At 37.7% G+C, this 144179-nt stretch overlaps 10 protein-coding genes and 1 pseudogene across 16 annotated transcripts; 4 read left to right on the top strand and 7 right to left on the bottom strand.

Annotated features, from left to right (window-relative positions):
• Nucleotides 1–7161: 7161 nt before the first annotated feature.
• LOC306879712 (beta-1,3-galactosyltransferase 1-like) lies at nt 7162–8148 on the top strand (the record flags this gene model as incomplete). The annotated part of the gene is made up of 1 exon (XM_079432855.1): nt 7162–8148. The coding sequence occupies one exon, from the start codon at nt 7162–7164 to the stop codon at nt 8146–8148; it is 987 nt and encodes a 328-aa protein (XP_079288981.1).
• A 2990-nt stretch (nt 8149–11138) lies between these two features.
• On the bottom strand, nt 11139–29167 carry LOC306879212 (copper-transporting ATPase 2-like; annotated as a pseudogene). The gene is made up of 16 exons: nt 29159–29167; nt 27030–27734; nt 26418–26511; nt 25995–26146; nt 25047–25204; nt 24845–24925; nt 24237–24419; nt 23352–23582; nt 16743–16834; nt 15427–15557; nt 14934–15001; nt 13382–13564; nt 12923–13153; nt 11558–11761; nt 11340–11490; nt 11139–11245 (listed from the first exon to the last, which is right to left on the bottom strand). The product of its transcript is annotated as a copper-transporting ATPase 2-like (transcript).
• Nucleotides 29168–31074: 1907 nt separating this feature from the next.
• Nucleotides 31075–37247, bottom strand: LOC306878958 (5-hydroxytryptamine receptor 2A-like; the record flags this gene model as incomplete). Its single annotated transcript, XM_079431591.1, has 3 exons — nt 31075–31877; nt 32020–32220; nt 36860–37247. The coding sequence occupies 3 exons, from the start codon at nt 37245–37247 to the stop codon at nt 31075–31077; spliced, it is 1392 nt and encodes a 463-aa protein (XP_079287717.1).
• A 10512-nt stretch (nt 37248–47759) lies between these two features.
• LOC306879497 (succinate--CoA ligase [ADP-forming] subunit beta, mitochondrial-like) lies at nt 47760–61523 on the bottom strand. The gene is made up of 11 exons (XM_079432486.1): nt 60955–61523; nt 59813–60008; nt 55401–55500; nt 55152–55314; nt 54789–54917; nt 54567–54705; nt 53458–53619; nt 53062–53204; nt 52831–52951; nt 52110–52198; nt 47760–49718 (listed from the first exon to the last, which is right to left on the bottom strand). Exons 1-11 carry the CDS (start codon nt 61036–61038, stop codon nt 49644–49646), a joined length of 1401 nt encoding a protein of 466 aa, XP_079288612.1. The 5' UTR covers nt 61039–61523; the 3' UTR covers nt 47760–49643.
• nudt15 (nudix (nucleoside diphosphate linked moiety X)-type motif 15) lies at nt 61127–66913 on the top strand. Of its 2 annotated transcripts, none has more exons than XM_079432488.1 (4): nt 61127–61307; nt 63905–64081; nt 64228–64424; nt 66166–66913. In XM_079432488.1, the coding sequence occupies exons 1-4, from the start codon at nt 61276–61278 to the stop codon at nt 66267–66269; spliced, it is 510 nt and encodes a 169-aa protein (XP_079288614.1). In that variant the 5' UTR covers nt 61127–61275; the 3' UTR covers nt 66270–66913. The 2 variants fall into 2 exon arrangements, with proteins under 2 accessions (XP_079288614.1, XP_079288613.1); XM_079432487.1 differs by having other exon boundaries at nt 61127–61350.
• Nucleotides 66914–67142: 229 nt separating this feature from the next.
• LOC306879547 (integral membrane protein 2B-like) lies at nt 67143–81343 on the top strand. Its single transcript, XM_079432573.1, has 6 exons — nt 67143–67390; nt 72590–72721; nt 77238–77453; nt 77575–77685; nt 77872–78022; nt 80350–81343. The coding sequence occupies exons 1-6, from the start codon at nt 67304–67306 to the stop codon at nt 80436–80438; spliced, it is 786 nt and encodes a 261-aa protein (XP_079288699.1). The 5' UTR covers nt 67143–67303; the 3' UTR covers nt 80439–81343.
• A 1170-nt stretch (nt 81344–82513) lies between these two features.
• Nucleotides 82514–108021, bottom strand: LOC306879544 (abl interactor 2-like). 5 transcript variants are annotated; one of them, XM_079432570.1, is made up of 11 exons: nt 107677–108021; nt 102160–102327; nt 101639–101815; nt 100759–100856; nt 96087–96233; nt 94064–94185; nt 93274–93501; nt 91860–92048; nt 90116–90202; nt 85201–85389; nt 82514–84189 (listed from the first exon to the last, which is right to left on the bottom strand). In XM_079432570.1, exons 1-11 carry the CDS (start codon nt 107791–107793, stop codon nt 84014–84016), a joined length of 1698 nt encoding a protein of 565 aa, XP_079288696.1. In that variant the 5' UTR covers nt 107794–108021; the 3' UTR covers nt 82514–84013. The 5 variants fall into 5 exon arrangements, with proteins under 5 accessions (XP_079288696.1, XP_079288692.1, XP_079288693.1 ...); XM_079432566.1 differs by lacking the exon at nt 93274–93501; XM_079432567.1 differs by lacking the exon at nt 93274–93501 and having other exon boundaries at nt 94064–94182.
• On the bottom strand, nt 108003–113827 carry LOC306879546 (cytochrome P450 20A1-like). Its single transcript, XM_079432572.1, has 13 exons — nt 113628–113827; nt 113290–113339; nt 113042–113208; nt 111981–112126; nt 111613–111780; nt 111430–111508; nt 111232–111347; nt 111077–111131; nt 110515–110635; nt 110211–110322; nt 109909–109973; nt 109734–109823; nt 108003–108376 (listed from the first exon to the last, which is right to left on the bottom strand). The coding sequence occupies exons 1-13, from the start codon at nt 113697–113699 to the stop codon at nt 108226–108228; spliced, it is 1392 nt and encodes a 463-aa protein (XP_079288698.1). The 5' UTR covers nt 113700–113827; the 3' UTR covers nt 108003–108225.
• Nucleotides 113828–113864: 37 nt separating this feature from the next.
• LOC306879543 (zona pellucida sperm-binding protein 4-like) lies at nt 113865–120229 on the top strand. Its single transcript, XM_079432565.1, has 9 exons — nt 113865–114504; nt 115417–115607; nt 115718–115815; nt 115902–116059; nt 118886–119075; nt 119217–119361; nt 119438–119516; nt 119879–119992; nt 120090–120229. Exons 1-9 carry the CDS (start codon nt 114228–114230, stop codon nt 120212–120214), a joined length of 1377 nt encoding a protein of 458 aa, XP_079288691.1. The 5' UTR covers nt 113865–114227; the 3' UTR covers nt 120215–120229.
• A 176-nt stretch (nt 120230–120405) lies between these two features.
• Nucleotides 120406–128871, bottom strand: LOC306879211 (transmembrane protein 237B-like; the record flags this gene model as incomplete). Its single annotated transcript, XM_079432002.1, has 14 exons — nt 120406–120470; nt 120670–120791; nt 120871–120967; nt 121072–121145; nt 121278–121469; nt 124900–125026; nt 125212–125372; nt 125518–125611; nt 125730–125855; nt 126948–127019; nt 127220–127233; nt 127345–127376; nt 128684–128734; nt 128854–128871. 14 exons carry the CDS (start codon nt 128869–128871, stop codon nt 120406–120408), a joined length of 1245 nt encoding a protein of 414 aa, XP_079288128.1.
• Nucleotides 128872–129643: 772 nt separating this feature from the next.
• LOC306879522 (MAGUK p55 subfamily member 4-like) lies at nt 129644–143167 on the bottom strand. The gene is made up of 22 exons (XM_079432527.1): nt 142987–143167; nt 141774–141897; nt 141485–141606; nt 141323–141400; nt 140487–140570; nt 140081–140212; nt 138040–138121; nt 137797–137882; nt 137076–137147; nt 135985–136181; nt 135757–135815; nt 135638–135655; nt 134906–134947; nt 134787–134807; nt 134535–134549; nt 134347–134388; nt 133408–133587; nt 133193–133273; nt 133006–133099; nt 131120–131228; nt 130152–130286; nt 129644–130049 (listed from the first exon to the last, which is right to left on the bottom strand). Exons 2-22 carry the CDS (start codon nt 141784–141786, stop codon nt 129858–129860), a joined length of 1854 nt encoding a protein of 617 aa, XP_079288653.1. The 5' UTR covers nt 141787–141897; nt 142987–143167; the 3' UTR covers nt 129644–129857.
• Nucleotides 143168–144179: the final 1012 nt, after the last annotated feature.

Here is a 144179-nt window from a genome sequence, read left to right as displayed (position 1 = left end):
GTGATAGAGGGAGAGACAGGCTTGAGGAGTGAGACATGGAATGCTGGATGGATACGATACCATGCAGGAGTTGGAGACGGAAGGTAACCTCATTTAGCCTCTCGATGGTAAAGGGACCGATATAGCGGGGACTCAGCTTCCGGCAGGGCAGGCGGAAACGCAGATCCCGGGTGGAGAGCCAGACCTTATCTGCAGGACGATAGACAGGGGTGGCAGACCGACGGGCATCTGCATAGGTCTTATTTCTCCACACTGCCTGCTGGAGTTGGACATGAGCTGAGTCCCAAACTCTCTCGCTCGCTCAGAACCAGTGGTCGACAGTGAATGAATGTCAGAGGGCTCTTCTGTCCAGGGAAACAGAGGGGGTTGGTAGCCGAGTATGCACTGGAAAGGGGTGAGGCCAGTAGTGGTTTGCTTGAGGGAATTTTGTGCATACTCGGCCCATGGGAGAAAGTGGTTCCAGCTGTGCTGGTTGTCATGACAGTAGGCCCGGAGATATCTCCCAATCTCCTGAATCTTCCACTTAGTCTGGCCGTTAGTCTGGGGGTGATACCCTGAGGAGAGACTGACGGTGACATCGAGGAGTTTGAAGAATGCCTTCCAGACACGGTAGACAAACTGTGGCCCACGGTCAGAGACGACATCTTCCGGGATGCCGAAGGTGCGGAAGAGATTATGGAAGAGGGCCTCTGCTGTTTCGAGGGCTGTGGGTGAACCCCGGAGGGGAATTAACTTGCAGGCTTTCGAGAATCTGTCAACTGCAACGAGTATGCAGGTATAACCTTCTGCCTTGGGGAGATCTGTGACGAAGTCGACTCCGACGTGGGACAAGGGGCGACGTGAAATGGGTAATTGTTCTAATTTTCCAGCGGGTAAGTGATGTGGAGTCTTGGAGATGGCGCAGACTGAGCATCCATGAACGTACTGGGAGACATCCCAGGTGATGAAAAACTGGAACTGGTAAAGAAGAGGGCTCAGCGAGCCTGCCGGGGGTTTAACCTCTTAGCACTTCGGAGATATTCCAGGTTTTTTGTGGTCCGTGATGACCATAAAGGGGTGTTGAGCTCCCTTCAGCCAGTGTCTCCGTTCCTCCAGCACCAGTTTAATGGCGAGCAGCTCCCGATTTCCAATATCGTAGTTCCGCTCCGCTGGGAAAAGCTTCCTGGAGAAGTAAGCGCAAGGGTGGAGTCGGGGAGGCTCTCCGTGGTATTGAGACAGCACTGCTCTCACGCCGGTGGTGGAGGCATCCACTTCCACTATGAATGGGAGTTGGGGTTCGGGATGTGAGAGGATGGGAGCAGTGCAGAAGGCCTCCTGGAGCTCCGGGATGGACAGGGGGTATACTCGACCCTTGGGGAGCAGCAGCAGGCAGCAGGTTGATGGCACAATCCCATGGCCGGTGCGGTGGTAACGTCGTGGCTGCCTGTTTACTGAACACATCCTGGAACGCCAGGTAGTCAGATAGGATCGTCCGAACCTCACAAGGTTCGGGGCTCTCCACTAGGGTGGAATGCACTTGGAGCTTCAGGTTACTAACCAGGGGTACAGGGACGTTGGAGAGACAGTTATAGCAGTATTTGCATAAAAATGACAAACATAACAGTTGTAAATTAAATAACTTAATATATACAGATTTATTTTGTAATGCATTTTTCAAATGGATTATGAAAACTTAAATATAAGGAGCCATCTAATAATGTTAAATCCACAAATAAAATGTTACGGTTTCAACTGCATCTGTCTGAGAGAGAAAACACAGCAGAGATTGATTTTATTAGTTATTTTCAAGGCTTTCAATGTACTTTCATTATTAAAGATGTTTTTGTTCAAAACAAACCAAAATTTAAAATTATTTGTTTATAACGTCCGCACAGGAGAGACTTGGTGTTGTTTCAAAACAAAGGTAAAAAATATCGGCATCGGCTATCAACCAAAATGATTAGAAAAATATCAGCATATCAGATCTTGGCAAAAATCTAATATCGTCTATCCCTAGTCTCCTTTAATGAAAAAAAATTGGGGATTTGGGCGGTTGTGCTCAAAATGACAAAAACGTACCATAAAAGTAGACAATTTACAGTGCTCTCCATAAGTATTGGAACAGTAAAGACAAAATTGCTCTGTTGGCTGTGGAGTCAAGACATTTACAAATATGATTAAAAGATGAATATGAGACAAAACTACAGAATGTCACATTTTATTATTGGGTGATTCAACACAGATGTTTTACCAGCTAAGAAGTTCAGCGCTTTTAGAGTTTCATCCCTCTATCTGATGTCAGCATAAGTATAGGAACAGTTGCCTCACAGGTCTTTCTAAGTGATCAGCTGTGTCCTGTTGCATTGATTATTCAGATATTAAAAGCAGGCAATGTGTCGTATAAGTTATATCCATTACTTCTGTATTCTGAATCTTGCATTCGATGATGACACACAAACCAGGATGAAGACGAGGGAGCTGACTTTGAGAGAAAAGCAAGCAATTCGGATGCTAAAAGAAAAGAGGAGGTCAGTTAGAGCTCTAGCAAAAACAAAGGGCATGGAGAAATCAAGAGTTTGGAAACCACCAGCAACCAACAATGACCTGATCGGCTGAGAAAACAACAGTAGTTGATGACAGACAAATCATAAAAGCTGTGAAAATGAACCCTAAAAGACGTGTCTGTAAAATCACCAACAACTTCCAGAAAGCTGGGGTGATGCTCTTGACAATTTACTGTCCTCAGGAGACTTTGACACAGAATTACAGATGCTACACAGCAAGATGCAAACCTCTGACCAGCACCAAAAATAGAAAGGCAAGATTAGAGTTGTATTAGAATATTAGAGTAGGCAAATAAATGGAAAGTCTTAGATTGCCCAAGTCAGTCTTCAGATTTAAATCCGATTGAACATGAATTTCACCAGCTGAAGAGGAGAGTAAAGGCAGAAACTCACCAAAACAAGCAACAATTGGAATTGGCTGCATTAAAGGCTGGGAAAAGTATTTCAAAGGATGAGACCAAGTCACAGACTCACTGCTGTGATTGTGCGCAAGGGATCTGCAACTAAATAATAGCTTTTAATCTTTTATATCTGCTTAATGTTCAACTGTTCCAATACTTATGCTCACATCAATGAGTGGGATGAACTCTAAAAGTGCTGAACTTCTTAGTTGGTAAAACATATATGTGTTGAAACGGCTAATAATAAAATGTGACATTCTGTAGTTTTGTCTCATATTCATCTTTTATTCATATTTGCAAATGTCTTGACTCCACAGCCAACAGAGCAATTTTGTCTTTACTGTTCCAACTTATGGAGAGCACTTTATTTATATACTAATTCATGAAAAAATAGAAAAGGTAATTGGAGAAGCTGTTAAACGAAATAGTTGATAAAGTGAAGTTATTAACAAACTGGACAGCAAGGCAGCCAGAAAGTCATACTGTTTGGGTTTGGGATGACATTAGGGTGAGTAAATGATGACAGCATTTTTGGCTGAACTATCCCTTTAAGGGTAAAGGAGAGAGAAATGAACAGTAAATAAGGATATATTGTGCTCTTAGAAGAAATAAAACAATCCTGGATAGATTTTTTTAGGTTAATGACCCAGAAACAATTTTATGCACATGCAAATTTACTGTTAGAGAGACACACACACACACACACATAAAAGTGATGCTCCACTTTACTTTCCACTCCAGTTTTTGTCCAAGTACAATGCTGAAGGTTAATCACTGCACTCAGAACTGTTTGACTGGATGCCCCATGACGAGTATCCCACAGCAACCGAAGACATATGCTGTATTCCGAAAAGCAAAGTGGTGCCATCACTTGGATACATAATTACCAAATGAAAGACTTAGCAACAAGATGGTGGTTATGACTATGACTGACAAAACTGAAAAGAGTGAAAGTTTGTATGTGTGTGAGATCATGCTTAGAACACACACAGTTATTCCAGAAAAAAAGTATAGGCTAGCTAAATCAATGTGTGTGACTGCAGAGGTTCTTTAGCTTCCATACTGTGGCATTTGCAGTATTTGCATGTAGCTGACCTTTTTAAAGGAAAGGAAAGGGAGGCTGAAGCAAAGAAGGGGGAATCAAGATAAAGAAGATTGTGTTTGTATAGTGGGGACTCTTGCTTACCCATCTTGTTTTTAGGACCAAAAACCCATCATTCTCTATTTATCTCTCTCTGCCCTATCTTTTCCCCAAGATGCTCTGCTATTTCTACCTACATTTGATGCACCTATTAATAAACAAGTTGTAAGAACAATAATATTGTGAAATATTACTACAAATTGAATTGTTTTCTTTTTAAAATACTAATAAAATGTATTCTTACGGTGGCAAAGCTGAATTTTTAGCATCATTACTCCAGTCTTCAGTGTCACATGATCCTTCAGAAATCATTCTAATATGCTGATTTATTATCAATGTTGAAAACAGTTGTGCTGCTTAATATTTTTGAAACTTGATTTTTTTTTTTTTTTTTTTTTTTTTTTTTGGTAGGAAAAAGGTTAGAAAGAACAGCATAATTAAAAAGTACAAATCTTTTATTTTTTTTTTCCTTGAAAGACTTTTATTCAGCAAGGATTTGTTAAATTGATACAAAAGTGATAGTAAAGACTTATGTTGTGACAAAAGATTTCTGTTTTGAATAAATACTGTTGTTATTCAGTACAAATGCTTTAACAGTACAAGAAGTCTCTTCACCAAGTAATTTTGTATTACAATTATTACAATTTAAAATCACTTTTCTATTTTAATATATATTAATACTGTGTCATTGCTTAGGAAGTAATTTTCACAGTAAAGGGGGAAAAGGTCTGAAATTATTTATTTATATATAACATTTTCATTACTTGAAATGTAAATCTTAAATAAGTAAATAAATAAATTATACTTATTTCAGCTAGTTGCCAAGGTACAGTAGCATTTCTCATTTTCGTTTAGTTTATGATGAAGTACTAAAATAACTAAAGCTTAACAAAAACTAAATAGACATATTTTAAATGGCTAAAGTTTGAACTAAAATTAAAATAGAATCAGAAAATATTAAATATGAAAATATAAAAAAAATATATGTAATAGTATAAAAATTATATGAAAATAACAGCAGTGTGACAAATTACGCCTGGTCATAATGTGTTAAATATGCTTTATACTGAAAACACAGCAGTGCCCCAGTCACTCTTGGATCTAATCAAGGTTAATAGAGGTTCATATAAACAATACCAACAGGCCAGAAAAAAGTGATGAGTCACTTTTCTCTCCCAAGTGAGGTTCTGAGGGAGCTGAGGGGCCCACAAATCTGGGGCCCTCTGGCTCTGCTGTTGGAGTCCTTCCCAGACAATTGCTGCTGATGTTGTTTGTTTGTCGTCCTTTGTGTCTTCAGGTGCAAAAATTCTGCTGAAGTGCTATTTTATAATAGAGACAGATAGATCTTTTTACCAGGCCTGCCTTTAGTTTACAGTCCCACCCATAATACTACCACCTTCTGTTTATGTGTGTATTTTCGATTTGTGTGGGATTTCGGTATTCTATAATAGTATTCTTAATTTTTAATTCTTAATTCATGAATAAATAATATTAATATATGGCAATGTCTCCAAGATGTTTCAAGAATCTACCTGCAAAGCTACAGTAGCCTGCTGTTAAAAGTTTTAAGCACTTGTGTAAAAATGCTGTAAAATGAGGATGCTGTAAATAGATTTTCTTAATCAATTAACTAAATTAAATCAGCATTTGGTGTGACCATCCTTTGAGTGAACCATCCCTAGGTGAACTTGCACATAGTTTTTCAGGTGGCTTTGCAGGTAGGTTTCTTGAAGCATCTTGGAGACGTTGCCACAGATCTTCTGGGTTTAGTCTGTCTCAGTTTGTTCTGTTTCATGCCATTTCAGACAGACTGGATGATGATCAGATCAGACCTCTGTGTGGAGCTCTGGCTGTTGTCAGACACCTTGTGAAAACAAAAATCTCACTAGATTATTACAATTAATGGCAAAATTAATGTTTGTAATGTAAACTGATATTTCCTATTGACACACTACAGCAAAATATAGAAAAAACTGACTTAAAACCATTTTTTAGCTGGTGAAAATACTAGTGTTCTAATAAATTTGGCCACCACTGTGTATATATTATCTGTCTGATGCAATACGGTAACTGGAGAACCCAACATGCTGTGAGGGCTAAATACAGAATGATGATCATGTGATATCAGTACAGCACATGTGTGTGTGTGTGACCATACATACATTAAGATACATTTACATCTATATTTTTCTGTTTTAGGTTCACATACAGCCTAAAAGTGGGATCTGGAAAGAAAACAAACACCCTCATATGCAAAGAGCATATCTCGGCTTTCTGTGACCTACAGACAAAGAGACGTCCTGCAGCACCTGAACTGAGAAGCATCTCTGTCCACTCCACCCTATATGCTTTATTAATGATTTCAGAACAGACGCAATGCAGTGATGACCCACAGTGATAGAAGGTCAATCATTAGAAAGTGGATGCAAATGTCAGCACAATTGGAAGAGTAGAGAACCCTCTAGAAACAGAACGGTGGTTCTCAACTATTTTGTTTCAAAAGCTTCTCATTGTCCAACACAGTTTTCAATGCCTAAGGTAGGATATTTCTGCTAGTATTTCTGCTATAATTATGAGAAAGCTAGCTTGTTTTTAATTTTTTTATAAACATAAATTGGGAAACAAGCAGAAATAGTAAATGAGGGGGAAAATGAAATATGATTTCTTCACTTTATGTATTTTAAGCATTTTATTAAAGTTTTAATTTATTAATAATATTATTAATATCATCATTAAAGTTTTCTGAGGGCCCTTGTGGCTCTCGGCCCCTGGTTGAGAACCATTGATCTAGAATGTGAGTATGAGTAAAGAGAACGCCTTTTTTTATAACTGCATATGAAAGAATATTGATATCCTTTTAAATAACAAAAGATGATTGGTGGCAATCGGTCCTTAGGGAAAATATTAAGTATTGTCTGTGTTTCTAGAAAGAATGCTTCTGAAGTAAACTAAACCAGCACTGACATCAAAAGATGGATGGTTTGTGCTCAGTTAAGAGATGCTTTCCTAATAACTACACGTGATTGGCCCGTGGGCTGAACGTATGTGATTGACAGGTGATCCAGCCACTGACGAGATGCCATCAAAGGTGTCATGCCTATATTTGCTGACTGTGGTCTGCTGGGCCAGTGCGCTGTGGTATCTCAGTGGCTCTCGGCCCTCAACCACCTACGTGGGTCAGATGACCTTCACCCCCCGAAAACCACCGAGGCTCTCGAAGAACGACACATTCAGCAATATCCGAACGCGTGCTCTGAACCCACACAATTTCAAGTTCCTCATCAACGAGCCCAAGAAATGTGAAAGCACAACTCCCTTTCTTGTTCTCCTCATAAGCACCAACCACAAGGAGTTTGACGCCCGCCAGGCCATCCGCGAGACGTGGGGAGATGAAAACACATTCGGCGATGTTCGCATTTTGACGCTGTTCCTTCTTGGGTACAGCACTGAACCTGTCCTCAACCAGATGGTGGAACAAGAGAGCCAGATCTTCCATGACATCCTAGTCGAGGACTTTGTGGATTCCTACCACAATTTGACCCTGAAGACTCTCATGGGCATGCGATGGGTGTCCTCGTTCTGCCCCAACGCACAGTACGTCATGAAAACAGACAGTGATATATTTGTTAACATGGACAATTTAGTGTTTAACCTTCTGAGACCCAACTCCAAACCAAGGCGACGCTTTTTCACAGGCCGTGTGATAAACGGAGGACCCATTCGTGACGTACACAGCAAGTGGTTCATGTCCAGAGAGCTGTACCCTGATAGCAGGTACCCGCCCTTTTGCTCTGGTACTGGATACGTCTTCTCCGGAGACATTGCAGAGCTGGTTTATAAGACCTCCCTTCATACAAGACTCCTACATCTGGAGGATGTGTATGTGGGACTGTGCCTGCGGAAACTGGGCATTCAGGCTTTCCAGAACAGTGGATTCAATCACTGGAAAATGACCTACAGTCTCTGCCGCTACCGAAAAGTCTTGACTGTTCATCAGATCTCACCAGAGGAGATACTGAGAATATGGAATGATATGTCCAACAAAAAACATCTCAAATGCTAGCGCTTTTGCTGATATGTGATAATGAAAATATGGTTATGTGATAATGAAAATATGGTTATGTATTGGTATTAACAGGACTGTTTGTGACCCTCCTGGTCTGAAACAGCAGTACAGTCCGTATACTTACAAAGGCCATTAGAAAGTGATGTCAGTCTGTAGAGCAGGCTTTCTCAACCCTGGTCCTGGAGGGCCACTGTTCTGCAGAGTTTTGCTCCAACCTTGATCAAACTCACCTGCCTGTAGCTTACTAGTAATCCTGAACATCTTAATAAGCTGGTTCAGGTGTGTTTGATTAGGGTTGGAGCTAAAATTTGCAGGACAGTGGCCCTCGAGGGCCAGGGTTGAGAAAATTGGATTCACAAGGTATTTGCAATGGTTATTGGTTTTAAACTGGTGTTTTTGGCCCTACATACTTACAAACATTATTCATATACCAGGCCGCTGTGAAATGCTTTATATTAATAATACATAACTTTCATATGAACACAGTATCGTGAGAAGTAGCAGTGCAGTATTTACTATCCCAAATGTCTGCCATAAACTACATTTATTCTGTATATCACTTAAAATGAATGATAACTAGAATAACCCATGAGAATGCATATTTATGTGTAGTTCAAGCCTTTGCAACGCAGTAGAGCTGTTTTATAACTGGGGTAGGAAAATTATTGAGCTTTTTTTAGGTTACAATTAAATAATCGATGCAAAAATAGATGGTGTACACACTTTAATTTTGCATGCAGTAGTCACTGTTTTGTAAAGGGGTTGTATCATTATTTTGTATTTATTTACATTTTATTGTATTATATTTTTATATAATCAATTCTGTAAATATTTACTTAATTTTTTTTTCTCTGTAGAGGTTTTGCACCAAAATTTAATTTGTGACTATTTTCCAATCTCTCTTTTCTCCTTAATTAAATAGTTCTGAAAGTTACAGTTCATTTTCATAGTAAGATTAACAAAAATAATGAATATTTAATTGCTCACTATGACCTCTTTAACATAAGGAGCTATGAAAAATACTCTAAGCAATCTGGCTAAATTTAAATCACCCAAGCATGCTGTAACCCCATAATATCACTGCAACAAAAGTATGAACTTTTCACTTTTACAAATAGTAGGTTCTTTGTATTTTTGATGCCCATCTTGAGTGATTGTGTGCTGCATTACTGTATATTTAGCCATTTGATAGTACTGCTGATGGATGAATGAAACGGGATGGGATTACATCGGTCCTATATTGTAATGATGAACACAAATTACATATAGCACATGACAAGGCCATGCTGGGACCATGCACTTTATTTTGTATCTGAAAACTCATGGACAGGCTCGTTTTACACTGCTAACTGTATATTTAATAAACATATCCACTTTTTCTAAAATAAAAGTGTCACTGTAAAGGTGCCTCTACATTTATTCTGACATGTCTTTTATCCTTAAATGTAATCTGGAAGCAAACTGTCAGATAATTGTATGAATCTACTGTAGGATCAAAGTCAAATCAATTATTTTCTACAAACCCTACTTTATCAAACTGTTTAACCAGTGGCATTCCATACAATCCAGCCATATCCTTTCCATCTGTAAACTTTAACATTACTGCCACCTGTTGGCCAAGAAATGCCAAATAAACCTCTTACTGTCCAAAGAGATACATCCATCCATTCATTCTCCAAATCACAAGAGACCAATGTCAAATAACCTGCTCCAGTAATACTATTCTATTATCTATCAATAATTAAGGGCTTACTACATTCATTATTGGACACTGATTCTTCAAGATTCTACCATTGGGAAAAAAGTAAGGTTCTCTTAAAAAAAAACAAGCAATAAGTACATTGTCATGATACTTTTAGTTCCAAATTAAACTGGTTTTACATGCATGATTATCATGTGCATTGCCATCCTCCAATCCAATAAACAAAGAATGTTGATGTTGCAAAACACTTATTAAAATACAGCAGACAACTTTTAAAGTGTAAAATTGGTGTTAGCAAAAATCACATTGAATCAACATGAACCTCCTTGAATCTGTGTCAGGAAATCTTTCACCATCATGCAAAATTCTTGATAAAAATCTATCATTGTAAAATTATATAAAAATGTAACACTTATAAAACTGTCGTCGTTCTATGATAAAATATTTATGGTTGTGTTGTGGAGGGGTGGGAGGAGTTTGATTTCAGGGAGGAGGAGCCTGAACCTGAATGGCTCCGCCTGTGTCTGTGTTCTGATTCATTAATCACTTTTACTTAACTAGAATTAAGTGAAGTAAATGGTAAAAGTGTTTCCACTACAACCCAGTGCATTCATGACTACAATACTAAATTTAAATATGATAATGAATACCAGTTTGCAAAATCAACCAGCATAATAGACTGATATTGTGCAGCTAAAACAACTAAGTGGCTAACACTGGACATTTAGCACACTTAGGTTGAAAATGGCCACACTCACTTTTACATTAAAAGAGGGTGGAATAAAGTCTGGTGTTAGCTTGTTGCTAAGCTACCAACTCATGTAATTCATCTTGAGTGTTTGTGTGCTGCATTACTGTACATTTAGCCAATGGAATATGTGCTGCAGATAGACTAGGATGAAAACTGTCTTTTATTATAATCATATAACATTCAAGTTCAAAATAGCTGTGCTCACTTTTGTGTTAAAAATGAGGTGGAAAATAGGCTGGTGTTAGCATGCTGTTATGCTAACAACTGATGCAAAAAAAAAAGTCGTATTAAGTCATTAAAAAAAAAAAAAAAAAACGTTCAGATGTTACATTTTAGGTTACCTAACAAAACATTATTCAGCGCAGCTTATATGGCAGTATCATTTCCTGCCAGCTATTTAAAACAGCCATTGTGTCAGGACTCCTCTGATGCCTAAATGGGCAATCCTGTTGGCTTTGTAACAGGGCTATAAAGTGTTCAGTGATGCGTGTAGGTAGAATGTGAAGACTTCATCCCAGTGTAGTGTATGTGCACTCACAGTCGCAGCAGTAGAGAGGAGAGCACAACTGAGACAGATGAAGCTGCCATCGCAGCAGAGCCCATTAACGGCTGCAGTACCAGCCCAATCGGCATGAACACACCTGAAATATCAGACTCAAACCAGTAAACCACATCCATATATTACAATACACACAGTACTCAACACTGGTAACAATTATGGTTGGTTCTGTTTACCTGCTGCAATAGGGATGCCAAGCAAGATGTAAATGAGAGCAAACACAAAGTTTATCCGGATTCTTTGCAGTGTCTTTTTAGACAACTCAATACTGGCCACCACATCCAGCACATGTAGATTGCTACATTGACAAAAACACATAATGAAGGGCTGGACTTTTTAATTGTTTTTATTTATAGAATCTCACCTTTGTTCCCTGATAAATAAACTAACTTACCCGTATAAGGACAATATCTGCTGCTTCAATGGCTACATCTGTATCCGTTCCTATGGCAATGCCCAGATCAGCATGGGCAAGAGCAGGCGAATCGTTGACTCCATCGCCCACCATTGCAACTTTCAGACCTCGATCCCGCAATTCCTGGACTTTTGCCACTTTATGGGAGGGCAAGACTTCTGCAAATACCTTCCTGATGCCAACCTGTATGAAGAAACACAGCGTACCCAGATGTAAAAACTATCGGATGTTAGGCATGACTACAAAAGCACGAAATGCAAATTGCATGTTAGAAATGTGGCTTTTCCATTAGTGAAATATTGGTGAAATTTCAAAAAAGAGTTAATCAAAACCATGCATCTTTCTATTGGTCAACGCAGCAAATCAATGTGACCAACTTTTGTGAAATCTCCCTGAGAGATCTCCCGATCAAAACAGAGAATGAAAAACACATAGGCCTATACATAAATCTTTACTGTATCTCTGTCTTCATACATTAAGAGTTTAATTCATTCAAGGAAATCTGAGCCAATCTGAAAACATAATTTCTGTTACTTTAAAAAAATAAAATAATAATAATAATAATTGGTAAGTAGACATTCTCTATTCTCAACATAGAGCTTTTATGCTTTAAAACTACATAAACTATGGCTTAATGATTACATATTACATTACCAGTCAAATGTTTTGGGTAATTGTAATTTTTTTAAATGTTTGAAAAAAGTATTGTATGATTACCAAAGCGGCATTTAAAAAATACAGTATAAATTGTAATATTTAAAAATATTGTTAGAATTTAAAATAGCTGTTTTATATTTTAATTTATTCCTGTGATGGCAAAGCTGAATTTTCAGCAGTGTCACTAGTGTCACATGATTCTTGAGAGATCATTCTAATATGCTAATCTGGTATTCAATTATTAATGATGCTTATTATCAATGGTGAAAACAGTTTTTGCTGCTTAAAATGTTTTGTGTAATGCTTCTTAATGCTTCTTGCTCTGTAGGATCGTGTAACACTGAAAACTGGAGTAATAGCTGCTGAAAATTCATCTTTGCAATTACAGGAATACATTTCAATTTAAAATATATTAAAATAGAAATCAGTTCTTGTAAACTGTAATAATATTTAACAATATTACTGTTTTTACTGTATTGTTCATCAAATAAATACAGTCTTGGTAGTGTACAAAGCACTATTAAGTTACTGAATTATTAATTTAATATAAAATAATACTATATGTGCAAAGTGGAAAAATAAAATGCTGCAAAAGATTAGAATAGGCCCTTTAAAAGGAAAAAAGCTCTGATACTACACAGATTAATACACAAAACTCACACTAGGAGGCAACAAAAACACGTTTACCTTACCTGACCCTGAATGTGTGTCTGTGTCTGCCACCAGGCTGCTCTCATCTGTGGTGGCTCCTTGGAGGGTGACAAGAAGTGGTGTTTGCTTTGCATGGGATGTGTTTGTTTCTTGTGTCTTTGGGCTGTTCTGCAGCAGATCCTCAATGTTGGAGACTTTACAGCTGATTCCACAGCCAGGAACAGCCTGGAAGTCATGGCAGTAGCCCAGAGTTTCTGTTCCCAACTCCTACAGAGAGACAGCTTTAGAAGCAGACAAAGCCATTTAGAAACCTCCTTCAACACCTAAGAGCAGTTTAATTTATTTAAACAGATGGTTTAATCAGAATTTAACTGGAAACAGGCTTTCCTGAATTTCGGAAAGTTTTGTTAGCATGGCACATAATGCCCAGAGGCTGCATGATATGAAACTGTACTGAAGTTTCAAAGTTTGTTGTGTCTGCTGGTTTTTCCAAACCTCTTTGCAATGCTTGGCCACAGCCATGCCCAGCGGGTGTTCACTGCTGGCCTCAGCGGTGCCTACCACAGCCAGAACCTTCCGAAGAGGAAGCCTTGCTCAGTACCACAGGACCAGTACTCTGGTCACCTGCGGCACACCATTAGTGATGGTGCCTGTCTTATCAAACATAACAGCCCCAACCTGCAGGAACAGCAGGGAAGAGAGTCAAATTACAACATCAGTAAATTCTGAAAGAATCTGAACATTTTTGTCTGAGCTATCACTCTGTATATGAATACAGATCCAATGGACGTAAAATACAATATAGAATTTTATAAAATAACAGATATAATTATGTGTATTGAGTATGTATGAAGACGATTGCTCCTTGCCCACTAAAGAAAGAAAATGGGTGGATCTGTGTCTATTACAAGCAAGACGTTCTATTGCCCTGTGCTGGAAAAATACCAATTGCCCTTCCATTCATGTTTGGCTCTTGAAAAACTTACATATGTAATAAGAAAGAAACCCTCTGAATTTCTTGATATCTTGGAGGTGTTTTTGAACTTTGTTAAAAATGGAGATATTGAAGATGCTTTAGATGTGTGAAGTTATGGAATATAAGAAGTGTATGGTATTTGTTATATTTATTTAATTTCTTTTTTTAAATGTTTTTATGTTTTTACTTTGTAAAAGCTCAATAAAGATATGTTATACAAATAATAGATATATATTCATAATTAATGCTAACACTGGACACGACCATTTAAAATTTTGTGGTCAGTAGGATTTTTAATTTTTAATTGTGTTCTCACAAATTTCTGAAACAAATAATTATTGTTTTTCTTGGAATTTAGTGCATTAACTACAAAAGCATGTTTAGATGAATTATGAATAAATATTTTAATAGATTATCAGCCATAGTAAAAATGAAACTGAAAATAAAAATGTAAAAGTAAACTTGCTTTTGTATGCATGTGAATGTATATTAAAAAGAAAATAGCCGAGAAAATGAGAGTTCAAATAGCTGATAGAAACAGCACGATAATCCTCACGTAATCTACATGACTCCATTAATTAATGTTTATGTCAATGTTTTAAATAATGTTTGTATGGACTGTATTGTTTAAAATTAAAATGTCTTGATGATGGATTTGTTTTTTTTACAAACGGAAGCTTTTCAGCTTCATAAGTGGATCACTTGTGGTTTATGATGTTTCTATCAGCTGTTTGGCCTCTCATTCTGACGGCACCCATTCACTGCAGAGGATCCACTGACAAACAAGTGATGTAATGCAAAATTTCTCCAAATCTGCTCCAAAAAATAAACTCACCTATATCTTGGATGTTCAGATATGTTCATTTTTCTAAGTGAACTGTTTCTTTAATGGTGTTCACCCTTAGGCTCACTCTTTGCAAAACTCTAAAAGTTACACAAATATTTATCTACTAAATTCACCGCTTTCAAACATTCAAACCCTACAAATTTTAACATATAAAATCTTTGTCCAAAATAAAATAGAGATGCTCTTCAATCTAAAACACTACTTCTTTAATTAAATCTCAAAGCTCCATGAGCGTTAATAGAACCTGCAATCACACAACTGCCTGGTTTCTTAATGACCGGCATCGGCTCCCCTGGAATAACAAATAGACTTTCAGTTAGAATTTCAGATTCGTATCCATCAGGCAGCTTTGGACCTTTGGGCCAATATAATTCCAGTGTAACTAATGAACATGATAGATCACTAGAAAAAAACTAGGTAAAGAGGAAAAGAGGAGGTGAAGCCAGAAACCAAAAATCATACTTTGAAATAAAGCAGGCACTCACTCTGTATGAAAAATGTACTTTTCAACAAAGATGTGTCATTTTTACACCTTTCCTATCCAAGCTTAATATGCACACTGTTCCTTTAAATGAAAACCAACATGACGTTTTGCAGCTTTTCCTTTTCAAAGTAAATCATAAGGAAACCCCAAAGTATGTACTATGACACTGCTTACAAATGTAGACCGATTTAACATCCTAACCCACACAAACCCCCACTGAATCAAAGTCTTACCAGTGATGATAAGGGACTCGTCTGCCATAGACGTGCCTTCAATGACCTTCCCATCAACAGGGAACTTTCCCCCTGGTCCCACCTTTACAACATCGCCTCTCTGTACCAGCTCCACAGAAACCTGCTCTTCTCTGACACATGACAGCAAATTGACAGTTAAGTCTTATAAGCCTTGAGCAACACAGCACACATCAATCAACACCATTCAGAATTCTGCGGTTCTACTAGATCTAATGAAATTCATTTATGCCAAGGGTGCTCAATCCTGCTCCTTTGAGAGCCGAACTCTATAGCAGAGGTCAACAACTGAAGTAGCATCCATTCGTACTGATCGCTATTCAGTTGAATCACTATCTTACTCGCACTCACAGCAGAGCTGTTGCACTAATGCAGTTTATTCTAAAAATACAAAATATACTGCAGTAAGAATGTCTCAAATTGCCTGTAAATTCTGTAATTTATTACAATGAATAATTAATAATATCAATAAAATATTTGGATTCAGTAAAATGTTTTGAATGATTATTATTAAATTAATCAAAAGTGACAGTAAAGAACATTGGTAATAATTCATTAAAATTTAAGTTTCTTGAGCGTAAAATCAGCATATTAGTCTGAGTTATTGAAATCGGTTGCAATATTTCACAATATTACTGTTTTCACTGTATGTTTTATCAAATAAATGCAGCTTTGGTGAAAAGACACTTCTTCCAAAAATATTAAAACTTCTTAACTTTGTGTAATAATAGTGTAAATAATAATTTGTGATTGTGTTCATTTTATTTATAAAAACAAATTAAATGTTTATATTACAAATAACATAAATTTTTAATCTCTTTAAAATGCAGTGCTTAAATCTTGTTTCAATAATAATTAAAAGTGCTGTAAGGGATTTATATATATATATATATATATATATTGCACATACAATATCCCTAATACCTGGCAGATGTCATTGAAATAAGTATCCTGGGAAATCATAGCTGTCTCTGTGACAGCCCTCTGTAAACAGAAAAAAAGGAGTCAAAGAAGCAGTGCTTATTTTTGTCAGAAATGCTCTCTGTCTGTCAATCATTTTGTGCGTTCGGATTTGCTGGAGGATGTGGTTTTTGGAGAGAAAAACTTATCACAGGAGTTAAGGTGTTCATTTCGATAAGACTACGTTTGATACATATATATATGGCTGATTTCAAAATGGAACATTTCAAAAAGCATCTAATTATTAGTTCACTAATGAGCTCATTGAGCACCCCTGAAAAATGGCTAGTTTCTAACTAAAAGCTCATATAATGACTTCTGTATAGAGTGAAGTGAACCTGATGATGGTGTTGTCTCTGCCCAGGGACACTATAGTAGCATATGTGGCCTGAAGTGCCATCAGTTTAGCCAGAGCCTCAGATGTTTTACTCTGCAAGGACAAAATAAAAGCCAAAAACATCTCGGTTACGTATGTAACCATGGTTCCCCGAGTAGGGAACGAGATGCTGCGATGACGTCATCGCTTTGGGAACACCCTCGGTGTGACGAATGTCTGAAGCCCTTATACCATCACGCCAATTTATTGGCCAAATAGCGCATGGCAACGCCCCTACGCATACGTACCGTATGCTATATCAGCGTTCCGCGCGCTATTTCATCAGATTTCCAAATGACGAAGGAAGCGCTATCAAGGTACGGAACGGCCCTCATCGCAGCATCTCGTTCCCTACTCGGGGAACCATGGTTACATACGTAACCGAGATGTTCCCCTTCCTAGGTTCACTCAATGCTGCGATGACGTCATCGCTTTGGGAACGCTATACCATAACGCCTGACGTACCTTAGATAGCTGGAGACCAAGGAAGCGTCTGCTCAAGCGGATAAGACCCGGGAGCCAGGAGCCATCCTCACATCCAAACTGTAGAACTTGATGAAAGTGCTAGGAGAGGACCAACCTGCCGCAGCACAAACATCCTCTATTGACGATCCTCTCAGAAGGGCCTGAGAAGAAGCCACTGCTCTTGTGGAGTGAGCACGTAATCCCAGAGGCGAAGTCAAGCCACGCGCCTCGTAGGCAAGCGAGATAGCCTCAACTATCCAGTGTGACATTCGCTGTTTGGTGACAGCGGAGCCTTTGCTCTTACCACCAAAACACACAAACAGCTGGTCAGATCCACGCCAATGAGCTGTGCGGTCTACATAGATTCTTAATGCCCTCACCGGACAAAGATCCATGTTACCTGATCCCGCGTCAGCATGGGAGAAAGCCTCCAAAACCACTTGTTGGAAACGAAATGGATTCGAAGCAACCTTAGGAATATAGTCCGGCCTGGGTCGCAATAAAACCTTCACTAGCCCTGGGGCGAAGTCCATACACGAAGGGCTGATAGATAGAGCCTGTAAGTCCCCTACTCTTTTGAGGGAGGATAAAGCCAGCAAAAGAACGGTCTTGAGAGTCAACAACTTGACTGCCACAGACTCCAATGGCTCAAAAGGATGGCCCGATAGGCCTTCCAAAACTACTGAAAGATCCCAAGAAGGTACTCGCGTTGGGCGGAAAGGCCTAAGCCGTCTCGCACCCTGCATAAAGCGTGATACCAAGAGATGACGACCCACTGAAACACCTCCTACAAGTGCATGTCCCGCGGATATGGCCGCTACATACACTTTGAGAGTAGCGGGGGTCACTCCTTCAGAAAAACGACTCTGAAGAAACTCCAGCACTGAACCAATGGGGCAATGAACTGGATCCAGGGCACGTTGTCTACACCACGAAGTAAAGAGTCTCCACTTGAAAGCATATAAGCGTCTCGTGGAGGGAGCTCTAGAATTAATAATAGTGTCAGTAGTCTCAGCTGAGAGACCAGAACACACTAACGCATTCCGCTCAGGGGCCACACCCATAGCTTCCATAAATCCGGCCGAGGGTGCCAAATCTTGCCCCGAGCTTGAGTCAACAGATCGTGTCTGAGGGGAACCTCCCAAGGAGGGCCGACCGACAGACTGACCAGATCTGAAAACCACGACTGGGTAGGCCACCACGGAGCCACCAACAACAGGCGCTCCACTCTGTCCAATCGTATCCTGAGTAGAACTACTGGGAGCAGCCGGACAGGGGGAAAAGCGTACAGACTGGTTCTGGGCCATTCGTGGGCCAAAGCATCCAGACCCAGAGGTGATGGGGGAGACAGGGAAAACCAGAGCGGGCAGTGCGTAGTCATGCTCGAAGCAAATAGATCCACTTCCGCTCGTCCGAACTTCTGCCATATGAGATTCACCACTTGAGGGTGAAGTCTCCATTCCCCGTCGTTCAGTCTCTGCCTCGAGAGCAGGTCTGCTCCTGAGTTCAGGTGACCTGGGATATGGACTGCTCTGACTGACAGGAATTTGGTCCGAGCCCAAAGAAGAATACACCTCGCCAGCCTGTACAGGGGGCGAGAATGTAATCCCCCTTGACGATTCAGGTATGAAACTACGGTCATGTTGTCCGTCCTGACCAACACATGACAGCCTGTCAACTGTGGTAAGAACCGCCTGAGAGCCAGGAAGACTGCTAGTAATTCCAAACGATTTATGTGCCAACTCCGCTGCTCCTCTGACCAGAGTCCCCGGACTGGGCACCCTTGATGGACCGCCCCCCAGCCCGTCAGTGACGCGTCTGTCGTGATAGTCTTGCGACGAGGACACGTTCCCATCTGGACTCCTTTCTGAAGGAAATGGGGTCTTTTCCACGGTTTTAGAGAACGAAAACCTCTGCGTGTCACCGTAATTCTGCGTAACGGATGACAATGAGGTGAAATGTCCTGGCTCTTGGTCCACCACTGAAACGGTCACATATGGAGCAGGCCCAGCTGGACTACAGGGGACGCTGCCGCCATCAGACCCAACAACCTGAGACACAAGCCTACATGGACTAGACGTCCCGTCTTGAAATGACTGAGACAGGTCTGTAATGACTGCACACGTGCGGGAGACAGACGTGCCTGCATCGTGCGAGAATCCATGTCTACCCCCAAAAACGTTGTTTGCTGGCGAGGCAGCAGAACACTCTTTCGTGGGTTCGTTCGTAGCCCCAGACTCCGTAGATGATCGAGCACCGAGTCTCGATGTCTCAGTGCCTGATCCTGGGATTGAGCTAATATAAGCCAATCGTCTAAGTAGTTCAAAATTCGGACGCCCCGGAGCCGTAACGGGGCCAGGGCTGTGTCCATACATTTTGTAAATGTTCGGGGGGCCAGAGCCAGTCCAAACGGAAGAACACAGTACTGGTAAGCTTTGCCCTCGAAAGCGAACCTGAGGAACTTCCTGTGTCTCTTGACGATCTGGATGTGAAAGTAGGCATCCTTTAGATCGATGGTCACAAACCAATCTCGGGGTTGGATCTGAGACAAAATGGACTTTACTGTTAGCATCTTGAACTCTGAGCGCAAGATTCAAACGACGCAAGTCCAGAATTGGACGCAAACCACCATCTTTTTTGGGAACAGCAAAATACCGGCTGTAAAAACCCGACTCCATCTGAGTGGGGTGTAATTCCTCTATAGCCCCTTTCTCCAGGAGTAACACGATTTCCTGACGTAACACCGCGGCCTGCCCAGGACGTACAGTCGTGGGAAGAATCCCGCTGAAAGGGGGTGGCCCTTTCCAAAATTGTATGGTGTAACCGTGTCGAATGGTGCGTAGAACCCATTGCGAGACGTTGGGCAAGCATTTCCACGCGGCCCAAAAGTCTGCTAGAGGTTTTAGATGCTCTATGTCTGGCTGTAGTTGAGCTACAGGTGTCAGGACATCTGACTGCGGAAAGCTTCTCGCGTCCGCGAGAACAGGTAGCACAGGTGGAGCTGATAACAATCTCTCCTGAGTTTCTTGCATAGGGTCCCGAAGCAACTGAGTGGCGGGAACCTCTATAACAGGGTGTCCGAGAGCCCTGTCGGGCCGGCCCAACACCCCAAGGGTACGGGCTTTGAAGGCCGTCATAAACGGGCCAGAACTCTGAAGGCTGTGGCGCGCAGAGTGTCTGAGGAGGTGCTCGCCTTGAGGACCCAGTCTAAAACCGCCCGAGGCGCAGAAAGCGGCGGAACAGTTGAGATCTGAGTCGGGAGGCCACATTGAGAGAGGCGGATACGCTTGTGCGGTCCAACCAAACTCTCCGAAGGAGGGCCTGGCCTCCGAAGACGAGCGAAGGAATCAGGAGCTGCTACTAGGAGCCTGAGAACGAGAGGCCATGGCCGTCGAGCTCAGGTCTATCCGTTTGCGCTGACGTGGGCGAATGGGTGGACGAGACCTAGGACCCCAATCCTTCCGAGGGGGTGCCATAGGCGATGGTTCCCTACGCTGAACCTCCTGATGACGGTGTAGAGAGGATGAACGTGAACGAACCATGGGTGGTTGACGTTCTGCTTCCCTGGGCCTACGTGGAATGAGCTGGCGAAAAGCGGCAGACTGTTGTTTTGCTGCCCGAAACTTTTCCACCACAGTGGTGACTGAATCTCCAAACAGGCCGTCTTTCGAAATGGGAGCGTCCAAGAGAAAAGTTTTGTCCTTTTCTTTGATGTCCGTAAGAGTGAGCCAAAGGTGGCGCTCAACCGACACCAAACCTGCCATAGACCTTCCCACTGCTCGAGCTGTATGTTTGGTAGCTCTAAGCGCCAAATCCGTAGCTCTCCTGAGCTCCTTAACAGCCTCAGGAGTGAGGCCTTCCCCTTCATCCAGCTCCTTGAGGAGCTCTGCCTGATAGGCTTGAAGCACACCCATAGAATGTAGCGTGGCCGCGGCCTGCCCAGCGGCCATGTAAGATTTCCCGATTAAATTGGAGGTTATCCTACATGGCTTGGACGGTAACATAGGGCGCGCTTTCCAAGACGGAGCGGAATTAGGCGCGAGGTGTGTCGCAAGCGTCTCTTCGACAGCAGGCATTGCCCCGTAACCGTGATCCGCCATTTTGGATACGGTGGCGAAATCAGCGGCAGCAGCATTAGTAATCCGCGCCGAAAAAGGCTGTTTCCAAGACCTCGAGACCTCTTGGTGGAGGTCTTGAAAGAAGGGAAGAGGCCTACGGGGCTGGGATGGAGTACGACTAGTTAAAAATCGGTCATCCAGTTTAGATTGGGCCTGGTTTTGCGTCGGCTCACCGTCCCATTCTAGCCCCAATTTGTCGACCGCGCGCGTCACAACGTCTAAAAGTTCGTTGTAAGAAGGGGAATTGCGTTTCTCCTGTCCGCTCGGAGGGAGAAAACTGCAGGATTCCGCCATTAAATCCTCTGAATCGGAGGCCGCGGTGGACAAAACATCATCGTCATACGGGCTACAACCAAAGGAAACCGCGCTGCGGGCCTCCAGGGTAGGCCGTAAATCGTCATTGACGAAAACAACCGGCTCGACATAACGCTCTTCTAACTCTAGAACGTGGCCGGGAGAGAGCGCGAGGAAAGGAGAATACTCCGTCATCCCGCTCTCCATGGGCTCTAACTCGCACGCGTCACCCCAAGCGATTGTCTCATGAGGCGCCTCGGCAACCGCAGAAACGGATTGGCGGGGGTTAGACGCAGGGCCTTTCGAAAAGGCCGCGAGCCTCGAGCGTAATACTTTAAGCCGCAGGCTATCACAGTGATGACAAATGGATAGGCCGCTAAGCGCCGCTTGGGCGTGATCACGGCCTAAGCAAAGCACGCACCTGTCATGTGTGTCTCCCGCTGTGATGAACCTTTCACACGGCTCGATGCACTTCCTATGACTCATCGTGTCCGCTAAGAGGAGTAAACTGCTCTTATTTCCGAGGAAATAGCTGAGAACACGAAGTAGTATGCTTCCCAACGGGCAACAGATGATTCGCTTCCTGAAGGAATTGAAATCAGATGAAATAGCGCGCGGAACGCTGATATAGCATACGGTACGTATGCGTAGGGGCGTTGCCATGCGCTATTTGGCCAATAAATTGGCGTGATGGTATAAGGGCTTCAGACATTCGTCACACCGAGGGTGTTCCCAAAGCGATGACGTCATCGCAGCATTGAGTGAACCTAGGAAGGGGAATCATGTTTTTCTCATCCAGACAAGACTTATGCTCAAATGGCAAGCCCACAGACACAGTCCGGGATTATGACCACCTATTTTTTGTTCACTGAGACTGCTGCATCTTTAATTGAATTCATTGTTTGTTGCCGGTTTGTTGTACAGTAATGGTATAATATATTTTCAGATTTTTACTACAAAGCTGTTATACATACTGAAACTATATAAAAAAAACTTGTGTTTTATCAAAACATAAGTTGCTGGATATTTTGTGGCTGTTACTGATTAAACCAAAGACATTTCAGAGCAGCTTGAGGACACTCCTCAGACCTGCAAAGAGCAATTTATTATTTCAGCATTAATATTATCAACGTTGTTTGCACCGCGCTCCTCCGTCACTTGATCTTTTTATTTTGGTGCGTCAATCTGTTAAATTACTTTATATAAGAAATGATGATCCGCACTCACGAGAACAGTCTTATTTTTCTGTTTTATTTGACAAAGTTTTATTTAAAAATTGCATTTAAAAGCAATCAAAAAGCTCAAGGTACACACTAGTGCTGTGATATATTGCCTCATCAGCTTGCTATTAAATTAGACTGTATGGGAAATATCAAGTTAAGTGGATATTAAAATATGGAAATGTTTCATTGTCTTTTTTCAAGTAAAAGCTGCACCTGATAATATTTCAAAATGCATATTTACTGTACCATTTACATATTAGGCTGATAAAGCATGATGTTTCCTACTTTTATGTAAACTAATGTTAAAAAATTCAATTCTTGTGCTTCCTCTCAGTTATTATAATGCATTAGCTATTGTCAAAAACATCATTTTGTCACTGTCTTGATAAGCTAATAATAGAGAGACAGATCATTTGACTGCCCTCTGAGCCATAAGTACTGTATATTTGAGTGTTTTTTATGTTCTTTTACCTTAGCAACGTGCTCCAGCCAGCGTCCTAGAGCAATAAACACAAAAAGCATCGGAGGAGTGTCAAAAAATGTCAGGGGACTCTGTTTGGCTCCTTCAATCATGGCTATCAGCACTATGAATGAATACATGTATGCAGTGGTGGTCGCCAAGACTATGAGCACATCCATGTTGGCTACACCATGTCTTAGCGAACGGTATGCTTGCATGTAGAAGTCACTGCCACCTAGAAACTGAATGAGAATAAAGGAGAACCAGAAAAAGAGAGAAATACTATATTATCGGTTATTTGTTGGTTGTCATTCAAACTATTATGTATGACCTTAATGTGATAATTATTACTCAGTAAAACATTACTAATATAAAATAGCATCAGTGATGGACACTAAATTAAATCACTAAATATCTAATCAATTGCAGATTCATTCTGGAATGAAACTAATGAGTCTTTAAATCATTTACTCAAAGCTTTGTGTGGGATCATTTTAACTGGCAAACTGCTATATTAGAGGACATTTATAATTACAATTTAATTAAATGCTAATCTTTTGAACTCTCTATTCATCAAATCTTAATATATATGTAGCTTGAGCAGCAAATCATGTCACACTTCAAAAAATTCAGCTTTACCATCACAGGAATAAATTACATTAAATTCTTATAATTTATATTCTTCTTCACTATTATTTTTTTTTTTTTGGAAATTACATTACTACTATAACATAAACAACCTGCATGAAACACATGAAAAAACACATTATAATGCACACTGTAGTCTTGAAGAAATTATGTTGAAATTTTGAACGAGAACCTTCTATGTCCACATAAAATAGGCAATTATTAATGAATGAGACTCAACGTTCTTCTATAACCTGCAGTGGAAATACCTGAACAGGTGTGCAGAGCAGGAAGAAGGCCAAGTTAATGATGGAGAGACCAGATAGGATGTTCTGGTCCACAGGCATGGAACCACCATGTTCCTTGTGTTGACTGTCCATGACCATCATGTAGATCATCAGACCCATCACTGGGATCCCAAACACCAGGCTGAACAGAAAAAAATGCTTCCATCTGTAGGTATAGACCAGTTTATACTATAACTTATAGCAAAACAAAAACTTACTCACTCTCACATGTGTGTGTACTTGTTTATGCTACATTGTTGGGACCAAATGTCCCCACAAGAATAGAAAAACCTGAGGTTTCTGACAGGTCCCCACGAGGGCAAAAAAAATCTTTAAATTAGTAAATGATGTTTATCTGAAAGTATAACAATGCAAACAGGGTTTTTTTTTTTTTGAAAGGGGAAGGGTTAGGGTTAGGGTTAGGGTTGGGTTAGGGGATAAAAAATGTCATTTGGAAGATTGGGGAAGGTTAGGGGATGAAAAATATTGTTTGGTCAGTTTAAAAAATAATAGAAGTTATGGAAAGTCCCCTCAATTCACAGAAACACACACACACAGAAGTGAGTCATGGTTAAATTTGAAAAAGATACTTGCTGTCGAATTTCCTCTTGGTGGTCCAGTGTGTTGTTTAATCCCTCATTTTTTATTAAAGACACACCAAAACCCAAACCCTAGAGAACAGAGAAAGAAAACAGACTAATCAAATGAACGAATAAGAAAATAACAGTGAAAAAGCATTATAATTCAAACCTAATTAAACCTCATCCTTTTTAAACATAAATATAATTTTACCTAATTCGGACAATATCTCTAGAGCCAATCAAATCTGGGTCAAACTTCACATGAGCTTTGTTTGTCGCCAAAGCAACAGAGGCTTCCAATATTCCTTTTGTTCTCAGAAGTTTGCTTTCGATGTTGTGGACACAGGAAGCACATGTCATACCAGTGACCTGATGAAATATCTGTGTCAAGACTGAAACAAGCTCATCAAACCATTGTTTTGTTGAATTCTACACTAGACCTTCATAAGGATTTACATTTCATCTTTCTTCCCACTGGGAAAGAGGGCAGAAAAAGAGGACAAAGTAACGTTTTTCTTTTTTTACTTGGGTTTTTCATTCCAATATATAAAAATGCATTGCCTTATCAAGAGATCATGTATCCTAATATAAGCAGTTTTCAATCCAAGCAGTGAATGTTTTTTTTTTTTTTTACTTCTTGCAATTTGGCGGATATATAAGGGAAAACAAACCCATAGACTTCCACATACTTTAGGTTTAATTTTTGTATTATTGTTTAATTATATTATTATGAATATTGTTAACATGTTATGTTATTATTTATTGTCTAAATTTATATAATTATCGCAACAGATCATTGCTGACACAAAGTGTCATTACAACCACAATGTAAAAATTAATTGTGTTTCAAACAACTAGTGTATAAAAATATATTTTATGAGAAATCTCTTCTTTCGGGTAATTTTTTAAAATAAATACAATACATATAATAAATTACTAATAATGTGGGGGTAAAGACATTTTTGAGAAAACATTAAACAAATTATTAATTACAAAAAATTACCAATATCAGTCACAAATAATAAATAAGAAGAGCATATGACCCAAATAAAATGTCTAAAGAGAAGAGGAACATGTTACCTAATAAAATACCTAAAGACAAGAAGAACATATTATTTTTTAGTTTTAGTTACACACACAAATATACCCAGACACTCACAGAAAGATCTAAGACACCGTCCTGGACTGCATTCTCTTCCATCACTAAGGCACCAAACCCTAAGCGAGAGATGAGCTGGACGATTTGTGCTGGGTCCAAAAGTCCTGGATCATATTTCACCTCTGCCTTACCCGCCATCAGAGCGACAAATACTGATTTACATTTACATTTATTCATTTAGCTGACGCTTTTATCCAAAGCGACTTACAATTGCTATATATGTCAGAGGTCGCACGCCTCTGGAGCAACTAGGGGTTAAGTGTCTTGCTCGGGGACACATTGGTGTCTCACAGTGGATTCGAACCCGGGTCTCTCACACCAAAGGCATGTGTCTTATCCACTGCGCCATCACCACCCAGATTTAATACCTAGACATACATCAACACATGCAACACAAGTACTTAATCCTGAATGCCATTTTACCTTTGTGTTTCAACAGATTTTTCTCAATGCTGGCCACACAGGATGCACAGGTCATCCCTGTCACATGAATGAAACATCTGCGTGTCTCTCTGTCCTCTGAGCCACAGTGGTTGTCTTTGGTAATTTTGATTGCTGAAGATTTGGATGTGTGGCTTTGTTTCCGATCACTTGACATTTGACTGCTTGATGAAACATCATAAACTTTGCAATCTTTGAATGAGAGAAAAAAATGTATAGAGATTTAGTGCTTATACTGAACATAACTCAACAATGAACACTCAACAATAAACGTGGAACACACAACTATAATACATTATCCATTCACCACACTCACTTATTTTATTTTTATTTTCTAATTTCTAATTTGCACATATTTGACCTGTACATACATAGTTGTCTATATTAAATATTGTGTTTTTACTGCTTTGTACATTGCCTATTTGGATATTTGCATATTATTCTTTTATTATCTGTGTCCTGTCCTGTTGCTGTTTTTCTGTTGCACTGTGGAGCTTCTGTCACTACAACAAATTCCTTGTATGTGTAAACATACTTGGCCAATAAAGCTCATTCTGATTCTGATTCTCTAAAGAATACTGAAAATACGCATACTCCGGCTCTCTGGGACACCATTCCCTCGATGGCTTGAACACACGAGTTGCATGTCATTCCTTCTATTCCGATGGTGACAGTCTGGGTTGGAATACTGGCGGAATTCAATGTAGAATTCCAACCAGGAATGTAAACCATCAAATTCCCTGGTGGAATCTCCTCTAAGAGCCCTTTAACTGTGTCCAGGGTAAGCAGCGATGGGTCAAATCTAATGTCCACACTTCCTTTTTCCAATGAAACGAATACAGAGTTGACACCTACCACTCCCGACAAGGTTTCTATTATGTTCTTCACACATGACATGCAATGCATCCCTTCTACGCCTAACGTTACCTCAGACCAGCCAGCCACCGAAGGATGCAGTTGACTCTGCAAGGCCAGAAGTGAAGCATCAAACCCCATATCCTCGATATGTTTTCTCAAAACCTCTGGTGTTACCATTACAGGGTTAAACTTCAAAGAGGCGTCTTTATCACTCAGAGACACCTGGACACCAACAACACCTTCAAGACTTCCAATCCGCTCTTCAATAGATCAGACACATAATTGACAGGTCATTCCCTGCACCCGGATCTTCACCTCGTTCTCCTTGACTGCTAATTGGTGACGCAAATGGTGCTTCAGTCCATTGTGGCCATCTGGTTCATAGGCAAGATTATCAAAACCATGTTTTTCAGAGTGGACTTGCGGTGGACTTCCATTTTCCTAAACAAATAGAAAAAATGAGCATAAACTGATGAGCATACCAGTTGTGAAATATAATGTATGCTTAACATATGCTACTACCTTCAATGCATTTTACACATTTATTGTTATTGGAAACACATATATGCACTCAAGGGAACCCAATAAATTTGCTCTGAATCTGAGGCACTACAAAGCATTTGCTAATCACACACAGAAGTATTAGAACAAAATGTTCCCTTTACACAGCATCAAAGAGCAGATTAGTAAAGGTTGTCATAATGAACAATCACAAGACTTGGAATTTACTCCTGCTATTTTACTACTATGATTTTTGCACTATTAAGTGTTGATTACTTTGAGGAAGCATTTTTATTTAACTTTACATTAGTGTTTAGACCAATTACTATCTCATATATTTAATCAAAAGAGTTTCACTGTGGGCAGAATATCAGAAAGTTTTACAGTGGCAATCATTGTTGTCATTCATTTTTATTTGCTATTTGGATTTATATCAGTGTCACTGAAATTTACATTTAACCTTCTAAAAGATATAGCTTTAAAAGTCAGTAAGTTAATGCTCATTCAAATAGGTAGAAATGGATATATATAACCTAGATTATCCAAACCCTGGCATTATATGTAAAGAACAAAAATGGCATATATTTATACACTGCTGTTCAAAAATGTGGGATCGGTAGGAATTTTAATGTTTCTAAAGAAGTTGCTTATGCTTATCAAGGCTGCATTTATCTGATCAAAAATACAGAAAAAAGCAGTAATATTGTGAAATATTATTACAATTTTAAATAAAGGTTTTCTGTTTTAATATACTTTAAATATAATTAATTCCTGTGATGCAAAGCTGAATTTTTATCAGACATTGTTTTCCTCTAGGGCGCATGCGGGCAGAGCTTTAACTACCCACTGAGGTGTTGGACATGATTATTTACAGGATTAATAAGGTAAATCAATTCTGTACGTAATTCCTTAAAGTTCTTTAGGCTACTATGTAAAGTAGGCATGCCACATGGTATAGCCTAGCCTATATGAATATGGTAAACAGTGTTGTAGTAGGCTATGAAGTACCATGGTATTACAATATGATACCATGGTGATAAACATAACACCACTGTACTTTTTGTAAGTGTTCTCAGAGTGTCTGTTATGGTTAAACAAGAATTTAACAGTAACTCTGACACAAAGAAACATATTTGTGAAGCCTACAGTATTTTCAGTTTTAAGGTAGAGGTTGTTATTTCTAGAAATTCAGTATATTGACTGCCAAATCTTACCCATACTGTACACCAGGAGGATCTTCGTATAAATTGCCTTTAGAGAAGCACACGTTCCTGTTGTTGCTTTGTTTCAATAAACAGCAGATAGTCTGACCTCTCACATCACAGTCACATGACTGTCATGAACTTTCAATTGTCTTTAATTACCAATGACATCCGCATAAACACGTATAAAAATGTAACCTACAAATACAGCTGGTGCACAAGCACTAGTTTCTACCTATATATGGAAAGGAATATAATTATGCAGTCATTTTTAAAAATCTGGACAAATTTTTCAAACTATTTGCTGGTATACTGAATTTAAGTGGCCAAAGTTCATGACACAAGTCACTCACCTCTAGAACCGCCTTTCTATGTGCTAGAAAATCTGCTGAGAACAAATTGTTTTGCATGTCTGGCAGGACTAAAAGTCAAACAGTGTTTAGACACTTTTATTTAACACTCCTCAGTGTCCCAAGTTGGTCTGTTAATGGCCACCCATGTCTGCATTTGTTTTTCATTCAGATGGCATGTGATGATTCAGAGTGAACTGTTTGTGAGTTCATTTGCCAAGTCCCATCCATTTGAACAGACCATAAATCCGTCTGTATAAAGAAAGCAACAAAATCTTCCTTGTAAGGTTTATTTAATCCACCCACATTTTATACACAGGTCTTCACAATACAATCTACAATATTAATAAATTAATGAACATGAAACTATTTCTCTCCTGGTGCAAGATAAATTACAAAAAAATAACTTTTAAATATACTGGCATCTTCAAAAGGATCATCTTCTGTCATAATTTAGTCACCATACATCGCAGCATTCCAGATGTATGACTTTCTTTAGTCAGATGAACTCAAACAGAGATTTTTAGCAAAAAACAAACATCTCTGTGAGCCCATATGCAAGTGGAGAGGACCCTCAGCGGTAATCAGTGGGTGAATCAATGGTCTTATGAAAAGAAACAATGTGTGTGTGAAAAAAATGCTAAATATGTTAAACTTCTTAAACTATAAACCATCGTTTCTGGCAAATATGTGTTCACACCTTATGTAAGCATTATGTAAGTGAGTTGCAAAACTCACTTACATAGTGATGTGGAAGCACTGAGGACTGTCACTTCTGTGCGAGTTTCACAACATGCTAATGTTCACAGCATCCCGACAGCTGGTCGGAAGCGATGTTTAAAGTTTAAAAAAATTAATCAACTGAGTTTGTATGAATTAACCTTTGTGTTTATTTTTTGCGTGATTTTTGAAGTGTCAACTTTGAGGGACCTATCCACTTGCATTATATGAACTCTAAAAATCTAAAAATCTGTTGTTGTTTTTTCTCCACAGAAGAAAGAAAGTTGTATACATTTGGGATAACACCAGGGTCAGTAAATGATGAGAGATTTTTCATTTTTGTGTGGAGTAGGCCTATCCCTCTAATTCATACAATGGTTCTTCCTATTTTTCATGAGATGTTAGTGTAAAGCAGGGGTCGGCAAGTAAGTTTGGGCCAAAAATAAAAATTCACCACTAGATGGTGGGCCAGAACATAGTCAAAGGATAATTTAAGATATTAATTGATGAAAAATGCAACCAGAATTGCCTGTGACTGGCTGTTATAATGTATTTTGTAACTGGTAGTGAGCTGTTACTCTGTGTAAAATCCTGCGACAATGATTAACAAAAAGCCACATTTGTGTGGCGGTGTCCGATCAGAGTATGTGAGCGGAGTGGAGCGTCAACAATTTCCCAGTTCTGGCCCGCGTGCCGCCTGTTGCCGACCACTGGTGTAAAGTAATCATCTACAGCATGTATTTGACAAATCTTGTACAAAATAAACACAAAGTTGGGATTTGAGTCCCACAAAGAGAGTTATAAAACATTATTGCTGTTTGCCCAATTTAAAGCATCTGTCTCCTCTTTTGGCTGTGAGCCGTAGGTAGTATGATCTGCTGACTGTGCTGTGCTGCACAGATGGACACATATTAAAATAAAAGACCTCATTTTTCAAGCTTTTACACCTACAAGAGACGGTCTCTAAGGTCTGTTGATGTGAACCATAATTAAAAACCCTCTGGAGTCTCACAAATGGCTCACTACCTCTTCCCTTTCCTGCTTGTTTTGTGTGTTTCCAGACTTTGACCTGTCTGTGTTGGAGAAGCTCCCAGACCGACTGCCCTCTGCCCTCCTCTTCAATGAGTTCTCCAACGTCAGGGAAAGCCCAGAGGAGCTGTACGCCAGAGGAGGGATGGTGTTGACCAGTATCAGCTGCAGAGGCCTCCTCTCCTCACGGTAGCGGCAACGCATGTACCGGGCAAAAGCGGCACGGTAAGTCTTATTGAAGAGCGTGTAGATAAAAGGGTTGACTGCCGATGATAGATAACCCACCCAAACAAACACATTCATCAGTCCCCCCACCAAATCTTCATCACACGCCGAACCGCAGACCACCGCCATCACATTAGTCACGAAAAATGGACACCACATGATCACAAAGAGAAGGAAGACCACGCCAAGCACTTTAGATGCCTTCTGCTCATTGCTGATGGACTGTATGGAGCGACGGCCAGATCCTCTGGAAGCCCCGTCGTGGCAGAGAGACGAACGCGAAAAGAGACGCTCGGAGGACAGCGAGCCTCGTGGGAGGAGTCCAATAGTGGATGACCATTTTGGCCGCACGATGAGTTGGTCCAGGCACAAAGTCGCTTCGCTTTGAAGTGCACTGATGGTGAGAATGTAGGTGACGACCATGATGATGAGCGGGATGAAGAATGCCACAAAAGAGCCAATCAGAACGAAATTGTTGTCAGTCAGTTGGCAGCTTTCATTCCGGAAGACTTTGGTGTGATCGTGCAGGCCGAGGACCGGGACAGGCATGGAGATAACTTGAGACAGATGGAGACAAAACGAGAGTGAGAAGATAGCTTGGAGCTAGTTTGGCATACCAGTGCTAATAGATGCAGTCTCAGTTGTTTAGCATTTCAGAATTGAGCTGGAAAGCAATTTCCTCTTGCTTCTAGAACTTACCCACAGAGATGGTCCAGGCTGCTATAATTTTGACACGAGCTCTGGTTAGAGAGTTCGAGCGGCTGTGGTGGATGGGGTTACGGATTGCGATGTATCGGTCCAGAGAGATGGCGCAGAGGTGCATGATGGAGGCGGTGGAGAAGAGAACGTCCAGGTAGATCCAGATCGGACATAGGGCCCAGGGAAGGGGCCAGGTGTAACCTGAACAAAGATCAAAGACAAACAAATGTCACTTTCTGGACAAGTATGTACTTGTGTGTTGTTGGTTACAGTCAGAGAATGTATTAAATATATATATTTATATCTAAATATAGGCTACATTTTAAATAGTTCTATAATATTAAATATTTCTGGGGAATCTATAGAGCAATGTAAACAAGAAAATCGCGTTCACACTGTCAAAACCACATATTAAAAAAAAGTTATTTTGTGACTTTTTTTTACAGTTGAAATAACTGTTTTATATATATTAATACAGTTTTAAAATTTAATTTATTCCTCTGATGGCAAAGCTGAATTTTCAAGAGCCATTACTCCAGTTTTCAGTGTCACATGATCCTTCAGAAATGATTCCAATATGTTGATTTGGTGCTCAAGAAATATCTCATATTTTATGAGATATTTTCAATTATATCAAGTAGTATTAGTAACAGGAACAGCAGCAGAAACTCTACACCCTTAAAAATAAAGATTCTTTATTGATGGTTCCATGCAGAACCTTTAACATCCATGGAACCTTTCCATTGCACAAAAGGTTCTTTAGATTATTGAAATGGTTTTCAGACAAACATAAAAGGTTCTTTGGGGAACCCAAAATTGTTTTATATGGCCATTAATCTCTTTTTGGAGTGTAATACATAACATACATAATCTGAACTTTCAAATCTTTTCCGTTTTCATTATAATCAATAATAATTATCTTGAATAAAGTGGGTACCAGCAGTCACTGGCAAAACACAGTGTTGTATTTCACAAGCTTCAGACTGTTATTTTGCTGACTCACAAAGAACAGATATGTTTTCGAAGGCGCTATGTCTCAGTATTTGATTCCTTTGGGTCTGAACCCAAAGGAATGTGAGATGAGAGAGTAGAAGACTCTCAGGTGCAGATAAAGGACAGTGGTAATCATCAGCAGCACCATAACACTCATTGGTGTGCTTCGAACTGTAAAGTCATAGAGTCTCCCAGAATTCTCACAACAGGTTCAGCTAAAATAGAGAGCTGTTTCTTAGTGCCTGAGGCGTTCTAGAGCACAACCCTGTTTCACGTAATTGCTATTACTCGGTTATATAATAGCATTACATCATAGATGTGGGAATAACACGTTTCAGAGAGCAAAAGGTGATACCAGCTGTGGATTATTTGTGGTCACTCAAAATGAGTTCTGTGTTGCGTGTTTGCATGTTTGATTTAAAAACAATGTGTTATGCTTTAGGCAGACTTTGTTTCGTCTAGGTTTTCATGGACAGTTCTGATCTCTAAATGACAAACTCCACCAATAAAAGAAGAAGAAAGAAGGAGAATAAATAATTTAGTTCTGCGTTATCGTAAATCTGTCTGTACATAATTTAGTGAAGGCCAGCTGTCATAACACTAACACCACATACATCTGATAGAACCAGGAAGTGGCATGTTTTATTCTCCTTGGTCAAACTATTCAGGACATGAAATAGGAAGCATAACAATTTTTGCTGCACAAACACACCAAAGCACAGCATCATTACTGCATAATTCATTCCTCATCAAAGCGCTGGAAGGAGTAGGAAGAGGGATTTCTTTCCCCATGTGTGAATACAAGCAGGCTAATTTAGGACACACCAGACGGCCCAACACACACTCATTATGCGCTGAAATAAATCACCTTCCAGCAAAATGTATGGAGGCCTAATTATTGTTCTAAAGAGAAATGCATCATTTTCCAGAGATACAAATGTTACAACACAAGAAAGTTTGAGGTTTACCTTTGACCAGGAACAAATTCACTGGAGGCGTCTGATGAGTGCTGATTCAGTAAAAGAGCTAAAATAAAAATCCTGTGCATGACCCCAGACACAAATTTAAAGGAATGTTCTGGCTTCTGAAAAATTTCATGTCTATAAACAGCATCCGTGGCACGTTGCTAACAACCACAGACAATAACATGAGAATTATCATCTGTAGTAGTAAACGGCAGGTTCTGATTATGGCAGAATATAATTACGACTTGTCCTTTTAAAAACAAAGAAAAATTGTTTTTACAGAAAAACACAATGGAAGGCAATGGTTCAAGGCAAATGTGCAGGTTTAATCTTCTATACCAAAAAAATTATAATTTAGAAATAAAGTAATTGAAATCAGGGGTTTTAAACTTTTTGATGCCAAGAACCCCAAATAAAATTTGTGTCAAATATAAAGGTGTCACACTTCTCAGAGAGCACGGAACGAGGAGACATAAGAATTCTTTCAACAAACAGACTTTAATTATCCAGTCACTGGGAACACGGGGATCGTAGGAGACACAGGGATGACGTTTAATAACTGACAAACACTAACTGAATGGACAAGACCTTAAATACACAGACAATTAAGGGACTAACGACTAGAAACACCTGAACCAAATGACATAATGAACGGGAGACAGAAACTGGGTCACGGAGCACACGGGGAGCAAAAACACACACAAGACAGTCCACAATCCTGACAAAAGGCAGTTGTATATACACTGAACAAAATTATAAACGCAACACTTTTGTTTTTGCCCCCATTTTTCATGAGCTGAACTCAAAGATCTAAGACATTTTCCATGTACACAAAAGGCCTATTTCTCTCAAAAATTGTTCACAAATCTGTCTAAATCTGTGTTAGTGAGCACTTCTCCTTTGCTGAGATAATCCATCCACCTCACAGGTGTGGCATATCAACATGCTGATTAGACAGCATGATTATTGCACATGTGTGCCTGAGGCTGGCCACAATAAAAGGCCACACATAACCCCACTGCCACCATGGGCCACTCGATCCACAACGTTGACATCAGCAAACCTGGGCTGGTGTGGTTACACGTGGTCTGCGGTTGTGAGGCCGGTTGGATGTACTACCAAATTCTCTGAAACGCCTTTGGAGATGGCTTATGGTTGAGAAATGAACATTCAAATTCACGGGCAACAGCTCTGGTGGACATTTCTGCAGTCAGCATGCCAATTGCACGCTCCCTCAAAACTTGCGACATCTGTGGCATTGTGCTGTGTGCTAAAACTGCACATTTTAGAGTGGCCTTTTATTGTGGCCTGCCTAAGGCACACCTGTGCAATAATCATGCTGTCTAATCAGCATCTTGATATGCTACACCTGTGAGGTGGATGGATTATCTCAGCAAAGGAGAAGTGCGCACTAACACAGATTTAGACAGATTTGTGAACAATATTTGAGAGAAATAGGCCTTTTGTGTGCATAGAAAAAGTCTTAGATCTTTGAGTTCAGCTCATGAAAAATGGGGGCAAAAACAAGTGTTGCGTTTATAATTTTGTTCAGTGTATTTTAATATATACAGACTCATTTACAACATGTGAGAAGAACAGTGTGATATTCTAAAGAGAAAATTTAGTTTGGAAAATTAAATAAAAATGTTCTACTTAATTTGACTACATCTTTTTTACTCACTATTATTATTTATTCATAAAATATGGTTTTTATTTGGTTAAAATAGTCCTGATTAATGTCAAAGCAAAATAGGAGTTATAATAGCAAAACAATATTGTGTTAAATATGTAATTAAAAAAGGTTACACAGAACTTTGACAGCCCTAAAAAAACATTCACCCCTTAGCACCACCTTGGGGCCCCCTGGGGGTCCCAGGACCCCAGTTACCTGTTGATGGTTCTCATTGTAAACAGTCCTGGTATCCTTGTTCATATCATGTATATGTTACATGTTTTACTGGCTTAACATGGCATGATGGGAATTGAAAGACTGCATGTTAGTATCACTATAGAGGCTTTCGCATTGCATAGTTCTAGGAACTCAATTCTAGGAACTAGCCAGTAGGGTCATTCCTCCAAAGGAAACAGCTGAAAACTAACAATAAATTAAATTTTCTATTAGATTGTGTTTTATTAACGTCTACACCTATCCCAACCCTAAATCTACCCCTTACAATAATGCAAAAACAGTAATTATTGTTCTACAGTGTGACAATACACTATATTAATGTGTGCATTATTCGCGGCATTAATAAACATCAATGAATGGAGGTGAATGGAAGATGCTGTGTTCGGAGCTGTTTTTGTTGTGTGTCGTGGGTTTCGTGATAACGGGGATGGAATGTAAACGCATAATTTACGCGAATAAAAGAGCATGAAAATCGACTATGACTAAATTACTAAATCTCCTATGACAACTTGTAGTGTTATCATCAAGGCTGAGAAAATATATAACGCTGCAGACAACAGGAAAATGCAGTTTTTGCAGTTTTCCATGTTTGCGGAGAAACATTATTTTACATGGCTTTTTAAAATGGTGGGTAGCCGGTGTTTCTAATGCGTTTGGCCGATCAGCACACACTTATGTCACATAGATAGTTCCTATACAACTGTTTTAGACCCTATGCTGGAGTAGGAGCTAATTTAGTTCCCCCAAATGGAGTTCCTAGAACTAAAACCTAGTTCCTGCAATGCGAACACAGCAAAAAGCAGGAACATCTGCCAATAGTTCTAGGATCTATAATGTTCATGTCTTGAGGTTATAAATTCAAAACTATGTATTTTAACAGCTATTTTGGTGAAATGCCTCACCCCATAGACTTCCATTACTGTAAATTTAATGCATGTATGATGAATACATATGTAAACGTAAAGAAACTCACCGTAGAGGATTGTCACCATGGCTACTGGCATTACAAGGATACCCAGAAGCATGTCTGTAATTGCTAAAGACCTCAAGAAGTAATTGGTGGCATTCTGTAACTTCCTCTCCAAGCTCACCGCCATGATGACCAGGATGTTACCCGTCACCGTGATGATTATGACCAGAGAAATCAAAAGTGCCACCCAGTTCTTCTGGTCATGCTCAGAGATCAAAGGGTCTGACCTGTTTCTGTCTTCACTACCATTGCAATCCATAGAGTTATTCAGAACTGCATTACCCAGAGACACCTTCTGCTCCATGAGCCAGTGTTCACTGCTTTTGTCTTTTGAAATCTCAGCTGATATCCCGGAGGACCTGAGTTCAGCAGTCGTCCCATTCAAGGCCATTAACAGACAGTTTTTTCAAGTGCATCATCAATTAATTTGTGGAACCCATAGTCCATGAAGCATTGCACTCCAATTCTGCACAACCCAATGCGTTCCAGTTTAAGATCGACAGCATGTTCACAGTCACCTTCAAGAGCCTCCTGTTTTCCCCGACCCTGTTGACGGTTGTTGTACACGGATGTTTAGAGCTCCTTGAGCAGATGGATTGTGATTCAGAATAGAGGAGGCAACTTTACAGCTGCATTTACAATGAGAGAGAAAGAAAGAATGAGAGCATGCGAGAGACTGGAACGCACTGATGTTTCATCCTTGCATCCTCACAGCTGTCCTAGTTTAAACAAAACATCAAATAAACACAAAAAACATGCAATCTTATGCATTGCTTCATTCCCCTATCAACGCATATTGCATGCAACTGAAATTTAGTCTAGTGGCTTCAGCAGCGAGACTCATTCAACAGTGTAGAACATCAAACTCTGTTTATGTTGTGTTTATATACATTACCGCTTAATCTGGAAGAGTTTTCCTGTTTCCAGTCACTCCGAACACCAGAGCTGAAGAGTGAGCCACTGATTATGCATGCTTCTCACATCAACCCAACATGTGGTCCTGGTCCTATTCCATTCATCCTTTCTCTTCTCCTTTCAGCACTTTGGTTTCTTATCTCCCTCCCTCGCTCCCTCTCTCCCCCTTTCTCCATCTCTCTCTCTCTCTCTCTCTCTCTCTCTCTCTCTCTCTCTTTGCAGATAGTTCTCTCCAGCTGTAACTAAAGCCAGACTGTTTGAGCTCCCTCCAGAAAGACTTGCCTCTGAGAGGTCCCTTTGGTGCTTGTCAGCTGCAACAAAGACATATGAACCTTTTTATTACCACACACATTTACACAGATATTCAAATAAGTACTTCAGGCAGGAAACTGAAGCGGAATCTGATTTAATGTCCCATTTAACCTTTTAAACTTATATTGTAATTCCAGGAAATACAGGAAATATTACAAATGTAGAAGAATATTTAGAATAAATCAGGTGTTTATGGCTGTGCCAGCCAGGTGGTGTTTTCCACAAGGGGCTATTGAAACAACAGATACAACTGTTTTACAACCATGCAGATGGCAGGTAGACCATCAAAGGGGTAATTTACACAAAAATGAAAATTCTGTTATCATTTACATTATTTACCCTCATGTTGTGCTAGACGTGTATGTATTTCTTTCATAGGTGGAAAAAAAATGAAAAAGGTTTGGACTACAGAATTCTTCAAAATACCTTTTTCTTGTGTGTATTTTTGCAGAAGAAAGAAACAAAATATGACATTAAGTAAATACTGACAAAATGATTATTTTGAGGTGAATTTTACTCTTGAACCTGCAATTTCAGTTAGTTAGGCTAAAATTGGCAAAACAAAATATTAGAATCTCATTATTTTCTTTGTCCCATTTACCCCCTTTAACTTTAACAGGAGATTGTGTCATCAATTACAAATAATTATAAAAAGAACACAATGTATGTCATCCTGCGAAAGGTGTTCCACTGATCCCCCTTCCTTCAGGATATAACCTAAAATAATCCTGGTAAATTGATACATTTCCACAGAAGACCTCTGCCATCACAGGATATTAATAATGCATTATTAATACACATCATGAATTAATATTTAATATTTTCCAAGAATACATCCTCGCTTTTATTAAAAATGGGAAAAATAATGATATACCTCTTCCTCTAGGCAAAATTGGGAGAGATAGATAGACGTAGAAATTGGAGAGAGGGTAGAAATAGAGACAGAAAGGAAAGAAGTGTAAAAATAAGGCAGGAGTGAGAAAAAGTAAAGGCTGGGTAAACACGGTGTGAGAAAGAAAAATAACAAAGAGAGACAAACTGACTGTGTTCAAACTGTAGAGGACAGAACTCCACCTCGCCTGTTTCCATCCATATAAATGATGGATCGCTCGGCTGGCAGACAGACTGATAGACCATTCTCTTTCACTCACTCCTCGGTAATGGAAGGTGTGTGTGTGAGCATAAGAAGAAGCTGGATCAAGAATGTGTGTGTGTCAAGAGGCTCCCGGCTGTCCTGTAATTGCTCACCTGGGAGCAGTAGGAGACAAGGAGCGCGAGATGCGGTTCAGTGTCAGACTCTGTTCTGCACACACTGCTGTGATTATGAACCTCATCAGCGTTCCAAAACTCACCAGGCCTGGAGAACATGATACGTTTAACTGTGGGAGGTATGGAAGAAGCACGAAACCAAAGCTGTACTGTACTTTTCAGTGCCCAAACAAAAAAGTAACAAATTCACAAAAAAACGATTTCATCCTGAATGTGATCCGTTTGAAGCAGAATCGTAGACTTGCAAAGCTGGTGCTTATGTGACTATGGCAATCATCAGACAAAGGAGAGAGTTTGAAATGATCAGAGATTATCTAGTAACACTTTACAATAAGGTTTATTAACAGTAGTTTACATATTAGACATATTAAATAATAGTCCAAAAAAATCTAATTTTTGCCTGGCATTAGGCCTGTCACGATAACAACTTTTTGTTGTGCGATATATTGCCCCAGAAATAATTACGATAAGCGATATTATTGTCATTTTAAAGACCATTTTATAAGTAACAGCATAATAATGCAAGAAGGCCTACACACCTCCAAATGACAACAACATTTAATTTTTAAGAATATTTAGATCATGGAAATTAAGTATCAAAATATTAGATACCTTAAAAAACGTGATTAATAGTAAATAAACATTTTCTAACAAAAAGTGCAAAAAAAAAAAAAAATCCACAAAGAACTTGTATGGAGATTTTTCCATCCACAGATTTTTCCCTGACCTTCTTTTCTCTGTAAATTAAGGGGGCACACTATTGCTGAAAAACACAATCACTACTTAGCAGTCAGATGTCCGTATGCACAAAGGCCCAGATCCCCAAACAAGACCATATGTGACCCTGAACCACAAAACCAGTCATAAGGGTCAATTTGTCGAAATTGAGATTTATACATCATCTGAAAGCTGAATAAATATGCTTTCCATTGATGTATGTTTTGGATAATATTTGGCCCGAGATACAACTATTTGAAAATCTGGAATCTGAGGGTGCAAAAAAATCAAAATATTGAGAAAATCACCTTTAAACTTGTCCAAATTAAGTTCTTAGCAATGCATATTACTAATCAAAAAATAAGTTTTGATATATTTACAGTAGGACATTTACAAAATATCTTCATCTTTACATGATATCCTAATGATTTTTGAAATAAAAGAAAAAGCAATAATTTTGGCCATATACAATACAATGTTTTCCAATGATGTCTTTGTAAGATTCCTAAATTGCTCAAAAGTCTGATGTATCATATTTGATATTTACATTTTAACACGATTTTCCTAAATAATTATGTTCAGATAATCAAGTAAACCTAAGTTACTTCAGTCCAGTCAATGTTCATCTTGAAACATTACTAAAAATATAAAATATATTCATATATTTTCTTTATAGAAATCAGGACGTTTTTAGAACTACTACTTGATAAATACAAAAAGCTATCGGTCAGATGACAGAATGCATGTAGTATTGGTCATTAGATATTTGCATATGATATATGATACCTTAGGCTTTATGAATAATGAACAATTTACTTACTGACCATTAAAAAATATAAAAGGTCATTAGATAAGAAAAGGGTGGGAAAAACTAGAATGTCCTTTTTTGAAAACCACAATATGATCACAACATTACAGCAGTGAGGACTGTGGCTTTACATACCTATTAATGCACACATATTCTGCAGGTGCAACAACATTAAGCATGTTCTAATTTCAAACATTGCTACTACTCATGAATCTCTGCTAACTCCTTTAGTTCCCACAAACACAGTGTGATCTAACAAACACACATTTCTCAGGCGATCCCACAGTCAACAAGCCTGCACCAGCAGGGGAGACTGTTGGCTCTGATTTATCTGATAAATACTTCATGGCAACAATTAGCACATCCCATGTGTACTCAGATACAATCCCTCAATCAAATTAAAATCTGTTTGAATTATATTTGCAGCTTGCACATTTATAAGGAAGATGTTTTGTACTACATGTGGTAATGGTGCGCCTCAAAAGGGAATCACAAATATACACATACACAAACAAAATTATGGCAATGGCAATTATGTCAAAACATTTATGCATTTAGCAGATACTATTATCCAAAGCAACTTTAGAAAGAGCACTGCAATTTGTCAAAGAGCCAATAATAAGACACCAAGTCTAAAATCTAAATCTAAAAATGTAGAAATGCTGAAAGTTTTCTGTTGGAGTAGGTTTAAGGTTTGGGTTTGGATAAGGGGAAAGAAAATACAGTTTGTACAGTATAAAAACCATTATGCCTATGGAATGTCCCCATAAAAAATGAAAACCCACCATGTGTGTGTGTAAGTGCATTGGTTTAGAGTTGTGGAGTGGTTAAGTGAGCGTATACTTGTAGAAGTGACTTAAGGTAGGGAGGTGCTATTCCAGTAGCAGTCCTGCAAATCCAGCATCACAACCTTAAATTTGATTCTGGCCTTAACTGGGAGCCAGTGGAGTGAGATCAGGATGAGTGTGACGTGGTTTCTCTTTGGCTGATTGAAGACCAGATGTGCTGCTGCATTATGGATCATCTGCTGAGTCTTAGTGGCGCTGGCTGGAAGGCCTGCCAGTAGAATATTGCAATACTCCAGTCTGGAAACCACAAAAGCTTGGAGCTGCACCGCATACTCTAACAGAAAGAGTCTGATTTCCCTGATGTTGTAAAGTGCGAACCTACACAACCGGGTCATTGAAATGTGGGTGGAAATACTCAGTTGGTCGTCAAACATTACCCCCAGGTTCCTTGCTGTCCTGGTTGTCTCCGTCTGCAAAGTTGAGCTGTAGATGATGCTTCTTCATATAAACCAGTGCTTCCCAACCCTTTTCCTAGGAGGCACACCAATACTACAGATTTTCAAACTCTTCCTAATCAAACACACGAGATTCAACTAATCTGGCGTGTTTTCCCAAAAGCATCATTAGCCAACTGTGGTTGCAAGTTCAGTTGAACGCTGTTGGTAATGACAGAACTTGTGACTAGTTGCTTTTGGGAAACGCACTCCAGCTTGTTAGTAGAGACTCTAAAACCTGAAATAGATGGGTCACGTAAGGGAGACATCCAAAATGTGTACTGTTGAAGTGCCTACAGGAACAGAGTTGGGAAACACTGATCTAAGCATAGATATTTGAAAGGATGGCAGAGATACGAGTTCATACAGTGGCCCCTGTTGAAAAAAAACAGCATCAGCTGGTTAGTTATGTTTTGAAGCATGGCAGCTGGTTTGAGCTGGTTTAAGCTGGTCCTCAGCTGTTTATGAGCTGGTTTAAGCTGGCTCATGACCAACTAAGGACCAACTTAAACCAGCTGCCATGCTTCAAATACCTAAACAGTTTTTTTGTTTTTTTGTTTTTTTGTTTTCAAACAGGGCCATCATCAGGTTGAGATGAAAGAGCTGCACATCATCTGCACAGCAGTAGTAGGAGAAGCCATGTGCCTTTGATTGTGCCCAGTGAAGTTGTTCAAGTGAAGAACAGTAGAGGACTGAGCACTGAACCTTGAGGCACTCCACCTTGGAGCACAGCACAAGAGCCTAACTGCAATATCTGCTGACTCCTACCAGCAAGGAGGGGAAGTCGTGGCCTAATGGTTAGAGAGTCAGACTCATAATCCAAAGGTTGTGGGTTTGAGTCTCGAGCTGGCAGGGATTGTAGGTGGGGGAGTGAATGTACAGCGTTCTCTTCACCCTCAATACCACGACTGAGGTGCCCTTGAGCAAGGCACCGAACCCAACTGCTCCTCGGGCGCCGCAGCATAAATGGCTGCCCACTGCTCCGGGTGTGTGTTCACTGCTGTGTGTGTGCACTTTGGATGGGTTAAATGCAGAGCACGAATTCCAAGTATGGGCCTTTTATCACATTTACTCACTCTCATGACATTTAATGTTCAATTTTAGAATAAAAGGGTTCTTTAGGGTTCTCTATTGTATTATGAATTAAACAGTTATTTAAAAATGCTTCTTTATTATACTGTATTGTTTATCTTTTTGCATATATGGAGAGATATAAACATCATATACAGTAAGTTGATGTCTGATGGCGAATCAGATGGAGTTATTAGGAAAGTCAAAAGAATTATAAAAAAAGTAATTGACACCCCTGGTTGAATAATGTGTGAGAGTGTTGGGTTGGAAAAGGGGCTGAAATCTACAGTTACCAAGGCAACAGAGTGTCAGTTCTGTTGCCACAAACTGATGAACAAGTTTGTTGAAGACTCACGTCACCATGTCTGTTTCTTTTACACCCATATGAGTAGCATCTCTCTATCTCAACCTCGGAAAACTGATAATTGAGCACTGCCTTTAAAACACAATATACAACCAGCTGTCATCTGAGCGTATAACAAAAGTAGACATTTTTAAATAACAACATTCCCTTCAAACAACTCCACCCGTGTGTTTTCAAAGATGGGACTTTCACAAGACAGTCTTTTAGCATCAAATCCTTCAGGCAACAGCGGCTCCATGCTAACAGTTACACATTGTATCTTTAATAGTGTGAAAGCAGCATGACTGATGCGGCACGTAACGTTTCATTCAGCAACTGACAAACTCAGAGCACAGAGAGTAAAACACACGGCACATGTGTGGTGGGTGAGTCTCCAGGGACCACCTGACACATCGCTCCATAACAGCAGGTGAGGTGGGAGGGGTGCGGAGACATCCTCATCTTCACCTCTCTCACCTCTCTCAGCAAAAGATTTATGAACCCGTCAGAGACGCACAACTAATGAGAGAGAAGATGGGTGAGGGAGGAAGGGAGAGAGAGATGAATGGATTGAGAAAGGCTATAGGGAATATGATGAGAATAACTAATAAAGGGATATAACTTCGGAGAGAGGTCGACTCTAAAGGCTCAATTTGAGGCTTTTGGTCAGGGTGAGTTTTAAGGATCGGGGTGCAAGTGAGGTGAGAGATCTGCATTCATCTGTTCTTCCATTTTTAAACCATTTGATACTCTTTGCAGGGCCCTGTTTTAGTTTTTCCCAAAATCCATTTTTATATTTTGCCAGCTTCTGTGTTTACTTTTTTTCTGAATTTGGTTTTAATGGCTTAACTAAAATTTAATCAAATTCATAAAACTTATAAATTCAATATTTGTATTTGTCACATACAGAGTTATATATAGAATACAACCTGCAGTGAAATGTAAATATGGTTCACTCTAAATAAAATGCATAATAGATATGAAGGATAAACATAATAATGAAAAAGTAAGACTGTATGACTGCATATAATAGAGCTGATACAACAATAATAGTTCAAGTTCAATAATATCTAGTCAAATGTACAGGTAATGTGCAAAATGAAGAATGTTTAAAAAAATTAAAAATAAATAACAGTAATAGTGTTAGCAGTGTTATTAGTAATAGTGTTAATAGTCTGTTTAAATTTTTCTAGATTCTGTATAATATATTTTTAACATCAAAAATAGTCAATGCATAAAAGTTTAATTCATCTTTTAAAATGTAATCAAATGAAATTTGAACAATTCCTTTCATTTTTTTCGTAAAAAAATTTTGTGCTAATTTTTGCTGTTTGAATTCAATCATTGACAAACAATTGTGATATTCCTTAAAATAATATTTTAATTAATTATTATTCTTACTATTACTTTGGGAAGTACATTCTCATCTACAATAGTAAGCTAACGCACAACGTACCAGTTAGGCCTGCGTAATTTCCGTCATAATTTCTTAAAGGTAAACCAAACCTTTATTTTGGCGTGTAGCAGTGAAGACTTTTGAGTTTTGTGTGTGAATTTTAACAAGAGTTAGTTTTATGAAATGAAATGGTGATATGCTGCCGTAAGTCTCAGAGCAGCTCTTGACATGAAGTTCATGATGAGCATTGTCCTCATATAGTGAGACACCAAGAGTGCATGTATTTGTAGACGAAACTCCACTGCTATTTCACAAAGAAATACACATGGAATATGCAGACTTCATATTCCAAGCAGTCTAATGCTTAGTCCATATCACAGTTTGATTAAGTGTACATCAAAACCATACTTTTGATTAATTTATCCAAATTCTGCCCAATTCCGTTAGACAGTAAATTCTATTTTAATTAATGGGTTCCGCAATTCAGTCTGTGTTTTCCATATCGTGTGAATCATAGAGCCCTATTTTTATCACTGAAATTCATAGGGCAATGGAGTGAATGATACATTCTGATATTATAAGAATTGTTTAAATCCACAAATTGCTTTCTGAAAAGTTCTCACAGACAAATGCAGATGTTCCAGGATGTCATTTCTACTTAGTTCCAGTGAGTTCACAGGCAAAGCCCTGAAGACGTTCTCCTCCAAAAGCTGAGGATAATTTCAGCCTCAGGGGCGCATCAACCTCAGCGCTGTGAGAAAAAAATTCAGAGGCCCCACTCCACCAAAAATAAACAGGTAGATATGAACAAGCCTGCGGCATGGTGGGAAATTATGCAAATTTCATTTCCACTTAGATGAATCTTGACTTGAGCTTTACCGATCATGGAAGTAAAAATAACACAGTAGCGACTGGCTGTCAACAGCGATATATATCTCTAAACAGCTGAGAAGTGTATAACATTGCAGCAGAAATGTAAGTATTGACTAAAATTTGGTGATGGAAATGGTTTGGTAATGGGAGTTACAACTGGTGAGGAGCTGCACTTTTGGCAACCTTTTGCTGCTTTGCTGCAAATTTGCCACAAAACAACCACAAGTTTTCCACAAATGAACAGTCATATTTGTCATATTTTGCACGTTTGAAGTGAGCTTCTAAAGTATTTTCAAAAAGAGCAGCTGTGTATACATCACAGATTAAATCGTTTTCTTAACAACTACTGAATGTGTGTTCACAACCGTGCCACCACTGTGTGAAACAGTCAGATGACCAGACAGTTCTGTTGATCCTTATTACATTACTTAGATCTACTTGAAACATCTCAAATTTATATGGTAATTGTAAGATTTTATATATTTATCCAAAAGAATCAACTTTAAAAATTGTATAATTTTAGTCTAATAAAGGTGAATGTCAGTATAAAAAAATTAAATCCTTAAACAAGACTTTAAGACTTATATTCAGAGAATATATCTTGTTTGTTTTAAATATTTATTTGCCAGTGGAATATGTAAAAAAAAAAAAAAAACTTCAAGATACATTTTAGATGTTTATTGCTTAAGTAAAATGAAAGTAGACTTGACTGCATTAAATCTAATGCAGTTTAATGAGGTTTATGCTTTAAAAGGGGGTGGGGGGGTGGGCATGGGGATGAAAAAAATACATTTAGAGAGATTTTCTGAAAAAAAGAAATTTCACATATTTTAATATTTTAAATATTTTATTATGCATCTTTTTTTAAAGAATTAATAGATTCATCCCAGGCATGCAAGGAGGAGAAGATCCAAAGATCTACAGTGTATTAGGGCAACTACTGTGTGACATAATTAAAAAAAATACTAAGCAGCGCAGTATCGATTCACATCCAATACAGACAGATGAGCTGGGTAGGTTGTGTATGCTCACAGATGGGACCATATGAGTTTGCCTGATCCCATCTTTAAAATGTAATATATTCCCATAAACATTTAAACACATTCCATATAGCCCTTTAGGTATTATGATAGAACATCTCTAAGACTGCATGAAATTAAAACTTGTTCATATGAAACAGTTTTTTTAATAGGTTGGTGTACAACACCCTTGGCAAAGAAATGTATTGTTTTAATTTATTTAAAGCATGATGCATGTGAAACAGGCAGCCTGAAGCCAAACTCATCCCCACTCAAGCGCCTGTCTAAACAGTGCATTTTAAAGACATTTCAACTGTTTTCATATCAACACTAATAACAGAAGAGGATTCATCAGTCAATTAATATTTGCTATATTTACCTGAGCTAGCACAACAGATGTTTGGCTGGTTAGCGTGATCCTTTTAGGATGCTGGAAGATGCTGTATCTAAACCGTCTGGCTACAGAACATATCTTTCTCCACTGATGGCCTTTTAAAAGTAACTGTGCTGAAATAAATTGTTTTGAAAGCAACAAATAAATTGTATCAATTTTATTGCACTTAAAATATTTAGGCTTAAATTTAAGTTTCTGTATTTAAATGTAAAAGTTCCACCTTTTTGGATTACAGATTTACATAAATTAATAAACGTAATGTGATGCATATAAGAAACAGGCAAGACTTCTGCACTCAAAATAAATAAAACATTTTTGGCACTTTTTATTATTAACCATTTGCATCTATTTGATTTTAATCATATTTTCAAAATGCATTTAAATTGCTTAGAATCATCTTAAATCTGTTGTAAAAGCAATCACATTTGGTTAAAAAATATTAACATTAAAATAAGGCTAGCTGTAATGTATAAGATTTATGATAAATAAATAAACCTTGTTATTGTGTATTTAAAGCAGTCAATTTATTAATACAATTACAGAAATCTTAAGTTTATGTAAGACTGAAAAATATTAATTACATTATGGAAATATTATATTTCATTCAAATTAATAACTCCTATATTTAAATGATGAGTGTACAGCAGGTATTTTGCAAGTAATAATTTTTTTTAGGACTCTAACAAGGAATAGCTCAAGCTCAGTTGGTGACTGACTAAAAATAAACGAATATAGCGTAGGCTATTTTGCCCATAAGCAATTTAGTCTAATATTTTAAAAAAGTTAACTTGGTACATTTAGAAATTTCATCTGGTCTAAAGAAATATATAGCTCATTATCATCAGCATAACAGTGGAAACTAATCAAATGTTTTCCCATAGTATTTCCAAGAGACAGCATCTCTATAAAAACAGCATAGGGCCTAACACAGATCCTTGCAGCACTTCATATTTTACCACTGTAAGGTTAGATGCTTCCTCATTTACAGAGACAAAATATTAACTGTAGGATAGGTAGGATCTAAACAACCCAACTCCTGGAGGGCCAAGTCCTGCAGAGTTTAGCTCCAACTCTGCTCCAGTTTGCAAACAGGCCTAAAGGACTTCATTAGCTGAAACTAAACTCTGCAGGGCTGTAGCCCACCAGGAACTGTTTTGCACCCCTGATCTAAACCCTTAATGCCTGTTCCTGAATACCAATGTTATTCTGTAATCTATCAAACATTATGTCATGATTTATAATGTCAAACACTGCACTAAAATCGATCGAATCACGGAAATGCAGCCTTAGTTAGGTGCTAGAAGGAAGTCATTTGTAATTTTACCAAGTGCAGTTTTGGACATTTCAGACACAAATCTAAAATTTGAAACATAAATCACATACTTTCAGGAGGTCCTGCACCAGCTAGGTATCTGCCATTGAGATGAACAGGAATGCTACTGGATGGTTGAGGTATTACAGACCTCAAACTGTGAGCTGCCACATTCAGAGAACTTTCCTTTATAGAAAGTTGAATTCTCACTACAGGACCCACTCTAACATGAAAGACGATTCAAGGGATTTACTTTGCCAAAGAAGTACATGTTCTACATTTCAAAAATAGACAGTGACAGAGCCTTTTGAGTGGAATCAAACATCATCCTCAGAGACGCTTCAGTATTTTTATTGTTTTCTGCAGCCGCTGCACCGGTGGCTCCATGTCAGACTGAGAGAACACCAATAACACATATTCCCTGTGAGTGCTTGTGCGTTTACTTAAAAGGGAAATGGTGCATTTCTCTTCAGGAGAACAGAGAAGACATCCTGCAGCGACACTCGCTCCCGTCAGAAAACAGAAGGAAGTGAGGCAGGGATGAAGAAAGAGGGGGTGGGATTTTCTGTTAATGATACTGTGTGTGGCAAAAGATAGGACCAGTGTGTCTGAGACATTCTTTATCCAAAGAGTCGGATCTCCAAGTACATTTCAACAGAATAAATACAGTCCCACATAAATACATCCTCCACTTAAGAAATCAAACAAACAATAACATTGACGAAACAAACAACAGTAGGCAGTAAGACTGACCCGATCTAAACCAATGGAACCAAAAAACCCAACAGTATGTCAGTGGATTCGTTTGATGGGCTCTGCATTGGGTGAGGTTGATTTGCATGAAATAAAAATTGCACCATGCAGATACACATGTGCTTTTACAATATGAAAGCACTGATGAGACAGAAGGAATGGGGAACCTCAGCGAGACACAAACGAGAGATGACAGAAGCTTGACCAGGACACGGGGTTGTGGAGAACTCTACTGGAGGTCTGAGACTAGACAAGCTCAAGTGGCTTAGTTTTAGTTCATATAAGATGATGTGAATAGTGATGTGGCTTGTAGGTTTGCTCTGTTAGATGGGCAGCTGGAACTTGACATCAACCTGGGCCTCTTTGGCCAGCGATACAATTTCAGAAAGCTTTACAACCTAGAGAAAAAGATTGAGAAAGGTATGGTAAATATTTCAGAGTTTACTTTTAATTATGATCATCTTAATTATAACACAAGTGTCCTAAATTTTAATAGTAAAATGCAAAAAGTGATGATTGCTGATTGTTAAAAAAAGCTGTACATAACGGTACATAAAAAAACTGAGTATGTTCTGCTTGGCTGTCCTGATCATACAATGGTTCCGCATTTAGGGTGGAAAGACAAATCTGGTTTGTATAGTCATTGTGTAATAATGAGATTTGCTTTGATTCTATTTGACGGCAACATTTGCTTTCATTTTCCCTTTTGTACACTCTCCCCTTTTTTAAATGACACAGGTGCAATTTGTTACCGTTAGTTCTTGGATTAGGTAGCATGAATTAATAATGAACAGCATTTTTTTACACAACATTTATTAAATCTAGATTAATTTATTCATAATTTATTTGTTTGATTGCTTATTCATAATACATAAAAGCCATTAATAATTTATACTTGAAAGACATGTTTTTTTTATAACTTGAAATATTAATATATGTAGAAATTAATATCCAATATTAAAGGGGTCATCGGATGTGATATGCACTTTTACAAGCAGTTTGAACTGAAATGCAAAATGTGTGGCAGTGTGTGTACACAACCACCCTATAATGATAAAGATTCACCCAGTGTTTTTTTTTTAAATCATTTCCGCTTTCTCAAATCGAGCAGACAGGCCCCTCCCACGAGGAGTTTTGTTGTTGGATGTAATTTTGAACATAGCAGTCGTCATTTACGCCAGACATCTGAGCCTCTGAAGACGCAGTGGATTACATTTATTTCTGAAAGGAATGCGCCCCCGATCTACCTAAATGCGTCCATCTTTGCGAGAATAGAGAGCAGAGCTCATTTGCATTTAAAGCGGCATGCAAGAATACAGCTTGTGTTAGACAAAGCTGTTTTTGACAGGGTAAAAACGGTGTTGTTTTACACTACCATAGAGAAATTTTAACCAAACTATGTTACAGAGTTTTCATTAAGACCCTAAAGCAGGGGTCACCAGACACGATCCTGGAAGGCCGGTGCTCTGCAGAGTTTAGCTCCAACCCTAATCAAACACACCTGAAGCAGTTAATCATTGAGCGCGTTTACATGCACGTTCTTAACCCGATTATGCTTAATAAACCAAAAATGCACGTGGTCATGTAAACGCGGTAACCCGTTTTCTTTCATCGGAGTAAGGTCATAAGCATAAACCGGTCGTAACAGGTAGTTTTTTGCCTCTTACTCCGATTTCGCACAGCATGTAAATGCAATAACCCGCTTTCTGTCGGCTTATTGAAGTGCACATGTGTGACAGGAACGATGCATCATTAGTGCAGATTTAAGCGCATCTAGACTGAGCAAAAGTCTCGCAGTAAAAAAGAAGGAAATATATCACAAAAGCAGACTTTTTCATGACTCAGAAAATTATAAAATTGTGTTCTCATCTCGTGCAGCACAGGTAGAAGTGGTTCAGTCACAATCCTGCATTTATAACTGCATGAGAGGATAATTTATGAGCTGTACGTTTCCCGCTGACATACTGCAAGCTTAATTTAACATCACAACTGACAAATGTATGGAATACTTGGAGTCAGATACGCAAATTATTATATTTTGACGTCATTACAGGTAAATAACCTGATTTATTAATGAAATCATGTAAACACAGCTTACTTGCGTTGTCAGGTTACTGATGTGCATGTAAACGGGGGAAACCTGGTTATTTTAATAAGCTGATATTTGTGAGTTATCAGCTTATTGGTGTGCATGTAAACGTACCCAATGTATTACTAGGTACTTGAAACATCCAGCGAGGTGCATTGAGGCAAGTTGGAGCTAAACTCTGCAGGACACCGGCCCTCCAGGATCAAGTTTAGTGACCCCTGGCCCTGCCCTAAAGAATCATATCAACTTGAGGAAAATGGGCATCCGATGACCCTTTTAATAAAAGCTGTAAAAGTATGTTTCATTGTTAGTTTATGTAACCTAATGAATTAACAACTATTAATGTATTGAACCTTGTTGTGAAGTGTTGTAAAACCATTTTTTCTTATGCGTGCAAATTTTTATTCTTTATTCTCCCAAAAAAAGTGTAAATGTTGCCATTTTAAACATTAATGGCAGGTAAAGTTATGGGAAGTTGTGTCCTGTCTCTCAAGAAAGTGATATGAGTTTGAAACAACTGGGGGGTGAATAAACGATGACAGATTTTTCGTTTTTTTGCGCGAACAACTCCTTTAAAACCTCATATTTCTTTGGACTAGCAATTTGATTCCTGAACTGTGATGGACAGATTCATTTCTCCATTTCCACCCCATGTCAGTTTCAATTTGCCCATATGCATGCATAAATAAGAGAAGCACACCATTTTGGCCGCCTCGTCTAGATCATCACAGGCCAGGATCTTCAGAGGGCTGGCAGCGATCAGAGTCTTGGCATCGTCCACTCTTGTTCCTGGAGATCAGACAAGTGTGATGAGAGTGAGATGAAGGACAGAAAACATGAGCCACCTGCACAAATATCCCTTCCCAGACACCTTTTTTCTTTCTGTCACCCTTCTGTCAATGTTTCCTCTCTCCGTTTCAGATGTTCCAAGTATTCTTGGGGGATTTGTGCTACCCTTTATTGATATAGATAGTACAGTGTTCTCACAGTTTTTGACTAATGAATTTCCAAGACCTTTCCAGTGTCAGCACTTACTGGATAAGGGTTTTCAATAATTCAGCAAATTCAGACTTTTCTCTAAAGAATTCTAAGAAGCATTCTGACCAATCTGTGAACCGGTTAATAATAATAAAAAAAGAAAGAAACAATTTCAATATCATTATGGCTAGCAAGTTGCAAGCAAGTTTTACTTTATACAACAGCAACATCTAACCGACGACATGATTTTAAAATAGTGTGTAACTAGAAAAATCTATATTTACTATAATAATTGTATTTAATGAATGACATCTGATAAGCCTTTGTGTCCTGTTCATGTGATTTTCTAAGGAAACGCGAAGTGCTTGTTCTTATGAATAAAACTGATAATATTATTACATTTTTCAGATCAGCACCCTTTTAAATAAAGCATGGGTACTCACCTTGTAACCGCACAACAATGGGGATTTTCAGTTCTAAGTCAGTGACAGCCATGATAATGCCCTGTGCAATGACATCACACCGCATGATGCCACCAAAGATGTTCACCAAAATAGCTTGGACCTGTTACAGAGAACACAGAAAAACATTGAATACTTTCTGGCATAAGAGGTGCGATAAAAGAGCAGCAATAAGAACAGAAGCCAATGTAATTCCCTTGTTCATGATATTACCTTTTTATCAGAGGTGATGAGCTTGAAGGCCTCCGTCACCTGCTGTGCAGTGGCTCCGCCTCCAACATCCAGGAAGTTAGCAGGTGTTCCACCATGTAGTTTAATGATGTCCATGGTGGCCATAGCGAGTCCAGCCCCATTGACTAATCACAGGTGACATCACATGTATAAATTTACACTTACACATATTCAAATTAGAAAAATGGTACAAATTGCATAAACACAGAAAGTTTCCTGAAAGTGCAAAATGTAATATATAAAGATCTTTAGTTCTAATTCTTTATTTAGAAATGTTAAAATATAAAAAATGCTCATATGTGAGTTTAATTTTTGAATCGTCCACTCAATGCTGTGATAATGTTTCTCTAATGGATGGTTGTGGGTTTTTGTACTGACCCAGACAGCCAATAGTGCCATCTAGGCCGATATAGTTGAGGTCTGCTGTGGCTGCCTGTCTGTCTCTGGCGTCCTCCTGGCTCCAGTCTCGCATGTCGAACACTTTCTTCTGTCTATAGGCAGCGTTTGAGTCAAAGTTGATCTTAGCATCCATACACATCACTGCAAAGCACAGAAGAAAACATCTATGAATGCATGAAACTATGGGACAGCTATGGAGTATCATAGTGATGGTTAGAGCTGCACAGCATTTGAAAACCTGACATTGCATTGTTTTTCTGCAATATATAATGCAATATGAAAAAGATGCCTTGAATAGGTCTTTTGACCCATTCAACATTAGATAATAATTAATTTTTATTAAACAAAAATATGCAACAAATTAAGATATATATATATTGTAATAATACTATTGTACTATATTGTAAAATTATAATATCAAGTACTTAAAGAAATAATATTCTAATTTTATACACCTATACAACTGTAAAATTACTAATATTACTAATAATATTTACATCTTGATTTCTTACTTTTCAAGCTTGTCAAGATTTTAATTTAGCAGGTGTCAGCAAATTAATAGACTATGTATTTCAGAGCGAAGACCGGCACTGTGTCCATTTACACTTGAAGAGTTCAGATGGAAAAGCCCCTAAGAGCCATTTGAAATTCTCTTCTAAAATTAGCATTTTTATCAGGCTCTGGTGTGTAGGTTCAGTAATTTCACTATAATGGCAATGAACAGGTTATTTGCATTGCCATTAAAGTGAAATAACTGAACATAAACATAGGCCTGAGAAAAATGCTCATTTTAGTAGAAAATTCCAAATGGCTCTTAGAGGCTTTTGCATCTGAACTCTTCACTTGCGCAGCTCATAACACTGTTAAAGCATCTCAGAGCAGCTCAATCCACACAAAATGAACTAACACACTCTGATATGCTGAAACAAACACCAGATCATGAGCTGCACAAAGGTAAATGAACACAGTGCCACATTTAACTCTAAAACCCACAGCACAAATAATTATTTGATTTAACAGCCCTAGGACTACCGTTGTTTAATGTGTACATAATGTATATAAAGTGTAAGGTTTCTGCTTTAGGGTACCAATGCCAGATGAATCCTCCACCATTGGATTGATCTCCACCATAGATGCATCATACTTGATGAACACATCATAAAGTTTCAACATGTTTTCTGCAGCTTCATTGATCAATGCAGCGGGGAAACCCATTTTCTCTGCCACCTGAGAAAAAAAAAAAAAGTAGAAAAGCATTTTTCATGCAGGGGTCAGTGTGGGAACTGTTTATATAATACTCTGCACCTCACCTTAATAGCCTGATCCATCTTTATTCCCTGCATGATATCAATAGGCTCTTTCACAATAGCATCAGGATTCTCAGCAGCCACATCCTCAATGTTCACGCCCCCCTGAGAACTGCCAATCAGCACAGGGCCCTGTAGGGGGTGGAGAAGAACCCATATCATTTTAAGGGCAGGTGAAACCAGTAAAGTGCTGACATTTCAGGTCAAGACAAAGTAAAAGTTGCCCTCTACTGGCCATTCTGCTTATTGCAGCACATAAAGTAGTGATGTCATGCTTGTAAAAAGACTTTGTACTTGAATGCACACACATGCAAAGCAGTAGATAAGATAAACCATGCAGTAACAGCCTAGTCAGTGACCTCTAACCTGGAAGGACCTCTCCATGGTGATGGCAAAATAATACTCTCTGCGTGGGTATCTGCGCTCGCAGATAAACACCTGGTTACAGATCCGCCCTGCCTTTCCTGTCTGCTTAGTGAACAGCTTCTTGCCAATCATCTTAGAGGAGATATCTCTCACTTCCTCTGGCCTGCAGATACAAAGCGAGTGAGAAGACAAAGAGGAAATTGGAAAAGTAATAAAGTGATGAACAATAAAGTAGACACAAATACTCACGAGTAAACGATTCTGACACCGCCTTTCAATCCTCCCTCAAAAGTGCCTTTGCCTCGACCACCCGCCAACACTTGGGCTTTCACCACCAGGTCTTTAGAGCCTGAAAAAAAGAGACAGAATAAACAAGAAAGAGAAAAACCTTGATTAATGCCGACCAAACAGTCACAGAAGTACACAAAACACATGGCCTTGCTCAAACAAACAAATACCACTTAAATTGACAGAGATGAAAAATTCACTACAGAGCTGCTGCATCCTCAACCAGTGAGTCACACTGTAATTAGCTACAGTCTCTAAACATGCACAGACCTGCTGTACAGAAAACACAGAACAGGCTTATGGAAGGCTGGACCTGATTGTTATGATAAATGTAATGCCACATAGCAGACCAGGAAGGAATAAATAGTTTTGATTCACTTGGATTTAAACTGCATAACCAGTTGAAAACAAGAGATATATGGCGCCAATAAAAATGACTTCATAACTCAATTCCACCTGTTAAGTGAAGTTTTATACCATTTCGACTGGGAGTTGTCATTTTACAAGCTAGCTTTTCAATAAACAGACAGAACTATACATTTTTTTAATATAAAGATGGTATTAATATAAAATACTCATTATTTACTCACCCTCATTTTGTTCCAAACCAATAAGACCCATTCTAACAAGAAAATATTAAGCAAAACAATCATGCTGCCCTTTTCCTGCCTAATAGCTTGAATTTGACTGTTCTTCACTACACTACTGTTCCAAGTTTGAGGCAGTTTTTTTTAAACAAATTAATATTCTGCATGAATGCATTACAACCCGAATTCCAGAAATGTTGGGACGTTTTTTAAATTTGAATAAAATGAAAACTAAAAGACTTTCAAATCACATGAGCCAATATTTTATTCACAATAGGACATAGATACCATAACATGTTTAAACGGATAAATTTTACACTTTTATCCACTAAATGAACTCATTTCAAATTTGATGCCTGCTACAGGTCTCAAAAAAGTTGCATTTTACAAAAAAACATTTATCAAATGCGACTGCAAAGATGTTACAAAAGATATCTGTTAAAAAAAATGCTGTTCTATTGAAATTTCTATTCATCAACAAATCCTAAAAATTTAACACGGTTGCCACAAAAATATTAAACAGCACAACTGTTTTAAACATCAGCAATAATAAGAAAACATCTGTTACAGGAGGTTTAGGCATCAAGAGGATGAGTAAAATCTGACACTTTGGGCGACTAACCCTTTTAAAGTTGTACCAAGTTGGAGCACTGAAAAAGGGAAGTGCCCCACAGAACGCCATTAAAATGCTGATTTGACATTGTGAAACTATAGATATTTGTCAATGTTGCAATTTTGCAAATACTTTTTGAATTTACCAGAAATTAAATGCACAGCAAATGAAAGGGTATTCATTTGGAAACAGTAAGTTAAGGAGTAAAATCCAATTTTATTCAGATCTGAGACACACCAAGATTCAAACTAATGGGTCACTTAAGCCCATTCTCTATTGTGCATGTTTCTCAGTCTAAATCTAGTCCCTCGATGCTTGTGACACCCTACCCTCCTTTATTCCAGCTAACAGCACTGCTTGTCCATCACGGGTCTGTGCAGGTGCTGCCTATATGCTGACAGTTAGATTAAAGTTTAGGCCAGCCCCATTCTCCAGAGGTGGCGCAAAACTATGTTTAGACTGCAGCGTGTCTGAGAACAGCACAACAGCTGAAACACAAACACACAGTGAATTCAAGACCCTAAAATAGGGTAATCTGGCAGTCCTGTTCAAAACACTGTAATCTGATCTGCGTAATAGCATTGCCAATGGCATACCCAAAATGCATATATGCTGTGTTGAAATACTACTCAAGATCATTCCAACGTGAAAAATATGTTAAACAGTGGAAAATACAAATGAGTCGGTGTGCATGTGTTATGGAACAGTCATGCAGACTACATCCCTTTGAGAATAAATATTGTCGACTTTGAGAATAAATATTGTCGCAATTCTAAAAACTTGGAAGTTTTTAGAATTGCGTGGAAAAACAGTATGTCCAGCTATAGACAGGCTCTAAAAGCTGCCAGGGTAGAGCATATCCGCAAACTCATAGATAATAACCAAAACAATCCAAGGTTCTTATTTAGCACAGTGGCTAGACTAACAAATAAACAGACACCGCCCGATCTAAATATTCCCTCACAATTTAATAGTAATGATTTTATGAATTTCTTTACTGATAAAATAGATAACATCAGAAATACAATAACAAATGTAGATTCTACTGCGTCTAGTATTTCAGCTTCATTCATCGCACCTAAAGAAAAACTGCAGTGCTTTACAACTATAGGACAGGAAGAGCTAAACAAACTTATCAGTACATCTAAACCAACAACGTGTTTATTAGATCCTGTACCCACTAAACTACTGAAAGAGGTGTTACCCGTAGCAGAAGAACCGCTTCTCAATATTATTAACTCATCGTTAGCCTTAGGTCACGTCCCAAAACCATTCAAGCTGGCGGTTATTAAGCCTCTTATTAAAAAACCACAACTAGATTCTAATGAACTGGCAAATTACAGACCCATTTCAAATCTTCCGTTTATGTCAAAAATTTTAGAAAAAGTTGTGTCTGCTCAATTGTGTTCCTTCTTGCAAATAAATGATCTCTATGAGGAATTTCAGTCAGGTTTCAGGCCTCACCATAGCACAGAAACTGCACTTGTTAAAATTACAAATGACTTGCTTCTTGCTTCAGATCAAGGCTGCATCTCATTGCTAGTATTACTTGATCTTAGTGCTGCGTTTGACACTATAGACCATGATATACTCATAGATCGACTACAAAACCATATTGGTATTCAAGGGCAGGCTTTAAGATGGTTTAAATCATACCTGTCCGATCGCTACCACTTTGTTCATTTAAATGGAGAGTCATCACAATTATCACCAGTAAAGTATGGAGTACCACAAGGATCAGTCCTAGGTCCTCTTCTATTTTCAATATACATGTTGCCTCTTGGTAATATTATTAGAAAATACGGGATTAGTTTTCATTGCTATGCTGATGATACTCAACTATATATCTCAACAAAACCAGGTGAAACTTCTAAACTAAGATAATAGATTGTGTAAAAAATTTAAAAGATTGGATGACCAATAATTTCCTCCTATTAAATTCAGATAAGACAGAGATATTACTTATTGGACCAAAAAACAATACACAGAATCTCTTGGATTACAATTTACAACTTGACGGATGCACTGTCACATCCTCTAAAGTCAAAAATCTGGGTGTTATATTAGACAGCAACTTGTCCTTTAAAAATCATATTTCCCATGTTACAAAAACAGCATTCTTCCATCTTAGAAACATTGCCAAGCTTCGAAACATGCTACCTGTTTCTGATGCAGAAAAGCTAGTTCATGCATTCATGACCTCTAGACTGGACTATTGTAATGCACTGCTAGCTGGTTGTCCTGCATCTTCAATAAACAAGCTACAGATAGTCCAAAATGCAGCGGCTAGAGTTCTTACAAGGTCAAGAAAATATGATCATATTACCCCAATTTTACAGTCTCTGCACTGGCTACCTATTCAGTTCCGTATCATTTACAAAATATTATTACTTGCCTATAAGGCCCTAAATGGTTTAGCTCCTGCGTACCTAACTTGTCTTCTACCACGCTACAATCCAACCCGCTCCTTAAGGTCGCAAAACTCTGGACTTTTGGTAGTACCTAGGATAGCAAAGTCCACTAAAGGAGGTAGAGCTTTTTCACATTTGGCTCCCAAACTCTGGAATAGCCTTCCTGATAACGTTCGGGGTTCAGACACACTCTCTATGTTTAAATCTAGATTAAAGACACATCTCTTTAGCCAAGCATTCACATAATGCATTTTATAATCTTGTACTGTAGTATATCTGATCAAATGTACATTATTATTATTCTTTAGCTTGGGATGGAACAGCAGCTACGCTAATTATGTTTCTATTTGTCTCTGTTTCTGCCACGGGATTAACATCCCGTGGTAATTAGGAATGACAGAAGCTTCAGTCTGGATCCAACCCCTAAATGATCTGAGATGACCGAACACCTGAGAAAAGATAATGCCAACCCCTCAGAGGATGCCAACGCTCAGACAACATACAGAATTACCAAATGACCACTGGAACTAGTTGAGACCTTACAATCTGACTTTGCTGCAGTTAAATTGAACTGCTGGTTTGTTGGCCAGAGGCCAATGTTTGATATTGATATTGTGATATGTTTGATATTGATATTGTGATATGTTTGATATTGTGCAGTTGCTTTGACACAATTTACATTGTTAAAAGCGCTATATAAATAAAGGTGACTTGACTTGACTTTCCTCAATTAGTTCCCAGCATATGTTCATGTGTTCTTACCGATCTTCTTGGCAACAGCGTAAGCCTCATCAGGCGTGCTGGCCACCAAACCAGCAGGCACAGAGATGCCCGCTTCCTTCAGCAGCCCGATGCTCATGTATTCATGCAAGGAGAGGTTCCTCTGCTGCTGCACTGACAGCATTGGAGACGGCTGGTTGCCATGATTACCAAATAGACCAGATGTCCCACCAAGCACCTGGTAATTGAAAGTTAAGAGAGAAAATACTGATTAAATCCAACACAAATAAATTCTGGCAAACGAGACGATACCGTGGCTAGAAAGCCTTGGTCATATTTACATTGCAAACACTAACTTTTGTAGATTGCTAAATGGAATTCACAAACGGAAACAAGAACAAGCAAAGTCTCAGTTTTACAAGGAAAAGGATTTTCCCTGTCCCTTAATACTTAACTGACTTTAGTCGAGTCTTTCAGTTATATGTGGGATATCAGAATATGTGGAATCATAATATCTATTGAAACAGACTATCTGCACCAGCAATATAAAGATGATTAAATGATGAATTAATGACTGATTTATATTTTGCTGTAATCCAAAGTGACATACAGTACGCTCAATATAGGAATAGTCCTTTATGGAGCAACTTGGGTGTCTTACTCAAGGGTACAACCTTCTAATGACCAAACATAAGACAGTTATGATATGAAATTTATGATTCAGGAAGGTTTACAGTACAGGACACTATCATTTTGTTCATAACAACAGGCATATTTGCAGATCTGAGTGGTTTAAGAGTTAACTTTATTAACCAGCCGGCACAAGAGTTGAATAGAAACACTGAAGTGAAACAAAACAGACTGGTCCTCTGTCCATGTAGGTGAAAGTTAACTCAGAACCCCAGATGACATGTACAGTGTGTATGATAACCAAATAAACAAACAAATTAAACTCTCAGACAGAATTTAACTTAAATCTGCCTAACTCCAAAAGAGCATCCGCTCAGCAGAAAATTAATAGGTTTGCTAATCTAAGCATTAGTAATAATGACAGGCAGCTAACCTGAAGGCTAATGTCAAAGGAGAATCGCACACTTGGTGTCACTAAAAATGATCAAAAAAAGCAAGCCACTTCACAAATGACAGTCGGATATAGTTATCTGATGTGTGTACGCAAAACTGACCTTAGCTGCCGAGCTTAAAGTCGTCCTGGAGCCGGAATTCCACAGTCCAGCGGACAACCGGCCACAGATCAGGGACGTCGCCATGTTGCTCTGTGCACAAGCAGCGCAGCACAAAAACAAATGACTGCACGCGCCTGCGTCAGGACGTACGTCAACTGCGCAGCTCCACTTTGAGAATCGCAGCTGGCTATTTCCTTCCCCACGAAACAAAGCTTACCATTAAAATCAGTTCACTTGTTTACTGTGACAAAGATTTGCTTTCTTTTGGGAATTAAGATACCATTATTAATAATACCATAATTAATACTATTTGTACATCTCATGGTGCACAAGCTTCAACCAGATCGTAAAAGGTATGCTTTCTGTTAGGAGACTCATCTACCAAGTAAGATATAGGTAAGTTTAGACTATGATGTGATTTCCAGTAAAGCTGTATTGCTTAATATGCTCATGCGGATCCCCAGCATTGCACATGTCCTTCTCTCTCACAAGTGGAGGGGGTTTTGATTCATTCCAGTGACTCGAATCTTTTCAAACCGCTCACCAAAAAGATTCTGACTCTTTACATCCTTACGCCAGTAGATGGCTGCAAGTGAGCGTCTTTTTGTGCGTTGTGACAAGTTATTGAATCATGTACTTATCATTCAAAAATGGATTCATTCAAAAACCTATAACAAGCTATAACAAAAAAAGTAGTGCTGTCAAACGATTAATCGCATGCAAAATAAAAGTTTTTGTTTGCATAATATATGTGTGTGTTCTGTGTCTATTGATTATGTATACATAAATACACACACATACAGAATATCTTTTTGAAAATATTTACGTTTATATTTATATTCATGTAATTTATGTTATAAATAAATATATTTAATATATAAACATAACATATTTTTCTGAAATATATACATGCAAGTGTGTGTATTTCTATATACATAATAAATATACACAGTACACACTATACAGTGCTCTCCATAAGTATTGGAACAGTAAAGACAAAATTGCTCTGTTGGCTGTGGAGTCAAGACATTTGCAAATATGAATAAAAGATGAATATGAGACAAAACTACAGAATGTCACATTTTATTATTAGTCGTTTCAACACATATGTTTTACCAAATAAAAGAACAGCACTTTTAGAGTTCATCCCACTCATTGATGTGAGCATAAGTATTGGGACAGTTGAACATAAGGCAGATATAAAAGATTAAAAGCTATTATTTAGTTGCAGATCCCTTGCGCACAATCACAGCAGTGAGTCTGGGACCCATAGACATCACCAGACTCTTGGTCTCATTCTTTGAAATACTTTTCCCAGCCTTTAATGCAGCCAATTCCAATTATTGCTTGTTTTGGGGAGTTTCTGCCTTTACTCTCCTCTCCAGCTGGTGAAATTCATGTTCAATCGGATTTAAATTGACTTTGGCAATCTAAGACTTTCCATTTCTTTGCCCTTATAAATTCCTTGACTGAACTGGCAGGGTGATTTGGGTCATTGTCCTGATGCAATATGAAGCACTTCCCAATGAATCTGGTGGCATTTTCTTGAATATTGGTAGGAAAGATGGTTTTTTTACCCCTGCAAATTCATTCTGCTACTGTCATCATACATTAAGTCATCAGTAAAGTTGAGAGGGCCTGTTCCAGAGACAGCCATGCATGCCCATGCCATGACAACACCTCCACCATGCTTTACAGATGAGGCTGTATGCTTGGGATCATTGCAGTTCACTTTTTCTCCACATTTTTGCTTTCCCATCAATTAGATAAAGGTTCATCTTTGTCTCATCGGTCCATAAACACAGTTCCAAAACTCTTCTGGCTCACCTTTGTGCTTTTTTGCAAACTCTAAACTTGGCTTTCTATTTTTGGTGCTGGTCAGAGGTTTGCATCTTGCTGTGTAGCATCTGTAATTCTGTGTCAAAGTCTCCTGAGGACAGTAGATTGTCAGAGCATCACCCCAGCTTTCTGGAAGTTGTTGGTGATTTTACAGACACGTCTTTTAGGATTCATTTTCACAGCTTTTATGATTTGTCTGTCATCAGCTACTGTTGTTTTCTCAGTCGATCAGGTCGTTGTTGGTCGCTGGTGGTTTCCAAACTCTTGACCCTTTGTTTTTGCTAGAGCTCTAACTGACTTCCTCTTTTCTTTTAGCATCCAAATTGCTTGCTTTTCTCTCAAAGTCAGCTCCCTCGTCTTCATCCTGGTTTGTGTGTCATCATGGAATGCAAGATTCAGAATACAGAAGCAATGGATATAACTGATACGACACATTCCCTGCTTTTAATATCTGAACAATTAATGCAACAGGACACAGCTGATCACTTAGAAAGACCTGTGAGGCAACTGTTCCAATACTTATGCTCACATCAGATAGAGGGATGGAACTCAAAAAGTGCTGAACTTCTTAGCTGGTAAAATATCTGTGTGTTGAATCCCCCAATAATAAAATGTGACATTCTGTAGTTTTGTCTCATATTCATCTTTTAATCATATTTGTAAATGTCTTGACTTCACAGCCAACAGAGCAATTTTGTCTTTACTGTTCCAATACTTATGGAGGGCACTGTATATTATGTAAACAAAAACCTTTATTTTGGATGTGATTAATCGTGATTAATCATTTGACAGCACTAAAAAAAGAGGCAATAATAGTGGAAATAAGAGTTTTTAAAGTGTACAACATTTTAATTGTGCATTGTCTCCAGTCATTTTTATACAATAATGATTCTTCCACCTTTTCTCAAGATATCTCAATGTCTAAATTGAGGACAAAAATATGCCATCTTCCTCTGTGAAATACAAAAAAGAGCGATTTATATTTTTTATTTAAAGTTTAGAACTTGGTTTAAGTTAGATGGTACTCCAAGTAAATCATTTAGGCCATAGGGATTCAGCAGACATCAAATTTGGACTACAGCTATATAACTGTTTGTCTGTTTTAACACAGTTTAAATACAATGTCTGAGGCTGTTCAAAATGGAAAACCCATGCTCAAACGTCCTGGAGTGGGACTTGGGGTTCTTGTGACAGACTCCTCCAATCCAGGATGTGTCCTGTTAGGAAAAAGAATAACCAGAGTCGGGAAAGGCACCTACCAGTTACCAGGAGGTCACATTGAATTTGGGTGAGTTTACGTCACAAAAATGCATCAGTGTGGTCTTTTACTAATATATCAAATTCTTTATAATTCCTGCTTATTCATGTTAACTTTTCTTATGCGCTAGTGCATTAATACACATGGGTTGCATGTAAATTAATTTCAATTATCAGAGAAACTTGGGAGGAATGTGCCCAGAGAGAGGTGATGGAGGAAGCTGGTGTGCGACTGAAGAACATTCGCTTTGCATCCGTTGTCAACTCCATCAGACTGGAGGAAAACTACCATTATGTCACAATCTTCATGCAAGGAGAAATGGACAGGTCTTTCTCAGCTGAACCAGTTAATTTGGAGCCAGAGAAGAATGAGGGTAAACCATTTCTTTGAATGTGTTATTGCCTGTGTAGTCTCAGGCCCAGATGGCCCACCCACAGATTATTCATGATAGTGATAAAAATCTGTCATGTGAGACTATTGCCTGTCTCACGCCAACTTGGTAGTCACCATTACAACAGGTTTTAGCAGTTTTGAGCAAATATTAAAATGTTTCTTGTACAGTATACAGTATAAAATAATGATGACATGGCTTTTTATAAGTTTAAATCCCATGGTTTATTTGATGTTCAAATTAATAGATATGCTAGACAAAATATTGATTAAGATGACATTAACATAGAAATAAAAGTAGATCTACACACAAGTAATCTCTGTCCCAACTTCAAAGTCTTGACTTTCTTAATGATATCCATCAGGTATGATCATACAATTTGACATAATCAGTTGGAGTGATTGCAGTTGGAGTCAGTTATTTGTAATAAGAATTGGTCACTTTATATTTTGTTTAGGCACACTTTTAATATCTAAATGAGTGCTTTTTGGCCAGAATAAACCAGTGGAAGCCAGACTATACAGTGGCATACGAAAGTTTGCAGAATCTGTGAAAATGTGAATAATTTTAACAAAATAAGAGAGATCATACAAAATGCATGTTATTTTTTAATTAGTACTGTCCTGAGTAAGATATTTTACATTAAAGATGTTTAGATATAGTCCTCGAGAAAAAAAAAAAAAAGCTGAAATTCTTAAAATATCCCCCTTCAAAATTTGGGAACCCTTGGTTCTTAATACTGTGTGTGGTTACCTGGATGATCTACGACTGTTTTTTTGTTTTGTGATGGTTGTTCATGAGTCCCTTGTTTGTTCTGAACAGTTAAACTGAGCACTGTTCTTCAGAAAAATCCTCCAGGTCCTGCAGATTCTTCAGTTTTCCAGCATCTTTTGCATATTTGAACCCTTTCCAGCAGTGACTGTATGATTTTGAGATCCATCTTTTTACACTGAGGACAATTGAGGGACTCGAACACAACTATGAATAGGGTTCAAACATTCACTGATGCTCCAGAAGGAAACACAATGCATTAAGAGCCAGGGGATGTGGGCCACACAGGGCCATGTGGGTTTGGATTTTGTTTTCCCTTCATAAAAAAAACCCTTGATTTAAAAACTGCATGTTGTGTTTACTTGTGTTATCTTTGATTAATATTTAAATTTGTTTCATGATCTGAAACATTAAAGTGTGACAAACATGCTATAAAATAAAAAATGAGGAAGGGGGCCAACACTTTTTCACACCACTGTATATGTAAACATCTTTTATATAAAATATCTTACTCAGGACAGTACTAAATAAAAAATAACATGCATTTTGTATGATCTCTCTTATTTTATTAAAATTATTCACATTTTCACAGATTCTGCAAGGGGTTCCCAAACGTTCGCATGCCATTGTATGTCGATAGTCGAAACAAAGCATGGCAGCAAAAGTATCTGTAGATTTACTTGATATTTACATAGTCATGCACTGTACAAAACCAAATCATATGCTTTGGATTTCTATGTTGTATGTATGATTTCTATGAGTAATTATTGACCAAGTATAAGTTAGTTTATTTAGTATTAGACACCAATTTATTATGTGAGTGTAGCTAATACTGAAAAATGAGTGATTCGTTTTTAATTATTTGACTCTATCTGCCCAAATGCCAAGCAGCAGCAGTATTACTGCAGTATTTCACTGAAAGCTTCAGATTTATTAGTTATTTCTTTCTCAGGTTGGACATGGAGGCGGTGGGAGGATTTCCCCCCTGAAGAGCAGCTATTCTTGCCATTAGCCAACCTGAGACAACAAGCCTTCCAGCCATTCAGAAAGAGTTAAAGGGATTTTCTGTCATTAAGAAATCAACCTTATCACTCCCTGACTTAACCTTATTCAGGATCAGGTGAACTGAACTCACCTTAGGCCTTTTCTCGCTCATTTTGAAGAGAGCTTTGACCTGTCGAAAGGACACACGCCTTGACCTTAAGTTGTGCGACTGACTGTACTGTACTTTCAGATTGACTGTTATGGATAATTAATTACTGACTGTTATTCCAGCTTCTCAGTAGCCTAATGATTTTATTGAACACACGTGTATTAAATTATATCTAAGGCTATTAAGCTATTAAAATGTTTAGGTAACAGTTTACAAAAGGTCTTGTTAACATTACTGAATGTATCCCAAAAGCAGTACTTTTACAGCATTTAATTTTGCCCAATGCTAATTTCTACATATACATTTCAACATTCAAGTAATAAACTAGCATTAACCTGTATTAATAATGAAATATTTTATTGTAAAGTGTTACCAATATTTCACCATAACTTCCTCATGCAAACTTACTCCAACTGTTCCCACCAGACAACACCCACCTGCATTTGTAATACTACTGCAAGGATTTCATAACATTATTTTTCCACATACACCTTAGTAAGGTGACCTTAGCACCACTCAAATAAACATTACCTGATAGTTTCCAACCTGGTAGGTTGGACAGTCTCTTTTTTTTTTTTTTTTTTTTTTAGAAACCACGCCCCCTATCAGTGAACTGATTATATTATATAATATTATATAATTATATTATATTATATTATATTATATTATACGTTGTGTGTTCATGCAATTTATATATTACATTGGAATATAACTTTATTAAAATTAAACAAACGATGTTATGTATATTTGGTGGAAACAGCGCCCCCTTCCCGTTCATTGATGAACATACAGTCTGAATCCGGTCGGCTCGAGCTAAATGCGTCACAGCAAGTTGAGAAGCAGCACTGTGTACAAAGAGGTCGTTGGATTCGCCAAGCTTTCGCTGTAGTTCGGTGGGGGGAAAAAACATTGACAAAACTAATTTCAGTTACACAACATGGTGAAACTCGCTTTCAACTCCGCTCTCGGACAGAAGGATTTAAAAAAGGAGGAGAAAGATGAAGCTTTGATCCCTCAGGATGTGGTGAGTTTCGTTAGCACAAACGCTAACCGGCTAACTGTTAATACAACGTTAATAACAGCATTGCTTTTAGCCATTAAATATTTGTTGTAACAGTAGTCGGTCAGAGTGTTTAAATAAACATACTACAACATTAAATGAATACATAAATGGAGTATTTTTGCAAAAATAAACATTAAAATTAAATAAAAGCATAGTTGATGTTTGGAGTATAGACGTTATTTATATCAGTGTGACTGAAACACGTAGACGATGTTTGTTCAGGCTTTGTGAGGAATATAACCTTTTTTTTTTTTTTGGTAGTTTTGTTTTTGTGTGTGTAGAGAGGGAAGCCATCTCCTGCCTTGTTTCAGAGAGTGTGTGTGTGTGTGTGTATGAGAGTGAGTGTCGGACAGCTTTGAGCTTACGGGAAAATGGCCGACAGTCCAACACAAACACCAGGATATATACACAAAAATCTTTTTGCATTACACTTTTGAGATGTTATCCATCAAGATTCCTAATACATGCACTGTTCAGATAAATAAAAAACATATTGCATTGCAAGAAATGAATGTACAAAGGTGTGTATATATATATAATCATGAATTGCATTTTTAGATGCTTGTTCTAGTAGCCTGATGCATGTCTGTGCAGTCATTGCAATATTCAAAATTAAACAGTTAATTTCATATGAGATTTGCATTTAAAGGATTGAGGATGTATACATTTGTCCCTTGCACTTCCTGAATAGGTTGCAGTTGTAAACATAGTAAAATCAGGAAGAGGAAATACATGTTTAGCCAGCTTATCGTGGGAGACTTTCATAAGTGTGAGACCAGCTCCCACTCAGATGCATGCACCGTCTGGCTGTTTCTGTTCTTCAAATACATCATCAGCTGCCACTGAGGATGAGTCAGTGCCTAGTGTGCGAATTGGGTTAATAATCAAGTAGAGGAGGTCGTGAATCATTCATAAGACACTGTTGTGTCTGCTGAAACACTGCCACTGCGATCAGACCAACGGTCTGCAGCCTGATCTCACTGGCACTAATTCAGCAAGGAGCGTTTCGGCAGGCATATGTCTTATGAAAGAAGAAGAAATTGATTCAGAAGGTTTCATGCATGGAGCGGTGCTCCTTACCTTTAGACATTTCTGGCAATCAGAGACTCTAATACTTATCTAAATTGGTTAAAATGTGTCAATTCATCATGAGATAAGCTGTAAAGATCGTGCAGTGTGGTCTGCAATCCTCTGTCACACAGGTGATCAAAGCCTCATTGAACTTGCGGTTGGAGCCGACTACCAAAAACAGACATCTTTGTTCCTTGGGAAAACTCCTGAAGGCTCTGGTTATTTAAACAAAGATGGTCTCTGTTAGCTAATCCTTAATCTGCAGTGTGTGTCTGTGTGTGCGAGGGCAAGGCTGTGTGTGTTTCAAACAGGTGTGTTTGTGTGTAAATGTGCGAGTGAAGCTTTTTGTTTTAAGCTTGTTTTCAACAGGAAGTGCATTCATGCAACTATAACGTCGCATGACCATAAGTTATTGATGCACGTGTGCTTCATAGTTTAAAAGAAATGAAATCTAAAATGATAAAAAAAATGTAAACAGATTAAGGCGATCATTGCATTAGGGTGATTTTGAATGTATTTAATTTTTTTCATGTTTTTCACTGCTTTATTTACCTTACCATGATTCGTGGACATAAGGGTTTAATCTAGGGCTGGTCCGAATACCATTTTTTGAGCTTCGAAGCTTCGGTAGGAATCAACACCGAATATTCGAAGCTTCAGAGGGAGGGGCTGAACATATTCTTCTCTCTAATAAAGGCAGGAATCTCTGTGCGTCTGTCTGCCTGTTTGCATTTTTATTGTGTCGAGAAACGTTCATCCAATGACTTCACAGTCAGTTCACAGGGACAGTTGACAGAAAGAAAACGCATGCATCGCATTCGGTTTTGTGATAGCAGAGGGTCCGTTCACATGTCACGTCTTTTGCGCGCTTAAGTTCATTATTTCAAATGTAGATGTGCAGCAAGCGCGCTCATAATATAAGCGGGCTCATATGCATGCTATAGGTCAGCACGAACGTCTTTCATTGGCTGGTGCAGATGTTCAGCCAGGCGGACAAGTTGAGAACCGTTTCGCGGGAGATGCCAGGTGTTCAAGGAAAAAAAAAAAAGGATATTCGAATCTCAAAATTGAAGATCGAATGCCAACCCACCCAACGAATATTCGAATAATCGAATATTCTGGTTCAGCCCTAGTTTAATCTTGACAACATTCAGAAATGTATTGTTTAGTCTGCTAGAATTTTAAAGATACATAGTTTTATGATGTTTTAAACAGCAAGCAGAGTGTTTGTTTTGTTAAACGAGTTATGCCAAAAAAAAGAGAGAAAAGCTGGCTTTTATTCAGGTCATAACATCTTATTAGACACATGAATGTTATTAGCATTTCTAACGCACCTAAAATGCAGAACTGTATTTTAGGGATGCACGATATTTATCGGACCGATAAATTATCGACCGATATGAGAGAAAATTGCGTAATTTTTATTGCTCCGATAAATAAATTAAATCCGATAACTAGATCCGATAAAGTATGCTTGCTGGTAAATCAATCAATCGGTCTGATTTATCTGAGATTCATCTTCTTTCCGAGCTTTAAACTGCAGTGACTCTCAGCATGTGTTGTGCTCATTACGTCATCATTTGCGAACATGTCTTCGGCGGTCTGTAAGTTTTTCTCGGAGGACAATGCCATTGCTATTTCCAGCGCGTGTTCAGCAAGGATTCCGAAAGGAGGAAAAAAGGCATCGAGTAGGGTTGTGACAGTGAGGAAATTTTCTCACTGGTTAATCGACGTGTGTCAACACCTTACCGGTATCACCTTGGTGGATCGGGGGTGGACGTCGTTTGAGTCTTCTCTCTTTTCCTCGCTTTCCTTCGGTTTTAAATAGCTTGTAATAGCTCTGTGCGCGTTTTATTTTCACTTTTAAATTAGTGGCAATTCGGGTCAAGCAGTTGTTTGTTTTTAGTTCGCTTGAGTTTTCTCACTTTCCTTTGCTTAAATGGCTTGTAAAAGCACCGTGCGTATTTTATTTTCACTTTTAAATTAACGGCAATTCGGCATCAATTACAACATACAACATAGAACATATAGCTAACTTTTATTAACAAAACGAATAAAAATGCACCATGCTATATGCCTAATATAAAATAACAGATAACTTACAAATTTTAAATATGCATGGTAGGCTTATACAAAACTGAATATCAGTAAAGACTGAGGAACAAATAATTATAAAAGCAAAGGTAGGCCACTTACCTTAGAGATGAATATGGTATTGATTTTGGGATTGTGTTTAAAGTTCTGAAGGATCTGCATACGTTCTCCTTGAGATGTGGGTCCATAAGTATATGGTCTGACGAGAAAGAACAAATGAAAATGTATGTGTACATATATGTACATGTATACCAAAAATCATTTATATCATTTTGAGCATGTTGAAGAAAACATTTCATACAAGGTAGTTTAGATGTGTAGATGCTGTGCCTTCACAGATAATTAAAGCATGGATTGGTGTCCTAGATTATAGCTACAAAAGTCTAGTATAATTTCAAAGTCTACCAGTAATAATTCAGTAGAAGAGCATTTAAATATGCAGCTTCAAATATTTGCCTAATCAGAATTTATAATCAGTGTGTTTATTTTTGTATGTAATTTTTGGAATTTTTTTATGGGTGTAAATATTTGTTACTAACGGTTTATTTTGATAATTGAGCGATCAAATAAAGGCATTTTTCTGTATTTTGTTGAAAAAAAATGTGTTACTTTCATGTTACACTGTTTTAAGGTGTCATTATTACAGTGTACTTAGTAATATTAATTATAATATTAAAATCTTTATATTACTTTACTTACAATAAGGTTTAGGGTTAGTTGCTTGTAATTATAGTAAATACATGTAACATGTATAACAAGGATGTTACAAAATAAATAGTAGTCATATATAAAAAAAAAATCATATTATATAAATCTTATGCCATACATTATTACATATACTATATATTTTATGTTTAACAAATACTGTAAGCAACAGAATATTTTAATAGTAAAAAAAAAAACTAGCCATTTTTATTTGATTTTAATTGAAGTAATAATCATAATAATATATTATCATAACTGTTAGTTTTTTTTAAATAAAATTTTTAATTTCCCTGTTTAACTTGGTCTTTTGAAGTGACCACTTGCTTTATGAATTTGACGCTGATGGAGGTTTGGACTGGAGTACACAGACCTGACTATCGATATTAAAATGTGTTGGTTGACTCTTTTCATTATTGATCAGTGTTTGCAGCCCTAATCATTTTCAAACAGACACAATCTGAAATATGTCCGTGCAAGATCATAAGGTTGGTGTTTACTGAACTAGAGGAGAGATAATGATGACTAGACTCATTTAAATTGCAGCATTGTCATGGGAAATTTAGTACAGACTGCAATGCATCCCTCAGACACACCTGTAAACAAACCTTTATGTATGTTATAGATGTTTCTTGCTGAAATGGGCTCGTTTTTGTTGCTCATAATTTCCCTGGAGTCTGCAACATGATGGCTGTTGTAAACATTGGAAAGCTTACCTACTTTATCTTCTTTTGCTCTCATTATGTTGTATATGAAAAATATAGCAAATAAATGAGGACCAAAAAGATTTGGTGCCAAATTGTCACCGTTTTCAGTCTGATTTGTTTTCACTTTTGTCCTTGTTCATCAGTCACTGTGTCAGCTGATGTTTTGTTCATTTGCATCATGCAGTGTGTTTGTTCCTGTTGGTCTCTGGAGGGAGGTTGGAAATTTCTCAGTATTTGTTGCACACAATGCAATTGTTTTCTACAAAGCCACACCCAGACTAAATACGCTCGCATATAAAATTTATGAAAACTCTCTCCTTTAACACAGATAAACACATGCAGGTGAACTAGTGAGTGCGATCTGTGGGGATTTCAGCGAGAAAAATGTGAACATTTGGAAACAAAAACAGTTCCCAAAAGTAGTTCCCATACACATGGCATCATGAAGTGAGACTATATATTACATAGAAATGTTGATTAAATGTAGCATGTATTGAAGTCATCAACTGCTTAAAAAAAAACATAATTTTGACAAAGCATATAATTCAGCTTTTCTTCCTGTGTGTGTGTGTGTGTGTGCTTACAGGACTTGGAGGATGGTCTGCGTATCAGGCAGCAGTCCAGGGCCTGGTGCTGGTGCATGTGTTTGGGTCTGGCCCTCATTCTGTCTGGAGTGGTTGTGGGCGGAGCTTACCTGTACAGGTATTACTTCATAGAGGTGAGAGATCCATTTCATCAGCTGCACCACATGAGAACTCGGAATAAGAATGTGAATCTGTTGGATCCTTAAAGGGATCCCTGGGTATTAAGACTTCTATGGCTTAATATAATGTAAATGGATGTCTCTGACTGAAATATGTAGTAGAAGACCCATTAAAGATTTATATTATTTTAAAAAATCACATCGTTTTATACATATTGGACTATAGGGGGCGCCATTATTCTGATGACGTAAAATAGTTACACTCTAGCGCTACCTGTTGCTATTACCACAACACAACTCGGAATAGACAACTCTGAAAATAAAATACTGATATGATGACCACAGCTACTGAAAGAGCTTACAGGTGGCGATGGATATAAGCATAGGCTTAAACCAAATGCTGTACCATGGATTTTCCCCCACAAGGAGTCAAAACGCCCCAGATATTGAGGAAAATCCACGCTGAGAAACTCCTCTAGCGGCGGCGCGTCTTGATTAGCGTCTGCATGTTTACTTCCTAACAGATAGCATCTCACGTTTCTTATCTCAGCCGTTTGTAATGTCTTTCAGTAGCTGTGGTCTACTAAAAGACTCAAAGGCATCAGGGCTAAAGTGGAGAGAAAAAAGAAGCGGGTCTTTAGGAAGTTTTATTCGTCCACAGGCATCTTCCCATTATTTTTTCCTCTTCTTATCGCTAGGAAAGCAGTGAAGTCTTACATTGCTTCTCTTGTTTCCCTCGTCTGAATATTACAACCACACAATGTGGCATCTTATCAGTATTTTATTTTCTGAGTTGTGTATTAGGGTTGTGGCGGTGAGGAAATTTTCCCACCGGTTAATCAACGTGTTAATCACTTTCAAATTAGCGGCAATTCGCGTAAAGCAGTTGTTTGTTTTTAGTTCGTTTGAGTTTTCCCACTTTCCCTCACTTTCCTTTGTTTAAAAGCACAGTGCGCATTTTAGTTTCACTTTTAAATTAGTAGCGATTCGGCATCAATTGCTTGAATTCAATTCAAGCGACAACAAAATACAACGTAGAACATATAGCTAACTTTTATTATCAAAACAAATAAAAATACACCATGCTATATGCCTAATATAAAATAACAAATAACTTACAAATTTTAAATAGGTAGGCCTATACAAAACTGAAAATCAGTAAAGACAGAGGAACAAATAATTATAAAACGTAGAACGTTTATTAGCGATTAAGAAAGTTTGGCGGTATGGACTGCATACACCTTGATGTAAAATAATGGGAAAAATATCACAGTTTAAATAAAAATCAGCAAATACTGTAGAACCAAATAAATGAGAAACGAATGTAAAAAAACCCTTCCAATATCACCTTAGATAAATGGCAGGTCAACAGGCTTTTCAAAATCCAAAATATTTTTAAAACAGGCATTTACATTACATTAGGTTTTGAAACTCTTCTGCCATCTTGTCTGTCTCACCTCACTCTTCTTGTCAGTCAGCTGGACTCACTTTCCTCAGGTGATAAATGAAATCTGATCTGTGATGCGCGACTGTCATTCGTTCGGTGTGCTGCATTGAGCAGCCGCGTTCAGTTGTAATTGTAGTGTCTGTTCTCTAACTGAACTAAATTATTTTTATTACTACAAAAAATATCTAAATAACGGTGAGGGACGGTGCCGCGGTGGGCATAACCGGTGACATAACCGGTGTTGCACCGTCTATCGCAGCAAGCCTATTGTGTATTCTGAGTTGTTGCGGAAAAAAGCACCAGTAGCTCACTGAATGCAACCATTTGACGTCATCGACGTAGAATGTAATATGCACATAAAATAATGGCGCCCCCCATAGTCCAAAAACGATGTTGATTAGTTTTTTAAATAACACATCTTTCATAGGTTTTCTACTACATATTTAAATAAGAGACATTATTTACATTATATTAAGCTATACATGTCTTAATACCCGGGGATCCCTTTAAAGTATTAAAATTTAAGATTTACTTCAAAATTTAAGGACATATTAAAAAAAAAATCTCCAAACATAGATTAAGTGATTTATTTGTCAGTACGATAAAAATTCTTCCAAAAAAAATTAAAAACATTTCTGGATTCTGTTTTTATCCATTTTTTTATATATATATATATATATATATATATATATATATATATATATATATATATATATATATATATATATATATATATATATATATATATATATATATACACACACACACACACACAGTATATATAAAATATTTAATGTTTAAATTTCCTTCATCAAAAGCATGTTTAATTTAAATCATGAAACGTACAATATCAAACATTGTTTTATTTTTACCGTTCTGTTTTTCATTAATTTTCTGGATTTAATTTTAATGGTTTAATTAATTAGTAATAATCAAAAACATCTCTAATTGATTTAAAAAAAAAAAAACAATTATCTATTTTTTCCAGAAATGCTGTTGTGTATTTCCATTTTTCTGCTAAATAAATTATGGTAAATAAGTTTTTTGGGGAAATATTCCTTTAAAAATAATGTTTTAGTAATAATTGTATTAATAGTTAGTAGGGATGTGTCGACTAAACGGTACAGCTCCTACTAGTCGACACTGAAAACAATAGTCGATTACACGAGAGAGAGAAAAAAAAAACATGATTATTTTATCACTTGAATTACCATCATTTTAACGTTACATTTAAAACATTTTAAATAAGTTCAAATAAAACTTTTGAAAAAGCATACATATCAAAATCTTTAAATATATAATTTTTTAAGAGTGTATCTGGGCAGAAATGACATTTTTACCGCAGACTTCTCCATGTCAGTTGCGGCGAACTCAAAATGACCACGCGAAAGACCAGCAAGGTGTGGAATTATTATTATTTTTTTTATTAGAAGGAAATGGAAAAGTTGTGTGTAAACTGTGTAATGTCAGATTGGCTTAACTCTACTGGAGAAATGCATAATCATATTCAATACAGGCACGTATGCGTTAGCATGACATTTGCTAGCCAAAGCCAGCAAATGTCAATCATTTCATACACTACAACCCGTCGCTGCGGTCCGCTATCCCATCCACGCCGTCTATTCCTCTAAACGAAGACCCACTTCGGTGGTGGTGCGGGATTTCCAGGCTCTTTTCGAAACTGTTTGCTTGCTTGTAGTTATCTCTCGGCATGCCTGTGACTTCAGTTCCTGCCGAGCGTGATTTTTTTGGGGGTGGGTCTTCAAGTGCAAAGTCGCCTCTAGTCCCATCTTTCACCAGACCACGTTAACATGTTAAATTCACTGAAAAAATGTGTAAACAAAACGAGCATGGTTTTGGTTTTAGACAATAAAGCCAAGATGAAATAAATTTTTAAAAGCTGTTTTAATGCTATTCCTTGATAAACTTTGCTCTTGTTTTTTACTCTTGTTTTAATGTGTTTTAATATGTTGGCTAACATGAAGATGAAGAATTCTGTCAGTCTATTGATTTGATTTTCCGTTTCTGCATTGCTCCAGCCGATCTGAATAAATAAGCTATGCAATGGTTTATGTTGAGTGTATGCTCTTCCTTTTTTTTTCTCTGTTTAACGACCGCCTAAAATTAAATGATGCTAACGCGAGGCAAGCATACAGCATAATCTGTAATATTTTTTTTTTTGCCTTTTTTTGGGGGGGGTTTCTAGCTTTCAGACTAGTCCGATGCAAAAACTTCCGTTTAAATGACAGTCAAATTAGTCGTAGCGCACATCCCTGGTAGTTAGTATTTTAGGTACTATTTCTGTCACGGTTTCTTCGTTAAACCAAACTTTTATTTTGACGGCTTTCTGTAAAGACCTTTAGGTTTCTGTTTGTATATAACAATAGTTTTACTCATAATAATTGGTAAAATGCTCATTAAGTGACTCTTAGAGCAGTTCTAGAGATTCTTCATGCACTCATCTTGAGGCGACAGAGTCTGAAAACAAAGGAAGCGTCAGGTGTGCTTCTGTAGTAAACAAAACTCTGCGTCTGTGCCATTTATTCACACAGGATTCATATTTAAATTGTATTTTTTGTGGCTTAATGTTCACAGACACTAGTCCATATCGCGTTTTGTGCGTATAGTGTACTGATGTATCCATCCAAAATTTGGCAAATTCTGTGACATTCTGCATAAATTCCGTTTATATGACTGAATCCCGCAAATTCTCCTATGATTTCCACAATGTGGAAAACATGGGAGAATTTGCGGGATTCAGTCCCTATAAATGTTACTAATCTACATTATTACCCAAATTACAAGTACTCTACAAAATTATGTTGAATCTCAGTTTGTTGACTTGCATCAAAATAGAAAAAAATATATAATTGAACTAGGTGATGTGGTGTAAATACCTTACTATTTAATTAAATGATTTATTTTTATTTATTTATTTTATCTTTGGTTACAAAATCGGTGCAAACTTCAAAAATCACTATCTTAAATTCCATTTCCTCAAGCATACTGAAACATCTAACAGAATGATGTGTGTCTAGTTGAGCATGGTGAATGAATGTGTCTATTCATAATGATGGTCTTCAGGAGGAGAGGATGTATTTCTGTGGGGTGAACTACCGTGAGGAAAATTACAAGATGCAGGACAGCCAGGAGGAAACCGACATGGATTTGCCAACCGCATCCAGGAGGATTGAGGAGAGAGTGAGGGTTCTGGAGGACGAGGGGGTGGAGCTCATTAACATCCCAGTGCCCAAGTTCAGCGACAGCGACCCTGCTGACATCGTTCATGACTTCAACAGGGTGAGAGGCGAAGTTTATCTTCCTCACAAAGCCATACATTCACAGACAATTGCATCCGATTCCCAAAAATAAACTACATGTACCAAAATAGTAACATGTTGGTTTTCTTCTCTACTTTTAGAGACTGACAGCCTATCTGGATCTGCGTCTGAACAAATGCTACGTCATTCCTCTCAACACTTCTGTTGTGATGCCGCCCAAAGACTTCCTGGAGCTTCTTGTCAACATCAAGGTAACTGCAGCAACACTGTTGTCTTATATTTGAGCTTCTTCAAAATCCTTTAGTCTGCCTCTCCTGAACTGCCTACTTAGACATTTGAACAGTGACCAGAAATGAAGTCCAGGTGGTCAACTGGCAAGGCTTTGCAACACAGTTCTAGTCTGGTTTCAAGCATGTGAACTTTGGTTGTGTTTGCAGGCTGGAACATACCTGCCACAGTCCTACCTGGTGCGTGAACAGATGATAGTGACCGGAAAGTTGGAGCATGTGGATCAGCTGGGTTACTTCATCTATGGCCTCTGCAGAGGGAGAGACACTTACAAACTGGAGCGCAGAGAGGCCGTTTTTGGTAAACACATGCATCCATCTATACTATTGGCGAGCATCCCATTGTTCTTAGGTTAATTACACACTAACCTCTACAGACAGTATTTGCCAGTTAAGACTTTTTGTCCCATTTATGAGTCTTTACTAGGGTGGTTTTTTTATACTATGTTTTATAATGGTACAAAATTACTGAATTAAAAAAAAAAAAATATATATATATATATATATATATATGTATGTATGTATGTATATATATAATATTTATTTATTTATTTAATGGCTTTGGTTTGAACAGCAAAACTAAAAGACATTCCAAACCCTCAAAACCACTGAAACAAAATAATAGAATGGAATAAAAATAAATGAAATAAGGTTAAATAAATGTAAATTTTCATACATCACCGTTCATAGATTTATTTTGCCATTTACAGATTTGAATTCAACGCCGTTTTATTCAAACTTCCTATAATTCAAAGAATCCTGAAATAAAAAGTATCACATTTTTGTTCAACAAAAAGCATCATGACTGTTTTCAACATCGATAATAAGAGACATTTTTTTATTCTTATATTGTAGTAATTTTGTTGTCAGGTGCATCTCGTGAAAAAGTTAATTTTTTTATTTTTATATATTTTTTAAACTCATTTCAAAAAGTGAAACTTTCATATATTTTAGATTCATTACATGTAAAGTAAAACATTCCAAAAGTTTTTTGGTTTTAATTTTGATGATTAGAGCTTACAGCTCATGAAAGTAAAAAATTCAGTATCTTAAAATATTAGAATATTTCCTAAGATCAATCAAAAAAAGGATTTGCCAAACAGAAAAGTTCAAGTTCTTTAACGTATGTTTATTTATGCACTAAATACTTGGTCGGGGCTCCTTTAGCACAAACTCCAGCATCAGTGAGGTGTGGCATGGAAGCGATCAGCCTGTGGCTCTGCTGAGGCACTATTGAGCCTTCAGCTCGTCTGTGTTGTTGGATCGACTGTTTCTCATCTTTCTCTTGAAAATATCCCATAGATTCCATATGGGGATAAAGTCAGGCATGTTGGGTGGCCAATCAAGCACAGTAATATCATGGTCAGCAAACCACTTGGAAGTGGTTGTGGCACTGTGGACAGGTGTTAAAGTCCTGCTGGAAAAGGAAATCAGCATCTCAATAAAGCTTGTCTGTAGATGGAAGCAAAAAGTGCTCCAAAATCTCCTGCTAGACGACTGCATTGACTTTGGACTTGATAAAACACAATGGACCAACACCAGCAGACGTCACGGCACCCCAAATCATCACTGACTGTGGAAACTTCAAACTGGACTTCAAGCAGCTTGGGTTCTGTGTCTCTCCAGTCTTCCTCCAGACTCCAGACATTGATTTCCAAAAGAAATGCAAAATTTTAATTTATCTGAAAAGAGGACTTTGGACCACTGAGCAACAGTCCAGTTCTTTTTCTCCTCAGCCCAGGTAAGATGCTTCTGACGTTGTTTCTGTTTCAGAAGTGGCTTGGTAGCCCTTTTCCTGAAGACGTCTGAGCGTGGTGACTCTTGATGCACTGACTCCAGCTTCAGTCCACTCCTTCTGAAGCTCTCCCAAGTGTTTGAATCAGCTTTGCTTGACAGTATTCTCAACAGCCACCCCTTTCAGTAATGACCCTCTGTAAGACTTACCCTCTTTGTGAAGGGCGTCAATGGTTATCTTCTGGATCACTGCCAAGTCAGCAGTCTTCCCCATTATTGTGGTTTCAAAGAACAAGAGAGACCCTGAATTTATACTGTAGTGATGGTCCTTTAATGAAACTCAAATGTAAATATTCTAATATTTTGAGATACTGGATTTTTTACTTTCATGAGCTGTAAGCTTTTGAAATGTTTTACTTTCCATGTAATGAATCTAGAATATATGAAAGCTTCACTTTTTGAAATGTTACAATAAAAAAATGAACTTTTTCACGATATTCAAATTTTTTGAGATGCACCTGTAGTTTAATTTATTTCCGTTTTAGTACATCAAGGTAAACTAAATGAAAATGAGAAATGTTCCCTCTGCTACTAGCAGAAACGAATATCATGATGTATGATTTCTGCATAAATTAAGCAGCACAACTGTTTACTTAGCCGAAAGCAGCAAATCAGCATTTTAGAATGATTTCTGAAAATTGAAAAATTTAGCTTTGTCGTCGCAGGAATAAATTACATTCAAATTGAAAACATTTTAAATTGTAATATCTGAGAAGTATTACTTTTTTTTACTATATGTATATTGGAGTACATGTTGACATAATGTGTCATATTGAGCTCTGACACATAATTGGGCCACATACATTCACCACACCATTTTTCTCTTTTTCACAGGTATCCAGAAGCGAGAGGCTCTCAACTGCCACAAGATTCTTCACTTTGAGAACAAGTTTGTGGTGGAGACTCTTATCTGTGAGCCGTAGGGGGGGGTGAAGACAGCTGGGTAACAAGATAAAACTACTTTTGACAAATTCCACTCTGACCCTTCCTCTCCTTCCATTAAACCTCTTCCTGTTTCCCCTGTTAGTGTGTGTGTGTGTGTGTGTGTGCGCGTGAGTGTGTGCTGCTCTCAGATTTGCTTCTCTGTATAGCAACAATCAATATTGCAGAGAGAGAATGAGACTGAATTTGGACCAGTTTCTCTCTCTTAGTAAACATTTTTCTGTATCTGGGTTTCTGTTAAGCTGGGAGCTCAAAGTCTCCAACAGCAGGGTGTGTGGGATGTAACATGAACATAACTAGTACCAAGTTGACCATGGGAGAGGGAAGGACTCGTAGAGGATAAATGTGCAATGAAATCTATAAAAGATGCACTAAATGTTTAGTGTTCGTTTAAAACTGTGAACCGTCACAGATACCAGATTATATACTGGAAATATATTTGACTAGAGATTTGTGATATATGGCCAATTATTACATGTAAGAAATACACATAGAATTGATTTTTGTACTAGTTACACGGTCTAGGTTTTTATTTTAAATGAGATTTTGCTCTGCTTGTAAGTTAATACACTGCTAAAACATCCTATAGTAGAGAAGTGAAATCTAGGATCAAATCTAGAGGATGCAAAATATTTTTTAAATCTTTAAAAAAAAAAATATCTGAAAGAGTTAAATTAAATTTCAAAGTGCAGACTAATAAAATGTGTAACTATAATGTCATTTAGGGGCTTCCGAGGTATTGGGTGTAGACTGGTGGATGAATTCTGTAAAGATTGTTTAAATTTACTAAAACCAGTTCAACATGAGTTGGAATGATTTATATTTTGCACATAACCCAAAAGGTTTTAATGTTAAACATATTAATACTAATAAAAATTTGAACACCGTTTGCTTGTCTTTATTTCTGCTTTTTCCTAGGAAGAAATTCTTTCTGCATTTTTTTTTTTAGTACCACTGAGATACTATTATAGTTTTTATTAATATTTTGAATTAGTTTATATTTTCTGTTTTCATATGAATTTTATTTTAAGTTGTAATGAGTTCATTTGTGATTTTGTCGTTTTGTAATTTTTTTTTCCCTTTTAATATTTATATAGTTTATTTTTATTTCACTTTTAGTTACGTACATTAAAGAAAACCAAATTAAAAGGAGAAATGTTGCCTTGGTGACAAGTCGAAATTAATATCATGGTTTCTGCGTGAATATTAAGTAGCACAACTGTCTTCAACATGGATAATAAATGTTTCTTGAGCAGCAAATCAGCGTATTAAAATGATTTGTGAATGATCACGCGACACTGAAGCTTTGCATCACAGGAATACATTTTTAAAAAATTACAATAGAAAACATTCCTTTTAAATTGTAATGCCATTTATTAATTGTAATTATGCCACAATATTACTGTTTTTACTGTATTTTTGAGCGCATAAATGCAGCCTTTGTGAGCATAAGTCTTCATTAAAATATGAATTTATTAGCAAAAACAGATAACTCAGTTTTTTACAATTTTGAAAAATTATTTTTTTCATTTTAGCTGTTTTATTTTTTTAACCTGGCCAAAATAACACAATTGCAGTTTGAGATTAATTGTAATGCACAATGAAAAAACATGATTTTTGAGAGTTATCTGTTTTTGCAAATTAACTCTTCATATATATATTTACGTATGTGCATGTACACACAAGATGCTGTGCTAGCAAGTGATTTTCCTGCATAATTTTGTTCAATATTTAATATTCTAAATATTAAACTGACTGATTTACATAAATGTGAATAAGGTGCAGAAAAGACACTGGAATGGCATTGTGCATTAGTAAAAAAACTTTTTTATACAACCACTTCTTTCACTTAATATAAAACCCTAAAACATATATGTTAGAGTAAAACTGTTAAATTTCTCTTTAGTAAGAGAACCTCACAAAGATCAGCAGTGCTCTGAATGGCAAATAAATCTAACCAGGAATCAATTCCTCACACAACAGCGTCTGGTTGTTATCCGCTCCATCAGAAAACCTTCTACGACCCTTGAGCTTGGAGGAAGCATGAACAAGCAGACCAGATATATCCAGTTTATTCTCCATCAGCAGGAAAATCACAGAAATGATCAACATGCAAGACTCAATTCACACACCCTCACCACAGACCGTTCATTGAAAATAAAGATTTGCACACAGACAAGCAAGTCAGTCACCAATGATCCAGAAACAATGAAATCGATCGGTTTCACGCTCACATACGCACTCATACACACACTTACATATAGACATCAAAGTACTCGATAGAAAAAGTCTGTGCATTAATACAGTTTGTTCCACATAATCTGCATGTGGGTATGAGGAGGTTTTAAAACTTGGGCTGGTTTCTGTTTTTTAGTATCTCTTCATCCAAAAATCAGTTCTTCACATTTTATAAGGTCTCCCTAAGCTCACGTGCATCTCTTGTGCTTGAAAAATCTCTGTAGCTCGTTGACTGAGGACTTTCTAACTGTGCCTTAGTTATTGCAGATAAATGGGGTTCTCTTGTCTCTACACACCTCATACACCACCACAATAGTATTTCTAGAATATGAATCAATATATAGCGTACATATAGAATAGTCTTGTATCTTTACGTCCACAGTTGGTCAAAGGGATGAATCGGAGGTTAAAGATCACAATACACATGTTCTTCCTGAAGAACACCACATCCGGTGCCGAGATTCAAGAAACAACCCCTCACATCCGAAAATATGACCATCTACGAACATTTCTTTATGGCACAAACTTCCTGAACAATTTTTTTGTTGTTGTTTTTTGCTTTTTATCATACATACAAAGAATACACATACTTGCAAATATTTCAAACAATAAAATGAATGTAAAGGAATGGTGAAAAAAGTATTTTAAGGTTGTAGTCGGTCCCGTTCGTGATCCCAAACGCCACTGAAATCCTTTGGTATATCCTCCTGCTAAACATATCAAACTGAAGTGCACTCAAAATGTAACGGTTTAAAAGACACTCGCTTTCCGAACGCAATGAAAAACTAAAGAAAAGCCCACCTGAATCCTTGCGTCTCTCTCTCTCTATTACCTTGGCACCACAATATGCATAAAATCCCTGTTCTGTCATTCTTGGCAAAAGCTTTTTCTGTCAGTTGCTGGTCAGTGGATAGTACACGGTTAAGAGGTGATGTAAAAGGAACATGCACATCCAAGATGGCCGTACAACTGTCCTTCTGCTAGTCAGACCCATTCCTCCAGAGTAGAGACGGATAGGAGCAAGAGCAAAGCAATCACTATCAACACAAGTCAAGCAAACCAACACTTTTCTGATACATGTTTCTAAGAGACTGAAAAAAGAGATGAATAAATGTTCCTAATGTAGTTAACTTACACATTATTTAAAATCTTCGCCACCGCAGTTTCTTCACCGCAAGTTCTCAGTCTGTTTGTCTGCAACAAGCTTGTGCATGACGTAGTGTAGCTGAATTCATTTGTGTTTGTGTGTGTGTACATGTGCGCACTCAAAAGCATGAGGAAGATGATGGACAGAGGAGCAGTGGCATCACCCGCTGGCTCAGTCAGCGTAATGCATGATGGACTCCACGTAGTTCCCGGGGAAGAGGCCCGTGGTGCCGCTCATCACACCCTCAAACCAGCCGTCGTCGTTCTTCTTGATGACGTAAATAATCGCCCCCTCCTGGAAGGACAGCTCGTCTTCTTTGTCACGCGTGTAGGTGTAAATAGCCACCACTGATGGGAATGGTATGATAAAAAGAAGAAAAAAACAATGTCAGCTCATGTATTTATTAAGTGTTACAGCACAGCAGGGATTTTTTTCATTTAGCTTCATAGTGAATTTATAATTATGTATGCCACTGATAAACTTAGTATCATTAGAGCTTTCCACACTGCGCTTCACCTCGAGTTATCGTCATTCTAAACGCGAGTAAAGGACTGTTCACACAAGTCATTTAGAATCGGGATTAGCACCACTCTTTTTTACCCAGGGTCATGAAATCCTACTCTGGAGCAGCATTAGCATCGCTTTTATATATATATATATATATATATATATATATATATATATATATATATATATATATATATATATATATATATATATATATATATATATAGGAAAATTTTTGTGGGTTCCGTTTTCATTCTCATTTCAGTTACAGTTTTAGTCATTTTGATGAGTGTTTTTGTTTTAGTAGTATTTGTTTTTTATATGTCTATATAGTTTGTATTGATTTTTATTTCAGTTTGACTTATTTTAGTACATAAAGTTCAACTAAATTAAGAAACGTTGCCTTGACAGCTACTTTTAGTTTGTTTCAAGATTTTATTTTTTTAAATTTTTTTAGTTTCAGTTTCAGGTTTAGTCAACTATAATAACCCTCACGTATAAATCTAATTTTTTAATTTAAAAACACTAATAATGTAATAACACTGTATGCATTTTTCATACTGCACATTCTAATGTTGTGATGCCAAAATGTACTTTTAATATTTAAAACAATTGATATTTGCCTGTGTCGTATTATGTTATGTTATATTATATTTGTTATACATTATTGAAATGCAATCATGGCCAACAGTGTTGGAGATATGGATCTTTCTCCATTCAAATCAGTGGGCGCTATGCTTACATGCCCTATTACATATTATAAAAATAGCTGCATTCCTAGATGCCCAAACAAGTGTTTGCTGTGCACTGGGAGAAACAGCTAGAAATAAATGCTAAAAACAGAAATGTACCTTTCTCCAGGTAACTGCGAGGGGCCCATGGCGGGTCTTCTTCAGCGTAGGGGTCACTGTACTCCACCACCGCTGACTCTTCCTCATCATCACCCTCCTCATCCTCATAGTCCTCTGGAGGAGGCGGGGGCGGGGTTGCTTCCTCAAACTCCACTTCTGCAGGAGGCGGCGGTGGAGGAGCGTCTGAGACTGAAGGGATGAACAAACAATCTCAGATATAAGCTATTTCTGGAGGAATTGGGTAACTTCTGTTTGTTGATGCGAGACAAATGACTCATGCTGGATGGGGAAGTTAAGGAGGGAAATGTGTTAGTCCAGAAATTAGGGAGTATTAAATTTAGAGAAAGTAGAATAACCACTGACCTCAAAACAGCAGTATTAAGCTATTTTTTTGAAAAGGGAACTTCACTAAGGCCATGTACACACTACAGAGAAATATGGTCAAAGCTGGTTATAAAAATATGGTTTTCTCCACCACTACATCTAATAAATTATACTTTTAACTCTTTCAGTCTGAATTAAATATTATGAGATGAAAAAACAAAAACAAATGATTAGTCTGACTCTTATGTGCAAGTTCTATAGAATTACTCAAAAAGTTATCAGTAACTGAACCTTAAGTCACTTTGAGTCATGTCTGATTTGAAATGAACCAAGAAGTGGTTCCTATACAGAACGTCGGCTATTAAACCGCAACAGCTAAACAAAACAATGGCTCTTGTCTCATTTTCTGAAAAATTATCCAGCATGTATGTGGCCTAAACAGATGCGATGTGACCCCACACCTTACAAAAAGGTATCTTTTCCATATTAATTGTTGTCCTGACCAGCCGTGACAGGGGATTTTATTTTTGTAACAAGTTTCTATTCCTGCAACGCCACGGCTGGGAACAAAAACATACCAACTACATGCCAATCACAATCACAGTTACTGATTACGTGCTTTGTATAATCTTAAAATTTGATTTTTAATATAAATGTGTGTGACTTAACCATAATGATCGCAACAATGGATAATTGAGTTCAAATCTTGGGAAACAAGAACGTTCTAACTGTATCCTCTGTGTGAAGTAGTAAGTATATTCCAAGACAACGTCGCTGAGTATGTATAGTGAATAAAGTTGAAATGGATATTTATTTTTATAAATTTGATCATGTTCTCATTTCATCGCGAGTACAAGCCTGCCCACACTGATTGGCTGTGATTTGTGATTGATTTTGTTGCATCTTGTAACCATGTCACATCTGGAGTGGATAAATTACTTTTGGCTGGAATCTTCACTCATTACATCTGGTTAGGACACACTGTTGGACTCCTGCATGCTTTAACACTATGTTTTAGCAGGTTATTGATGGATCAAATCAGATGGGAAATAACATGCAACAAGCCTGTGAAATACAACGAGACATTTTAATACACATGGACCACAAAACCAGTCATAAGGGTCAATTTTTCTAAATTGAGATTTCTACATAATCTGAAAGATGAATAAATAAGCTTTCCATTGATGTATAGTTTGTTATGATCGGACAATATTTGGCCGAGATACAACTATTTGACAATCTGGAACCTGAGGGTGCAAAAAAAATCACCTTTAAAGTTGTCCAAATGAAGTCCTTAGCAATGCATATTACATATCAAAAATTAAGTTTTGATATATTTACAGTTGGAAATTTACAAAATATCTTCATGGAACATGATCTTTACTTAATGTCCTAATGATTTTTGGCATAAAAGAAAACTTTTGACCCATACAATGTATTTTTGGCTATTGCTGCAGATATACCCCAGCGACTTAAAGGAACACTCCACTTTTTTTGGAAATAGGCTCATATTCCAACATCCCTAGAGTAATACAGATGTGTTTTACCGTTTTTGAATCCATTCAGCCGATCGCGGGGTCTGGCGGTCCCAAAATTAGCATAGCTTAGCATAAATCATTGAATCCGATTAGACCATTAGCATCTCATTATAAAATGACTAAAGAGTTTCGATATTTTTTCTATTTAAAACTCGACTCTTCTGTAGTTGCATCGTGTACTAAGACTGGCGGAAAATGCAAAGTTGTGATTTTCTAGGCTGATATGTCTAGGAACTATGCTCTCATTCCGGCGTAATAATCAAGGAATTTTGCTGCCGTACCATGGGTGCAGCAGGCGCAATGAGATTACGCAGCGCCTGCTAATAGTATAACGTGACCACCTGTTTGCACAGGGAGCGTGCCTTGCAACCATGGAGACATTAGTAAGAGACGATTTAGAAAACATTTCCTTTGGTACAGAACCTGAACCATATCTGTTTGAACCTGAATACACAGAAGACGAACTTTTACAGCATGAAAGACAGGAAAGTTTGGAAAGTGTAGCTGAACAGTCTATGGCAGAAGAGAGGAGGAGAGCTGATTCGAACTGGTGGTGCAAGTGTGGGGCTTGCCAGCCCATGCCGACCGAAAGTGAGTGCCTGTGCTGTAGCGAGTGGGACCAGGTGTTGCCATCGATGGCAAGGGTTGATCTACCTGATGAGGAAGTGGCATGTATCGCAACATCCGAGGACCTCTTAGTAATGCTGCATCCTGCAGTGGTCGAATTTTTTTTCCGGTTTGACAAAATAAACTGGAAAAAATGTCCCATGCCGAGTGGACCTGACGGACAGCTGTCGCTAGAGTAAGTGATTTCTGCAATCATTACAATGCATGACTGCAAGATATAGAATGCGTACTGTCAGTATGCATTTTCAAACTTATATTCATGATGTGCTATTTCTCAGTCAATACAGGTTGGTGTCATACCGCGTTATAATGGAGTGGGCCCTGAAGGGAGAGACTTTGGGCAGAGGCAACCGAAAACCATTACCATCGTGTGTGGTTGGTGCTATTCGTCGTAGATATCCATCAGAGTCAGGAGCTTATGTAGGATTTCAATAAGCAGAAGATGCAATAAGTATGCTGTAGGTACTGTAGGCCTACATTCCAAGTGCTCAGTTTTTATTGCTTCTTACTGTCAAAATCCATTGTTGCACTCTGGTGGACTATAAAGACTATATTCTGTTTTATATTGCACAATGTGAATGTAAAACGTTTGGGTTCTGCTTGTGAGAGTTATGTTACAAGTATGTTATCAGTAATTACATTATTCTGCTTAGACATTTCATCTGCCTGTGAGATTTTCAGGCTTTTCCATAATAGTAACTAGTTTTAGAAGGCCTCTTGCAATATGTCTGAACTTTGCTGCCTTACACTCAGTGTCATTTCATTTTTCTAAATAAAGCTTTACCTTAATGTACATAAGAAATATGTAAAGCCTTGTTTTTTTACATGATCTACCAACTTATACAAATAAATGTGTAACATGGCAACATGTACATTTTTTTTAGTTTTATTGTGACCATATGTCAACAGATTTTACTAGTAAAATACATAAGCCTGCTGATGTTTACAAATATAAGGAGAATCACAAATTGAGAATGCAGTCTTTTATGTAACTGTACAATAAAGCAAAAACATTTGTGTATGTGTGTACACACACACATATACATATATATATATATATATATATATATATATATTATATACACACACACACACACACATATAATGGGAAGTCCCATTATATGTTTCCATGTTTTCCAAATAGTCATCTGGTCCAAAATGATCGAAGCAAACACGCCATTTCTTGATTGATTCTACCGGTGTTTTCAAATCTATGTTCAGAGCAGCTAGCCATTGATTCTTTTGTTGCTTGTTTTTCGTTGGAATTCTATGAAACATGACGGTGGAATACACCTTCGACTTACTATTACAGCCCTTTACAACGCACATAACCATGGCTAATCGCACACAGGTAAATCCAGCCACTAAACTCACCGGCTGTAACTCAGCAACTACACAAACATAGTGCCGGTCACTTTGGAAGTTACCTAGATCGGGACTTCTTTCAGGCGCTGCGTAATCTCATTGCGCCTGCTGCACCCATGGTACGGCAGCAAAATTCCTTGATTATTACGCCGGAATGAGAGCATAGTTCCTAGCCATATCAGCCTAGAAAATCACAACTTTTCATTTCATCCGCCAGTCTTAGTACACGATGCAACTACAGAAGAGTCAAGTTTTAAATAGGAAAAATATCGAAACTCTTTAGTCATTTTATAATGAGATGCTAATGGTCTAATCGGATTCAATGATTTATGCTAAGCTATGCTAATTTTGGGACCGCCAGACCCCGCGATCGGCTGAATGGATTCAAAAACGGTAAAACACATCTGTATTACTCTAGGGATGTTGGAAAATGAGCCTGTTTCCAAAAAAAGTGGAGTGTTCCTTTAAGACTGGTTTTGTGCTCCAGGGTCACATATACACAAACATGCATGCTTAAATAGCATGCAAAACCTGTTAAACACTAAAATAAATCATTAATTTACCACAGACACATTTGCATGGTTGCCCGTTTCTGTCATGAAAAATAACTTTGACTTTTGACTTTCACAATTCAGCGTTTTTTTAAGCGTTTACTCCACGATTTTCACTTATGAGTTTACATTTCACAATTTGTTTCAACCATGAAATGAATAAAAAAGGTAATTGCGACTTTTCATATCACGATTCATAATTTTCTTGCAGTTATGAATTTATATATCACCATTTGGAGTTGTTTTATACTTAGAATAGCAATAGAAACAGTTTTGTAAATTGTGAGATAAAAATTCACAATTACCTTTTATATTTTTTCATCCCATGGCTGTAACAAGCCGTAAACTTGTTGAATTAAGGGAAAAAGGCCTAAATTGTAAGACACAAACTAAGAATTGTGAGAAAAAATGTCAGATTTGTGAATTAAAAATCCTTTATTTATCTTTTTATTCCGCAGCAGAAATGGGCTTTCCATACATTCGAGATATTTTCCTAAACCAATAACTTACTGGTCTCCTGAACCCGAGCAACAAAGCCCATGAGCGGTAGCTGTGGGGTGATCTGGAGAATAGAGGGGGGTGGAGGGGCCATAGGGGCTACCCACCCCAACAACAGCGGCAATTCAGTTCAGAGAGGAAAAAAGAAAGGGAAGTGAGGAAACAAAAATAAATTGAGTGTGGGTGAAACAAAAGGAATGAAAACAGAGGAAGTTGAGAAGAAAACAAAAGGAGATGGCAAGTTAAAAAAGAGCAAGAGCAATCAGATCAAGCTAATAAGACTGAACACACTTAGTGTTGTCAAATGGTTTGTTTCCACTGAGCGGTACAGTTCAGTACAGTACGGTACGCAACATTGTCAGAAGTTGTGAATGTACCAAAATAGCGAACCGTACCACTTTTTTTTTTTACAAAGGGTAACAAAAGGGTGGAGCTAAACTCACTGCAGAACGCTGATTGGTTGACTAGAATTGCCACTTTTTAGTGGTACAAGGGGATAAAGCCTCTCCTTCACTCATTCCGTTCAGGCGTCCATGAGTGTTGGGCTTATTTACATCAGAGTGCGCAAACACAAAAAATATATAACAGTGTATTTTATCATTTTATATTTTCAAACAGACAATAGCCGTTTCTCAATATGCGTTCTTTTCTGTTCTTGTGGACTTGTGAAACGTCATTGCACCAAAACCCGTGTAATTTTCTAAATATTCCTGTAATTGTGTCATGAAATGTAGTTTTAAGAGTTTTTCAGGCAAGAATGTAGTTGTTTAAAACTCAAATCTGTGGTTTATTTATAAAGGTAGCGCCTATTTGAAAATTTGCTATGCCAATTTCGGAGCTCCGGGTGATCGCGGGCGCTCAGTGCTCATGTATCCGCATAGAGCAGCCTTAGCTCGGCTAGTCCTTCCAACATTTGCAGCTGGCTCAGATGTCTCTGTAGTGATTAAACATGAGATACAATTCGTTTTGGGATTATTTAACAGGCATTCATGGTCTCATGAATCTATTATTTGTTCCTGGTCATATCGTTTTGGCTGAGCACAAAGTTATGTTCAACTTATATTTATTTTGAACTTTATCGTAGTACAGCGCTCACTTTGTAGCATATGTTTGACTGAATTGTTTGCTTTTGTCTTTATTTCCTCTTATGTAAGCCTCTTATACTTTGTACTTACACTTTTATAATGGTTATTATTGTTAATTAAAACTGACATTTAACAAAAAGAGGCAGCGCTGTGCTTATTGTCGTGCTTTATCGTCGATCGCTACTTTCCGGCATACATCACGTCCATCAAGTAAGGGGACTGTTGGCGGTGGAAACACAAGCTGGATCAGGGTGTTCGGTCCCGAACCGTACAGTACTGTACTGACCTGTACCGCTCGGTGGTAATAAGCCAAAAAGTACCGACTTAGGTACCAGTCGTTACTGAAATTTTAAAAATGTAAATATTTTAAAAAATGTGCTTCTGTGTGAGTGCTCGGTGAAGAGTGTGAGGCGATTATCATTGTAGCCAATCACAGTCATATCTGTTGAGCACCCTAACACAATGGCCAATCAGCGATGTTTAAGAATCCGCTCTTCAGTGTTTAAATGCTAGTGGGAAATGGTCATTTTTTAAATTTCAGTACCGGCTGGTACCGAAGTCAGTACTTTGACAAAACTAGACTGATTTAAATGACAAACAAGCTCCTTATCTAGTTGTTGTATTTATTTTCTACCATTATATGGACACTTGAGCATGTCTACTGTGTTTACCTTGGTTTTGGTTGTAGTGTGGCCCTCCATTGAGCTGGTTTTGGATCATGTTTGGATTTGTGTTCTGAGGCATGTTGTTGGGCTGTCCAGTAACTGATGACGGCCGGCGATAGGGCAGGGAACCTCCCACTGAAGGCGTGGTGTGCCGCGTCATTGGTCGGTTCATACTGTAAAAGTGAGGACCATTGCCTGGGAGACAAAGAGAAAATTAATTAATAAAACTAATTCTGTTGGTTCATCCCTGAATCACAGTACAGGATACAAAATAGGCAGACCACAATACATTCAACGATATATGAAATGAACTGAAGACACAAGCTCTGACCAAACCCTAGTGAGCCACCTTACTCTCTGTTACCTTTCCAGGCAGCATCCTAACTGAAATTAAACCTCATAATTAACTGATGTAGATCACACCACACAGACAGCAGGTCTGCAAAAGTAGCACTCATGATAAATAGACAAGAGACACAACTAATGCTCACAGTTAAAGGGATAGTTCACCAAAAAATGAAAATTCTGTCATTACTCACCCTCCAGTTGTTCCAAACCTCCAAATATCTCAAAAATTAAGATATTTTTGATGAAATCCGAAAGCTTTCTGACCCTCCATAGATGGCAAAGCAACTGACATGTTCAAGGCCCAGAAAGGTATTAAGGACATCGTTAAAATAGTCCATGTGACATCAGTGGTTCAACTGTAAATTTATGAAGCTATGAGAATACTTTTTGTGTACAAAGCAAACGATGTAGAACATTGATTTCTCTTAGTTATTGTATGTATAATTGGGTTCAAATAAGTAAGGTTAGCCTAAAATAGCAAGTCATCCTCTCTGTCAAAATCTTCAGACATGTACACGAAGACTTTTACGTACAGTGTGCGTCTTCCTCCAAGGCGCAGTGCATCAAGGTTCTTCTCGTAGCATCATAAAATTAAGGTTGAACCACTGATGTCACATGGACTATTTTAACAATGTCCTTTCTGGGCCTTGAACCTGGTTGCTGTCCTAGAAGGCAACATAAACCCTGTCTTAAAAATGTAGCAGCTCGCTAGTTTTGGAACAGAGCTATACAGAAAAACATGACCCTCAAACCAATCAGTCCTCATTTAAATTTGTTATGAAACATCTCATCATAAAAAGAAAGACCCCTAAGAAGCACAAACAGAAAATAGAGATGAACCAAATGATGTGATGGAGACAAATGCCACTGGGAATGTAATCCAACCAAGAACTGGAGCACGGATGCACAACGAGCCAAGAAAAACCAAGCCCATGCAGGTGAAGCCTGGGTGAGGTGGAGGAGGGATGAATCCTGGGTAATGTCGAGTCAATCACATATGATCACGTGCAGGTTGTCACTCAAAGATGGATGAGTGTGGAGATGGACTTGAGGAGGGGGTAAGGGGACTCACCTTGAGCGGGGGTGCTAGTTGCAGCGGCAGGGTTGGTGTTGGTGCTAACTGGGAGGTTGAGGGGCAGCTGTGGGGGTGGTGGTATTTCGGGAGGGCCCTCTGCTGGCAGAGCAGGGGTCGGGGCGGGGGCAGGGGGCACTGGCTCTGGAGTGGGAGGTGGCGGAGGTACAGGAGGGGCAGGGATAGTAACACTCGGAGGGGGTTTGGGAGGGTTAGGAGGGGCAGGTGCTGTACATACAGAGACAGGAAGCCCAGGGGAGAAGAGAACAAGAGTGACAGAACAGAGGGAAGAAAGGTCGAAAAGAGAAACAGGGCCACAGGGAGGAGGGATAGGTGCAGCGAGTAAAAAGAGAAGAAATAAAGAGGCAGTGAACAGAAAGAGAAGTTATCATCTCTAATAATGGGACAAGAGATAGCCTTCTATACAGTAACAACAATGCGTCTTTCAGAACCTTGGACAGTTCTCAGATTCATTTACTAAAGCTGTGTTCACGCCATGTTGTATTTACCATATTTTCCAAGATGACAACACGTGACATTCTACTCATAGCTGAATTATGTGTTTCTATGGCAACACTATCAACTCGAACCCCTCACGTACTCCAGAACTCATAATTACAACTTGTAAACTCGGAATGTTCTTAGAGTTACGACTTGGAACAGTGATAGCTGTACCACCTGAACACCGCCGAGGACATGGAAAGCTTTGAGTAAAATGTCACATCTCGGAATTACGGTAATTACAACATGGCGTGAACGCAGCATAATTAATTAATTACAGGAATCTCACCGGGAAAGGCGGTGGGCGGGGCAGGGGTTGGCACGGCGATGGGCACGCCCACGCTTCCACTCCCACTGTTCTCTCTGCTGCTACTGCGACTGCTGGGATGACTGCCGCCGCTGCTGCCACTGCTGACACACACAAAACACATCAAGTTGAGGTCAATCGGCATTCACCGGTTTTACTTCCATAACTTGATGCATTTCCGAGTCAAACCGGATAGGGAACTGGGGGGTGTAGTGTGGGACTTCATTTTTGTCCTCAAAAGCGAATGTACCAGAATGAAGCCAGACTGAATAGAACTGTTTGGTTTACTTTATTCAATTGACCATCAACAGAAAAGAAGTGTCATTTTAAAGGAAGAGCATGTTATTACATTTTTAGTTTTTACATTAATAATTCACAAAAGAGTGTGCATTAACAAGGTAATTAGCTGTAAAAGAACCTCACATTCAGCCTTTGTCCCTTAACCCAAAAAAATCATTTTAGCACATTGGCAAAATTTCATTGACCAGGCCACTTAATGAATCAATATTTTGCCATTTTCAGATTATAAACTGATAACTACAGATTAAATAATTTAATTATCCTGGCCGATATTTGACCATATCCAGATTACCAAGAGATGACTAAAGGTAATAAAGGCAATACTTGGCCATTTCATCATTCCACCACTAGTTAATCTGGAAATTACCATGAAGAATAACCTCACATTGGACCATTTTCGGATCAGTTAACAATAATGGCAGACTGATTTAAAAACCTGGTCAACAGTGACAATATTTGGCCATTGTCAGATTTTCAACTATCAAGCATAAGAAGTACTTCCAGATTAGATTAGAACAGCAATATTTCCTTCTTTTGTCAGTTATAAATCTAACAGCCTTGTCAATACATAATGCACACTCTGTATTTAAAGCTTTTTAAGAGAATTTAATTTCAACAATTTTGCTTGGTTAACCATAAGTAAAACTACTGCATTTTCTAAATGTCCCAATCACTCCCACTTGATGATCAATTTCAGTCCAATTCCTGATTATTTGGAGTAAATTTACACAACTATTCAAAGGTTTAGGGTCGAAAACAGCTAAAAACTGATCTGCTGCTTAATATTGCATTAGAATCCGTGACACTTTTTTTCAGCGTTCTTTGATAAACACAAAGTTCAAAAGTTTAAACTAAAATCTTTTGTAACATTTTGAATGTCTTTGAACAGTAGTCTATTAATGTGAACAGTTCAGACGCAAAAGCCTCTAAGTGCCGTGAAATTTTCTTCTAAAATGAGCATTTTTCTCAGGCTCCTATGCTTTTCTTTAATTATTTCTGTTTAATGGCAATGAAAAGAACCTGTTCATTGCCATTAAAGGAAAATTACTGAACAGGAGCCTGAAAAAAATGCTCAATTTAGGAAATTTCCGACGGCACCTAGAGGCTTTTGCATATGAACTCTTCATGTATAGAATCAACAAAGAAAGATCTCTTCATACACATTTCGCATGGTCATGAACTGAGGAATTGTGGGTGAGAATCTGAGAAGAGGAAGAGGAGGAAGCGTTCTGTAAGAATGTGATTCTGTGCTCTCCGTTTGTCCCTTGAGACTCTCAAAATCAGAGCGCTGAGAATGCAAACAGCAAAGAGATGAAGAGATACGGGTAAGAAAGACTGAAATAGAAAAAGACGGTGAGTGAAAGAGCAGGAAAGAGCTCTTCTTTAAATAGCCTATGGCTGTCTGAACCCAAGAAAAGATCCAAGCAAGAGAGATAGAAAGCAAAGGAGAAGAAAAGAGAATGTTAGTGGGTGACTGTTCCTTTGGCCGAGAGTCACATTGCAACAGACACCAAACAAAGACAGCTTAAAAACAGAACAACAGCGACAGAAAGGACAGACGGGAAAGGAAAAGAGGATGCGGAAAAAGAGGGTGAGAAAGTGTGAGGGACCTTTTTTTTCCTTTTCAAAGTTTATTATTTTAAGCCTGTCCAGGGGATAATGCTGTATGTGTGGAGCAACCGTGTGTGTGTGTGTGTGTGAGTACCTGTACGTGCGGGTCCTCTGATTAACGGATGCAGTTCTAGCCGGGCTCTGTAGGAGTGGTGCTGTGTTTCGTGTTGGACTCGGCACATAGTCGTTAGGGATGACGGGTGGACGCACAGGCTCGAGTGTCCGGTAAGGGGAGTGCCGCCTGCCGAGGGGGGCGGGGTTAAAATATTTTAATATCCACTAAGGGGTGGAGTCAAACATCATTGATGACAGACCCCAATAATTGCATACTGGGAGATCTTGTGTCACATCTTGTGTAAAAATTAATTTAGAACATCACAACATTACCATAAAGCAAACCCTCACAAGTCATATCTAATTTATTGTTATTTGTAGATCTGCGAAGCAACTGACCATATGCACAGAGCACTTTTTAGAACTTCCGGATAAAGATAAACCAGCTCATAATCTTCCGGTGAAGCTCATTTTATATGTGCTGTATATAGGTAGAGACTCTCACAGAAACCTCTCCTGCCTCATTCTTATCAGAATCTGAGAAAAAAAATTATTGCAACACCGTAAATAATGACAGTGGCATTAACATAGTTTCATGTTATTAAAGAAAATATAATTTTATATGCAGAGTCTTGTAATCCCAGGAAAGTACCCAGACACATAACTGTACATTTAAATGCTGACAAATAAACACTATCGTAACTGTTTAGGCTGCTAATCTCTTAAATGACGTCGTAATGGTATTCTCGATAATCAATATCTTACCTTCAGAGCCATGAACACATTTTTAAAACTGTATAAATTTTAAAGCCTTTATTATTTCTCAACTCTGTGCAGTAAAATTCACAAAATTAAAGGTTCTCATTTCATTCATGAAGATGACATGAAGAAATGTGCCAAAAACGTGTCTTGGCGAAAAATAAAGACTTTTTAAGAAGAAAATTAAATTATCGTTATAACCAGGAGATGGCAGTATAGGAACAATCATTGGCTGCAGCTGCCATTTCAACTGCCTAGTTTTTTTCACGTGTTATGATTTTTTATAAAATAAATATTATAACAAATTTAGTTTGTTTAGTTTGCTTTATAGCACTGAAGCATAAAGTATAGCAAGTGCAGGAAGTCACAAAGTCACTTGTCTTTTAAAGAAATAAATAAATAAGGCCAGATGACAGCCTATAATGCTGAATTATTTAAATACCTAAATACAAAATAAGTTGGTATAACAATAATGCATTCAATATTTTGAAATGTTTAGATTTAATTTAATAACTACATCGTTTAAGTTTTATCCAACACAGACTTGCTGCTGTAGTTCTGTTAGTCTGAATTTAGTCTGACTCACTTAATGCACAGCTCTATTTTACTTCTATTTTGACATCGGCTCGTCAGATGATTCATTTGCTGCATAATTTAACGGATTCACTCGCGTTAATTTAACATTCGCTTTCGTCATTCCTGAAACAGTATACGTGGACATATGGTCCTCTTAGACAAATAAAATTGTGAATGGATTATGTAGAGAAACCGAGCAAAGGCACAGTACAGTTGACCGGAAATGACTGAGCTGGCTTATCTAAAACCAGGAAGTAATCGTGCATATGGTCAATTAGAGTGGGCGGTATGACCAAAACAGCTCAAAGTAGGAGTAATATTATGTCTGTATCTACAAATAATATTAATATTTTAACAGAGTGTATGACAATACAGTTATTTTACTTTAAATTCAACAAAAAAAATTGGTTTAAATAATAAATAGTCACCTGACAATGCCATAAGATAATCTAGTAAATTTACTAATTAAAAATACTTAATTAGAAGTAGACCAAAAATTGGTTTGACCAATACTTTACTTTTCAGTTAATAGATGTCACACCACTGTGCATTCAACAGGAAATAACAGTGTTTTTTCATTCTCAAGTGAGAAATGTGTAGCATTTTATCTAAACAGTTACACACAAAGAAAAATTTGAAAAATTCTTATACACACAATAAGAAATAGTAAAGAAAGTAAATTATAAAACAAACATATTCTAAATTTTGGCCAGCTGAGCTGCATTCACATTGTTGTTAACTGATATACATACACCTGTGTAAGCACACAACAGTGTATGATAATGGTGTGATGTAGCTCAGTCTATAATAGTAATGAAGTTTAGCAAATGTAAACAACTGTTAACTGTACTATAGTTACTGTCTTAACTTGTTTGGGACACATCCCACTCTGCATTTTTACATTACTGTATGTTTCTTCATTGCTCTCATGGGTAAATGATATAACTATACGTAGTATATTTACCAGAGTATAGGAACACTCTACCAGCGATGCATTCTTACTGTCGTACAGTATATATTGTCATATCGACCCTGGCCAAGCAGGAATCTGTCATATGTCGGGTAGATATTTAAAGGAGCCTGTTGTGTTGTATTACAGAAGGCTGTCTGAATTGCTTGTGGTTGGTCGTTGTGTTGCCATGGTGACAGTGAGGGGTTGGGGCCGTGGACATGGGTATGAGTGGGAAGAACACAGTTGAGGTTCAACAATAACAAACATCAGCTGCAAAAACTCAATGATATAAAATAATAATAACACATCACAAACACAACATGACAGTTTGTTCTCCACAGTGACCTGCAGTGGCAGAAAAAGGCAAAGACTGAAACACAGATCCAGAACGCTTAAGTGTGTCAGTCCCTGAACAGAGAACAAGTCAAAACTGTTAACTACAATACACACAGTCGTAGATGTGTGCAAGCGTGGCTGTCAGGAATAGAGATTAGATAAGAGATGGAGAGAAGCGACAGAGAGAATTTCCTTTTCAACCACCAGATCCACACATGTGCACAATAGTATCTCACAATTTAAAGGGTTCATTTCATGCATTTTTATCGTATTACTTCACTCCTGGATGTCCATTTATAATGCAAGTTAAGCTTTTTGAACTGAAATATGATGCGAAAACAATTCAGATCAGGCTGAAATGTTCTGAGACCTGAAGCCTGAAATTTCTATGTTTTGTTGGTGCAAGTGCTTGTGTCTCTTTAAAGGTCCCATGAAATCCAAATTGAAGTTTTTTGGGTGTTAGTATCAATATGTAAGTCTTAAGGTTATCTGTATGCCAGTGTGCTCCAAAACAGTGACAAAATTCGCATTTAGAAGATATAAGAATTCAAAGCTTGCAGTTCGTCACTTCCGCCAAAACGGCTCAACGATTTTTTTGACGTCACATCGTACTTCATCTCCTCATCAAACTTTCTGTCCAATCAAATGCTCTCAAGAATTCGAAGAGCCCGCCCCCTACACTATAAATTGACGTTGAAGCCGCGGCTGAAATAGGTCACTTGTTCACAGAATTAGTATTTGGACAGGGAACGCTGTGAGGAAAAAAAGAAGTCTGGTTTTGTGAAACTGTGTGTGTGTTACGTCCCCTTTAAACTAAAGTGCATAGCACTTTGACTGGTCCAATTAGGCAACCTGCTCTTTGTATTAAAGTGCCCTATTATGGGTAATGAAAGGTTCATATTTTGGTTTTGGGACTCCCCAACAACAGGTTGACATGCATGCAAGGACAAAAAACTTTCATTGTCTTATAATATGCATTTATTTTTACCTTACTTGCTCAACGACTCCTAAACGAGTCGATCAACGATTCATTTCTCCAAACCCCTGCTTTGTGTGATGCTAATCTGCGATGATTGGTCCGATTGGTCTATGTTGGAATGTACAGCATTACCAGGGAAACCACTATTTTTACTGCTCCAAAAGCAGCACCTAGTGGCAAAGAATGAATTAACATTTTCATTCAGACCAATGCTAAAAGACCAACAAGTGGGCGGGCAATATACTAATGTTTCATGTTGACGTCAACATGAAATGGCTTGGGATTTGTTTTAAAAACGACTCATTTTAATGATTCAGAGTCGACTCTTTCTTTTGAGAGACAATAACTTCATACACACGGTGCACTTTAAGATTTAAAATTTGCAGGATGTTTTCATTCACTTAGAGCGGTTACACACTGCATGAAAGATAACTTTCAAAAATCCACAATAGCATAACTTTAAAATATATATTTTATTAGGCTACCAATAATACTATTAATTTTGTTTTATTTTTTGTGTGTAAAACTTTTTAATGAGGGAAAAAAATACTCAGTGGCACATATAATAAAACTGAACAGCATTCGTATTTGTTTTACAGGTGTTTAGGAACAATAATGTCCATTGTCAGTGAAATCATATTGCATCACGTCTGGTTAGGACAGTGTGTTCGTTTCAATAAGTGATCTTTGTGGAATGCGCCATAAGTTTGAGTTCTGAAAGTTACAGAATGTTTTCATAGCACAATGAGCTCTATTAATCTAGGAAAGATCAAGGAAAGTTTTATTCACCATGATATGACCCCTTTTAAGGACTGCCTCTGTTCTTTCAATAGAAATCAAGACCTCCCAAACATTTCTGTACAGAAAAACAGTTTGACAAACATAAGCTTTTTTATTTCATATTAATGTACCGCAGCGAGTTTTACCTCCAGTCCAGATGGCAGTCTGACAGAATATTTCAATTAAACTACATCTGTACACATCTATGAAGTTTAGATCTCGAAAAAATATATTACTGGCATTTCCTAACAAATTATAACTTTCATTTCATAAATGTCATCAAGACAAAAGTTAAAAAACCAGAGCTTGTGCAAATGTGCACTAACTTACCCCAAAGTTCCTTTGCCCGGGCCGGGAGGGCTGGGTGGTTTCTGGGTTGGGGCGGCAGTGCGTGGAGTTGTACCCGCTTTCATATTCTGGGCATTGACCTGAAGCGTGAAGGTGAAATCTCATTATTCTGAGTCAGAACAAATGTAAAGATACTGGCATTGCACTACATACAAAAAGCACACATCAAACAAAGCCCGACTGAATCCTTACCTTAAACCTTAGTAACCACTACACTCAGAAATGAAGGCAATAAAAAGGTGAGGAGAGAAAAGATGCAAACCGTTAGTGTGAAGAGTAAAGAGAAACTCACGCACACGCAAACACAGAAAGAGCAGTTAGTTAGGTAGCACAGTCCATATGATCCAAAGCAAAATACATTCATATTAACTAGTAATGCATAGTATTGGGCAATATTACCATTATTAAAAGGTGCACAGTATTTTTGTGGTCTTCAAGTCTGTTAAAACGGCGCAAAAGCTATTCACAGTCAGCCATGATTAATTTAACAAGGCAAAGTGTACAATAACTGAAATAAAGTGAGTAGCATGTAGCTGGTCATGTGATCTCAACATGGCTGCTCCCAAATCAGAAGGAAAAAAAATACTTATTTTATATGAATTTACTTAATTTTGCATTTTACAAACATTTTTTAATCAATAATAATTGCTTTACGTAACATAAAATTATAGCTCTTGCCGATATTTGAAGCAGATAATATCAAGACCTTGCATGTTATTTATTAGAAGTTTTTCTGTAAACCAAACTATTTTAGTATACCTCTCCCCAAGAAAAAAATAAATAAAAGCAAATCAGTATTACAAATATGCAAATGTGTACTTTTGGGAAGTAAACCACACACACAGACTGGCTTCATTCCTACCTTTACGCCATGGCCTACGTCATCCAGCAGACTGTAGTCAATGGGCTTGCGGATGAAGCGTACAGGCCTCTCAGGATTGGCTGGTGCAATGATCTTGTGTGTGCGGGAAGTGTTCTTATTGGTGGTGAGGATGCCAATTTCTCGCCTGGCCACCTTCTCTTTATGGATGTCCACCGTCTGTGGAGGAATGATGAAATGTGATTTGATGTATGCAGAAATGTAGACAGAAACACATCAAAATACAGGTTCGAGTATGAAATCAAAACCATGTTAAAATCAGGAAAAGCCTAAAAGTATGACAACAATCTGTAGAAGAGAGTTTGACCATAAAATATCAAATCTAATTTGATTAACATAAAAGTAGCAATGTGCGCCAAAGTTTAATACTTTGGGTTAATGACTGGGTACTTCAAGTATGAACAATAAAAATGAATAGTGAGTCTTGCCTTAGAAATTTAAGTGAAAATTGCAATGTACAATGTATCCACACTACTAGATGTTTGTTATAACAGTAAAAGCACCTGTGAGATGTGGTTGATGGACGACTCCATGCGGCGTAGCTGAGACGCCTGTATATCCAGCATCTGGAGCACATTATTGGCGAGAGTGTTGATCAGATACGCTACGCTGGCCAACGACTGTGTGGTGTAGCTTTTGGTTTCTTCTAGAGCTCTGTGCTTATCTGGAGACTAGATGGAGAGAGAAGGAAGAGGAGAGAGAGTGTTAATCTCAGCACAGAAGGATGAATAGAGGTGAAAGAGAACATGATATTGACTCGTGGCCTAATTTCTGTTACCTCATTTACACTCCCCTTTAGGAGTGTGCGATATGTATCATCTACTATACTATAATTGTTTTAACATTGTGCGAGCTGACATTGAGTGTCTTGAGAATGCATGCTTGCATTTTGTTATGTAACCTATTATAATTCAAGATATGGAGGCAAAAAATACCCAGCTTCTGTCTTTATTTATATCATATGATATAGTTAAGCAATAATCACATGCAAGAGTGCTGTTTTCCTATATAAGAAAGACTTATATAGGTTTAGAAGTACATGAGAGTGAGTAAATGACAAAATTATGATTTTTGGGTGAAATATTCCTTTAATATTAGGTGATATACATTTTAGACAATATTGCCAATTCATAATGCATCATTCATCAATGAAAAGAGTATCAAACTAAGCCACAGAAGAACTGTTGCATGTCTCCGAATGATTCTGTGTTTTGGAATGAATCGAGTGAGTCAATGACCAATTCATAAATGCAGTCACTTAATTTTGTTCCTGAATGAATGAATCAGTCATTTGAACAAATCTGTTCAATAAACGACTCATTGACTCGCTGAAGACTTGCCATCACTTAGCCTACTTCTGGTTTTAGTTTCATGTTTAAAGAACTATTTCATATAAAAAAAATAAAATTTCACTGAAAAAAAAAAAAAAAACAGCCAAGGCACCAACACAAAAATACACTAAAAAAAAAAAAAAAAAAAAGATATACACAGTGCCCTCCATAAGTATTGGAACAGTAAAGACAAAATTGCTCTGTTGGCTGTGTAGTCAAGACATTTGCAAATTTCAACACATATGTTTAACCAAATAAAAAGAACAGCACTTTTAGAGTTCATCCCACTCATTGATGTGAGCATAAGTATTGGGACAGTTGAACATAAGAAGATTCAATATAAAAGATTAAAAGCTATTATTTAGTTGCAGATCCCTTGCGCACAATCACAGCAGTGAGTCTGTGACCCATAGACATCACCAGACTCTTGGTCTCATTCTTTGAAATGCTTTTCCCAGCCTTTAATGCAGCCGATTCTAATTATTGCTTGTTTTGGGGAGTTTCTGCCTTTACTCTCCTCTCCAGCTGGTGAAATTCATGTTCAATCAGATTTAAATCTGGAGATTGACTTTGGCAATCTAAGACTTTCCATTTCTTTGCCCTTATAAATTCCTTGACTGAACTGGCAGGGTGATTTGGGTCATTGTCCTGATGCAATATGAAGCACTTCCCAATTAATCTGGTGGCATTTTCTTGAATATTTTCTTGGAAAATGATAGGAAAGATGGTTTTGTACCCTTCCAAATTCATTCTGCTACTGTCATCATACATTAAGTCATCAGTAAAGTTGAGAGGGCCTGTTCCAGAGACAGCCATGCATGCCCATGCCATGACACCACCTCCACCATGCTTTACAGATGAGGCTGTATGCTTGGGATCATTACAGTTCACTTTTTTTCCTCCACATTTTTGCTTTCCCATCACTTTGATAAAGGTTCATCTTTGTCTCATCGGTCCATAAACAGTTCCAAAACTCTTCTGGCTCACCTTTGTGCTTTTCTGCAAACTCTAATCTTGCCTTTCTATTTTTGGTGCTGGTCAGAGGTTTGTATCTTGCTGTGTAGCAGCTGTAATTCTGTGTCAAAGTCTCCTGAGGACAGTAGATTGTCAGAGCATCACCCCAGCTTTCTGGAAGTTGTTGGTGATTTTACAGACACGTCTTTTAAGATTCATTTTCACAGCTTTTATGATTTGTCTGTCATCAACTACTGTTGTTTTCTCAGCCGATCAGGTCATTGTTGGTTGCTGGTGGTTTCCAAACTCTTGATTTCTCCATGCCCTTTGTTTTTGCTAGAGCTCTAACTGACTTCCTCTTTTCTTTTAGCATCCAAATTGCTTGCTTTTCTCTCAAAGTCAGCTCCCTCGTCTTCATCCTGGTTTGTGTGTCATCATCGAATGCAAGATTCAGAATACAGAAGTAATGGATATAACTGATACGACACATTCCCTGCTTTTAATATCTGAAGAATTAATGCAACAGGATACAGCTGATCACTTAGAAAGACCTGTGAGGCAACTGCTCCAATACTTATGCTCACATCAGATAGAGGGATGGAACTCAAAAAGTGCTGAACTTCTTAGCTGGTAAAACATCTGTGTGTTGAATCACCCAATAATAAAATGTGATATTCTAATCTGTAGTTTTGTCTCATATTCTTCTTTTAATCATATTTGTAAATGTCTTGACTCCACAGCCAACAGAGCAATTTTGTCTTTACTGTTCCAATACTTTTGAAGGGCACTGTATATGTATGTGTGTGTATATATATATATATATATATATATATATATATATATCTTTTTTGTCAATATCGTACAACCATACTCCCTTTCATGATTAATTCCCATATATGAACGAGCAAAACAGACACTGCGGCAACCAATCAGAGCAAAGCACTGGAACGGAAAAAAATACCTAGAGTCACTGGCTGCCTCATTGGCCACCTAAAACCATCATTCATTCCCTTCCGGTGTATCCACGGTGATGCTGTAAAATATACGGGAAGGCCCAGTGATGAACGGTACGGTGAGTGAGGATAGTGGGGGAGGAGGGTAGTGTGTGAGAGAAACATGCCTGATAGCATTCAAAACAAATGAAATTTCTTATCAAAAACAACTAAAACAGTAATTCCCCTAAACATCAGCTGTCTGAGTTAACATACTCCTGTGCCTGAACTGACCATTAGTTATTAGGTCACCCATAGTTCAACCCCATGTTTCTCCAATGCATATTATTTTGTTTCTTCAGTGAAATATGAAAGGAGACGTCTGAATGTCTGAGCTGCTCTTTTCCATTTAACAACAGTGGATGATTTATTCTGCCAGTGCCAAGCTTCAAAAAAGCATCTTAAATGTATTCCACTTGGTTTGTACATATATTTCGAGTTTTCAACTGCCATACTACAACTTTATGTAAGCTTTGGCCTCAAAATGGCTGTTGCTTACATACTGATAATGAATATGCAGTACGGTCTTAAATCAAATTTACAGTCATGATTTTAGATGTAATGTGACAGATTACAATGCAAAACACGCAAGAACCAAGGGTGCTTTGGAGTCAATAATAATGTCATATCTGTGATGAAAGGTACATTAACTTTAATTCAACACAAGCAAAAGAGATTTGTGAGCTCCAGCTCAGATTTTCAGGGAATAACAGTTTACTTTTTTTTTCTTTGTGCAAAACTGCCATCACAAGTCCTAGTTCTACTTTCATGATAGTTTTATCTACTCCATTTTCAATATATGGATATTATTTAGTCATTTGGTGTTCTACTGAAGAAAGACAATCATACAGGGTTTGAATGTCATGATGAGGTGATAAACTATAGGTGAACAGTCATTGCACTGTCAGCTCAAGATAAAAACTTTATTTTGTCATTAACGCTTTGAGGAAGACACCAGACCCCCTTTCATTCAATAAAACACTAGAAATCCAAAACACAAACTTTTCTATGCCCATGATACATGCAAAATTAGGCTATTAACACAGCCTTCCCAAAACAAACAACAAATGTGATCAGGCTTATTTATTCAAAAAACATCATGACAGGAATGAAAACCTCTCTGAATTCACTAACTTATCTGTATGCAATATGCATGAATTGAGAAAGTGGGAAATATCGGGTTACATGCTAAATTAAAATCAGACCACAGACCACATCCAAGCAAGACTAATATCAACCCGAGCTACAAGCTGCCATGGAAAGAAATCCAAGCTCGGACACATGAAGCTATTTATGGTATTTCTGAACCTGCTGTGACAAAGATAAAAAAACACATTCACAGAACATCTCTGTGTTCTCTGCATGATTCCTGAGGGTCTGAATCAGGCACAACATGAACTGAGAGCCCCCCTGATTTCAAATCATAAAGTGAACCCCGTTTAACATCTTTACAACTGTGAGCTCTCCCTCTTAAACTCTAACCCTATGGTTTTGCGCATTAATAGGCCAGCAAATGCTAGTCAAGTATGCAATATTTATCAGGAACACATCACGATTCAAAAGTACTGGAATCAGCATCCACAGAGAACAAACTCATATCCAGTGACATCCAGTCACTGATCTGCCGGGGTCCATGTGACATGCCCTGTATTTTTGGAGCAATAAATGTCAAGAGTTTGATTTCTGATGCTCCATTTCTGAGGGATGACAAACACTAAACAGAAGTGCAGATCCTTACACACCCACTTCTGTGGATCCCCCAGGAATACTGAAAATAACATGAATTTAGTCATTCATTTTTTCGTTCCAGAAGCACTTCACAGATTCCAGAGTGAATCATCAAACTCATGCTAGAAGGGGAAAAACTGCATTTACCACAGTTCTTGTATAGTAGCTATGGTATTTGTGTAATATCATAGTAAGCAAGCACGGCTTTACCATTAGACCAACGTAAACAAACAGTATTTGCAGACAACTACCATATGTGTCATAAAAAAATAAGCAGATACCACAGTTAATAATTTAAACCATAGTAAAATCTCGCAATTTCGAAAACGCAAATGATTAAATGCGATAGTAACGTTAACGTTACCAAAAATACTAAAATGCACGCATTCCCTCTAGAGTCTAGACCATAAACTAACACAAACAACACCTAATAATATCAAACAAGCAGAAACACTAACAATAATCGATAACTACACTAAAAAACTAATTTAGCAAATAAAAACAGTCCATAAGTCTCCAGCATTTAGCAGCAGAGCTAACGTTAACTTCAAAAACACTGCGCTGCTTTGATTAAAAGATCTTCACAAGCGCTATTACTCATTAATACACCACTTTAAATCATATCACACTGTTTTAATTAAGCATATAAAACGAATAAATTCATTTTAAATTTTAAAAAATACAGTCTTTTGATGTGATAATATTGAGGTTTACACATTGGTTTTGCTTCGGCTAGCGCGTTAGCGTAACGTTACTAGCTCAGCGTTTGAGGCCCCATTTATATACAAAACCGCTGAAAAATAGGCAACAGAATGCCTATAAAGTGTGTTAAGCGTTGAATTAGCGCAATATAAACTAGTATGAATTATAAGCAATAATAACATGCCGTGAATTCAGCCCGCTCGGCTGCATTGTCACTCGACAACACAAGCAGTCGGATCATTTCTCTCTCGTGTCATTTCTCTCATAATGTATCTGGCCGAGTTTCGGATATTTTTTGGTTTTGTAAAGTCACCTGTATGTAGTTGCTCTCGCAGTACTCGGCGACTCTCTCTAGGTTGGCGTAGCTGTCCAGCAGAGCTCCTCGTCCGGCAGGAATCTCCTCTTCCAACAGCATCTGCAGCTCCGCCATCTTCACATCTTACTGATGCATGCAGGAGGAAAACACCATCACAATACCCCCCTCGCTCTCTTTCACATTCACAATTCCCTTTCCTCCTCCCCTATATGTTTCTATTTGTCAATCTTTCTGTCCCCTTTTCTGTATGCTCTATTGAACAGAATGGTTTCATTATTTGGCCAGGATGGATGGATGCATAGACCGATGGATAGATACACACTTCTTCATCACACTCTTTTATTAGTATAATAAGATTGCAGTTAAAAGATTGTGATTCAACATTAATCATTGTTTATGGAATGTCTGTCTAAAAACAATGGCATATAGTTTTAATAACCTGAACCATTTCTAAATGACATTGCTTTGCTGCCCCACACAATATAGAGCCAATGGCCTCTCATAATTTCCCAAGAGGCTAATTCAGGGACATGAGCTATGAGTCCTTCAGTTCCTCTTGCTGACTGTGATCCAGGTGTCATCTTTGGGTGTGGTCACCAGCTCATACCTGGCCTCAACCACCTGCCCTTCCACTCTGTGCAGTCTCAACCTGCGCACCAGCGTGCTGAGCAGCACTGCAGCCACAGTATATGCAAATCTAAAGAGAGGAAGAGAAGGACAGAGCGAGAAGATTTGTGAACTATGTGACATTGAATGTTTCTTAAAAGAATCATTTACCTAATAATGAAATATCTGGTCATTATTTACTATATAAAATCTTTTTATTTGACAAAACAGTAATAGTAAAAACGTATTCCTATACATTTATAGTAGTGGTTCTCAACCAGGGGCCAGAGTCCACTAGGGGGCCTCAGCATACTTCAATGGGGGCTGTATGATGGCTTAAAATGGTTTCAATTAAGACAAACAAAATCTTTAAAATAAACAATAACACATAAGAAATCAAGCTAATATTTCTTATTTTAATTAATTCCCTTAACAACTATCCTTTTTAGATTTCCATGGTCTTGGAAAACCTGGACCTGGAATTTTAAGTGTGCTTTTTAAAGTCATGAAAATTCAAATAAATCTTAAATTATTGAAATTTCTATACTGATTATACATTTTTCTAGTTATGTCAAGATTTTTTATATTTTCTCGTATAGAAATTGATTAAAAAAAAAAACTCATTTGGGAGTAAAACTTCTCGTAAATCACAAACGATTAAAAAAAGTCATGTAGATTAATTACTCATTAAGAGTGTGAACCTTAAAAAACATTGAGTTCTTGAACATCTAGAACTATGGAATATAATCATTTTAATTGTAATTATTTAGAATTGTTTCATTATTTTAATATATAGCCAATCCTAGTTTGTGTAATTTAAGAGTTTGAAAACAAGCAGCTTTCTCATTACACCAGAAATATATTCACCTACACAGGGGTCTATAAATATCGTCAAAGTCCCTTACAATGAAAAGAAAGGTCACTCGGCAGACATATTTGCAACACCTCCAGCCAGTTATTTTGGGCATCGAAGGCCAACTCCTATCTACTTAAATGGAGAAAAATCTGACATTAACTGTCCCATAAATGTTGCATCTTTCTAAGGTTAGCTGTTTCTAGCAATATTTACAAAGCAAAACTTATTTTGCCATAATGCGTACACTTTCTCTCAAAAAGCCCCATAAAAGTAGTTCATGAGTCCTATTGACCAGTGGTGCTCAACCTTTTTTGTTAATTCCATGACCCTCATTGTCCACGACAATATTAAAGACTAAGGTGGTTCGCTCAAATTTTGGAGCCTGACGGACCCCGTTCCCATTGACTTTTGCTGTATGAAGTAGAGCTGCCTGAACATTCTGCTAAACATCTCCTTTTGTGTTCCACAGAAAAAATAAATTCATACAGGCTTGGAAAGACACAAGAATGAGTAAATGATAAACTTCACATTTTCTGGTGATCTTTGTTATGGTTATTTATTAAAGATAATATCTGAATTTCTCTCCTTGTACCTTAGTTCAGGGCAGGCCTGGCTCCCTGAAAACCCAAGCAGGGAGAAGCTCTTCAGTACCGACTCATCAGCAAATCTGTCAGGATTAAATCTGTCAAAGAAGACAAACAAGTGAGAATACCAGCAAACCATGAACCTTACACAACCTTATATAAAATGAACATACACAAACACACCTGTATGGAAGTGACCAAGTATCTGCATCTTGAAGGACAACGCCCAGGGCATAGATAACCAATGTCTACAAACATGCAACCAGTATTATTTTTAACATTATAGGCAAGTCACAGCACTCTCCATACTGACTAGACTCGATACAATTAGTATATGAGTATATGAAAGCATAATTTGCAAAAAAATATAAAAAATACATGCAAGTGGCTAAGGATATTGTAGAAGTCTGTGAATGACTGAATGAAACCTGCAAAGCTTTTTAAGTCTTTATGTGGGCCTAGTAATGAAAAAGACAAGTTCTTACTTCTTTGGGAATGACATGTTGGTCCACCTTCCCCTCCACCTCCTGTAATCTGGCAGCCATGGGCGTCAGTTTGGCTGTGCGGACGGTTTCATTCAGCACCTGCTGGCAGTATCTGGGGGAAAACATGAACAAGAATGATGATGGCCATGTGGAATAAAGTTTAACTCGAGGTATTTTATTGAAATCACAGAATTGCCACACATATGCCCTCTGGTGGCCAGAATCTACAGAGAAAAGAAAAGCCCAGGAGCATATGCATACATATTAAAAACAAGCATATTGTAAACCCATATCTGTTGCTCACCTAAGTTGTGGAATCTTCTCCAAGGTAACAGGCTCCTCTCCAAGCACTTCAACAAGCTCATCATAGAGCCGTTCCTGCACTGCTTCTGAGACTGATAGGAAGTGAACTGCCCAGATGCACACTGGGAAATAATACAGATGAGAACAGGCATAAACTATGTATAAGAATAACAGAAATACAGAAATGAAGGTAAAAAAGAAAAGTGTTTTTATCATTAACTAACACTTTTTTTTATTATTGTTGTTAATTGAAGCTTAAATAAAATATAAATATTATATTAAATATGTAAATTATTATTTTTTTTTTAGAAACGTTTAGAAAAGTTGAAGCTCGAAGGTAAAAATATTAATAAATAATAAATAAATTACACCTAAATAGTAATAAACAAAACTAATTAAAATAACAAAAACACATAAATGACTAAGTATTAAACTAAAACTAAATTATAAATATACAAATAAAAGCTCATGTTAAAATGTCAATAAAAACTATAATACTATACAATACTAAAATAACACTGAAGCAACACCAATCAACTAAAAAAGGAGAAATTGAAACTTACAGTTAGCAGTGATCACACAGCCAGCTAGAGTAAAAACCATACCATCTTCCATCACCTGAGGACAAAAAAAGCAGCAAAACATATTTAATAATTGTTTGTTTATAATTTATGCATAAATATTAGTCAGTATCTCAATTTGAATCAGATGATGTTACCTGTCGCTCTGTCAGATTGGCCTGTAGTAAATAGTTAACGAAAGATGACTGACTGGATCCTTGTCCACTTCTCTGCTTTGCCACAGACTTCAGCACCGACTCCATCTCAGCAAGAGCTGAAAATAACAAAACCACATGATCGATTGACACTGAACAATAAGGTCAAAACTTTCAAACGCTGCTCAGCTGCCTTCTTACCGCTCTCATAACGAGTCTTTCTGCTGGAACTCTTCTCTAGGGATCCATCAAGATAACCTTTACCGATCTCCGACCAGATCTATTCAAATCCAGATATATATGCATTCACATGTAAAATATCACATTGTTTAATAATAATTTCCATATGCATGACACTAAATATACCTAGTGAGGAATGCTCACCGCTTCATGGTTCTTACGGAACCGGATGACCTCAGATTCATCCTGAAAACGACCCCCCATGGCAAGCTGAGTGACAGCCTTCATAGCCATTCCAAGCAGATGAGCACAAAGAGGCGTGTGCTGTGATTTAGGATAAGATGCCCACTTATCAACCAGCTCCTCCACCAGCTAAAAAAAAAAAAAAGGCAGAGTAGTAAGAGAGGGATCACATGTTTAAAAATAGGGACTGTTCATTATATTCAGTATTGTTTATTATACAAATAAAAACAAATTACCTATGGTTTAATATCAAAAAGAATCCAAGAACTTTAGTTTAAGGCAGATATCAATGGGTCATGCAAATTCATGCAATGAAGAGATGAACAGACCTGAAGCAATAGAGGGAAGTTGCTCTCCAGGGTTTTATTGATAGCTCCCTCATACACTTTTTTTCTTATCACCGACTCCGTCACTCCCACTCCTGAACCCGTCTGGTAACCTAGCAACGACTTGAGCATTGTCTCAAAGGAATCCGCTGAGGAAAGAGTACAAACATATGGACCACAAAACCAGTCATAAGGGTCAATTTTTCGAAATTGAGATTGATACAACATCTGAAAGCTGAATAAATAAGCTTCCCAATGATGTATAGTTTGTTAGGATGGGACAATATTTGAAAATCTGGAATCTGAGGGTGCAAAAAAATCTAAATATTGAGAAAATCACCTTTAAAGTTGTCCAAATGAAGTTCTTAGCAATGCATATTACTAATCAAAAATTAAGTTTAAGTATATTTACGGTAGGAAATTTACAAAATATCTTCATGGAACACAATCTTTACTAAATGTCCTACTGATTTTTGACATAAAAGAAAAATCAATAATTTTGACCCATACAATGAATTTTTGGCTATTGCTACAAATATACCCCCAGCCCGGTTTTGTGCTCCAGGGTCACATATGTGTTAGAAAAAGCATGCATAATAGCTTTTAGTAATTTTCAGTCAGGGTAATGACATTTACACAAAAATATTAAACAGCATTCTTCAACAATCTTAAGAAATGTTCTTGAGCACCAAATAAACATATTAGAATGATTTCTGAAGGATCATGTGACACTGAAGACTGGAATAACGGCTGCTGAAAATCAGCATTGCCTTCACAGGAATTAATTACATTTTAAAATATATTAATACAGAAAACAGTTATTTTAAATTGAAATAATATTTTACAAATTACTCTTTTTACTGTATTGGTGAGCAAATAAATGCAGCCTGGGTGAGCAAGACTTTAAAAAATCTTATTGACCCCACACCCTTTGAAAGGTAATGTATATGATGAATCAAATGAATAACATAGAAATCATTTGTTAAACCATTTTGTGACAAAATATTAACATTTAGTTTATTAAGAGGAAACGCTTATTCTCTCCCTTGCTGCAGGCCACTCACTCGTCCAGTTTGGGTTGATGTGTTGTCGTAGTTGGTCCACAGCACCCAGGCTGACCACTGGTCTCCGACCGAACCAGAAAGATGCCACAGACCCAAACTCATCATGAAGACCCACCAGGAACTCATGCAGGCTTCCTTTGTTCACTATATCTGGCAGATTCCCATCTCTGGAAAAGTAAAGAAAGACGTTTGTTGTTGAAACTGACCAAAGGTCAAAAGGAAATAAAGAGAGTATCTCAAACTCTTACTTCTCTTCTGTAGGGTTTAGTCCAGGCACACCAGAGGCACTTCTAGATGACTGACATTAAAATAAGAAAACGTCAGGTTAAAATACACATATCTGAATTATTAAAGTCCCTTCACAGCAAATCATAGCAGTTTTAATGGCTGCCTTTCTTTTACACATATCCAACATTTTATCAAGATGCTCAAAAATAAGTAAACTCAAGAGTAGTCCACCTTCTAAATGCAGCAGGTCAGAATTTAAACCAAACATATTTAATAGCGATTCAAACAAATATATCATATAAAACATGATCACAACAACAGTTTGCAAAACAGTGAAGATAATATTTATATTTTTCACCGGATACAAATACAGGACGGCACCGATCAGGATAATGACAAATGTCACTGCAAATATAGCAAAATCCAGCATATTTGCTTTTCATAAATGTCTGAGGATCGTCATAAACTGTTCACTAAACTAGTAGCTAACTATCCACGTCTACAGTGACCACCAGAAGCCTGCGCCCCTGTAGATCGGTTCTCAACTACACGTCCTGTAAACGAGGCTAAACCAATCAATCGCAGAGAACTGTTGTTTAGGGATATTTATTTGAAGCATGTAGTACAGCCTGGATATTTTTTAACAACACATCTTCCATAATTTATGACTTTTTGTTGTTGTTGTTGTACCCACATATACCTAAAGTTTAATATAAGTATATAAATCATTATTGTCCGTCCTTTATGAAATATATTTTTAAATATTTGTTTTTTTTTTCATTATAAATAGTCGTTTTGTACAATTGTAAATGTGTGACTAAGCTATAGCATTAACTCGTTTTTTATGAGTTTTTTTATAATCAAGGGGGCGGAGCTAATGATAATTAGGATCGTTATGAACTCTTTAAATGTGACACACAGGAAAAAGTAGCTACTTTAGCGAAAGTAAGCGGTAAAAATGTTGGTAATTGCAGCATTAATTGCGTTTAGTGTATATTTGAGCAATGCTCAGGATCCACAGTTTCCCTGGCAGATGCGCCAATATCAGGCACCGGTTCTGAATGCGTTTCCCCAGCAGTTTTCTCCGGAGCTGAGCTCGTCTTCCTCCGGCTCTCAGCGCTGTGTGGTGGAGCAGCATGAGCGCATCGAGTGTGGACAGCCTGGGATCTCTTCAGATGAATGTGAGGTTATCAGATGCTGTTATGATGCACAGGGCTGTTACTATGCCAAGGCAGGTGAGCGTGATAAATAAATCATATTTAGTACTTTTAATCTCTCCCAATAGGTATGAAAGAAGTCTCTTATTCCTGTAAAAACAGTAATACTGTAGAACTATCAGTACAATATAAACTAAATTTGTTATTTTAATATATTTTGAAAATATATTTTATTTCTGTGATGGCAAAGTTGAATTTTTTTTGTTTCTTTAGCAGCCAGTCTTCATTAGGCTATGACATGATCCTTCAGAAATCATTCTAATATGTTGATTTGGTGCTCAATTAAAATTTCTTGTTATTATCAATGTTGAAAACAGTTGCTGCTTAATATTTTGTAGGAACTGTGATATACTACTATTATATAAGCTTGGAGTATATTTATATAAATAAAAGAATGCATCATCCACCAATAATACTTGATGATAATTGCATCAAATCAGCATATTAGAATGATTTCTGAAGGATCATGTGACACTGAAGACTGGAGCAATGATACTGAAAATTCAGCTTTGCATCACAGGAATAAATTACATTTTAAAATATATTTAAAATGTATTTTAGCATTGTTTCACAATATTACTGTTTTATTGTATTTTTGATCAAATAAATGCAGCACAGATGAACGTTTTTCAGAAGATTTCTTTCAAAAACTGTTAGAATCACAATTATTCCAAACTAGTGTTTTCATACTACTAGTGTGGAAACAAATTAATTTGACAATTTTTTCATAGATATTACATTTTATTTTATATAAACCATCTACATTGACTTCCTACTGATTACTATAGGTTTACTCCAAGTACCACAGTAAAACTTTAGCTACTGTGCAGTAAATAATTTTTTTTTAAAACACATAAGCACTGCAACTTTATAATGCTTCATAATCAACATAACCTTACATTGAAGTTCTTTTTTTCCTGTTTGTTCCAGTCACTCTGCAGTGCACGAGAGATGGGCAGTTTGTATTGGTGGTTGCTCAAGATGCTACCATGCCACACATCAGTTTAGACTCCATCCACATGCTGGAGAATGACCCCAGTGACCACTGCGCTCCGGTCGGCAGCACTGCCAGCTTTGCCATCTATCAGTTTACTGTCAGCTCCTGTGGCACCAGAATGAAAGTGGGTATGAACGGTGAATGTTATTAATCATGGGGGAGAAAGAGCCTGAAATTGTTGCATCACTGTTTACCCTATGGTCACTATTATTTGTCCTCCATTATATCCTTCAGGAAGAAAACGGTTTTGTTATTTATGAGAACATGATGTCATCTGCGTATGAAGTGGGTCTTGGACCTCGTGGATCAATTATGAGAGACAGTTCTTATGAGTGAGGAGACTCGTCTGTTTTTATGTTGTGGTTTTTGGTAACGATCAGTGGAAGGGGGCCCAGTATGTCCTGTCTGTGTCTTGAAGGCTGAAGTTCCAGTGCAGGTATTTGGGATCAGCCATTGAGGCTCTGGTGGTGGAGGTGAATACGGTTCCTCCTCCTCCCCCTGTCTCTCAGCACGGCCCGCTCAGAGTGGAGCTCAGGCTCGCCAATGGACAGTGCAGCACTAAAGGATGCTCTGATGGTGAGCAGAATCCAGAAATTCTGATTTCACAGCATAACCAATAAGAGTCATATTTTTTTTTTTTTTATGTGGCTTACCTTGTAAACTTGAGTTTTATTTCATTTAAGCACGTATTTTACCAAGTCATCCTGAAATGTTCCTGGTCAAACAAGTACCAGTTCCAAAAAAATCTAGAAATATTAGATCTCTGACTGTTCTTCAGGTCCCAAAACGTTACAGGTATTTGCTAAAATATAAAGACACGGTATAAAAGTAACCGTAATATCTAAATGCATCTTTCAAAAGTATGAGGTTGGTAAGATTTGTTTTTAAGTGTATACTTTTGTTAGTATTTTATGCACACCAAGGCTGCATTCGTTTAATCAAAAAATGCAGTAGAAACAGTAATATTATTACAATTTAAAATAACTGATTTCTGTTTTAATGTATTAAAATATCATTTATTCCTGTGACATGAAAGCAGATTTTTCAGCATCATTACTTCAGTCTTCAATGTCACATGGCCCTTCAGAAATCATGTTGCTCAGGATACAGCGCAAAAAACTAAATTTTCAGACATTTTTGGCCATAGCTCGTAAACCGTTTGTCATAGACTCAAAAACTTTACATCGTTGCGATCCTTTGGTTAGCATGAACAAAAGTGTATTTTTTGTTCTACGATGCACCATTTTCCTGTAAAATTGACCTATATCCCAAACCTACTTTTGCGAACTAGTCCTAGGTTTTTCGCCCGATCGGAACCAAACCACTGCAGAAATATCCTGTGGATACTGAATATCAATAATTATCAAAATAAGTTGAAATTTCGATTTTCGTGCTAAACGGTACGTCAATTAGCATCTATGCTAACGTTAGCCAAATGTTATTTGAAGTATAACTCTGGAATGGAATGAAATATCTTCACCAAACTCGGTACGCATATGTACGAGCTCAATATGTACGTGCTCAATCTTTGGTCAAATAAAAAAAATTGCAGATCTGCCACTTGGGGGCGCTAAAAGACGGAAAAAATTATAAATGGCTATAACCAGGCAACCGTTGGTCTGATCAACTTGAAAATTGGTATGCAGTGTCTTCGTCCGAAGGGGCACAAGCATCTATGAGGACATTGGTGTATCTAAAAAAACATGGCCGCCATTGGCCAAACAAGTTTAAGCACCTATTAAACAAGGTTAACGGAGGTCGATCGGAACAAGACTCGATGGGCATGTGCGACTCATGGCCCTAAAGGTCTGTAAGAAGTTTGAATGAAATCGGCCACTAGTTGGCGCTAACGAGATTTTTGGCTCTGTAATCACGTGGTGTTTTATATATCCACACAATATGCCCATTTGATAGATCTCCTCACAATGAGCAACTTTGCCTCTACAACCATTGCTGTCAATCAAATCGTTCATTAATTATTTACAAATATGTTAAAAACCTACTTTTGCGAACTAGTCCCTGGTTTTTCGCTCAATCTCGATCAAACCACTGCAGTAATAATCTCTGGACTCTCTAGATCAATAATTATCGAAAAAATATGGAATTTTGTCCTTTGGTTAGCTCATTTAAAAAGATATAACCATAAGCCCATAAAACCTCAACAAAAACTTTGATAGTTAGTGAAAACATGTGTCAGATGACTGTTAACAAGCATGAAAAGTTTCATGGAGATCGGACCATAGGTGGCCCTATAAAAATTAAAAAGGCCTCAAAAACAGAATTTCTATAGTAAATGACCGCCAATTACAATAAAATGTTCATATATTAATTTATACACTATATCTTCATATAATATGATAGATCTCCTCATTCTGAACAACTTTGCCTCTAGAATCACTGCTGTCAATCCAACTGTTCTTTGAATATTTGAGATTATTTTAAAAACATACTTTTGTTAACAAATCTGTTTTTTAACCCAAAATCAATCAAATCAGTGCAGTACTATTCTCTAGACTCTGTCAATAATTATCAAAAAAATGTTGAACATTTGCATTTGGACAACCATAAAATGGTCATTTTATAATAATGTTCTTTACATAGTGTACCCAAAGAACTAAAATCCTAAAAGAAAGCCCTCAACTTCTCTCAATGATGCATAATTTAATTCTAAACAAGCATGCAAAATTTAAGAGAGATTGGGCAAAAAAGAACACTTTAATAGTAATAAAGCTTAAAACACAGTGTTGTATGATAAATGGCAATTTATAACCACTAGATGGCAGCGGAAGACCACTAATAGGCTTATTAAACACTAACAGTACTGTTAATAGGTTTTCTCATGCAGATATTATAAAATCACTGTTATAACATTTAAAATCACTTTTAACTAAAGTTTAACATTTTGTTCATACAGATGTGAGTTTTTATCATTTTGCCATGTTATGATCACAGAGAAACCTGAAAATGATAAACCCTTAAAATCAGAAGACCGTAAACACAAGTTTTGTCATCTTTCACTTGTTTCAAATATCTATATCTGCAACAAAGTGTGTGTGTTTGTGTATGTAAATATGCTTATAGAGTATTAATATACTAGTTTAATCATTTAATTTCAGTGTGTCTGTATGTGTGTTGTGTGTCTGTGAGCCTATTACTATTTCGGATGTGTTTAACTGTCAGCCATACATCCAGGTGTGCCAAGACCACCTTAAGTGCTTGAACCCCGGTAATTGCTGCTTGCAGCTATATTTATTATTATTATTATTATTATTAATGTTGAAATATGGGTACTGTAAAACTACCTTGAATACCACTAATATGGAATTTGTTCATTACCAGCTCAAAGATGATCACTGTACAATTTGATGCAGTTAATTTTCATATTCTCTTTGTGTATTTAAGAGGATATGTACACCTCGTACTACTCTGAGGAGGACTACCCTGTTACTAAAGTGTTGAGAGAACCTGTGTATGCGGAGGTGCGGATTCTGGAGAGGATTGATCCGAACCTTATCCTGGTCCTGGACCACTGCTGGGCCACTTCAAATCCTGAATCCCTGAGCATGCCTCAGTGGGACCTTGTGATAAATGGGTAAAACCTGAATTCTTTCATACCTGCTCCACTTCCCTAATTTATCCAAGGAAACGTGGGCATAACTTGATGCCAAAACAGCTGCAAATGCCTCAATTATACACTGATTTACATGTTCCATTGTCTTATTACTCTTCATAGCTGTCCATATAAGGATAACCATCACCTGACCACAGTGCTTTCTGTTGGAAAGTCAGGACTGCAGTACCCATCTCATTACAAACGCTTTGTTGTGAAGATGTTCACCTTTGTAGATCAGTCCTCGCTTGCACCTCAGCAGGAAAGGGTATGTACTGTCTTGCCCACCACATGTTCTCCTTGGCTGTCATTTATCTTATTGTCCTCTGCCACGTCTTTAACAGATTTTCATTCACTGCACTACGTCTGTTTGCCACCCCTCCACCACTGAGTCATGTGAGCCCAGCTGTGGCAGCAGGACAAGTGAGTGCACCTACATAGAAGATGCTAGATGCTGTGGTTAATAATAATAATAATAATAATAATAATAATAATCAATAATAAATATGTATTAATGATGGCAAATATGTATTATTATTAATAAAGATTTGTTGTTGTGTATTAATGTTAATATTTAGTCATTTTAATAAAAATGCATACATTTTCAGTCATTTTATAATAATGTAATATTTAAGAATAAATTTTAAATAATTCTTAATGTTAACTGCTAAACAAGAATAAATAATAATGTTAAATTATTAATTGAAAATTGTTTATTTAAAATAAATTTACATACAATCATCATCAAGAGGATTATATATATTAACCCCCCCCCTGTTGATTAGGAAGGGCCATTTCAGAAGACTTTAAAGATTCTGAGGAAGAGGTTGTAGTTTCAAGCGGGGAGGTCATACTTGTATCCCATTTGCCAGTTTCTGAAAATCTAGCAGATGAAGAAGGTATGAAAGCGATGTATTTTACTTTTTTTTTTTTTTTTTTTTTTTTTAATTCAACCCATGCAAACTAGTCTCAACCTGGAAATATATGCTCTTCTAGTCCCACAGATATTGGATTATGGATTATGGGCAGCAGGAGCTCTCACTGTGTTTGGTGTCTGTGGGGTTTTGGTGGCTGTTTTAATTCAGCAGGCCAAACCTCGCCCTCAGCCTGCTCCAGTGTGACATTAATAAAATGGCAAAAGAATGTGGGCTCTTGTGAAATCACTTGTGTATCGATCAGACAAAGAATGGTTTATTTTAAAAAAAATGTATTGCCGATACCTTACAATAGGCAAGTGTTTAACATTTCTAATATATACAATGACAAATCAACCATGTATCAAAATATAGTAGAAAAAATGCCTTCAGGTGCCTTATGCAGTGATGTTTCCCTTCTCTTCTGCTTTTGGATATTCCATTTTCATCGACATTAAAAACTCTACAGAAGGGGAAAAAAACATGCATGTAATATTCATGCAAGTTTAATTTCTAATTTTAAAATTTCAGTTTTGAACAAGATGTGTTGAGAATGAATACTTTATGTACCTACTAATGTGCCATATATACGGTACACTACCACTGGGTTAAACCACTGGGTAAGATGTTGGTATGTGAAAAGAACATCCTTTAGCGTTTACCTTCTGTGTGGTCGATATCTGGACTTATTGACATCAGAACCCAGGCCAGCCCGACCAGCAAAGTGACCACCAGGTTTACTATGATCCAGGGGTAAAGGATGCTGCGCTCTGAGCCTGGCTGCCTGAGAGGAGACACAACAACCGCTCAGCTCTTATTACTGTACAGCATTTACCCAGCATGCTCTAATGAGAGGGTCTTACCAGAGTGTCACATTATAGCTGGAGTACTGATTATAGAGATTGATGCGATCACTCGTCATCTGCTGGCTTAATGATAAAACAAGTGCAGAAAAGTACACTGAAACAGAAAAGATGTACATTAAAACATTGCTGTTTTTATATATGGCATCTATATGAGTACATAAATTCATTTTTTTTTTGACAGAAATGTGAGAAACTCACAGAAGGAAGCAAGTGCCACAGTACTGAGGGTCAGTAAACTCTTCATCGCCGTAGCGGCTTTGGCAATATTCAACCTGTTTAGAGAGATAAAAGTAGTTAGTTTAGTTTAACCTCAAGGGCTCAGGCATCTACAAATATTTATAGGAACAGTGTACTGGACTTTTGTTTTAGTTCATGTGAAATGGCATTATGGTTTGGTGATTCACCTGTCGAAGGCAGAAACAGTGCTGAGGGCTAGCAGCAGGTAGAGCAGGGACTGTGCGGGGTAAGCCAGGGTATTATACTGCTGGAGTAGGTTGGAAAGAGTGCTCATCTGTTCCCCAGCCAAAACATAGACCACAATGATATTCCATACAGCATAACCAGCCAGGAAGCCATGAGAAAACAGGCCAATCACCCTGTGCAGTAATAATAGTCAAGGTTTAGAAAACAGTCTTTCAGCATTCAAAAGTTTGGGGGTCAGTGAGGTTTTTTTTTTTTTTTTTGCTCCGCAAGGATGGTGATAGTAAAGAGATTTATAATGTTACAAAAACATTGTTTTAAAAAAGGTGCTATTATTTTGAACTTTATTCATTAAACGGCGTTGCCTAGCATCCATCTGGCGAATCTCCGCTCTCTACCCAACAAAACGGATGAACTTCTGCTCTCCCGGACAAACAAGGTTTTTTCTAACTCTGCTGCCCTGCGTTTCACGGAAACCTGGCTAAATGGCGACATACCAGACAGCGTGATTCATCTGCCTAATTTCCAGCTGATCAGAACAGATTGCGACGCGGAATCAATGGGGAAATCGCGCGGCGGGACGTGCTTTTACATCAATGAGAGGTGGTGTACAGATGTAACTGTGTTAAAGAAGATGTGCTGTTTAGATCTAGAAACGCTCTTCATTAACTGCAAGCCGTTCTATTCGCCGCGGGAGTTCTGCTCGTTCATTCTCGTGAGTGTCTACATTCCACCGCAAGCGCACGTGAGCACAGCTTTACAGAAACTCACTGATATGATCACAGAGAGTGAGCAACAACACCCGGACTCTGTTTTAATCATTCTCGGGGACTTTAATAAAGCAAATCTCTCCCGTGTACTGCCAAAATACAGACAGCACATCACATGTCCCACCAGAGACAGTAATATATTGGATCACTGTTACACAACAATAAAGGACGCATATCACTCGGTTCCACGAGCAACTTTAGGACTCTCTGATCACTGTTTGATTCATCTTATTCCGACCTACAGGCAGAAACTTAAATCAGCAAAGCCTGTATTAAGATCTGTTAAAAGATGGACTAATGAAACAGAGCGGGATTTACAAGCCTGTTTCTCTTTCACTGATTGGACTGTTTTCGAAGCTGCTGCCACCGATCTGGACGAGCTCACAGAGACTGTAACATCTTATATCAGGATATGTGCATTCCTAACAGGACTCGTCTAATCTACAACAATGACAAACCATGGTTCACTGCAAAACTCAGACAGCTCCCTCAGGCCAAAGAAGATGCTTACAGAAAGGGGGATAAAGTCTTGTACAAACAGGCCAAATACACACTGGAAAAGGAGATCAGAGTGGCAAAGAGGAATTATTCTGACAAGCTAAGGAACAAATGATCTTCCAGTGATCCTGCTTCAGTCTGGAAAGGTATGAAGGTTATCACCAGTTACAAGACACCATCCCCCAACACTATGGATAATCAACAACTGGCAGACGACTTGAACGAGTTTTATTGTCGTTTTGAAAAATCACCCCACACCCCCCCTGAACACCTCTCCACACAACCATTAACACCTCCAGCAACACTCCTCTCCCCCACACCTACAATTCAAAACTTAATGATTACAGACCTGTGGCTCTAATGTCTGTAGCCATGAAATCATTTGAAAGACTGGTTTTGGCTTATCTGAACGACATCACTGGTCCCATACTGGACCCCCTGCAGTTTGCTTACAGAGCAAAGAGGTCTGTGAATGATGCAGTCAACATGGGACTGCACTTCATCCTGCAGCATCTGGACAGACCAGGGACTTATGTGAGGATCCTGTTTGTGGACTTCAGCTCTGCTTTTAACACTATTATCACGGAAACCCTTCAAAATAAACTAACCCAGCTCTCCGTCCCCACCTCCGTCTGTCAGTGGATCAACAGCTTCCTGACAGACAGACAGCAGTTAGTAAAGCTTGGTAAATTCACATCCTTAACAACCTGGAGCTTAACACGCTCAAAACTGTGGAGATGATCATGGACTTCAGGAGAAACCCTCCTGCTCTCCCCCCACTCACCATCATGAACAGCACTGTGACTGCAGTGGAGTCATTCAGATTCCTGGACACCACCATCTCTCAGGACCTGAAGTGGGATATTCACATAGACTCCATTGTCAGAAAGGCCCAGCAGAGGTTGTACTTTCTTCGCCAGCTGAGGAAGTTCAACCTGCCACAGGACTTGCTGAAACAATTCTACTCTACCATCATTGAATCCATCCTCTGCACTTCAATAACTGTCTGGTTCAGCTCAGCTACTAAATCTGACCTCATAAGACTACTGAGGGTAGTCCGGACTGCTGAGCGAATCATTGGTACAACCCTCCTTATTCTCCAAAAACTGTACTTATCCAGAGTGAGCAAAAGGGCTGGGAAAATCACTCTGGACCCCTCACATCCAGCACACTCCCTCTTTGTACTGTTACCGTCTGGTCGACGTTACAGAGCTCTGAGCACCACAACGACCAGACACAGGAACAGTTTCTTCCCTCAGGCAATCCATCTCATGAACACTCAACAATAAACGTGGAACACACAACTATAATACATTATCCATTCACCACACTCACTTATTTTATCTTTATTTTCTCAATTCCAATTTGCACATACTTGACCTGTACATACATAGTTGTCTATATTATATATTGTGTTTTTGCTGCTTTGTACATTGCCTATTTGGATATTTGTATATTATTCTTTTATTATCTGTGTCCTGTCCTGTTGCTGTCTTTCTGTTGCACTGTGGAGCGTCTGTCACTAAAACAAATTCCTGGTATGTGTAAACATACTTGGCCAATAAAGCTCATTCTGATTCTAAAGAATACTGAAAAAAGTATCATTGTTTCAACAAAAATATTAAGCAGCAAAACAATTTAAGTGTATAACCTAAGCACCAAATCGGCATATTAGAATGATTTCTGAAGGATTCTGTAACACTAATGCTGCTGAAAATTTGGCTTTGATTTCACATGAACAAATTAAATTTCAAAATATATTAAAATAGAAAACAGTTATTTTAAATTGTATTCATATTTCATCTTTTTTACTGCTTTTACTGTAATAAACTTTTGAACAGTAGAGTATTTATACAAAATCTTTTGTCTTTATTGGTATGTAATATATTCGTAAATACTAATCGCTGACTATTAAATATTAACTATAATAACAACGATATCCAACTATAATAACAACGATCACATTATGAGGTAAATTCTATAAGGAAAATGTTACCAGCTTTAACACTCTTCTTGATTTAAGTGTGTTTTTTTATCATTTTATTTTCCATCAAAAATTATAACATGTGACATGGGTCTTGAATAGGACATCAGCCATTAAACAAGCACAATATCACAAATCTAAAGTTTAGCCTTTAAACTTTAAAGCCTGTTAGGTTCAGCTTCTTTAGACTACAATAAGTTAGAATATAACATTATAAGTGGACCTCAGAGAACAGTACAACATATTAAAAAAAGTCAGTTCATGACCCGTTTAAGTTGAAGTCTAAAGCAACCGCACAGATCTGAACAAATTGGAAATTAAAGTGTCATTTAAAACCAGATGTTGAAAGCAAACCTAAAGCCGCTGTGCAGTCTCAAGGAGACATCTCTAGTGGTCCACACTGAGCGGCTGTCCATAAAGCTCTGCTCCACCGGGCCACTGGCCTTCCACTGGTCCACTCGCTCAGCTGCTTGAAAACGACCTGCCACCAAATATACATGGTCACTCGACCTTTATTTCATGATGTAAAGAGTACCTTGCATACAAACAACTTCACCTTAGAAATACTGAAATGTTTAGATGTCAAAAGTTGCAATGTATGAACAAGCAAACAGTCTTAAGCAAACACCTGCACACCATATACACATTATTCTGCTTGAAACTTACGGCTCCTCTCCACAAAAACCTTCTCCACAGGCTGGCTCTGCCCTTGGGGAGCGGAGAACAAGGAATGCTGGGAAACAGGCACCTGGGGGTCTGTGATGATATCATCATCCTCTATGTCCAATTCGTTGTTGGACTGTGTTTCTGTTACTTTAGGTTTCACTCTGGAGAAAGAAAGAAACGTGTTAGCTAAATGAGTAAATAAATCCAATAGAGCTTTCATAAAAAAACGACACATCAGTGGTGCATTAAATATACCTGGAACCTTTCTATAACCTGTTTAAGGTTTAAAAAAAAAAAAAGACTTACTTCCTCTTTTTTGGTTTGCGCGTCACCTCTTCTTCGGCATTCTGATCCACCATATCTCCATTTGACACCAGGTCTGTCTGATCTCCCTCTACATCTGGCCAGTAAGAGCAAAGCAGCATTATTTCTGGAGTGTCTATGTTAATAAAATGCCACCTCTACAGGTATCAAATGAGTTGTAGTGAACAGGACATGGCTTTGAACAGTGTTTCTACCAGTTGCTTGTGCTTTCTTCTTCTTTTTCCTCCTTTGTGGCAGATTATCCACAGGTTCTGGGGTCAAAGGTTCCTGACACTCAGACTGTCTGCGACTGGTAAGCCCTCCCATTTCCATTCCACCATCTACAAAGGTCAAGGGTGAAAAAAACTCATCACATGCACACCATGCTTCTACAGGTGATACCAAGCAGTTAACTTTGTCTGGTTGCAAGGTCTAGTAACCAGACTCTGCTGGAAGATGTTGACACTAGTGCTGTCGAACGATTAATTACATCCAAAATAAAAGTTTTTGTTTACATAATATATGTGTGTGTACTGTGTCTATTTATTATGCATATATAAATACACACACACATGCATGTATATATTTAAGAAAAATATGTTATATTTGTATATTAAATATATTTATATAAATATACACATGTAAATATTTTCAAAATATATACTGTATGTGTGTGTGTATTTATATATGCATAATAAATATACACAGTACACACATATATATTATGTAAACAAAAACTTTTATTTTGGATGTAATTAATCGCGATTAATTATTTGACAGCACTAATAAAGACCCAATAGCTTAGAAACACTTTTGCACCAACATGCCAAAATGGGAACCTGAACATTAAAGACAAAATAAAATAAAATATTTTTAATAATTATGAAGCATAAATCAATGAAACAGTAAAAATCTAAAAGACTAATTACAAAAATATCAAACCATTTGCCATCAAACCATATTATATTTGTTCATAAACAAATTTATTATCTGTTTCCCAACAGTTATAGCACAAATTACAAAAAATATGGTTTGAAGGATATGACAAAAGCATCCTAATTTATGAAAAATATAGTTGACTAAAACCATAAAAAATAGTTTAATTTGAAGTACTGAAATAATAAAACTAAATGAACTAAAATTTATAACTAAAAAAATCACATATAAACTCATTAAAATGACAAAAACAAACTAAAAGTTCCCCATTAAAATGATTACAATTGTAAGTCAAATTATTTAAATAAAATCTAATTCAAAATATTAACAAAACTATAATAATATATCAATGATGCTAAAATAACACTGGTTTGAAACAAGTCATTGGACTTTTGACCTTACAGTTTCTGAGATTTAGCCCTTATGACAACTTCCCCATGTGACAACTAGCCCCACTCTCTCCTATCATGTGTGTTGCTTATATCACCTAAACTCACCATCAGGTTCATCCACACTCTCCACATCCCTCTTGGCCTTCTTTTTCCTACTCTTTGGAGCAGGAATCTCCTCTTTGGAGGACAACAGATGAGTTTCATTATATAATCTAATGCTAACTGACCAATAAACGGCAATTTGAACTTGAAACATAAAGGCAAATCAATCTAACAGACACATCATACAATTTTAAACATTATTACCTACTCAAATGCATAATAAGACTGGACCAAGAGATCTCAAATGTGAAAAAAATTAAAAAAGACACACTCACCTGCTGTGTCCTGACTGTGTGTTTGAAGGTATAATGAAGAAAGAGGAAGGAAAAGAAGAGCATATGACTTACCTGGATAAAACAATTACAATTTAAACAACATCTGATCTGCTAGGTGAGCTTACCTTGGCATAGATGGCAGTGCTCGTGGCCCCCGCTAAAATGTCAAAAAGTAATATTAGGTTAGCAATAAACAGTTCCAATGAAACTCAAGCATCAGATGCTGAACCAGTTGAGGGCTCCACGTTTGTATATTGTGTCTAACAAAGCTTACCGTTGGCTTTTTCGCCATTCCACTCAAGAGTACAGGGGGAACACAAGGGACATGTACAAACAAACATCTCTGAGCACTTAAAGCAAGGATTAATGCGCGTCTAAATCTGAGACGAGCATCTGCCAAGCAGCAGGATTATGGAAAGGGGGAGCTACTCAGGAGTCACCATCAAATACTGTTACTCAACCTTTGACATAAACACACTTACTTAATTGTATTTATTTAAACAGTATTTTGAACAAATAAATGCAGCCTTGAGTATTCAGTTCAGGATTCTTGGATGAATTGAAAGTTGAAAAGGACAGCATTTATTTGAAATATAATTGTTTTTTTATAAAGCTTTTACTGTCACTTTTAATCAACTTGAAGCATCACATTAATGAAAGTTTTAATGAGAATAATTCTTAAATGTAATGAAAATAATGTAAGAATATCTTTAAAAAGAAACCTGGTAACACTTTACAATAAGGTTCATTAGTTAACTACATTAGTTAACATGAACTAAGAATGAACAATACTTCTACAGCATTTATTAATGTTAATTTCAGCATTTACTTATGCATTATTAAAATCACAAGTTTTGTTTGTTAACATTAGTTAATGCACTGTGAACAAATGTACATGGACAAATGTATTTATATTAACTAACATTAACAAAGAGTAATAAATGCAGTGTTTGTTCATGTTAATTAATACATTGTTAACCAATGATACCTTATTATAAAGTGTTACCAAAAACCTTAGTAGAAATTAGGATTAATTTCCTTATGATTTAGGGGTCAAATATGATCTAGGCAATTCTCAACCATTTTTGTGAGATGTACCCTTTTAATGATAAATAAAGTAGATTTATCTTTTGAGATTTATTCTAATGTGTATCTAAATGTACATGTTCACCCTAGTACTGACTGTATTTATTGTTGTGTTATTATTGCTGAGTATATATTATAATCTATAGTCTTTGGTTTAAAGTGTAATGTAAGAGGGTTAAACAGATTGCAATGGATCAACCCAGAAAGCCTAGTCCTCAACATTTACAAACCTGCAGGGGGAGCAAAAGCATCTCACTCTCTGAGAGTTTACCTTTATGACTACTGTTGTGCTTGTCAGTGTGCAGCTTGTCCTGAAATGAAAAGGCTTGTCAACAACAGCCCAAAGGCATAACAAACCCATGAATATCCCAGACTTACCCTCTGTCCTTGAGGAATGGGAGGGAGATCTCTTCTCCTTGTGCTGGGAACCTATATACAATCGTATAATATAATAATAATAATAATAATTAAACAACAGCTCATGCACACTAAAGGATGAATTCTGTCAGTAACTGCTTGCTAACAAACATACTGTCCAAAACACAAACCTTTCCTTCCGTATCCATTCTTTGGAGTTGAATAATAAAAGCTCTGTCGAGTTAATTACTGAGTAAACATTATCTTTGTATTTCCATGTCGTTTGTGGTCTGATTTTGTTTTGCACGTGGTCTATTGTTGATGTTGGAGACGGGTGGGCGTGTCTAACTTCCCTGACGTACTGTACGTAGCTACTAGAGGCGCGCAGCAATTCAGAACGTAATTATACATATAAAAGGGCAAACCATAATAGCTGGAAATCATACTATAATGTACACAAAAGACAGATGTTTTAAAATAATTGTTTTTCTAGAAAGACTATATGATCCTATTATATTATATCCTTATTCTTTATATTTACTTACAATTATTTTGAAGAAAGTGTCAAGAGCAGGAAAATATGCATGTCAAATATGCAAGTTTTAAAAAAAATTAAATAAAAAGAGGTTTGCTAAATATTTATAACTGAATTTATGACTGAAATGAGTAATTCAGTGTTCAGCTATTAAAAAAAAATATATAATTTACATTTGAAAAAACAGTCATTAATTTTAATGCTAGTGGTGTTACCTTAATATAGAAGCACCTGTTTTTTATGAATATACTTTAATGGAAAACCTTAAAAGGGCATGTGCATAACATTAGGTGTGAAAAGTTGAATTATGGAAATGCCACTGTTCCATAAACACACGTTAGTTCTGTTCTTCTGATTAACGCCTCGTCTCTCCAGACCTGAAAATCCTCACAATCAAATACGGTTTAAAATGGATTAAGAGTGCTCAAAAATACCAATCTCTTTTGGAGAGCTTAATAAATGTTTAGGTTTTATTTATTTTTTCACAAGGGAGAACAAAAGATTGACATCTGAAAAAAAATGTAAACATATTTTGCATTAAGACTAGCATTTTACAGAAAAAAAACACATTATTCTCACCAAAAAAAAAAAGGTGAAAAGAAAGATTATTTGCATATTCATGCTCATTTGCTCTCCTATAGTATCCCTGAGCTCTTCATATTAAGACTGGTCAGTAGGTCTGATCCATGCAGCCGGTACCCACTGCAGTTCATCCTGAGCTCTCCTCACCGTGGTCAGCAGCTGCACACATGCGGCCTGCAGGCCGTCGTTTACTATCACATGGTCAAAGAACTGACAGTATTGCTGTTCCATATTACGTCCTGCATCTTCTATCTCCTGGAAATCTTCATCCTGTCTCAAGAGAGAGAAAATACACAGATTAATGGAAATACTGTACTTTTAAGACACTAGTCATAAATTGAAAGGTAAACATAGGTAAAGATGCTAGCTTACCTTAAAAGGTCGGCTGGTGTAGTAATTTGTGATGATATGCGAATTCATTCGTGTGCATTTCATCTGCTCAACAGTAGGAGGCTTTATAAAGATGACATACGCCCTCAGCTCTGCAGTCCTCACTGACTCTAATGCCTGGAGATCAAGAACATAGAAAGCAAAGTAAAGCATCAGAACAAGTCAGGTATAATCCAGAAGAGACGACAATTAATCTTATTAAACAATTATTATTTATTATTGTTTTATAATAGCATAATAATTGCACAATTCTCTTCCAGGGTTATTATTGTTTACTAAAACTAAAATGATTGTAACATTTTTTAAATAAATGATGAAAAACTTCAAGTGAAAATTAGATATGAACTGGGCAACTAACTTAAATAAGATTAAGTTGAGGCACTAAAATTACTAACTGGAAATAAAAACTCAAACTGAAATAAAAATGAATTAAACCAAAATAGTAATATTTAATTATGTAATATAATGACAAAAAAATACTGAAATGTTACTAGAATTAAAACTGAAAATATAAAAGCTGATTCAAAATATCGATAATGTTAACAAAAACTAGGATATAGTATATTTTACTATACTATTACTATTTAGGTTGATTTTTTTTTTATTATTTAGATTTTATTATTTATATTTTTACTAATTAGGTTAAAAATTTGTAGTTTTAACTTATTTCAGTAAGTTGCCATGGCAGGATTTCTCAGTTGACATTTTTCATCTACTATTTTACATTGATTTCAGCTTTATTTCAAGTAACAAAAATATTTTAAATAGTTTTAGTTTTTAGTTAACAATAACAACCCTGATAGTATAGTAATAATGTTAAAATAACACTGTTCTCTTCAACAGATCTGAACACGAGTTAAGGGGTTATTCCTAACCCCAAATATTAGCAATACACTTAATCAAACAGCCACTAATAACAACAGATGAATATATTTCTAAGAGAAACTCACATATGGCTCAATGTCAATCACACATATCTTCCCACTCGCCAAAACATCTTTAACCGCATCCACGCTAGTGCCATAGAGATGACCTCTCAACTCCCCAAACTCAATAAACCTGGGGAAGAAAGAAAGAAAAGGGTCACAGACCTACTTAAGATCACAAAACAATAGAAAGATTATACAATCCCCCCAAAACCATACAGTGCCCTCCATAAGTTGGAACAGTAAAGACAAAATTGCTCTGTTGGCTGTGGAGTCAAGACATTTACAAATATGATTAAAAGAGGAATATGAGACAAAATACAGAATGTCACATTTTATTATTAGCCGTTTCAACACATACATGTTTTACCAAATAAAAGAACAGCACTTTTAGAGTTCATTCCTCTATCTGATGTGAGCATAAGTATTGGGACAGTTGAACATAAGGCAGATATAAAAGATTAAAAGCTATTATTTAGTTGCAGATCCCTTGCGCACAATCACAGCAGTGAGTCTGGGACCCATAGACATCACCAGACTCTTGGTCTCATCCTTTGAAATACTTTTCCCAGCCTTTAATGCAGCCGATTCTAATTATTGCTTGTTTTGGGGAGTTTCTGCCTTTACTCTCCTCTCCAGCTGGTGAAATTCATGTTCAATCAGATTTAAATCTAGAGATTAACTTTATTTAAATCTTGCAATCTAAGACTTTCCATTTCTTTGCCCTTATAAATTCCTTGACTGAACTGGCAGGGTGATTTGGGTCATTGTCCTGATGCAATATGAAGCACTTCCCAATGAATCTGGTGGCATTTTCTTGAATATTGGTAGGCAAGATGGTTTTGTACCCCTGCAAATTCATTCTGCTACTGTCATCATACATTAAGTTATCAGTAAAGTTGAGAGGGCCTGTTCCAGAGACAGCAATGCATGCCCATGCCATGACACCACCTCCACCATGCTTTACAGATGAGGCTGTATGCTTGGGATCATTGCAGTTCACTTTTTTTCTCCACATTTTTGCTTTCCCATCACTTAGATAAAGGTTCATCTTTGTCTCATCGGTCCATAAACAGTTCCAAAACTCTTCTGGCTCACCTTTGTGCTTTTCTGCAAACTCTAATCTTGCCTTTCTATTTTTGGTGCTGGTCAGAGGTTTGCATCTTACTGTGTAGCATCTGTAATTCTGTGTCAAAGTCTCCTGAGGACAGTAGATTGTCAGAGCATCACCCCAGCTTTCTGGAAGTTGTTGGTGATTTTACAGACACGTCTTTTAGGGTTCATTTTCACAGCTTTTATGAATTGTCTGTCATCAACTACTGTTGTTTTCTCAGTCGATCAGGTCGTTGTTGGTTGCTGGTGTCGCTGGTGGTTTCCAAACTCTTGATTTCTCCATGCCCTTTGTTTTTACTATAGCTCTAACTGACTTCCTCTTTTCTTTTAGCATCCAAATTGCTTGCTTTTCTCTCAAAGTCAGCTCCCTCGTCTTCATCCTGGTTTGTGTGTCATCATCGAATGCAAGATTCAGAATACAGAAGTAATGGATATAACTGATACGACACATTCCCTGCTTTTAATATCTGAAGAATTAATGCAACAGGACACAGCTGATCATTTAGAAAGACCTGTGAGGCAACTGTTCCTATACTTATGCTGACATCAGATAGAGGGATGAAACTCTAAAAGTGCTGAACTTCTTAGCTGGTAAAACATCTATGTGTTGAATCACCCAATAATAAAATGTGACATTCTGTAGTTTTGTCTCATATTCATCTTTTAATCATATTTGTAAATGTCTTGACTCCACAGCCAACAGAGCAATTTTGTCTTTACTGTTCCAATACTTTTGGAGGGCACTGTTGTAAATCTGGAAACATCTGTTTATGCACAGCCGAGTATATTTAGACCACCTGTGATTGCAGACCATGGTGTCAAACTGCTCTCGGCTGATAAAGTGATATTCTCTGCCAGATTCCTCATGGCATTTAGGTGGCCGTGTAGTATCTAAGTGGAAATGAAAGTCAACTTCAAAATCAGCACACTTTTACATATGTACAGTTATATCACACAAAGTAATATTTGTAGAATGAAACTCACGGGGAACGGCTCCTTGGTAGACCTTGGGATTGATCTCAATTAGCCTCCTGCGTAACTCATTTAAACCGACCCCAGATGGACCTGACGGCAGAATACAGTTTCAGAACATACATGATAATGTGCAGGCTGGGACGCAGCTACAGTTAGCTGTACAAGATCTACAAGGTAATATGTGTATTTTGCTGGCTGATTTTAGCCCCGTGAGACACACTCACCCAGCAGAGCTATGAGGCGGTGTGGGTGCTCTGGAGGGTGCTGGTAACGCACAACCTCCTCATACGGGTTGGCCCGTGAACTGTAACAGCTCGTGGGACAGCGTAGGGTGCAGAACTGGGACGTTCCAAATGCCTGAGCTCTCCATCGGCGACAGAGACGCAGACTTCGTCGAAAACCAGCTGACATACATACAATACATGCACACAGAATAAAAGCACAATCATAAATGCAAAGAATCACATGATGCTGCAGAATCAGGAACAGACAGTTAATAAGTGGATAAGTGTTGTATTTATTATATGCATGTAATATGTAATAATGATTTTACAATCAAACTAACATCTAAAAAAAATCTTCTACCTGACTGGTCAATATTAATTCATTTAAATCATTCATATGTGCAAAATTTAAACCAAAACCAACCAAAGATGCCTTCATCTAGTCAATGTTTGGGGTGCTGTGAACCATTTAAATCTCATGGAAGCCCATTTCTGCCATTGGATTAAAAAAATTAAAAAGATAATTGCAAATTTGATCTTACAGTTGACTTGCATATTTGAAATATAAACGGGCAATTCTGAGAAGTCAAAATTTTGAAATATAAACTTGTAAGATAAGACTTGTAAGTTAAAATCGCCTTTTTTGTTTTTTATTACATTGTGGAAAAACAAAACAAAAAAAACTTAGTTGCGAGACGTAAACTCAGAATTCAGGGAGAAAAAAGTCAGAATTGTGACATATAGGAGCAGAATTAAGAGATATGAACTATGAATTGCAAGAAATTTGTCTTAAAATTGTGGGGAAAAGGTCTAAATTGTGAGATAAAAAATTGTAATGAGCTTTTACCATTTTTTATGGTCCATGCCAGAATGGGCTTCCATAAATCTGCTGTAGTAAATATAAACCAGTAAAATCTGTAATATCTGAGAGTCACTCACTCAGGTAAATCCCTTCAATATTGGTGCTAAATTCACTCTCCTCTGAAACACAACACCAGACTCAGTTAATGCATCAATTAACAAACACAGAATAATTAGCAATGACTCAATGAAATAAAAATCAAATCAGCAACAGCAATTAATATTAAACTTTATGATTTCTACAGTAATGAGTTATATACACTCACCATCCTTTAGCTCTTCTGATGAATCATCATGAAGGAAACAGGAAAAAAGTTACCAGAGGCAATTCACTCACAGTATTTACTGCTGCACTCAAAAATCTGTGACATACTTCATCTTTAATATCATAATATTTCTTAACAAATCTAGTTGTTTCTATAGTTCAGGTGAGGGGGCAGTTCTGTTAATGATGGAAACATTGACCCTAAATCTGAATTCAGTACATGTTTCTCCTGATATCTTCAGGACTTACCTACCAGATTCAAACGCCTCCTCATCTGCGCATGAGAAAACAAAAACACATATATGTATAAGTATAGCAAGTGTTATATAGCTAAGCTTTTAATATGCATTTAAATCAGGAAAGAAGATGTACCTGCTTCTACACATTTTTCATCTATGGCAATTGTGTCATCTTCTGTAGAAAGAAAAAAAAGAAAAAAAAAGAAATATTCACACTGCATGCACAAGCACAAAAATATTAAGCAGCACTACTTTTACATTGATAATAAGAAATGTTTATTGAGCAGCAAATCAGTATATTAAAATGATTTCTGAAGCATCATGTGACACTGAAGACTGGAGTAATGATGCTGAAAAATCAGCTTAGCATCACAGGAACGAATCACAAATACAAAAAAAGCACTTATTTTAAATTGTAATAATATTTCACAATATATCTGATTTTATTGTATTTTGATCAAATAAATGCAGCCTTTATAAGCATAACAGACATTTTTCAAATACATTACTTCTTTCAAAATCAAGTCTTACCAACTTTTGAACAGTAGTGTAGTAAATCAATTGGATTTTCTGAATATAAATGTTTATGGTACTGTGTATGGAACTTGCATAAACCACAAAAGATGTATTGGGTGGCTAGATCACACCAACATTTTCCAAGATTCATAAAAGCCTATAAGGCAAAAGACTTTGTTGATAAATAGTTACAATGTTAGAAACTATAATAATTATTTAAAAAAAGGTTTGTAGTGAATTTTTACCATATTTTTGCACCCACACAACTCTTTGTAAGTCTATTTTGGTGGGCAATGTGAATATTGTAACCTACAAGCCAGTGTATTTCTAGACTCGACTAAATGCTCACCTTCATCTACTGTGCTCACTGCAGGTCGGCATGGAAACAAAAGATACAAAACAGCTGAATTAAAAACATAATGATTAAACGCACATATAAAACAATAACTGCAAATACTGTTTACTCACAGGTTTTGACACTAGTGTAAGGATGATAAGGCTGGGCCCACCATAACTCTTTTTGCTTCCTACAAATGCACACATTTGGGGTTTAAAATTGGGGCCGGCAGTGATTATCAGCATAATCTCACATCACATTCAAGTCAACTGCCAAATCCCATCACATCATCACACAGCCTATGCAGATGTGTAATTATTCTGTCACCGACCTTTAACCCCCGACTACATAGAACTGACCTATTCAGCAAGCTGGTGGACGGAATGAGGCCAGCACAGGCAGAGCTACTGGGTAGTTTTACAGCCTGCCACCAGAGAGTGTCTGACCGATCCACAATCTCCAGGATATCTCCCTTCCTGAACGCCATGCCGGCATCTGCGCAGGGAATGGAAGGGTCCACGTGGGGATTGTAGTCCACCATGGCACGCACATACAGCTTGTGAAGAGAGCAAAGCCATTAAAGACATAATGCGCATTCACAGCTGATAGACACACACACGTCTAAACCTTACACTGCCTATACACTACTATAAAAAATGAAACAGTCAGCAACATCAAGAAACATGGCAAACAGTAGTAGGCCAGTGTGTTGTCACATGACCTCTATACATGCATAATAATTCTGCTAAGTGGAATCTAATAATGTTCTTGGACATAAAATAAGTTATTTTGTATTTTTTATTTAAAGTTTGTATCAAATGTTTTTATTCTTGTTAGTCATAAATTTTAAAAATGTTTAGCCGATTTTACTTCCGGAACATTCATCATACTGCAAACTGAAGGTCAAGGCAAATGCAGTGCATTTTGGAATTTTGTGTGCTGCAGATTTTGGGGAAAATTAAGTTGTGCATGTCATTGTTTTACTAGTTGCTGTGATACATGTGGTTGAATAAAATAGTAATATATATTGGTGACAACGAGGATGATCCTATTTGGTTCTCCTGCTTTTTAAAAAATTCCCAGTGAGCCAAATATACTGTTTAAGGTCCAATTGTCGCCATTATCAAACCATTAACTATGACTTTGCGTCAATAAACTCCTAATTTGATGCTTATTAATAGATAAATATCCAATATATTAATATTAAGCATGCTAATTAGCAACTAATTAATAGTGAGAATGTGTCCTTATACTACTGTTACCCAGTTTAATTCAGGGAACTGGATGCAAAATTCCTGACTTTTTATTTTTCATATAGAACTAAAGTAGCTAATTTGTGTATTTCATGCTATTCCTGCTGTACACTGGTTATGATCTATTGAAAGATCTAGACTAGTATAGATTATAAAGTAGTATAGATGTACTGTAGTGTTGATGTTTGATAACTCACCATGGTCTGGTTGTTGACTGGCCTGTCAGTGATGGGAACCACCTTAAACATTATGGTTCCATGGGAGTGGGCCTGTGGCAGGAAATTAAGACACAAAACTGAATATTGCTGATTTAATATAAATTACTTCACAGAAAATTGTATCACAGATTTCCCATTAAAGTGTATCTCAGATTTCCTATTAAATGAAATTGGAATAGGTGTTGTTTGGTACACCAGGACTGGGATACTTTGTTGTAAAAAATTAATAAATAAAAATGATGCCACTATTGTTTTCTGTAGAGCTACTTTACAGCTGAATCGCATATTGCAACACTGATATTGGTATTGAACTGAATTGAATCGACACTTAACTGGCTACTTGCTGCTTTGAACTGCTTATAGCTGAATTAAACTTGTTTCAAATTGACAAACTTCACACTATTATTGATCTGAACTGAACCAGCACTGAACTGACTTGAGCTAAATAATGACACTGTTGAAGAGCTGCTTTACAGCAGAATCTGAATACAGCAATCTCCATAGTTGAGTTTCCATAGTTGATTCTGCTATGTTTATCTTTGTGAAACCACTTTGACACAATCAATGCAGATCAATCTAAAGATATAAGAGGTTACTTGAGTTAACACTGGTGCCGTGACCCGGATGGGAATGAGGCACACAAGTGTTAAAATACCAAGCTGTGGACCATCATATAATTCGAGAGTATATATGTACTAACCAGAATTTGTATAATCTGTTCTGGCTCCAGTCCAAACACGGGATGACCGTTTACCTCCACCAGCCTGTCTCCAGCATGCAAGAGACCTGCAACAAGAAGCACATAGATAAAAAAACAGGACTCCATGAGAAGTAATACTGACACAAAGGGTATAAAATTTGTGTGCATGGCATATAAGAGACACAATTAGAAAAGAGGGATTTATAAAAATAAAAAATAAAAGTACAGCCAGGCAACCCTCACCACTGCGGTCAGCCAGTCCTCCATGTATAACTCGAGCAATGTATATCTCCCCTGTCACATCATCTCTCCTGATTGTCGCTCCCTGTATATTAGAAGAAAGCAGGTGTCAATCCAAATATCTACAAGGCTTCATTTGATATGAATCAAGCACAAAACATGCATCCATCAAACATCCGATGGAAGTAGCATGCCAGGAACAATATTCAATGACAAACTGAACTGCAATGTTACATGAGGATAAAGAATATCTTAAAAAAAACAAAAAACTGACAGTTATGGAGATGTTAAACCAATGGAGAATGACCGAATAACACACAAAACAAAACATGACTTTCAAAAAGCTTGGACAAGCATTAATGTGACAATGGTAACATCAAGGACCGGTGGTGACATAGCAGATGAATACACACATATTAAAGATTTGAAAGACCTGCATGCTTGAGACAGCAAGAATATGAAAGGATGTTCATAACTGTGGAAACGTGGAAAAGGCCTTATTCTTTTATCTTGTTTTACTTTTTCTTCTGGCTAAAGAAACATCTAAAAGCACTGCTGTTCACTTTGCGGTTTTGGGCAGGGATTGATGTCAAGGAGCCATTGGTCATCCGGTGCTGTACATCAACCTGTCTCTTTTGAGAAGATGGTGATAGATTTGTTTTGGCATTAAAGGATTTCCCCTTTGATAGCACTGGCTGTTCCAGCAAAGTGATGGCAGATGAAGAAGAAGAGGAGGAAGAGGAGCCAGAAGGACAATGAGAAAAGCGAGAGGATGAGGGAATAGCTGGACTGTTGGGAACACTGAGCGATCTGCTACCCATCCGGTTAACCACTCTTCTTGCAGTCTCTGTGCCATGTGGTGATTCTGAAGTTGTGTTGCTCGTGGATACTAGCTCTTGGAGCTTCTCCACTACATGCATTAGCATCACCAAAGCCTGAGAATTCTCCTGCACGCTCTCAGATATACGTTCGGTAGCTGCGGCCATCCTCTCACCAAGCAGGTGGACGTTTTCAGAACTGCGCTCCATGCTGCTGCTGGCCTGCTGCAATGTATTCCGCAATTCATTCAGACCTTCCTCCTTTGCTGACCTTGTATGGGAGCATGTGATGGTCTCCCTTACCCGATGACAGTGCATTGGGCTTGGGGGAGCGGTTCGGGCATGAGAGGTGGTTGTAGAAGGTTTTGGAGGAGGATTTGAAGCATGATAGCAACAAGATGATGAGGAAATCCATGGGGACAGTTGGGAAAATGTATGTAGCATAGAACTACAATCACTATTGTCCCCACTGTCTAAATTGTCAATCAAATTGTCTTCAGAGAAAGAATGATAAATGAATGGTGAAATGGATGAAGACAAGAAGACAAAGAACACTAATTAGATAATGCTTTAAGCAGAGGCATACAAGTCGCAAATCTTGATGAATGTAATAATGGGAACCTCCAAATACAGGGTTTTGGTCCTTACCAATCACAACAGAGCTACAGACACAAGGGGTGGAGGAACTGAGGCCCTGTTTCCATAATGTTTTGTTCTGGTGGCAACTGCCCAAAGTGTTGCAGTGGTGTACACTGGTGGGAGCAACAACACTTGGGGATGCAGGAGACTTGGTGGACGTGGAACCATCCAACATGGCATCTAAGCCTCCAGCCAAACGTCTCCCAGCTGAGAAGAGTCCACAGTGGGTTGCATGCCTTAAAGTGTCCCATTGGCTTTGAAACTCTCTACCAGCTCCAGTCTATCCATGACAACACACAGTTCAAAGTTACCAGAAAACACTTTTACTAGAACACTTGACAAGGTCAGCTATTAGTGATCTTAAAAAATTAACAATCTAAAACATAAGAAATGTAGGAGGAAAAATCTCATGTCTAAAACTCTTCCGAAGCAACAAGGTTTTAACCATTCTTTATCACTGAACCTTTTTGCTATGCTGATCTGAAAGACAGGCTCCAGTAACGTACATTGAAAGAGTCAAAATAAATCACAGGTTAGTAAAAGCAAGCCTTAGATTTGCCTGCCACTCCTTTACTGGTCATACTCACCAGAGGTTGATTGTTTTTGACCAAGCAAACAATCCTCATGGCTTCCTCGTCTTCAGGCAGGTCTTTAGGCAGTGGTGGCAGATCTGGCTCATAGTCCCTCAAACTTACTGTGTCATGAGCCGAGAGAAGAGCCTGAAAAATACATGTGGTTTCTGTTATTTCTGTGGTTGACAACACATTCCAAACAACTAATTGAATACTGGAAGTGGTTTCTAATTAAAAGACACAACAACAGTGTCTATCAGCATTTACTGGCCCATAAAGTCTGTCCTGAAACACTACAAAAATGCCTGGCCTTACACTTTAGAAAGGTTCTTTACTGAAGAGGGTGATGGCTAAGAAAATGACTTTGCCCCTCAAAACACCATGCTGTTTAAAAACATGCATTTATTGAAAGAATGCTCACCTGTAGGTGGGGATGACTGAGGAGGGCATACAGTTCTCGAGCTTCATTTGAGGGGTTTTGGACTGCTAGCAAATCAGACAGAATCTAGAGTGCACAAAATACGAGTCATAACTTATTAGGAAATGAAAATGCATTGGTACAAAAATTTGGAGTAAAGACCAAAACCTCTAACAGACCCTTTGAGTTTCTGCGAGTCCTGCAGTTCAGCTCCAACCCTAGTTAATCACATCTGCCCCTAATTTTCAAGTCATCCTAAAACTTTGGTTAGATTAGACTGACAGTGGATCTTGAGGGTCGAAGTTGCCCACCCCTGTTCTAAGACCTAGACCCAAACCAGACCAAGACCAAGGCCAACACTAGACCTCATAAGCCCCAGATTCAGGCTAAAACCTAAACCCAAAGTCACAGAGCAAGAACACCATGTTCACATGGTGTCAAGAGGTCTTAAGTCCAAGACTCTGATTGGTATAATCTGCAATGTTAGCAAGTCCTCAGGCACACCAAATACATCAAGCTTTAGAGGACATATTTTGAACACCAACAAGGAGATATGAACTGATACTACACTGTAAAAAAAAAAAGGTTGAGCCAACTTTTAAGGCAACCAGCTTCAGCAAATTTTTGAGTTCTCTCAACTTATTTTTGTAGGAGATTCTCAACTTTTTGCTATATAAACTTAAAACAACAAGTTGAGAAAACTCAAAAATCTGCTGAAGCTGGTTGCCTTAAAATTTTAAGTTGGCTCAACTTTTTTTCTTTTTTTTTTTCTTACAGTGTACAAGGTATGAGTGGCACTAACTATGGCAAAAATGAAGGACAGTGAGAATGAAGCTGACCTGTAGAGAGAGTCCAGACGAATAGGAAAGATATGGCCTAGCTGGTCCCTTTAGGTGCCTCTGTAGAACTTCATACACCTGCAGACAAAAAAGGAGAAGATGAACCTTTACTGGAGGAGATGAACCCTGACTGTTAGTAGGTGTATGTAGGATGGACTCTACCTTTAGTAGGGACTGCAGCCAGGGTGCGTTGAGGAGACTGTACAACAGTTCAGCTCCATTTATATCTTTATTGACAGAGGCCCTCACTTCAGCAATCACATGAGCCAAGAGCTGTGTCAGGCCTGAAACATGTAATGCAAGAACCTTCAGAACTCCTGTTGGTTATATGTGATGCTCATTGACTTCTTCAGCAGCTACAACAGTGCTAATATAAGCATGCTGTTAAATATCAGAGCTAAACTAAAATTAAGCCGACAGCTAAATGAAATAACTTCATGCAGCATCATACCTTTGTCTCCCATTTCCAGTGGAGATGACCCAGGATCAGTCTCCACGTCTGGTCATTGTCAATCCTGGAGTGTTTTGGGGTTCAGGAAATGAAAAAATGATGCACTGACCCTCCTCATATACAGCTGCAGGAATGAGCATATTCAATAATAGTTATTCCCTGCTATATTCATATGTTTATGCTGTTACATCCTCTTCACTGGTGTGTATAAGACGTTCTAACCAGAACTGCGTTTCACAAAAGCACCATAAGCCTAAGTACTGTTGAACCATTGGCACTGATGATCTCTATGATCTACTTAGACTTACGATGCTTTTGGGAAATGCATTCTAGAACTTTCTGTAGTTGTAAATACAATTCACGTTTCCAGGCTTATCTTGCTTTAGTGGTTAATATACAAGACTTTATGACTTTTTAAAACCTTTACAGACAAGTAACACTGGTAGAGATCAAGGCTAGTAACCAAAAGCTTGTAGGTCAAAACTCTAAAGATCATTGGACTGTCATTGTATTTAGTGTATAATATGTTATTTTGGATAAACGTTTGAACGATACATTTGCAAATTAAAGAAAATGAACTGGTTAAGAAGTAAGGGCAGATAACCCATAGATCTTAGATTAAATCCAGAAATCCCAGAATGGAGGTGGTCCACGAATGCCCTCGTCACAGTTTTGACCTTGAGCAAAACACTTAAGTACAGGTTACTCTAAGGGCCCTGTCCTGGTAATAACTGAATCCTAAATGGCTTTGGATTAAAAAATGCTACTTAAATAACAATAACAGATGAAAGATCATGATTCTTAACATGATTTGTTATGATCACTGCAGGTGATCTTTTGAACAAGACAGGTGTACCTAATTTCAGACTTTATGACTAAATGGGTGTGATATAAAACTCTTAATGTCATATTTTCAAATATTCTTTCTGAGAGTTACTGTCCTTTTAAAAATTTTACCTCAGAGTTTCTGCACTTGAGTCCATTTGCATAGCCAAATCTAATTGTTGACTGCAGGATATGTCTAGAATTTACACGTAACAATGCTGAATTCAACTGGAGAATCCCAGGAACTCACACAAGGAAGGGTATTACTGTAAATAAACAGCATACTACATTTGTAGCACAGGGAGCTTCCTCGTAGATAAGCCTGGGAAGCAAGAACCACAAACCCACATCCAGGCAGAGACTTAAGTAGCCAATTCTGTTCACTCACCTCCCTCTTCCCTCACGTTCAGATTGTCTTCTCTGTTTAGATCCCAGTTTAGAATTTAACACACTGAAGAGCTTCTAAAGAGGGTTTGCATGATGACGGTCAGTTTTAACTCACTCAGATATGATTGTATAAACAGAGGAATTACGTGAATGGTATTCCATAGCAGAGCACGGAAAAGTCCTCTTGGAAACAAGAAGCGTAATCCCTCTCTATCCTGCTTAATCCCTTACAAGCAAATGAGTCAGCCGGGGAGAGAGAGTGTGTAGGAATGTGAAGAAGGAAATTAGGAAGGGAGGGATTGGAGAGTGAATCAGGATGTGTCTGTGAGTAAATGTCCTTTCACATTCACATTCTTTCAAACGTCATTCTATCACAAAACTCCTTTAGGCTTTCAGTTATTGATTCATCATCATCACACAACACGTGCAATCAGTGATTCTCACTGATCACACTCACTCTGTGATTTAGATGTAATCATTCCTCTCTGTATACAGAACACCTCTCTCTCTCTGACCCCCTCACACACATTAAACGTCTGATGATTCCACACTGAAAGTGACAGTGAAAGTGACGTGACATACGGCCAAGTATGGTGACCCATACTCGGAATTCGTGCTCTGCATTTATCCCATCCAAAGTGCACACACACACTGTGAACACACACCCGGACCATGCTCAAGGGCACCTCAGTCGTGGTATTTTGGGTGGAGAGAGCGCTGGACATTCGCTCCACCCACCTACAATCCCTGCCAGCCTGAGACTCGAACCCGAACCCGTTCTCGAACGGGTCGAACCCACAACCCGACTCGAACCCGCAACCTTTGGATTACGAGTCCGAATCTCTAACCATTAGGCCACGACTTCCCCCACATGAATACATTCTGCATCACATACGCACACATACATGGGATGTAATCCTAACAGCGGAGCGAATGACACAGTCACACTTGTTTTTTTGTTTAGTTTTTTAATCACACTACACTGTGTTTTCACATTATACCTTTTAAATAAAGCTGTGCATGGCATATCTCAGTAACTAAAGTTTTGGGCAAACTTTTCAATTGCATAAATGCTTGTTTTAGTAATTTTAGATTTGCATCGTGTGTAAAAAAAAGAAAAAAAGAAAAGTGATTTGAAGAGCAAAAATTTATATTTTAATAATTTAATAATCAAAGTAGTTAACAAAAATATAT

The sequence above is a fragment of the Barbus barbus genome (assembly GCF_936440315.1).
Source record: "Barbus barbus genome assembly, chromosome: 13".
Lineage (NCBI taxonomy): Eukaryota > Metazoa > Chordata > Actinopteri > Cypriniformes > Cyprinidae > Barbus > Barbus barbus.
Note: the sequence above shows the minus strand (reverse complement) of the source record. Positions and strands in the feature narration are given on the sequence as shown.

Excerpts from the sequence above, each read along its gene's own strand:
- LOC306879543 (XM_079432565.1), top strand. The coding sequence starts at position 114,228 with ATGTTGGTAATTGCAGCATTAATTGCGTTTAGTGTATATTTGAGCAAT. Across the intron at positions 119,076-119,216 it reads TGGGACCTTGTGATAAATGG|CTGTCCATATAAGGATAACC; the intron begins GTAAAACCTGAA and ends TACTCTTCATAG. Across the intron at positions 119,517-119,878 it reads CAGCTGTGGCAGCAGGACAA|GAAGGGCCATTTCAGAAGAC; the intron begins GTGAGTGCACCT and ends CCTGTTGATTAG.
- LOC306879546 (XM_079432572.1), bottom strand. The coding sequence starts at position 113,699 with ATGCTGGATTTTGCTATATTTGCAGTGACATTTGTCATTATCCTGATC. Across the intron at positions 112,127-113,041 it reads CATCAACCCAAACTGGACGA|CGGATTCCTTTGAGACAATG; the intron begins GTGAGTGGCCTG and ends CTCTTTCCTCAG. Across the intron at positions 108,377-109,733 it reads CAGGCCTGCCCTGAACTAAG|ATTTGCATATACTGTGGCTG; the intron begins GTACAAGGAGAG and ends TCCTCTCTTTAG.
- LOC306879544 (XM_079432570.1), bottom strand. The coding sequence starts at position 107,793 with ATGGCGGAGCTGCAGATGCTGTTGGAAGAGGAGATTCCTGCCGGACGA. Across the intron at positions 94,186-96,086 it reads CAGAGGACCCGCACGTACAG|CAGTGGCAGCAGCGGCGGCA; the intron begins GTACTCACACAC and ends TGTGTGTGTCAG. Across the intron at positions 90,203-91,859 it reads ACACTACAACCAAAACCAAG|CCCCTATGGCCCCTCCACCC; the intron begins GTAAACACAGTA and ends TGGGGTGGGTAG.
- LOC306879497 (XM_079432486.1), bottom strand. The coding sequence starts at position 61,038 with ATGGCGACGTCCCTGATCTGTGGCCGGTTGTCCGCTGGACTGTGGAAT. Across the intron at positions 55,315-55,400 it reads GGTGTCAGAATCGTTTACTC|GCCAGAGGAAGTGAGAGATA; the intron begins GTGAGTATTTGT and ends TTGTATCTGCAG. Across the intron at positions 54,918-55,151 it reads CCATGGAGAGGTCCTTCCAG|GGCCCTGTGCTGATTGGCAG; the intron begins GTTAGAGGTCAC and ends CACCCCCTACAG.
- nudt15 (XM_079432487.1), top strand. The coding sequence starts at position 61,310 with ATGCTTTCTGTTAGGAGACTCATCTACCAAGTAAGATATAG. Across the intron at positions 64,082-64,227 it reads GGAGGTCACATTGAATTTGG|AGAAACTTGGGAGGAATGTG; the intron begins GTGAGTTTACGT and ends TTCAATTATCAG. Across the intron at positions 64,425-66,165 it reads GGAGCCAGAGAAGAATGAGG|GTTGGACATGGAGGCGGTGG; the intron begins GTAAACCATTTC and ends TTTCTTTCTCAG.
- LOC306879547 (XM_079432573.1), top strand. The coding sequence starts at position 67,304 with ATGGTGAAACTCGCTTTCAACTCCGCTCTCGGACAGAAGGATTTAAAA. Across the intron at positions 67,391-72,589 it reads CTTTGATCCCTCAGGATGTG|GACTTGGAGGATGGTCTGCG; the intron begins GTGAGTTTCGTT and ends GTGTGCTTACAG. Across the intron at positions 78,023-80,349 it reads GCGCAGAGAGGCCGTTTTTG|GTATCCAGAAGCGAGAGGCT; the intron begins GTAAACACATGC and ends TCTTTTTCACAG.
- LOC306879522 (XM_079432527.1), bottom strand. Across the intron at positions 140,571-141,322 it reads CGTCTGGACTCTCTCTACAG|ATTCTGTCTGATTTGCTAGC; the intron begins GTCAGCTTCATT and ends TGTGCACTCTAG. Across the intron at positions 136,182-137,075 it reads CAGTCAACAACCAGACCATG|CTGTATGTGCGTGCCATGGT; the intron begins GTGAGTTATCAA and ends TCTCTTCACAAG.